The sequence below is a fragment of the Vulpes vulpes genome, chromosome 2 (genome assembly GCF_048418805.1).
Source record: "Vulpes vulpes isolate BD-2025 chromosome 2, VulVul3, whole genome shotgun sequence".
In the NCBI taxonomy this organism is placed as follows: domain Eukaryota; kingdom Metazoa; phylum Chordata; class Mammalia; order Carnivora; family Canidae; genus Vulpes; species Vulpes vulpes.
Window position 1 is genome coordinate 121,527,987 of NC_132781.1, and position 129,092 is coordinate 121,657,078.

General features: G+C 44.9%; 1 protein-coding gene and 1 non-coding gene across 8 annotated transcripts; both read right to left on the bottom strand.

The window, feature by feature from the left end:
- Nucleotides 1-15,679: 15,679 nt before the first annotated feature.
- Nucleotides 15,680-102,532, bottom strand: FGF1 (fibroblast growth factor 1). Of its 7 annotated transcripts, XM_072749880.1 has the most exons (5): nt 87,360-87,491; nt 55,257-55,406; nt 35,923-36,125; nt 23,184-23,287; nt 15,680-19,018 (listed from the first exon to the last, which is right to left on the bottom strand). In XM_072749880.1, exons 3-5 carry the CDS (start codon nt 36,089-36,091, stop codon nt 18,824-18,826), a joined length of 468 nt encoding a protein of 155 aa, XP_072605981.1. In that variant the 5' UTR covers nt 36,092-36,125; nt 55,257-55,406; nt 87,360-87,491; the 3' UTR covers nt 15,680-18,823. The 7 variants fall into 7 exon arrangements, with proteins under 7 accessions (XP_072605981.1, XP_025874048.1, XP_025874029.1 ...); XM_026018263.2 differs by lacking the exons at nt 55,257-55,406; nt 87,360-87,491 and adding an exon at nt 101,561-102,532 and having other exon boundaries at nt 15,680-19,015; XM_026018244.2 differs by lacking the exons at nt 55,257-55,406; nt 87,360-87,491 and adding an exon at nt 101,561-102,532.
- Nucleotides 46,522-46,642, bottom strand: LOC112908477 (small nucleolar RNA SNORA36 family). Its single transcript, XR_003232941.1, has one exon. It is a non-coding gene; the product is annotated as a small nucleolar RNA SNORA36 family (small nucleolar RNA).
- Nucleotides 102,533-129,092: the final 26,560 nt, after the last annotated feature.

Sequence of the window (129,092 nt, forward strand, 5' to 3'; positions counted from 1 at the left end):
AATACAGAATATTTCCATCACCCCTAAGAGTTTCTTTGTGCCCCTTTGGGAACTTTTCAGCAATTACTTCTTCAAGTATTTTTTTCTGGCTTTTCTCCCTTCCTTTTCCTTTGGAATTCCAGTTATATTTGTACTGAACATTTGAATATTGTTCCCTCATGTCTCTGAGATTCTCCTCAATTTTCTTAATCTTTATTCTTTCTGTTTCTTGGCACTTCTGTTGCTCTATCTTCAAGTTCACTGATTCTTTCTTCTGCCATCCTCAATAGATAATTGAACCCATTTAATAAACTTAAAATTTTAGTTTTTGTGCTTTTCAGATCTAGAATTTCCTTTTTTTTTTAGTTTCTGTTTTTCTTTTGAGAATTCCTAGCTGTCCATTCAATGATACTGTATTTTCCTTTACTTCTTTGAACATATTTATAATAATTGCTTTAAAGTCTGCTAAATTCAACATCTGGAGGCATTCAGAGTCAATTTCTACTGGCTGCCTTTTCCCCTGAATACAGAGCACACTTTAACATTTCTTTGTATGTCTAGTAATTTCTGGTTGAAAATTGAGCCTTGTGGATGATAAGTTATGGCAACTCTAGATTCTCTTGTATTCTTCCAAGGTGCATTTTTTTCCTAATAGGCAATTAACTTGTCTGGACTCCAGTATAACTTTTGTCACCCTTGGGGTATGCAGCATTGAATATCTCTGTTCTTATGGCTTCTCATTGCTACTTTTTTCACCTGGTCCTTTGGGAGTTTCCACTTCTTGTAATGTAGTGGCTAGTCAAGGATTTCAACAGAGATGGAGGTTACTCTCTTTTGATTTTCTTGCTTTTAGGGATTCCCATCTCTAATTTCTAGCTATTTGGCTGGTTTGGAACTCTGTCTCTGACCTTTCAATTCTGTAAGATTCAACTTTCTGGCACCTGACTTGTGCATGTTCGGGAAGTTAACTCGGTTTCTTAAAAAAATAAAAGGCATCAAACTCACAAATAGGTCCACACACAGCTTTCTTATTCAAGAGCAGATTGCTTTTTGATTTCTGCCCACTTTTTCCTTAAGCCCCTGTGCACCTCTTCCCATGCATGCGTAGTTTAGCTCTTGGCTCAGGGTTTGGGCAGAGTTTTTACTCAGAGTTTTATACTCCTTCTGTGGTTTTTCTGCTGCCAGTACTTTTCCTGTAGATTTCTAGCTATGTTTTCAGCCTTGAACTCTGATCTTTGGCACCTTAGCTGGTAAGGCTGTGGTTTTCCACTGCTGATTTTCTTTTCTTTTCTTCTTTTCTTTTCTTTCTTTCTTTTTTTCTTTTTTTTTTCTTTTTATTCTTTCTTTCTTTCTTTCTTTCTTTCTTTCTTTCTTTCTTTCTTTCTTTTTTTTTTACAACTAGAGCTGTAAGGGTTGGGCATCACCCTCAGTCCGGAAAGACACAAACTCTCAATCCTGATCCCTTCCTATGGTGATTTTTTTGAGATTAAACTCTCTTGCTTCTGCCTGTTTTTGGACTCTCTCCAGTGTTCAAAATATTTTTTACATAGTTTTCCTCTAAAAAAATATATCTTTAATCTTATTTCTATTTTCGTTATCTATGGGAGGGCTTCATGTCTACTTCACTACTTTGACATTTCTGGAATCAGTCCACCTGTTAGGTTTTTAATTTCTGTTGTTTGTTTGAAATTTTATTTCATTCTTGAGTTATACCCACCTGATGTTCACGGTGATCTTTTTATTTCTCACACTGCAAGTCCCTTTTGAAAAAAAAAAGTATTTTATCACTTTGAATGTACTTCTTGATGGTCTGTATGCAGTTAGTATCCAATGAGTCCAGTGTCTGGAGTGCTTGAGTGTTTCACAGAACCATTTTTGTCTATTGACTCCCTCTTGTTCAACTTTTTATAAGTTGTTTTGTTTTGTTTTAGAGAGAGAGAGCATGTGTGGGGAGGGAAGGGGCCAAGTGAGAGGGAGAGGGAGAGAGAGAATCTTAAGCAGGCTGCATGCTCAGTGCAGAGCCTGATGCAGGGCTTGACAACACTGTCTTGAGATCACGACTTGAACCAAAACCAAGAGTCAGATTCTTAACCAACTGAGCCACCCAGTCACCCAGTAATTCTTGCATTGTTTGCTTGTACTTGATGTCTAAAGAATATCATGGACCTGTCTAAAATTAATTTCTAAGGCTATGGGTTCCTAGCCTTATGGGGACAGCCATATTCCCTGGGCCAGTGGATAGACTTTTCCCTGATTCATCCCATTGCTGACAGCACAATTCTTTGAAACTTCTGGTTAGCAGTAGTCTCAGTTATAACTTCTGCTTACTTCCAGCTCAAGACTTCTCCTTTGTCACCCCACCCCACCAGGAACTTTTAAAACTTCATCTACTTGATTGCCATGAGAAATGAGACAAACTTCCAATACTGCCAGTTCTCACTTGCTGCTCTTTTTATTTTCTAATTGATTTCACTTATTACTCTATAAAGTTTTGAATAGAAAAATTTTTTTAAAGAATGCAATTAACTCCCATACACCCACCTCCTATATTTACTCATTGTTAACATTTTGCCTTTTTGCTTTTTTGTGTGTATGTTTGTTGAACTATTGTAAATTATATATATCATGATATTTTACCCTTGAATCTCCAAAAATGAGGTTTTTTTTTTTTTACAAGATTGTAGTATTATTATAATACCTAACAAATTGTATTAATCAGGGTTCTCCAGAGAAATAGAATATATATGTTTGTGGGTTTTTTTTTTTTTTGCCTGTTTTTGTTTTTACTGGAGGTTCAGGTGGCACATGATAGTTCATAAAATGGCTTCAGAGGTAGGGACTAGTAGAGAGACAAAAAAACTGGAGTGGGAAAGAAAAACAACCAGGAAGAGGTAAGAGCAGGCTGGTTCCTTCTCAGCCTGATTTAGGGGAGGGAGGTAGTGCCTCTGAACAATAGGATGGATCCCTTCCTTCAACCCTTGGTAAAGGAGAGAGAAAAGCAAAAAGATGTTGCTTTGGCCCTCCTAAGTCTCAAGGAAAAGGGGAAAGCCGGTGTTCTGATGTCATGAATTATGGTAAGGGAGAGGGGGTGCTGGGTTGGGTACAGGGCAGTTGGAAAAACTGGCAGATAACAAGATGGTAACTCTGGGGGTCCTTTATGTTAGAATCACTCCAGTATGGTGGTGGTGGTGGGTATATGTGTGTATATCACACACACACACACACACACACACACGAATTATCAAAGAAATTTTGCCAGGAAATTCTCTAGAACCAAAAGTCATGTATTTCTAGACTGAAAGGACTCACCACTAACCTACCACAATGTATAAAAAGATCCACATTGCTGTGTGAAAAACACATTATTCTAATACTTCAAATACTGAAACCAAAGAAGATAATGAAAACTGCAGAGAGGAAAAGAGGTAACATTCGATGATCAGGAATCAAAATGGCATTACACTTCCTCACATCAGTATTGTGAACTTAGAGGATAACACAGAATGCCTTTGTGTTTCTGAGGGAGGATAATTTTCAACTGAGACTTCCATATCCAGCTAGACTGTCAAATGAAGACACAGAAACACCTTCTAAAAAGTAACTTTCCATTTACCATTTGTGGAAAAAGCTACTAGAGGAAATATTAAATAGCCAGGGGTTAAATCAAGAAGATTGCATGGGATCCTGGAATTGCAAATCTAAAACAGAAGAGAGGCATGAGGAATCCTAGGGAAATAGTGGTGGGAAGCCACATGTTCATGGTACTGCCAAAGGCATTCATAGATCTGAGGGCTTCAGGAGGGATTTCTCAATGAAAATAAAAATAATTAAAAATCTGGTTGATTGTATTGAGAGGATTTTTAGAGTTTGTCTGAAAGTTCGAGGCTAAATTAGTGATGAGTAAGCTGAAAATGGGGAAATGAAAGTCAGATACTTGTATGAAAAATGACATGAAATCATCCCCTGGTTATATGCAACTAATAGTTATAACATTTTACTAATGTCAACATTGAATGTTGAGCTAACCAGTATATGACTCTTTAGGGAGGTAAGAAGGGTCCTGGGGTGGGATAGAGGGTATGTAGATAGCTGGCTGGTGTATAATGTAAAAAGCTAAATCTGTATCTTCCATAGAATGAAACTAATAGGTACTGTTTAATAGGTACTGTTTAGAAAAACAAAGTCAAGTATCAGGAGAAATATCTGGAAGAGATAAAAGTCATTGCTTCTAAAGAGCAGGAACCAGGAGTGCAATGGAAAAGAGTACTACCATTGTAAACTTGGTAATACTGTATTTTTTAAACTGTGTATTGGCATTAGTTTGATTTTAAAATTTTAAATTAAATATAAACAATTTATTAATTTCAGAATTTTCAATACTCTTTGTAGTTAGGTAATTGTGACACCTGTAAAGATGGATCATAACATCACTGTATTGGTAAAGATCTAAGTATTCCTCACCTTCTTCAAGGGCAGAGTATTCCACCTTCTAAATTTGCACCATCTCATATGGTAGCCCTTAGGCATATATAACTATTTTAATTAAAATTAAATAAAATTCAAACTTCACTATTTTAGTTGTACTAGTCACATTTCCAAATACTTAGTAGCCACATGTGGCTAGTGACTGTTGTTTTGGATAGCACTGTCCTAAAGCATTCTCAGATTCATCTCTTCTTCCCAGCTCATTGCCAGTCCTTTTGAGGCAGTACGCAGTAGTGATTAAAGGGATGGGCTCTGGAGTCACAATACATGTGAGCTCCAGCTTGGGCTTCATCACCTCCTAGCTATGTACCTTTGGGCACATCACATAACTTCTCAGCGCTGTGGTTTCCCCTCTGTATAATGAGGGTAGTAATAGGACTGACACCTCCCGAGAGTTGTAAGGATAGACTGTGATAATGCATCTACATGAGATGCTTAACATCATGTCTGGGCCATGGTAAGCACTCAGAAAAGGTTACCTACAGCTAGTGTCATCATCATCATTATCATCATCATGCCCTGTCACATACCTCTTTAGCCACTTCTATACTTGCACGCAGCCTTGTTGGACAGTTTCCATACAAACCGGCAGCTTCCCTTCAGGAACATGCCTCTCTTTTTTTCTCTGCCCGAGGACTTCCTTGGGTGTTAAAGAAATTTGCTCAGTCTGGAGGCACAGCAGCTCTAAAGTGCTGGGATTTACACCTCTGAGAGAAGTGCTGGAGAAGGGTGGCATCATTGGAAAAGTATCTCACTTCCATGATTGGGGCAGTTCTGAGCTGTCTTCTTCATAGCCTCACAGAGACCCCAGTGGGACTGAGCCTCACTTGTCCACAGCAGTGACGTATTCACTGATGCATCATTAACCCTTCTTCTATCCCTGTCCTATTTTCCCCTCCCTCACTTGTGCATCTCCTTCCAGCCTGTGCCCAAGTCATGGTCTCAGGGTCTGTTTTGGGGGAACCAACATTAAGAAAATCATCACCATCACCATCACCACTGTCATCAGTTCAGGTTCTCATCCCAAAACCATACTCTTTTATTTTCAAAGATTTATTTATTTATTAGAGAAAGAGAGAGAGCACAAGCACATGCATGGTGGGGAGGGGCAGTGGGAGAGGGAGAGTGAGAATCTCAAGCAGATCAGTGCAGGGCTCTATTCCACAACCCTGAGATCATGACCTGAGCTGAAACCAGGAGTTGGATGCATAACCGACTCAGCCACCCAGCAGCCTTCAAGACCACACACTCTTACAGTAGCTTTCTGATGGGTTTTCCCCCAACAGCCAGAACTATATCAGTTTAATATAAATGTGGAGTTATGACCTACCTATAGAATGTCTCCATTGGTTTCTTCTTGCCCAAAGATAGAGTTTAAGCTCAGTCCTGAGATAAGGAACCTTCACAAATTCCCCAAAGCTCATCTTACCAGCTTTACCTTTGGCTGGTTATGCTGCTTACCATCCTCTAAACACAACATTCTCCTCTTTCTGTGTCCTAATGTGTGCTGTCTCCTCCGACGGGAATAGTTATAGTAGCAGTCATAGTTAAACACTTACCCTGTACCAAGCAGTGTTCTCTGCAGTCTGCAACCAATTAGCTCATTTCATCCTCACCATAACCTTATTAGGGAGGTTTTAACATTCTCCCTGTGTTAGAGATGCAGAAACCACATACTGAATTGAATGGTGGAGTTGGGTCTTTCCCAGCGTGTGCCCTCTACCTATACCTGGAAGGAAAATGACATCACACACACACACATACACACACACACAGAGTTAACTTAGAAGAAATCATCTTTACCAACTCAGGAGAGAGAGAGAGTGTGGGAGAGGGAAGGAGGAAAAAGATAACAGTAAACAGTGTGAATGATCTCTGTGCTTCCAGAGTGAGGGGAGGCAGGGGTCTGTTGTTATCCTGCTTTTCCTGGCCTCTTGTACTGGGACCACTTGGCTGGCTGAGTGTGATTACAAGGTTTAATTATTCTCAATGTTCATATGATATAAGCCCCCCAAATGGATGCCATTTACTCACCAAGATATGATATGTCCATCTCTCTGAGGGCTTTTTAGGGTTGACTTTGACCATGGGTGACTGACTCTTCTTTATAAGTGGGCCCTCTCATTCCTAATCCATGAGTGAGGTGAGACTCCATGGTCCTGCTTTCCGCACCCCTCTCCCCACCCCCTCTATTTCCTCATAGTCCTGATCCCCGCCCGCCCCCGCCCCCCCCCCCTTCCCTACCTGGTAGACACTTGCTCATCTGTGACACAGGTCAGACATCACCTCCTCTGGCAAGCTTTCCCTAACTTCCCTGGGAAGAATTTTTCCTCCCATGTGTGCTCCTGTGGCACCCTGAACAGATTTCTTTCAGTGCTCTCTTGGGTTGCATTCTGATGGTTGGTTTATAAGCCATAACCCCAGCTAAGTGTTGGAGTCTTCCATAGAGCCCTTTTTTCTCCTCTTCCCCCGTGTCTGTTTCAATAACCTCCTCCACAGCAGAGACTCAGGAACTGTCTTCTTTGTTCGGTTGTCAGGAAGGCAGGTCTCCATGTCTTCCAGGAAAAGGAATGAAGTCAATTCAGAATTCTTATTATAAAGAATCAGGCATGTTTCTTACAGAATCGGGAGCCCCCAGAATAACCTGTTCTATTCACTTTCTGTCCTTTGGTTTCTTTGTTTTTCCCACAAGGTCACTGGCTGTAGGGCTTTAATAAGCCACTTTATACAGGGCACTGTGGTCTGTTGAGTATTCCTCATTAGAACTGTGTAAATATGTTTGTGTTCTCTATTTTCATCCCCAGATTAAGACATCTCCACCAGCCGGCCAAATCTTCCCCCAAACCCTGAAACTGGCACCATCTCTGAAGAGTTTCCAAGTTGCCTTTCTGTTTTTTTTTTTTTAATTTTTAAATTTTATTTTTTTATCTTATGACAGATGTGGTTTTTGGTTATGTGATTCTTTTTAAACCACTTCATTTGTTTTTGGACTGATTAATAGCATAGCTCCCCAAACTTGGACAGAAATGTCAAATTCAGAGCCTCTGGAAGCACAGCAGTAAGAAGCTAATTAGTTCATGTTTTCCATATGAATGAGACTCAAATACACAATCACTGCTTCCTTGTTCTATCTCTCACCCTTGACTGTCCTGGCAAACCTTGCTCTTCCTTTTTGATATAAGGAGATTGGTTGGAACTAAAAGCATTTCCCTATACTCCACCTGCTGGATAGAATGAATAAAAGCCTGGGGGAAAGATCTAAATATTTAGCAAATGTAACCTCAGCCCCCAGAGTTTCAAGTCTGGAATACATTTCACAGTCCCAAGCCAGAAACATGCATGTTGATGCTGCTTATTTGTGTCCTTTGGCAAAGGGTCCAGGGAAGTGTTACAATTCAGTTGTGTGGGGGGAGGGGAGGGGAGAGAAAGAGGGAGAGAGAATGATGATGTATATATAGCTTCAGCTTGGTTATCTACAGATGTTGGAGAACGGAATCCAGCTCACTTCCCTTTTCCATCACTGGCCTCCACTTTGCCAGCTAGCCTCAGTTCATGACCTGCTCCCTATCCCTTGGTTACCACATTTGAGCCTCATTGACATTGTGTTCCTCCTGCCACAGGGCCTTAGCATATACTGCTGCCTCTATCTGGAATGTTTTCCACAGCACACACACCACTTCTTTACTTTGTTAGCTCTTAATTTTCCTTCAGATATTAGCTCACTTCCTTGGGGAAGCCCTTAAGGAAGTTAAATCCCCTTGTTATATATTCTGAGGACCCTGGATACTTCTCATTGTAAACACTTGTCACCCTTGCAGTTTTACATTTCTCTGTGTTATCCTTTGTATAAATTGCTTCCTAGAGTATGGTACACATATGGCACAAATGTTATGTGGTGTTTTTTTTAAATTTTAAAGTTATATGTTTATTTTAATGCATATTAGAAAAACATGTATATACTAATAGCTTATCCTTTTGTGAACATTTTAGCCTACATTGGGCCTAAAGTAAATAAATCTGTAAATCCACCATCTATAAGCCAGAGGAAGTAGAAGTACCAAGATCAGTCAATGGGCATATAGGTAAAAATTTTGGCAGCAATATGCAAATCTCTGAAATTTGTGAAATATGTTGATATCTTTCTCCTCACTAGAATGTAAGCTCCAGAAGAGAGCTCTTCTTTGCACCATTGTCCCTATCAGGCTTGGTGCATATCTGGGCCTTGATAAATCGTTGTTGAAAGACTTGACAAGTGATTAAATGAATAATATAATGACTCAACAGGTGCTCCTCCTAAGTGACATCAGGCTAGCTGTAGGTTAGATAATATGAAAGAAGGTTGAGATAAATAAAATAAGATTTTATTTATTTATGAGAGAGAGAAAGAGAGAGAGAGAATGAGATATGGGGAGGAAGAGGGAGAAGCAGGGAGCTTCTGAGCAGAGAGCTTGACGTGGAGCTTTCCCAGGACCCCAGGATCATGACCTGAGCCCAAGGCGGACACTTAACCAACTGAGCCACCTAGGTGCCCTGAAGGTTGAGATTTTTCTTGAGGATCCTCCATATGGATTGCGCACAATGGACATAGATTGGAACTTTGTAGACTTAGAACGTTCAGCTTCAGATGCCCAAGGACTTTGTCAAGTCACAGGGCTATAGGGGACTTGGCAGGTATTCTACTTAGAATAGTGCCTCTAATATCCTGGGCAAATGTTGTTACAGGCTAGGCTCCCCAAGAAGCAGACTGTGAGGTGAAGATTAGCCTACTGGAAGTTTATTAGGGATTTGGGGATCAACACCTGTGGGAGGAAAGGGAGCAGGATAGAGCAGAAGAAGTGAGGCAGTCTCAGCAGAGGCCTCAACCAATGTTATATGAAGTTCTGAAGTTGAAATGATCCTTTAGAGCTATCTGGAGCTGAAGCAAAGGAGCAGGGAAGTTATGCCCCTATGCAGACTGCCTCAGAGGTACATGCCCTTTGGCAAGGCAGCTCTCTTCACCTAGGCCATCCCAGAAGGGTGCTGATGGCTTCATCTCTGGAGGTCGGCATGGGTGATGTTCAGAGTCTACACAGGTGTCCATCCAGTTTCTGTATGAACATCTCCAGGAGTGGCAGGTATCAGCTGCCAAATGTGGTTGTGCTTAAACCATGGTTGGAATGGCTGTAGTTGTTATAAGGTTGGTTTTTTTTTCTTTCTTTATGCTGAGCCAAAACCCCTTCCTTGCCAAGTTCCAAATACCTATACTCATTTTGGCTACCAGTGCAATAAAACCAAAATAACTCTTCAACTATCTGAAGAGAACCAAGAGGGGATCCCTGGGTGGCTCAGCGGTTTAGGGCCTGCCTTTGGCCCAGGGCGCGATCCTGGAGTCCCGGGATCGAGTCCCATGTCAGGCTCCTGGCATGGAGCCTGCTTCTCCCTCTGCCTGTGTCTCTGCCTCTCTCTCTCTCTCTCTCTCTCTCTCTCTATGTCTATCATAAATAAATAAATAAATCTTAAAAAAAAATGAAGAGAACCAAGACATCTCATTTTAAGTTTCTTAACCAAAAACACATAGTTTTTGTACATGTTTTTCTGGCCCCTTACTATTCCTCTGTTATCTTCTGCATAACTTTTTTTCTTTAATTTGTAAAATTTCATTTAAGATGTGCCATATGAAAGTAAGCTTGGAGTTGATCTAGACTTTTATCTTTTTTAAAGATTTTATTTATTTGAAAGAGAGCGACAGAGACAGAGAGCATAGGGAGAGGAACAGAGGAAGGACAAGCAGACTCCATGCTCCGTGTAGAGCTCAATCTCACCACCCTGAGATCATGACCCGAGCGAAAATCAAAAGAGTCTGATGCTCAACTGACTGAGCTATCCAGGTTCCCCTCTTTTTAAATTATTTTTTAAAAAATATTTTATTTATTTATTTATTTGAGAGAGAGTGAGGGAGCGAGAGGACCCAAGTGAAGTGAGGAGGCAGAGGGAGAAGCAGACTCCCCATTAAACAGGGAGCCTGATGTGGTGCTCTATCCCAGGACCCTAAGATCATGACCAGAGATGAATAAAGTTAGACACTTAACTGACTGAGCCACCTAGGCACCCCCACTTACATCTTTTTCAAATGAATTGATAAAAAGCAAGATCTTTCTAAATGTGGGCTCATGAAAACAGTCACTGGGAACCTGAATGGAGAATGTAAAAGATCATTTTTAGCCCTATCTTATTATAATATGTATAATTATTATAAAATAATTACAAACATTTATTCAATCCTTTTTGTATACCAATTATTGTGTTAAAAGTACTTGCATGCCTCCTTCTCATTTGATCCTGTCACCGAGCCTGTGAAGTTGATACTATATGGATCCTGATTTTATGGAGGAAGGCTTGGAGGATAGCTTGCTCTAAATTACAAAGTTAGTAAATGGAGGAGCCAGGATTCCAACTCTGCTGGTTTGACTCCAGAGCTAGCTTCTTCTCTATGTGTATATTACACTGATTAGGGTTGTTTTAAAAAAGCAAATAACTGGGACACCTTAGTGGCTGAGTTGGTTAAGCTCTGCCTTTAGCTTGGGTTGTGATCCCGGGGTCCTGGGTTCAAAGCCCACATCAGGCGCTCTGCTTGGCGGGGAGTCTGCTTCTCCCTCTCACTCTGCCCTTTCCACTCACCTGTGCTCTGTCTTTCAAATAAATAAAGAAAACCTAAAATAAAATAAGATAAAATAGCAAATGACTTTATTTCACTGAAAAAATAAAACAAAATAGCAAATAATACTCTAAAGAAAGTACCTTGAATGTACATGATGGTCTTAGGAGAAGCTCAGAGGGCTTAGAAAGCAGTGGTTTTTAAAGGGAGTAAACCAAAAAAGTTGATGCCTTCATCTAGGGACTGTCTCCATCCACTATGACAATAAGCTTTTTAAAGGCAAGGACCACATTTATTCATCTCTAATGCTTTGTCTAGTAGAGTATCTAAATCATGATATTGTCACTTGTCAATTTATGGCCTATCTGCTCCAAATCCTTTTTCTTTGCCTCCTTTTGCATTCAGCTGAAAACGTTTCTCCTTTGCCCGCTGATGCAGCTTAGGATTGTCAGCAGAGGGCACTGGAGGGACACTTCAAGGGGAAGGGGCTTGTCTTTGGGGTTCTTGTGCTTTTCTTCTTGCTCCCATGGCACGATGGCGGGTGGGCAGCTTCCTGCGTGAGACTTGCTGGTGTACAACCTCCAGCGAGTCACACTGACTCCAAGGCAGGCTGTTTCCAGAGAGGTTCTCTAGCCCCGAAATGCCAAAGTCCTTGGGCCACGGCCATCTCTTTGCCAGTGAAGTCTCAATCTCATCCGTGAGTGAAGGCCCTCTCTCAAGTTTCTTCCTTCCTTAATTACTTCCCTGAACCTTGGGATAGAAGCTGCTCCCTACATCTGCTATTCCAGTATTGCTTAGAGATCTCTTTACCCTCTTAGTAGTTAATCCCTTTTTATTAGTTAATAATTCTTTCCATTAAAATCTCCCTGTTCAAATTATTGGTGTGGTCTCAGTTTCCTAATCGGACCCTCAAGAACACAATGCTAAATAATCAAACAATGACCATTGAATGAATGAATGAGGGAGGGAGTTGAAGGGAAATGGCTCATTTTCAGCTTATTCTTACTGTTGATTCTTGAGGATTCAATGGTATGGAGTAGCCCTCTGCCCTGTCAAACTCTTACCAAATGTTCAAGTTGTTTGAGAGTTACCTTAGTTCCAAGCAGTCTATAAAACCCACCTCTCTTCTTCTCTTCAGTTGAATAGTCTATGACAGATTCCAGTAGCATCATGCATAAGGAAATAAGTTTCTCTCTCATACTTCCCCTCTGCACACCTGCCCTGGATTTACGATTTTATCCTGTATTGTCAGAAATAATCCGGCCAGTCCTAAAATCTGCACCATTTCCCAGGTCAGACTCGGAGCTCCTAATGCAGATGTTGTATTTTGAGAAAGCCATAGATCTCAATGTTCGTATCTCCAGGAAGCTACTGAACTCTCTACACAGTTGACACCGCAGACTACAAACAGTCCTGTTTTTACAATCCAAACAAAACAAGTTAGCATATTAAGATATCCCTGTAACTTACTTTGGAGAAGAAAGTTCTGGGCCAAGGCGTATTCATAAAATAATCTCTCCTCTTGCTCTTATGTATCTTGGGATAAGACTGAAAAAAATAATTTCTCTGAAGGCAGAAAAATATGAAATACAAAAATCACAGTGATGTGCGTCTCTGTGACGACTTGCACAAATTGCCTGTCTACACCTCCATCCCCAAACACTGCCACCAAGTGAACCAAATCCTGAAATTGAACACACTTCCAAACAAGGAGTGCCCAACCCTTCATTAAGGCTGACAGAGGAGCACATCAAGGACATGGTGAGGTTTTGCTTGTTTATGTAATAAAATAGACACCAATATTTAGCTACTAAATGTGTAAATGTAGCCTGTGTGACAGTGGGTAGCTCAGAGGGAAGGAAGCAATTAGGAAATACCTCCTTCCCACATCACACACATTCTCAGACCCATCAGAAGACCCCAAAACTAGGTCCTACAATACATGTGTTTTATAAAGCAAACCCACCCTCCAGCTTCAGGCTGTGCTTGACCTGGTTTCTCTTTTTAATTTTATAACTAGGGTGGAAAGCTAACAGTGTAGTATGTCATGGTCAATATGTCAACCACAGAGTGGGTACAGTGTTACAGAAAGATCCCAATAGTCATTTAGTACATTTCCTTGTAACTTGAGAGAATGTCAGATGAATCACTGGGGGGGCCCAAGTGTCCTGTGTCAGATCCCCACATCTCAGGCTCTGAATTCTCTGACTGGGTTTTAGAGTAAATTTTATGTATAATAGCAAGGGAGTTTCTTTCTGGGGGTAGAGGGCAGGCTTAAGGAGTGGAGTAGGAAGAAGGGGGTGCGCTAATTTTCATGAGCCATTATTTGAATTTTAACAGTTGCCCAACAAATGCCTAGTGATTTTGAAATGGAGAAGTTACAAGTTCCACTGCTAGGTCAGGCTTGAGTGTTTATATGTTGCACTACTGCTTCTACAGATAATTTTTGTTAATCTGTGCAAGGGCAGTTAAAGGCACATCTTTGTTGACATGTCACTATTATCATACTCCTTCATTTAACGGTGACCCAAGGGTTCTTAGGGCTAGGATTTCCCTCCCCTCCCCACCCCATGGCAGCTGGGACATCACTCAGATAAATATGGAAGGCAGCAACTTCAGTAGAATTTTCTGTTTTGCCATCAAGTTCACCCATAAGAGGCCAATTCTCAGCCAGCCCTCTCAAACATTTAGGTCATTGAGTTACTTTTTTTTAGTTGTACAACAAAGATGAAAATTTTCAAATCCCTATATAAGATGCATTCTAGTAGTAATGGTGTTTGTCTTGTCACTAGTAGTAATGGTGTTTATCTTGTCAATGGTGTTTATCTTGACAGTGTTAACTGTCACCAGTTATGGATGGTAAACTCTTCTGTTAGGTAGGTAAGAGAATAATTGTCAGAAAGTGATGGGGGCTGGGAAGGATGCTCAGAAATTCTGGGTGTCTAGCCTTTTCTTGGCTCAGTTTCCTTTTCATGTCTTGTTTAGAAATGGTTATGAATTAAGAATGTGGGGACAGAGTAAGAGGAAGGAATGAAGTGAAGACTGTGCAAGTTAGGGAAGGAATGCCCGCAAGCCCCACAGTGATGAGAATTCCAAAGGAGGGGAGGGGGCCCAAGTCCTCAGGGCTCTGCCAGCAGAAATCTGCTAAAAGCATTGAGGCATTGCAGGCAGCAGTGGGTGCCTGTGGGATCTGCATCGGTACATTCATTTTGTATGATTAGTAGCAAACCAACTAAAAGAATCCACCAAGCCCTCAGAACAGATGGTTCCTGGGTAACAGGATGTCCCCTTGTCTTTGAACAAACATTGTCTTTGAAAACACTAAAGTCATAATACAGGATCCTAATTGGGTCTCGTCATCTTCGGGAAGAACACCAGTTCTTTGAGCCAGTGTTTTTTAAAAAAAACTGTGGTTGTAACCCATTAATGTTGTGACCCAATTTAATGGATCTTTGACCAGCATTTTTTAGTGGAAAGTAATGGAAAAAATGCATCTCATATGTATAGTTTCCTGACATGTGTGTATACAAAAGGGTGTATGTGCTAGGTTGTGATGGGAAATGTTCTTACTGTGAATCAAGCTCTAAAAAGTAGGAAAGTATTGAGTTTAGGTGACTTTAAAAGGAAAAGGAGCAATGATTGTGGCAGGTAATTGATTGAGTGGACAAACACTGCCTAACCGTTATTAATAGGTACATATGCTTGTGGACTGTATGTGTGTGAGCGCCTGTGTAAGTGTGTGTGTATACATGTGAGTGTCTGTGTGTGTGATCTGATTCTGCTGTGAGGTCTAGGCAACAGTATGCTTTCTCCTAAGAATAAGAAGCCTAAGATTGAAGGGCACCGGGGTGGTAGTCGGTTAAGCATCTGACTTCAGCTCAGGTCATGATCTTGGGGTCCTGGGATCGAGCCCCCTTGTTGGGCTCCCTGCTCAGCAGGGATTCTGCTTGTTTCGCTCCTTCTCCCTCTGCCCTTCCCCCTGTTCGTGTTCTGTCTCTCTCTCAAAGAAATAAATAAAATAATAAAAAAAGAAGTCCTAAGATTGATAAGTTTATTTAAGGATATATTGCTTAGTATGATAATGATTTCAGAAAATCTTTTTTTTTTTTGATTCCAGAAAATCTGATGGGCAAACCTGTTACCCTTCATTAAAGCACTTGAGATGCAAGAGATGTGCCTTTTGCCATTGGCTTAAAGTTGTAAGTCTTTAATTTTTTTTTCCAGTCACAGTATGTTTGCCTAAGCACAAGCTGGTCAACTGTACAATAGTAGCATAAATTTTCATAATTTATACTATGGAGAAAAAGTGTCAATTGAGTTAGTTATGGTACTTGGCTCTATCAGGGGGCAAATCCCTTGAATATAGTTCTCTGATGGATCCCTAGAAAAACACTAATGTTGCCTTAGGTTTCCAAACAAAATGAAAAATGTTTCTACCTTTGCTTTTCCTGTCAGCCTGTAAGGTCTCCTATCCGGTGACAAGTTATGTCTAGAAGACAAAGCAATATCTGACAGGTACCAGGGGAAGAACTTCTGTAGGAAGATGAGACCTGTGACGTTCTGAAACTCAGAGACACATTATCACCTTTTAGTGGAACATTTATTAATACTTGTCAGGTGCCGAGAGAGAGAGAGAGAGAGAGAGAGAGAGAGATGTAAAATGACAAATGTCTTCTTCATCAGAGGTCAGCTTCGCAGCCTGTGGGCTCAGTGGGTGTAGGCAGTATGTTCCATGAGGCTGAGGAGTTGGGCTCCGTCACCTCTGACGCAAAGCAAGGACCTTGATCTTCAGTAATGCTTGATGCTCTAGTCAGTTTTTGATAAGTACACACTATTGGCTAGATGAGGCTCTGATTGTCATCCCTTCCAAGGAAACAGATCACTACCACCTCCATCTCCACATTGAAAACAATCAAAAGCATAAATGCGCCTGGTGCTTTGTACAGAATGTCAGGCAATTCTTAACAGTTGGCCCAAAAATGAATCCAAATGAGAGGCGTGTGACAAGCAGATGGCTACATGGCTTACTCAGGGAAGAGAGAACGCAACAGGAATGCTCTATGTTTAGGGAACTAGAGCATGTTCAGAATGGAGGGGCATCTGCCAACTACTCCCTTCTTACGAGATCCAACAGACTCTTTTCCCAATCTGAAAGTGGTCCCCCTGAAGCTGACATGGTTCCAAGGTAGAAAATAATAGGTTTCCGTTGCCATGTCCTCTGACACTTTGATCAGGGTTTATCTTACACTGGGTATCACTAATTCTTCCAGAACCTGGGTTTCTGGGACTTGCTGTTCATTTAGCAGCAACCTACAGTCTCTGTATTTATTTGACTGAAATAAATGAATCCACAGCATTTTTCATCATAAATATAATGCCCTGGGAGAGAATACAGCAGCAAACCAGACAGACAAGGTTTCCAGGGGCCCCAGTACCCAGGACAGTGCCCAGCACACAGTAGGCACTGAATAAATATTCACCGAATGAATGAAGGCATGAATAATGACTGGGCAGAGGTTGTGGAGGCCACAATAGCGTTTCTTCTAACTGCGTTGAGTCTCTGAAACCACCGACTTCCGTCTCATCTGTTAGCAACATTTAATTTTTTCTTGGCCAGTGTTATATTTGAATTTGATTCATACACTAAAAATTATGGACCATTATAAATATCTTAGATTTCCTCTCTGGGTACCCTTTTCTGGCCAAATCTTCAGAGTAAAGAGATATTAAACTGCACGGCACTATCCCTAACTTGCCTGTAAGGATTTACTAAAATAAAATAGAATTATCTTATCCAACCTACACAAACAAAAAGTTCTGAAATCGTTTTTCTGTACAAATGCAGAATGATATTATTAACCATAGCATTAACTTAGTTCAGTTCCTCAATTATACTGTTGCCTTGAACTTTCACAATTTTTTTCTTCCATCATAAACATGACAATTCAGTTAGTAAGGAATTGTTTTTCCATTAGCAATGTCAGTTCCTTATAACATGAGCTAATATTCTCAACAGTTTTTATCCACAGTTATCATATCTTTGCTTAAGAGTCCCTACTTTCAAAGGAAAATCTGTAATAGCACAATGGAAAATGAAGTACAATCTTTGTATAGGTAAATGTAGTGTAAGTAGTGGATAATTGAAGAGCTTATATATCATATCCTATTATTATTCTCAGTGGCTGAATGCTAATCAGTTAACTGCCTTTAAGCTACATATTTTTCAATACAATTAAAACACACAGTCTCACCATAGATGTAAATGGCTTATTAAAGGCCTTTATATGGCAATAGTATCATAGGTCAGAGATGAATGGTGTTTCTCATTTGCTAGCCACTTGGGTCAAGTTTACTTTAAGCAGGAAACATATTTATACAAGTAATCGTAACACAAATGGCCTCTTGAGAAAAGCTGTTTGTGAGGGTTTAACATTTTTGAAGTATGCTTTTGTATATCTTCTGAATGGGTATTTTAGAGGCACTGGGCCAAAGTGCCTTAAAACCATGTTCCTTCACCTCAGCGTCATTGCTGCTGATGCTCCCTGGATGCTCATGAAGACGAATGGTGTATACACTTTTAAGGGTGAGGTGAGAGAGGATCAGGGGCTTGAGCCACCTTCCCTGGAACAGCATTCTTCAGGACTTTGTTACTTAAAGCATGGAGAGGGGAGGGCACCAGCCCCTCAGCCTCCCTCCCCCCAGCATGTAGAAATACACAAATTGCACCCTAGACCCACCAAACTGGCATCTACACTCAAACCCAATCTGCTTGTGATTTGTAAGCACCACCTGGGACTCTAGAGCCTCTGTTTTCTGGGGACCCGCCACAAGTTGTGTCCCTTTCTCTTTCCTCCTCACTTCTGGGATCTACCTCTTTCGAAGAAAGCATCCCCTCAGCCCATGTTTCCTTTCTTTCTCAGCACTCCCACACCCCAGACTCAAATGAATTTACCAGCATCTGATGTTTTTGCTTTTATCAAGAGAACACTTCCCATGCTGTCCATCTGACATCTTCCTGAAGCTTCCTGCTGCCGAATAATTTTGGGAAATTCAAGACATGGTAAGGACTTCCAAAGCTAGGCATTTATTCTGCTTTCCTGAGGCTAGGATTCCTATCCTTTGTTTATTCTGCATGGAAAGCCCATCCTTCTAAGCTGACCACCAGAACCCAATCTCCCCTTGCCATTTTAGTCTCTTCTGTTCTTGGAGAGGGGGTGGATTTCTTCAACCCAGTTTCTACTCATGGAACACAACCTTCCCCTAACCTAGCCATAAGCTTCTCTGCTAATATACGTGGGGGTATTGAAAGGACGAGAGGGCATCATGCCAGATGTTTGGGGGAAATCAGAGTTTACTCAGTAGAAGGAATTGTATGCAGTTACTAATGACCCACGTGGCAGCCCCCTGAACACATTTCATTTGGCCACACCTTTGCATTGAGAGGCTGAGCCTACAGCAGGTGCCTGTAGGCAACTGGACATCCACACACCCAGACTGACCAGCCAGTTGGCCCCTAGAAGCAATTTGATCCCTCTGTTCCAAACTGTGCTGGGGTAAAGGGCTCTGCAGAAGAGTGAACTGGGCATTTAGAAGCGCGTTGCTTACATATTCAGGCTCTGTGGGCCAGGGGTTAGTGCAGCCATTGGTCAAGGGAATAATCTGGGGTCAACTGGGTGAGGACCGCTCAGCCTCCTCTGGAGTGGTCGGCACCCAGAAGAGATTTCTTTAATCAGAGGACACTGGCAGGGGGAGAAACAAAATTGCTTTTTGGCCATAGTGAGTCCGAGGACCGCGTTTGCAGCTTCCATTCTTCTTGAGACCAACAAACCAATTTTTTTCAGCGTGCTTCTTGGATGTGTAGGTGTTGTAATGGTTTTCCTCCAGCCTTTCCAGGAACAAACATTCCTCATTCGGTGTCTGCTAAAAAGATAAGACCAAAACAGAGTAGACTTATTAGTGATTGGTTTTCAATGAGGTTTCTCTGTTTACTAGCCATGCACCCTTGGGTGAGTTTACTGAGGCTCTTTGTGCTTTAGTTTCTTTCTTTTTTTTTTTTCTTTTTTTCAGGAAAATTGAGATGATACTGGAACCTATCTCAGAGAGCAATGGTTAATGGTAATGATTTAGAATAGGATGCGTCTGCACATAATGAGCCTTCAAAATTCATTTGCTGTTTTTGTCAGCATCCCTTCCATGCTGTCCTCAGGATCCTGGAATTTCCCATTGGGGAAATCCTGGATGACCATAAGCATGTTAAGAGCAGGGCTTGGCCTTTTGTCTCTGTAAAGGCCTGGCACAGGGACATGCCCCTGAAAAAAAGCCAAAATAGGTAAAACCAGACTGTGATGTGGTGGGGATTTTTAAGTTTGGACTTGAAAAATAAATGAAAGCCTACTAATGTTATTTTCTGTCCTGGTGATTTTCACTAACAATATCAGGATTTTTACCTGATTTAGCATTGTTGGGATCATAAACACTTGCACAAAACATGTCCTAAGCATAAAACATATCCTGGAATTTAAGGTTTTTGAAAAGTGAAAATAGCTTTATTCTTTCCTATGTATAAAAAACTACTTACAGAAAGATTTGTACTTTTAAAAAAATCACAACTTTACTTTATAAAAAAAGAAAGAAAAAATTAAAAAACCACCCCAAATCCACCCACCCAGATATGGGGAACTGTCAACAGTCAATGAACATACTCTCTCACATCTTTATGTATGTACAAATGGAGAGACATAGATATGTCCATATGGATATAGGCTGATGAGGTTATCAAAATGGCATGCTATATCTGCTTTAAAAAAATGGGAAATAAACCTATGAAAACATTCAATATCAAAAGAAAATGCAAATCAAAAACAATTTAACATGTTGGCTGTGATATTTGCAAAGAATAAAAAAATTTGCAATACTTAGTATTATGAGAGCATAGGAAATAGGGACTTTCATGCACTGTTGGTGAGATAAATTGTGGCAATTTTCTGAGGGTAGTTTGGCAATATATATTATTTTTGACCCAGCAGTGTCATTTGTAGGAATTGAGCCTTAGGAAGTAGTTGAGCAAGTGTAAAACAGTATTTTCAAAGATGATCTTTGAAGTACTGGATATAATGGAAATACATTGGAAGCAACCTCAATCTTCATGGAAAGGTGATTGGTTAAGTGGATAGGGTACACCCAGACAGTGGAATCCAGTGCGGTTGCAAATTTATTAAGCTGGAGAGATTACTACAACATCGTAAATAGTGCAGTTACTTTAAAAATATCTACCCACAATTACTGTTTTACCTGGAGTTCATCGATTAGAAAGTGGGAAGAACCCCAGGCATTTGAACTTTCTATGCATCAAGATTTTAGAATACATTTATTATATTTAATTTAATATATTATTACATATAAAACCCTTATGCTGTATATTGACTTTGCTCCAGTTCCAAATCCTGTGATCTCAATATTTCTTCCCCCACAGTGGTAGATGATGCCCTTTCTGGTGGTTTCCAGTCTTATTGCTTGTTATTCTTTATTCATGGGCATGTTTGTGATTTTGAATGTAGGCCTCCCTTAGGGAAGAGGTGGAAACTTGTTGGCCTTGTGTCTACTCTCCCAAACACAGAGTCTTGCACATGACAGGTGCTCTGCAGAGAGATGATGAGTTTAACTTGACTCTTGAGAACATGGAAAGCAGTCAGTAAAGTTCCCTCTGATTAGGAAGAAGCCATGTAACTGGAAGTTTCTTGTTTCTTATTCACCTGTTGTCTAGTGCAATGACCGCTCAATGAGACACTATGGATCTTTTTAGAATAAGATGGGACATCAGTGTACTATTTAATTGGGTGACTCTGCTGTCTCTAAAGGAACTTATCTAGATGTTAGTTTTTGATGCACATTGTTGAGTGTGGGAGGAGGTAGGCAGTGTTGGACCTGTGTGGGTTGCCCACTCCCCTGTAGGGAGGGTACCCCATGACACCCCTCAGTGGGCGTCAGGCCTGAGTTCTGTGACGAAGCTGAGGACAGCCATGTCCCTCACCTGATGTCTCTGTTACACTAGAGCAGCTGACACACACAGGACAGCTGAGTCACAGGCTGAGTCAGCAGGCTGAATTGGAGGAGTGCCGTCTGTCCCTCAACGAGGATTTGTCAGTAGTTGTTATGCACTTGGTACAGAGCCAGGGGCCTGGAGATCAACTGTTGATTCATGACTCTTTTAAAAATTTTTCTCTTTTTTTATCTTTAGCACACTTTTTCCCCAACTGTATGGGTCACATATGGCTACTATAGGAAATTTGGATCATACAGGCATTCACATATTATAAAATCAGCCCCATACCATCCCTAGAGATAAATATATTAAATATGTTTTGATATATAGCCTTTCAAACTTATTTTTTAAAATAATATGTCTTTTCCACAGATATAAAATTTGTATCGGGGTAGATTAATCCCTAAAACTGGTTAAGAGTGTGAACTGAGTTCTGAGATATTTTAGAACTTGTCATTACTGGAGAAATATATAGATTATTAGGCATAATATATTAAGATTACCCTCTGAATATTTCAAGTGAAGTACGGTGATGGCCAAGACTACAGTGGGAGCCTAGAGGAAATTGGATTTGGGAGTTCTCCCTCAATATTTTTAGACAAATAAAAGAAGATTGCATTACATATCAAAACTGATTTAAAAGAAGGAAAACCCATAAACCATAAACATAAAGTAGGAAATAATGAGGATAAAGGATTTATACACTTATTATTTGTCTTATAGCTCTCATTGTTGGAGCATCTCCCATGTGTCAGAAACATTGGTGGATGGGTTCTGTGCATCGTCTCTCTGATCCCTTGTAACTCTTGTATGTGGTAGTCACTATCCATTACTATCCTTATTTTAGACAAGGCTCAGAGGAGGCAAGTAACTTGCCAAAGTTGCAGTGAATTGAGATTCAGTTTTGAGTCAGATTCAGTGATTGATTGGTTGATTGATTTTTATTACCAACTGGAAGAACCACCTTAAAAAAATCTACTTCCTATGTAGCAGTCACTGCCTAGCTCCAACTCCTTTGAAGTTGTCCCATTTGATCCACATTTCAGGGAACAGCCATAGGAGACTGCTCAATACTGACAGTCTCATCTCCTGACCCCTAGCAGGTGACATGAAAAATCAAAATTGTGTTCACATCCTGAGGCCTGACTGAAGTTACAGCTTCAAGAGACAGTCTTCTGTGCTCATTGCCACTTGGCAATTTGATGTAAGTCAAAGGGAGCTTGAGACCAAAGTCCCCTCCTGGCTGCCTTTTTTTGTAGACATCTTCATAAAAGGAAAGAAAGGCATTTGGCCAAGCTTCAATGATCATTTTGATAGGATATAAAGAAAGGATCATTGAAATTCAGAAATAATTTCAGAACTTGGGTCCATTGGCTTTAGTTCTCTTTCCATTTCAATCTTTTACCAGAGATACAACGAGGGGCAAAATCACATTGTCGGTCTCTCTTTTCTCAGGAAGATCAATATAGGCTGAGTCAAACCTGTGTAAAGCATTAACCAGGGGAGGGATGGAGCAGAAGATGTGGAGAGTTTTTAGCTACTGAATAAACTCACACTGTGCTTCTCAAGGACAGGGATGTAGCTCGTTCATCTTCACCTTCCCTACAGTACTTAGACACAGGAGGCCCATGATAATGGTCATTGGATGACATGGGACATGCTAGACCTAGGCTCTATAATTTTTGCCAAAAGCATAGAGAACACAGTAATGTCATGTGGTGGCACTCAAGAAATATTTTTGGAATGAATGAATGAAATGGGAATAGGTATCCTGCAATGATTGACTGATGAGTTACTAAAATCTCAATCAATGTCTCCTCTGTGTCTAGGCGATAGTATGTTTGAGTATTTTGAGAGACTATCACAAGAAACTCTTTCATGCCTGAACCTAAAATAAGGCAAGGTGGAGGGTGGGAATCCTGCTGGAAAAAATAACAAACAGAGACTAATTGTTGCTTTATAGTTTGCATTACTCAACGTAACACGATTTCTGGAAACCTCAAACTTTGGCCATGTCTGGAAGCATATTGGCCTCATACTTACTGAGCCGTACAGAAGCCCATCGGTGTCCATGGCCAAGTACTGGCCAGTCTCGGTGCTCTTTATATACACCTCCCCCACGCTTTCCGCGCTGAGCTGCAGCTGAACTGAAACAAAAATAACACGGGCAAAAGTAAATAAACACTGAACATTTGTCGATAGGGCCTGGCGGCCAGGACAGTCAGCCATGGAAAATTCTGCTCATTCGTTTGTCCGTGCCCTCAAGGATGAGCCTCAAATTAATCAAAACATAGAAATACAGTTCCTTTTTCTTTGCCCTCCAAAGAAAGCTGTCCTTTGGGAATTAGGTTCCTGAGAGGAGGAGAGATGCTGGTGGGTGTGCTCACCATCCCCCTGCGTGTTGCAGGATGACCCCTTGTGCTCTTCCTCTGTCTCTGTCCCCTCCTGGCCAATGGAGGTCACCACATTTGCCTTCCTTGGGGCTGGAGCATGGGCAGCTGGCCAGCCTGGGTGTGCTTGATTTAATTATCAACCTGCTTGGGCCGGGGTGGGGGTGGGGTGGAGTATTCAGGGCCCCTGCCTGTGAGGCGTGGGAGCTTCTCGAGGGGCAGATGGTTATTTTTAAAAATCTGATAGCTTTCTTTTTCCCAGACAGAGAGGTTCCCAGGAAGTTGGGTTGGTTGGTGCCTCTGTAACTCAGGGAACTCTCCCACAATGAAGTTCGGTCAGCTGCCAGCCTCCGCGGCAGCCCAGCTGGCATAGAGGCAGCGGGGAACCCCAGCTTCTAATTGGGAAAACAAAGGAGTTGCCCGGAGATGTAGGGATGGGAACACTGGTTCTCACCCTGGGGTGATTCCGTTCACCAGGAGACATCGGACCGTGTCTGGAGGCATTTTGGGTTGTGCTGGCTGCAGTGAGGGTAGTGGTCCTGGCATTTGGTACGCGGAGGCCAGGGATGCTGTGCCACATTCTTCAGTGCTCAGGGCGCCCCCCACAACAAGGAACTATTCAGCTCAGAAGGTCAGTAGTGTTGAAGTTGGGAAATTCTGAGATTGAGAGCAAGGATTTAAGTTCCTCTGAGTTGAACTCCCCCTTTATACTGATTAATACCCCTAAGGAGCCTTGCTCACTGCTAGACCACTAGCTGGATTACGACACCCACTCAATGATTCTGCATTTGTTCATTCTCCCCCTGGTGGCTCTGGAGAGAGGTCCTTTGATGGCTCACAGTTGAGAAGCAAAATTTAACTCTGGACTCTCTGGACAATTTCTTTGCTCACCAGACTGTCACAGCCATTGTTATTACTAGGGGTAGAAACTCTAAGTGAGGACTAGCGAGCACCCCATTCTCTGGGAGGACGAGCTGACCTCCTGAAGGGTTAGCCTAGTCAGAGGCCGAGGGACAGCATGGGCTGGAAGGAACGCCAGGCTTTGGTTGGCAGCTGGAGACCTCTTATCGCCTTTTCCTTGTTTTCATGTTTTATTTCTTTGAATAAGAAATACATTCACAGATTTTGAACTCGGAAACCATAGAAGAGGAGATGTGAAGAGTTTCTCTTCTGTTGCCTCTGTCTCCCAGCCGCCCACATGTAATAACAGGGGTACAGTGGTAAACAGGATAGATGAGACCCCTGTCCTTCCTCCCAGGGCACATTCTCCAGGGATCAGGAGAGACAGAGACGAACACATAAACCCCTCCTACATATATTTTGCGTATCTCCTTCTAGAGAGACTTTATGCACATCTGGGCAAATCCATTTTATCCTTCCTGCCTTTTTTTTTTTTTTTTTACATAAATGGTATGATACACACACAACTGTGTACCTTGTTTTGTTTTGTTTGCTTGCTTAACAACTAACTGGAGATCTTGCCAGTTCAGTACTGAAGGAGTTAACCTCATTCTTTCTGTCAGCTGCACCGTGTTCTCCTACGTGGCTATACCATCATCTTAACCGCTTCCTTATTAATATGGACATATTTTCTTATTTCCCTCTGTTTTCCTTATCTTCTGATTCATCCTAAGAGTGATACATCGTTACTCACCCTTACCAAAGATGCATGTCTCTTATTCTTGGGAGTGTTTGCTACAGAGACTCAGGTCTCCTCTAGCTCCCTGTGGTCACTGGCATTTATCTAATTCACAGGAAGGAAAGCAGAAGCCACTGACCTCCTTTCCCACGGGTCTTCTTGATTTAGGTTAGTCCGAGAGGGGAGTCATGAGACAACAAGCCAGGAGGCCTCCCTCATGATCTGAGCCTCCTCACTAGCCTCACACCATACAACTTGCTCGTTCATCATGCACCCTGCCCCACCCATTTAACATCCCCTACACGTCTAGCTCTTTCCCACCTCAGGATTCTTGCACGCGCTTCATGCTTTGTCTGTGCATTCTTCCCCCTGATATGATCAAAGGCATCCTTCTCCTCCTCCAGGCACCAGCCTAAATGCCCCCTCCTCAGAGAGGCCTTCCCCCACCCCAGTCCCCTACTGCTGTCCATACACACCGTGCCCCTGCCAGTGCCACCTTAGATCGCATATCGTCATCTTTCTCAGGCCTTGGTTTCCTTTGTGGCAGTTTATACAGCACACAGTTGTTTTTGTCACTTTGGCTTTTGCTTGTTGATTTCTGCCTCCTTGGGAGAAGGTACACTTGGGAGACACAGCGGGGACCTTCTCTGTCCTGTCGCCCATGGGTCTACAGCACCTCACACAGTGCTTAACCCTCCAGTTCAGCCAAGATATATTTGTTGAATGGATGATGCTAGGCTAACATTTGCAGAGAGGATTCCGCTGTCCATCATCAGTAAGCTGTGCACTTTGAATTACTTTTCCGGTAATGCTTTGTGGGGTGAAGTAAGAGGGACCAAGTTGAGAGCTTTACAGGATCTCCCACCAGCCAGCGGGGTGACCTCGGAGAGGCTCCTTAACCTCGAGCCCACAGACTCCTTCTCAGTAACATGGGAGGGCTTTGGATTCAGTCTCTTTTGTTTTCCCCAGCTCTGACAGTCTATGAAGCAAGTCAATACCTTCTATAGCAATGCTGCACAACAGAATCTTGTTCAGCTGTAAAAAGGAATGGAGTCCTATTATGTGCTACAGCATAGATGAGCCTTGAAAACATGTTGAGTGAAAGAAACCAGTCACAAAGGACCACATATTTTATGGTTCTATTGAAATGAAATGTCCAGAATGGACAGACCCAGAGACGCAGGACATGGATTTGTGGTAGCCAGGGGCTGAGGAGGATGGTGGGGAGAGCAAAGGGGAATTATGGTTGAGAGGTACAGGGTTTCTTTGGCAGTTGATGAATGTTCTTAAATTGATTGTGGAGATAGTCACAACTCTGTGAATATAAAAACCATTGACTTGTACACCATAAGTGGGTCAATTCTATGGTATGTGAATAAAATCTCAATAAATTTTTTTTCTTTTTTTAGTGCTCTGTATTTTCATTGGATTTGATGGTTTTCAGAGAAGCTTTACATATATTTTTCTGCCAGTTTCTCAGCATAATCCTGCATGTTTAAGAGAGACCAAGGGAAGGGGCTGTGTACCGATCACCTCAATGTGGCAGGCATTGTGCTAGATTCTGTCATGGGATAAACAGTATAAATTTCATGTGTGGGTTCCAGAATCAAACTGCATGAATTCAAATTCTGGCTTGGCTATGCATTAGCTGTGTGATCACTGGGCAAGGTATGTAGCTCTGTTGGCTTCTGTGTGATGATAGTATCTGCTTCATGCATTTGTTTTGAGGATTAAATGATCTAGTGCATGGAGAGGGCACAGGACCATTTCTGTCATTTCCACTGAGCTGCAGTGACTTCACTGCTTTTCCCAGCATTCCCTGGGGGAAGGTGACAGAGGCTTTGTCCTATAGGTGAGAAGACTGAAGCTTGCCAACAGCCTGTTTTACCCAAGATCATACTTAGGATCAGGAGTAACATCTTGAGGGATCCCTGGGTGGCTCAACAGTTTAGAGCCTGCCTTTGGCCCAGGGCATGATCCTGGAGTCCTGGGATTGAGTCCTGCATTGGGCTCCCTGCATGGAGCCTGCTTCTCTCTCTGCCTCTCTCTCTGTGTCTCTCATGAATAAATAAATAAACCTAAAAAAAAAAAAAAAAAGAAAGAAAGAAGGAGTAACATCTTGACGAGACTCCAGCTCTGAGTATTGCAAGTATCCTGTTTTTTCTTCTCTTTTATAAAACACCTTGGGCTCCAGTGATGGGAAAGATGGATCCAAATCCAGCCAGATTCTCTTTTCTTGGACCTTCTTCTGTTCAAGGTCAGATACAAGATGGCGGGTGGTCATCCAGGATCCCGTTTGTAGCTACAGAATGGAGTGATGTTAGTTGCCTAGGACATTTTTCCAACTACCCACCCATTATGTAGGTATTTATTCAAATATGTTATAGGAACTGCGGAAATCCCAAAGGACAGGTCCTTGTGTGTACTCAAGGAAGATTTTTTTAAAATAGACTTTATATTTTAGAGCAGTTTAAGGTTCACAGCAAAAATGAAGGGAAGGTGCAGTGATTTCCCATATATTCCCTGCTGCCATACGTGTGCAATCCCTCCCTATCAACACCCTGTCACAGTGGTACATTTGTCACAGCTGATGAACCTACACTGACACATCATTATCGGCAAGGAGGGTTTTTTAGAGAGCTTTTCATTTCCTAGTTCTCTTCTGTGCCTTACACAGTCTCCATTCGTCTTTCTGGGGGGAGGGGGTGTAGGTAGAGTCCCCTTTGCCGTCTGCGGCCTCCCATCTTGGCCGGGGAGGGCCTCACCGAGGTAAACACAAGCCAGAGCGGCTGGGCCGGACTCGGCCCTGGGCCGTGGGGCCCAGCACCGGGGCTGTCGCACTGGTGAGAGTTCGTCTCAGGAGTTTCCTCTGTAAATATTATTTCTCCAGGATGTCCAAGTTTCATAGCTCATTTTCACTGGATTTCTTTCTGGCTGGGTTTCCTAAACATATATCCTCTGCGAGCAGGCCTGGCAGGAAGGAGTAACACCCAGCCGGGGCGCTCGTGGAACCGCCGAGGTGTCCCGCTCCCCGGAGTCACTTCACCCCCCACACCCGGTCCCCGAATCTGCAGGCTCGGCAGCTGCTGCCCAGGAGGGGTGAGGAGGGGCGGGGGGGGGGGGGGCTTGACAGGGGGGTTGGGGGGGAGGCGGGGAGGTCTAGACCCAGGCTACTGAAACCCAGCGCTGTCAAGCTAAAGGCCAACACAAGGGCAACAGCTACAACAGAAACTCTCTTCTCTCTCATATGTCTGCATTAGGTATTAGTACATAGAGTGGCTACACGTATGTATTAGAGAGATAGAAGATATATATATATTCTTTTTCAAAGAAAAGCAGAAAACAATGTATCATTAAAAAAAAGCAAATTGCAAAGAATACTGATAGCAAATCTTTGATGAAATTCTGTAAAAAACACAGAACTGCATAGGTCATGCATATAGAGGGAGTAAAATGAGAAACTGTGCAGTAGAGTCAGACCAAACTCATACCAGTTGCTGCTCTGGGGAGGATGAGGAGGAGGGCTGAGTCTGTGGAGGGCAGTGGGAGGAACTTGCCCTTTGTCCCAGGTCTTCATTTCTTTAAAAACACAATTCTGAGGCAAGCCCAGTCACCAGTTGACTCTGGGTCCGTCTAGGTGATGGGGCTGCTGGTGACTGTGACATCTCCTTTTCGGGGCAATAGTTGATGTATAAGGCTCTGCTCTTAGTCAACAGGCACTCAGAGCCGGCCAAAGCTCCTGTTTCTTGCTCCTGACCGCTCCTGTGATGCTCCACAACCCAGCTCAGGCTTGATCCAGGCACTGTGTAGACCCGAACACGGGTATCCAGGAAGGTGTTCTTCTTGACAGATGACAGGGAGCCAGGAAAGCTGATGAGGCAGGACAGGGCTGAGAGGGCCCTAGGGCCACAGATTCTCTGCTCAGTTCCTTCCAGCACCTTCTACCAGGTTAACTAACACCTCAGCAAAAGGGAAGGAGCAGCGTTTTATCTCATGCAGGGAATTTAGGACTTGCTATCTGTGACAGGAAGGTCCTGAAGATGAAAGGGCAAGTGCTTTTTGAAAAATGAGACAAGTCATTTAGTCCATGGAGTACTTACTGTTCCACAGTTCTGAAATGGGAATAGGCACTTTTGACTTAGCAGAAGAAATGGAAGCAATTTTTCTTTAAAAAAATGTTTAAGGGACGCCTGGGTGGCTCAGCCATTTGGCTCATGCCTTCAGCCCAGGGCGTGATCCTGGAGTCCTGGGATCGAGTCCCACATCAGCCTCCCTGCATGGAGCCTGCTTCTCCCTCTGCCTATGTCTCTGCTTCTCTCTCTCTCTCTCTCTTTCTCTGTGTGTGTCTCTTAGGAATAAATAAATAAAATCTTTAAATAAAAAAATTCTTTTTAATTGCTATTTTATTTCTTTATTTTTAAATTTCTTTGTTTGGTCACCAGATTTTTGTTTGTTTTGTTTGTTTTTTTAATTTTTATTTATGATAGTCACACACACACACACACACAGAGGCAGAGACATAGGCAGAGGCAGAAGCAGGCTCCATGCACCGGGAGCCCGACGTAATCTCTTAGGGGCCAAAGGCAGGCGCCAAACAGCTGCACCACCCAGGGATCCCAGGTCACCAGTTCTTATAGCTTCCACGGCCTGCATAGGCACAGAGGCTCTGCTTCTGCCTGGGGCTCCTGCCTTCTCTCCCCTCAGTCACCCTCTTCTCCCCTCACCAGCAGATTTTTAAAAGCTCCTCTAGATACACATATGTTTCCGAGAGAAATTCAGATTTATAAAGCCTTATCAAAAAAAGGTACTACAAGAAGATTGTAAGTGTTTGCTTGGTGGGCTTGTGACCATCATGTCCCTAGTAGAATCCAGAGTCCTGCTTCTTGACTAGGAAATGCGTAAGGGTGTGCTGGTTTAGGAGTGGCCCATTGATCAAAAATAAATGTCAAAATACTGAAATGTAATTTCCACCTTTGTGGATCGTGCTTTTCCCTGCCCTGTGCTTCTAGTTTGGATCCCTTCATGGGTCTTTTTACTTGGAGGAACCTGCATAAAGGTGAACCCAGAGCTTTTGGGTGGATATAGCAGCCCCTACATAGGCAGTCTACCTTTTTTTCCTGGAGAATTCTGTCTGTATCTTTGGTTTTCTCTTCTCCACAGTGCCTTCCATTAGCTCTTAGCAGCACCTTATTCACAGTAAGATACATGATTCTTACTTTCCAAGGATAGAAAGAAGGAAAAGGTCTTATGAGCCTGCCACTGCCAAGCTGAAGGGAGCTTTGGAGTGCCGCACCATGGTTCCAAGCCCCCAGCCATCATAGCATCATCCACTCCTGCCCTAGAAATTTTTAAAGATAAGATTACAACTGGTGCATTCAGGGGACAGATGAGTGCAGAGGGAGGTTCTGCTTCTGTAGCACGTCCATGGCCTTTAAACCTGCTTCCCACCTCTGCTCTACAAAGAGAGGCCAAAAGAGATTACGTGCCTAGTTTATTCTGGGTTGGAGACTTCCTGTCCTTTGCCGTGTTTACCCAAAGTGAGGTCAGCCTCATTCAGAACTCGGTGAGGTTGTTTTATGTCAGTGGCATTTATAATTAAAACGTAGCCACAAGTTGGGCTCCATAAAACATTAGAGAAAGATGGAGAAGAAAAAAAATGAGTTTATGGAAAAAAAATTCCAGTGGTTTGGAATACATATATATATGAAAAAGACTTTTCTTAGAATGTGTAAAGGTGTCTGCTTCTGCTTTAGGGTCTGAAAAAAAGATGCCTGGAAAATTTTAATGTAGTCCATGGCCTGTGTGATATTATGAAAAAGAAGTCTATCTAGAAGAATCTCTTCTGTATAACCAGATAAGGAGTGAGGGGAGAAGGGGCAGAGAGTCCTCTGGCATCACATCCCACCTCTGTGGGAGCACCCTGCAGAGGGGAGCAGTCTGCTGCTGACCTGCCTGGCTCTCTGGCTTCTGCCAACAGGGCCCAGTTCTGCCCACCTTGGTGATCTGGAAAGCCGTCTTGACTTTCAGCCCATGCTGGTGGGGAGCAAAGCGCCTTTACCATGAGGTGCCGAGCCATAGCACACTAGACACTGGAAGTCTGGACTGCCCCAAAACAAGGAGGCGGGAGGGATTTCACTGAAGAGGAGTCTGCTCCTTATAAAGAGTGCAAAGTACCATTCCTTTGACCAGTGAACTCCCTTTAGTGCCTTTAGGATGTGGTTTGATTTATAAATATTTGATTGGCACACACTTTGCTCAGGAACATTTCCATTTGTGCGGTGAGCAGTGCCAGGAATCCTGCTCCCCACATAGCCTCTTGTGTGCTTGGGCAGGCAAGGGGGTGTGGTCACCGAGGAGGCTGCAGATTTGGGATGCTGTGAACTTGTTCTTCTCCAGTTACTATTCAGGTATTCATCCTATTGAGGAACAAATCATGTCCCCTTTTGCCTGAGAGGAAATTCCAGCAGGAAGAGCAGAATCAAACGTGGAGCCCCTCCTTATTTTGCCCACAACAGCTCTCTCCAGCAGAGAAGTTAGACAGGCCAGGGCTGGCTGGGCCAGGGCCTGGGCACATTTCTCCTACATTCCAGGACTTGAGAGCTTCAAACCTAGACAGTCCCGGTGACACCGAGATGAAGAGTAACACTAAATCCAGTGAGCAAGGCTAACATTCATTTAACTTATCAGACCGCAGAGATCACATGGTTATAGGAAGAAAGTCAAGTCAGTCTAGGAGTGATGATGATGATAAATAACATTATTTGAGCACCCACTATGTGCCTGGCAGTGTATATGACACTTTTAAGGTCCCTATTTTTCTATGGCATGGGAACTGTTTTTAAAATGAAGAAACTGAGGCCTGTGAAATCACTTCCCCAGGTGTTCAATAGGTATCTACAATATATTGTTGAATTTGAATTTATCTGCCACCAATATAATTCATTCTCTCATCAAATTAATATTTATTGGGCATTATACCAAGTACCAGTCAATGTACTAGACACAAAATTGCATTGTTGAGCTATAAGAGTCAAAGTCCCCATCCTCAGGGAGCCTAGTGGGGGAGAAAACCATTAAGTAACCACATGGATAAGTTTAATTATAACTGCAAGGAGATATGGATGGTACAAGAGGAACTCCTCAAATCTGTATCCAAAATGGAACTGGTCATCTTTCCCTTTGCCTGTTCCTCTTCCAGGAGCCTCCCTCTCAAGGTGATGCCATCATCTACCCATGCCCCAAAGGGAAGCCACAGGAGTCACCATGAATCTTCTTGCAACTTAACATCCATTGCCTTGGCTCATGGTCTGCAGCTCTTACTCTGATGTTGCCTGGCTTTCCTAGAATGGCGTTGTAACAGATGGCCACAGCCTGTATTGATGATTGCCTACAGCCATGATTTGGGGAGTTATGAAGGGCAAACCAAAAACATCTTCCCTACTGGCGAGAGATTCTTACCAGTGGGGCCGTTTTACACAGGTCTACGTTGCAATCAATACAAGCTGCATACAAGCACCTGTCATAGGTTCATACCACTCCAAAAAAGGCCTTGTGTTAGGTACTTAGAAACTTACTTTCCTGGAATTAGGAAGACGATAAGTTTTGAAAACATCCTAGTTTTGCCCATGGCAGATCTGCAGGTTGTAGACAAAGAGAAGCTATGAAGAATTATTTTTTGCCTTGTAGAGCTGGAGGGCATGCAGTTCTATTTTGTATAATTTATGTAGATTTATTTCAATATTTGATTGGGTTTTAGAAATATTCTTCCTGGCATTAGTCTTAAGGGTATGGCTCTGTACCTGTGACTACAATCTCTAGTCATGCTCAAACTGATGACCTAGGAATAGAAACCGTCCTCTCACCAGACTGTGCTAATCAGCCAGGGTCATCCACTCTCTCCACCCCGAGCGCCTTCCAGATGGACTCGGATTCAGAATAACCCTTGAAATGAAGAGTGTATGTGGCAGTACCGCTACTGGGCAGCAGAGGGCGACAGAACTACACTCAATGGGTCCATCCATGCCCGGGAGTCCTCCTGCCTGCAGGATCTTTTAAGACTTTTCAGCCTGTCAGACACACAGGACAGTGTTATTATTCCCATTCTCCAGGTGAGAAAGTTGAATATCAATATTTTCCCCAAGATTAGACGGTTGGGAACACTGGAGACATCTACAGTGCTAGACAGGAGGGGTGACTGGAAGGGTCCTTGGGCTGAGGAACTTGACACTTATTTTGCAGAACATTTTATGCAAAATGGGGAGAATGGTCATTGTTCAGTGCTGTTCCAGTTAGAAAGTGACAGTGCAGCAATATGAACTCAAGCTTTCTGACTCTAAATCTAGGGCCTCCCTTAGTCTGCAGAGAGTATGTGGATTATCCTGTTTTTCTGGTATTGACAAATACAGAGATGGATTTCTGCTCACTCATCCCACCTTACTCTGATTTCTGTCCTCCTTGGGCCTTGTTCTTAGTTCTAGAGTAAATAAATAAGCCAACACAACTCTGAATGTTGCCAGAGAGGCCCTGAATCAAAATGTGAATCTAGACCCTTGACCTTCCTGGGAGATAATGTTATAGAAAAGATGAAGTGAAGGTCCTCAAATACTATACTGTATTTCCACAGGCTGGGTTGAATATATGGAAGTCCGGATATGATGATGATGAAGATATGATGACAACAGCAATATTGTACTGATCTGTTGTTACCCTGAGCCAGGCACTGTGCTGGGGACTTTCTTCTTCAATTATCTCATTTAATCCTCCTAAGAAACCAGTGAGGCAAATGAGTATTAGTCTTATCTTACAAGTGAGAAAAGTGAGGCCAGGAAGATTACGTAATTAGCCCAGGTTCACTTGGCAAATAGTCGATCCAGCATTACTTGGATGTAGATCTCCTCACACCCACTCCAGTGGCCTTCTTGTGCTGAGTTCCAAGGGTTCTTGACATCTTAGGTCAGGCGGCTGAATTCACAGCACTTGCAGAAGTTGTCCCAATGTTACATACCCAGAATGCAATCGATAATGTTAATGATGGGATGACAACAATGAAATCACATGCCATTTGTACAGAAATTCCAGTACTTGGAAGTCCTAATTGTAGTGTCTTGTTTTCCCAGAATTCAAGATTTCTCAGAAAAGCCAGTCTAACCCTGAGGAACACATCATCATGGTTCTTTCCCTTGAGATTCTGAGCATCAGAGAGCATTCCCATTGGTTCAGAAAATGGGTGAGACTTATCAGAAACATTTAAAATTCCAAAGGAATTAAAGCTTCTTTGCCTTGTGGTGTGGGGGCAGATTACATGAATTGTGTAGCTTGCCTCACGCAATGGACTACAATCTAAGTCCATTTATTTGCAGTAAATGTTACTTAGATATATTTGTTTAATGTACTAAATGGAGTCTTTTTTGCCTCACTCTGGTACCTAGTTTTCATCATCAAGTATAAGGCATTCTCTAGGCCGATTGGAAGATAAGCCATCAAGACAAAACCCCCTGAAAATATATAACCCTGCAGCTGCAAGCCCCAACATCAGCCTTCCTCCTCCGTTTCTCAAGGGTATGCCTGGTGAGTGGGAAGGAAGAGACAATGCCTTCTAATCCATAAATGGTGGCTTCTCCACCCCATGACCTTTGCATCTAAGAGTAGAATGAGCACCACTGAGGTGGTCATTTGTGCTTCCAGTCTGCAACCTTTGGTGCATATTACACAAATAATTAAGACTGTTTGGTATATAAACCATCAAGGTCAGTAGTTTGCATTCCATTTAAAGCCTGTTCTATAGAACCTCACTTGCTATCTCTGCTATTATTATCTATCTCCTGGTTTCCCGTATGCATTTCTTCTTTTGATTCAGAGTGTGCTTTACCCGTAGATCACTAACCCTTTAAGCAAGAACCAGTTCTGACTTTTGGCTTCTCTATAACAGCTAATGCTTCAGTGGTGCTTAGGGAATCCCTGATAATGTCACGATAGGACCCAGACCCCTAATATCAAATGTACACACCACTTTGAGAAGTACTAAAGCAGAAGGAAGAGATTTTTGTTCCTAGATAGTCAAGAAGATTCTTTTCTCTAAAGTCATACCTCCATTTATCAACACCATCTGAGAGCTGAGCTGGCAGGAAAGCCTGGAAGAGATAGTCAGCATTTGGCTCCCATTGCTCCCGCCCTCCCGCTTCTATAAGGTCTGGAGAATGACTTTACCCCTCCCAGTCACCACAACCACATCTGCATGATAGGCCAAGCAAAAGCTGCATAATTTATGATGTGTAAGACTATGATTATGAACTAGGATTTCACAAATCAAGCCCAGTGGAAACATAACCTGGAGAGTCCGTTAACATGAAACTGAGCCCACGTCTTTGTGTAGGGTTCACTGCCCCTGCCCCATGTGGCTCTTCCTGTCAGAGAGCAGGCGGGGCCCTCACCAGCCTTGGGGGCCAGGCCTTTCTTCACTAGTTACAGAAACCCAGAACAGTTGAACGCTGGCGGCCATATCAGATCTCAAAGCAGTTGTGTTAGGTCAACAGATAGTCCTTTTAAAACCTTGAAATAGGACCCCTTTAGGTAGACTGTAGCTCTCACAGTGTGTTATTATCCAAACCTAGACCCTGCGCACATTTATATCACCCTGCCTCTGAGTGTGTCATGCAGAAAAAGGGTACCCATAGGTACACATCCTCCCTTCTTGCATCCTTGACTAAGGAAGACAGCAGGAAGGCAGGAGGCCACAAGAGAGATGGGTGCTTACTGTGCTGGTCGCTCCTGTCCCTTGTCCCATCCACTGTGCCATCTGGAAGGATCCTCAGGAAGTGGCCCCCGTTGCTACAGTAGAGGAGTTTGGGCTTCATGTAATTCCCCGGAGGCAGATTAAACTTCTCCATCAGGGCAGTGAAGGTTGTGATTTCCCCTTCAGCCATGGCTCTGCAGCTGCTGGTTATGGTGCTTTCAAGGCTGGAAGAAATTAAACAACCTTGTAGAATGTCCCACTGGCAAAGGTGCCGCGTACCCTTTCAAGAAGGGAAGGAGAGCCTCAGCGCTCAGGGTTCTGAGTCGGGGAGTAACCACAGACTGCCCAGGTGATGGCCACAGGAAACAGGCCTGGGTGGTGGGCAGCGGTTAAGGAAGAAAGGTCTCTGGCATGGGAGGGATTTTCAGGACGTTTCTCACTTCCCAATTGGACACAGCTTTGGTCCAGGCTGTGCATTTTTTAGAATTTCAAATTTAATCACTTGGGCAAGGGAAAAAAAAATAATGTCTTGGTCCCTCCTTCTGATCCACACATATCCTCAAATTAAACACTGAAGTTGCACTAAAATAACACCTGGGTTATTTTGTGGGCTGAAACCCACAAAAGCCGAGAGGCCGGCACTGAGGTTTTGCTCTCCATCCTCCCACAGTTTTGGCTGGGGGACTGCCGGCCCCATGTACGCAGATAGCTCTGAGAACCTGAGTGTTCGGGACCCCTAGGAAAGGGATGGAGGTCTTTCAGACCACCCACAATAGGGACAGCCTCGGGTTAATGTGTAAAGGCTTTGCTGGTGGGAGCAGAACCAGAGTGGGGAACAAGCACTTGGCCCGTGTTATGTGGGGATCTAAAGGGCAGACACTCTACCAAAGGAGGTTTTATGAGACCGATCGTTATGAAGCATCTACCAGTTATGCTTCCCCAGCTTCCCCTATGTCCTCATATCACACAGAGAAGGTGGGTCTGTCCCTTGTACAGAGGCCATCTTCATCCTACGTATCTTCTAGAGAGACATAGTTATTCTGACACAGATGCCACCAGATTATACATTATGATCCTCTAATATTGTGTATACACACTCTGTAGAAATTTATATTATCAGTGTAAAAATGCATCAGTGACACAAGGCTCAGTTTTAAAATGCTAAACTAATGAATGTTAGAATTCTAAAACATCTTCTTGTCCCACCACTTAGGAGGACAAAGCACTGGTGACTACAGGGCTACGCAAGGAAGAGGAGAAGAGGAGCTAGGAAACTGCTGTGGGAGCTTCCTTACCAGAGTGAGTAGGTGCTGACTGTGCATAGTGATCATCAAGTGGCCTTACAATAACCATGATCATCATCATTGACATATTCTGGGTACAGGTTAGCTCATGTAACCTTCTTTATTACTCTTTGAGGCAGACATTCATAGTATCTCCATTTTTTTCTAAAATGACACAGAAGCTTATAGATGTTTGATGGCCTGTCCAAGGTCAACAGCTTCTACTTGGTGGTGCGGAGCCTCAAAAGGAGTGTGTTGAAACAGAGCCATCACTTGCCCTCAGTGAAGTGACTTCAATGAAACTGCAGTATCATTGCTGCAATTGGGATTTTTACCTCTTGTCTGGCACATACATCTGCCCCCATGAGCTTTTTATTCATTAAGTTATTAATCTGTGACCCAGATGTTGGCTGTCACCACCAACTTTTGTCCTCATGTCAACCTTGAAGCAGGACTCCAGGTAAGTCCTCATTCCCCAGGAGACCCCACATCACCAGACTTTAGGGAGCACTGTGAACTTCAGAGCAGGCCCACCAGCCTCCTGCATGCCCTGTACTAACCATCCATCTCTCCCTCACTCCATTCATCTATCCATCCCTCCATTGATTCATACATCTGTCCATACATCCCTCCATCTGTCCATCCATCTCTCATTCATCCATCCATCCATCCATCAATTCATCCACCTAACTGTCCCCGGGGCAGCCTCATAAAGCTGCTTTCATGGAAAACACTTCCATCATAAATCAAGGCAACAATCTGAATAATTTGTCCTAGTGACTTTGGCAGTAGGGTTCATGCTGGAAGCCTCTATTTGTTTCTTTTGCTCCAGGCATTTTAATGTCTGTGTCCATGTCTTCAGTCTACAGTCCCAGGGACAAGTCACAGTCCCTTGTTTCAGCTTTGCTTTGCAGTCTCTCCAACGACCCCCAAGGAGAATTTTGCATATGGTACATAAATTATATTTAGAGTCAGGCCATCCCAAATATCCCCTTCACATATGTTGAAACTCTGTCCAGCTCTTTTCAGATAATAGAGTAACAGATTGAAAATGTTTTTTACATCCACACTTTAACTTGTGGGGCACATTTCCCAAATCCACACTCTTCCAAACCCTTCTCATTAATCCACAAGTCGCTATGTCTGTGGGCCCACCTCTCCCTCTCACGGTTTCTCTTTCTACCTTTTTGCTCAGCCCTTTTTCACCCACCCTCTCAATCTTTCTCTCATTCTACTTCCTCACTCCACTCACTTCTGGATCCCCTTCTGATATAAAGCAGTTTAATTCTTCCAAACTTGGACATCTTCACCCATCACCTCTCCATTAACATGCAACAGTGATCGGATTCCCGTGCCTTGAAGTACAGCTAAGAGATAATAAATATTTTTTGTTTTTCTTCCCCCCAAGGAAAAAGAAAACCTTTGCTAAGTTGTATACTTAATTTGGTACAGGAGATAATAACTAGAGACTGGTGGTTGCCATTTAACTGTACAGATAGTCATTTGCATTGTCAGCCTTTGGTGGACAGGATTCTGTTTGTTGTTGTCCGTGGATTTCCTCAAGGGGAAGTCTCTGTGTGCCCCTGACCATGTGGGTGGCAAAGATGGCTTCCCTTCTAGATCCAGCACCGGTGAAGGTTCTCCGTTGTGTTGTTTTCTAAGTGTTGGGTATGGATTTGGCACTGTGCATTTGCACTGTTGTTTCTGTCCCCTTAATACGAAGAGGAAACAGATACTCCTGAGGCTCCTGGGGTTGGAGGCAGCAGCTCTGGCCAAGGATGTCCTAATGCTCACATTCTCATGTATGTATAAGCCAATGTATAAGCCATGCAGCCTGGGCTTCATCATTATGGAGATCTCCCCAGGTGAACAACCTTGGCCAGAGGCCAGCAGGTCCTCAGGTGTCCCTCTCCTCCCCATCACATACACCCTGCAGTTATAAAGCTACGACTCTGTTCTCTGCCTGTTCCCCCCAATAAGAGGGACAATGATGGGGGGCACACTGACTTCAATTGCTCCCATCATCCTGCAGTTCACAGGGTGAAAAGCTGGAAAGTTGAGGGAGAACATAGTGACTCCTGAAAATCAGCCTGAGTCAACATGAAGCTGATAGGCTGTGGCAGTGGGATTTATGAATCAGCTGAAACATACAGAAAATGAAATCCCTTTTTGTTGCTGAAGGAAACCCCAGAGGCACAAAAAGCCCTTATGTTTTTGGCTTTGTTTACACTTACCTATATTCTAAGCAGTAGATAGTCCTAAGTTCCTTGCCTATTCAGTATTTGTTAAAAGATAAGAGTAAGGAACCATTAAGCAACAGCTTTCATGGGCCCTTGGGGATTTTCACAAATTGCTCTAATAAATGAATCCATTAACTGCATGAAATCAGGCATTAAGTGTAATAGAAATTTATAATTCTGCTTCTTGTTATGATTTTTTTGTTGGCTGTCAGGGGTGGAGGTTATCTGTGTATATTTGTTGGGAGCTGGAAAATATCAAGCCCAGTAGACTTCATGTCATCACTGTGTGCTGAGCCCAGCCTTTTGAGATTTGGGGCACTGGTGATATTTAGGGAAAGGCAGAAGATTTTTTGACTTCTCAGTGACACCAAAGTGAGGGCAACATGAAGCTTTTTGGAATATCTGTGCTAAGGCTGGCATAGTTTGTCATCTGTAGCTGCTCAAAGAGAACTTGAACTCTGACACATGAACAGGATAATAAATAAACAGTCTTGCCCTGCAACACAACAGTCACTTTTCAATCTGAGATAGTGAGCAACACCATGCAGCCCCAGCTATGCACAAGTTGACTCTGGGAACCTAGGTAAGTCATTCACTCCTTCTGAGATGTTTCCTCCAATCATCCCCATCCTGTCTACCCTCACAGAGTTGTCTGAAGGGTTAATAGGCACAGTATTTGTAACACTTGGAAAGTACAAAAATGTGACCCGACCTATAGGAGATATGAATAACTGGTTATCTTGAGCTAGTTGAAGCCTGGTGTGATCTAGGTCAATGGCCATTGAATGCTAGATTTGAAATAATTTTCCAGTTTATATGCAGATAGAGTTTTTCATTCCCTCTCATGTTTGGGAGAAATTAGTTTAGCTCCTTCCCCATCACTTAGGCCACAAACAGCAGGAAGGGTGAAGGAGGTAAAGGTAAGGTATGGTTATGTAAGAGAGAAGCCGGGTCACCATTTCAGACTCAGTTCTCAGCTTATGGACAGTTGTTGAAGTGACATTTATGAAGTCCACTATTTAGGAGACGTTTGTGCTCAGTTTGGTCCTGGTAGTCAAGCGAGCAGGAAAAATGTTAGGTTCTAAGAATCAAGGAAAAGCAAACACTGATGTATTTTTTTAAACTCCTGTCACTGCTTTAGTAATGCAGGATACCCATGAAAGAGAATATTTTACAAAATGTATAATGCCACCAAAAGTAGATGTATAGGCATCTGACAAAGCTGATTATTGGGTATATGTCCTCCAACTAAGTGTATGTATAATAGCTCTCACCTATGGTTCCAAATAGGCTGTAAGTTTCTATCAATGGCATCATCCAAAAGCATTAACTCTTAGAGATAGTAATTAACCTTAGATTCTGTTGAGTTAAATATTAAATGCATATAAATGTTAAGAGTAACTACTGAAAGAAAGGAAATAGAATGCAGTGATTTCAACCAGCAACTGTTAGGGATAAGGGAAACAAGGTTAAAACAAAACAAAACAAAACAAAACAAAACAAAAAACTACTTATCCAAAGGAATCCAGAAAAAAAAATAGAAAATTTAAAACAGTGCTCAAAATTAGGTGGCGGAAATAAATCCAAATATATTTATAATCATGATAAAATGTAAATGGGCTAAATGTACTAGCCACTGGATTTTTAAAAATTCTACCTACACTATGATTACAAGAGACATATTTAAAACATAAGGACACAGAAAGGTTAAAAGCAAAAAGATGAAAAATAGATACCAGTGTTAATAAGAAGTAAAAATTGATGTGGCTATGTTAATATCAGAGAAATTAGGTCTAGGGTAAAAAGAATGATCAACAGTAAAAGAGATCACTACATAATGATAAGTGGAATAATTCAACAGAAAGATATAAAAACTTTAAACTTATGTATACTTAATGACATAGCCTCAGAACATATGAAACAAAAATTATCAAAAATGTGAAGAAAGCTTGGCAAATCCACCATGGTTTGGTGGGAGACTTGAGTACCTTTCTGTCACAAATGTTAAAGCAAACACACAGAAAATATTAATAAGGGTGTAGATTGAAATGCACAATTCACAAGCTTATTTGAGTGAGCACCCAAGGGAACCCTGCCCCCTTTAAGTAGAAGAATCCATTCTGTTCAGAATGTTCTGTGGGTAGAGCAGAAGTCACTCCTACTCATCCCCTGGTGACAAAGCCTACTCAACTGTACCTTTTTAATGTCTCTTAAAATCATCCTCTCTTCTCCATCTACACTGTGGTTGCTCCCTACAGATGCAACACCTTGTCTCACCTGGGCTGCTAAGGCAGGCAGACGGGGTCTGTCTTCTACAGCATTGCAACCTTCCAACCCACGTTGGACTCTGCTGCTAGGGGCCTTCCCGAAGCATGTGTCTGATCATCATTCTCCTGCTGAGAACCTTTGTGTCAGTGGGTTTTCTTCTGCCATGAGGATAAAACCCAGACTCCACCATGACCCGTGAGGCATTCATCATGGGTCCCTGCCTAACTCTGTTGCCTTGTCTCTTATTGGCTTGTTCTTCTTGCAATCACCCCCACACTCTCACACTCACTCAGAAGTTTTTCTTGCTCTCTCTCTCCCTCCACCTTCCACCGTGGCCTGGCTAGGTCATACTCATCCTTCAAAAATTCATCTAATATATTTCCTCCTCCAGAAAGCCGATAAAAGTGTACCCCCCAGCCCTAGCCTTCCTCCTCTTCCTCCACACCACATACACCAATGTTAGCTCCCTGTATGTTCTTACAGTAGCTCTTCATTTACCCTATGAAAGCCCTGGCTGTAATTGCCACAAATATTTCCCACTGACCATTCAGTGTCTTCCCAGTGCTTGGGTGCAGACTAAGGCCTTATCTCTACCATTTCATAACCTGTATAAGTGTTGAGTCACTATATCGCACCCCTAGAACTAATATAATGTTGTACGTCATCTATATTTCAATGACAAAAAAGAAATAAAACTAACCATTTGCTTTAAAGCAAAAGTTCTTTTTAAAAAAAAGATTTTATTTATTCATGAGAGACACAGAGAGACAGAGACATAGTCATAGGAAAAGCAGGCTCCCTGTAAGGAGCCCAATGTGGGACTTGATCCCAGGACCCCAGGATCACGACCTGAGCCAAAGGCAGATGCTCAACCACTGAGCCACCCAGACATCCCTAAAATAAAAGTTCTAATAGGGCCTATAGTGCTCTGAGGACCAGCCTTGGCTTCCTCCCCTGCCTTACTACCCACCATGCTTTTTCCCCAAACTGGCCTTCCATTCCCCTGAAACCACCGCACTCCTGTTCACCCTAGGATCTTTGCCTGCACTGTTCCCTCTCTCTAGAGCACTGTTCCTCCCTTTCCCTCTCCCCCACTTGCCTGGTTAACTCCGAGGTTTTAGTTCAAGTCTTAGTTCAAAGCCTTCATGGAAGGCTTTGCTGACTTTCTTTAACTGTGTCAGTTGCCTCCAGTTCTCGTAGGACCATTTAACATTTCCTCAGAGCTCTCACTTCATTTTTTAATCACACATTCATTCTTGTGATTATTTAATTAACGTCTCCTTTTATGACTGGACCGCCAGCTCCACAAGAGTACAAACCAATCTGTCTTGCTCACCATGGTATCCCCAGTACCTGGCAAAATGCCTGGTATCTAATGGGCCCTTGATAAATATTTGTCGAACAAGGGAAGGAATATAATTTAACTAAGGTTACCTGATTGTCTCTTTCACTAGTCTCTGAAGCTCTGGAATAAAAGCTATGCCTTTTTTTCTAGACCCTGCATTTAGCACATGCCTGCATGTAATTTCGTTCTCCATGTATTTGTTGATTGAATGCCAGGCCAATCCCTCCTTAGGAGCCTCTAGTGGAAACATGTTATCAGAAGACCTAATTAGAAGGTGGGATCCTGCTGGTATTAACAGAGAGGCTAAAAGAAGAGCCTAAATGTATTTTTATATGAGTGCAAATTAGGCTGGAATATCCTACCCTTGGTTGAAAGCAGACCCAGACATTTTCCCCAACTTGTAGAAGAGATTTTCTTCTTCGAAGGCCATATTTGAGGATTTAAGGATCTCAAAAAAGGGTCAGATCTTTTAGTCTCAAGTTTGACCTATTTATCTCACTGAGACAAAAGTTTGTGGGGTTTAAAAAAGAATCCAAGGTTTTATTATTTCTGCCAAGAAGTGCCAGGTTGGCAGGAACCCATGTCATACCCTCCAGTGAAGGAAGGTTTGCTTGAAGAAAAGGAGACAGAGTGTTCTTCTGTCTTTTCTCCCTTTCTCCACCCTCAGTGATCTGTACCAGGTCTGGGGTAGGAATGCAAGCTGGGCTGACTGGTGGAGCTAGCATGTTGGTGTGCTGCTCTCAGGCCTGTTTTGTTCCATGAGCTGAAATCTCATCTTCCAAAGTTGGCAGCAATTGTGGATGTGGCCATGGGGTGGACTCGACCGTGTGTGCAGGAGATGGTTCCTACAGATTTGTAAAAGCCAATTTTTAAATACTCAGGAATTTTGGAAGCTGGTTAGTAAACCATTAGTGAGCTTGAAATCAACCCTTGTATGAGAGTGTTTACACCACAGAAATTAGAAAATAGTATAAATCTGGGCTGTTTTCTCTCATTTCTTTTTTCTTTTGTTTTCTCTCTTCTTCCTCTCTCCCTCCCTTCCTTCCTTCCTTCTTTCCTTCCTTCCTTCCTTCCTTCCTTCCTTCCTTCCTTCCTTCCTTCTCTCTGACAGCTGATTTACCAACATACAACATACTACTAGAGTCCAATTTAGTCCTGGCTGGACACTCACAAGCAAAGTACTCACTCAGTCTCACAGAGCCTCAGTTTCCCCATCTGCAGGATGGGGCCCCATTAGCTACTGCACAGAATTGCTGTGTTCAGTGATCACTCTTATAAACTGCTAAGCCTGGGATCCCTGGGTGGCGCGGCGGTTTAGCGCCTGCCTTTGGCCTACGGCGCGATCCTGGAGACCGGGGATCGAGTCCCACGTCGGGCTCCCAGTGCATAGAGCCTGCTTCTTCCTCTGCCTATGTCTCTGCCTCTCTCTCTCTCTCTGTGTGTGTGTGTGACTATCATAAATAAATAAATTTAAAAAATTAAAAAAAAAATAGACCAAAGTTTGAAAACTTGTGTTTTAAAGAGTGTTCACAGATGTTAGCTTGATTATTGTTCTCTGTGTATCTTGTTTCATTTTGCCAACCACTTGTGCTATTGATTTAGGATTGAACAAACTTGATTTTAACATTTACTAATACTTTAGCAATATTTGAAAAAATATAATTTTCTAAGTGATTGGTTAAGGCTTGCCCTTGCCACTGATGTGCTGTGATGCCCTCCTCTCATTTCCTTGAGCACGGAATATCATGTACTCGTGACCATTCTCAGTGTATTCCATGGGTTTGTGTGTGACTTTCCAGGATGACAGAGAGCCTGTGGGTTCAATGTCTTTCTCTCCTGTTCTTTCATTTAGAATCCTTCTAATCCTCAAGAATCCGCAGGTCACTGAAAATAAACCATCCCTTGGCTTCCAGGATCAAATATTATTTGAGGGAGATGAAGGTATCATCCTCGAGACTCCAACCACTTCTACTCAGCACCTGCCACAGGCAGACTGTTCTGGAAATTTAAAAAAGAAAATAAAGAGAAAGAAACAGAAATGGAAAAAAAAAAAAAAGACCTGAAATCCCTACTCCACATTCTGAAATGCAAAAAACTCTGAGAACTAGACATTCTTTCATAACTCAAGTTGTGGCAAAACCTGACCCAAACCATCCTGAGACAATTTAAAGTCCTTATTTGTCACCCTTTGTGTAATATTTGTGTAATCTGGTGCAGAATCACCAGTGTGTTTGATTATGGGGGACTGCCCAGACCCCAGTGAAGTTGCCCCATAATATACAACATATGTACCAAACAACCTTTCTAAAATCCCTCAGAGAGATCTAGCCCTCAACCTATTCAGATAAGGGCTTCCGGGCCTGCAGTAGAAATCACAGCATCTGTCTTTAAGGAGGTTATAATCTGGCTATACTAGATCAATACAGCTGAGCTTCCAGTAAGAGGGGCATAGATGCCTGGACCACATGTAGCTGGCAAGAAGTGGGGGCCTGGGAATCCAGTCCAGCTGTATCACCCAGCAGCTCCATCCCAGTCTTAGACCCCACACTCCTTCATGAGGAGTAGGACACAGAAGCAGAGACACATACATTCCCAGGGACCTCCTGCAGTATCCATTACTTGTTCCCTGCGTTCTGGAGCTTTAATTCTCTGCAGTGGGGCTTATCCATCCCCCAGAGGCTGACCCCCCTAGAGCATTATTCAGTTGGAGGTCAGGAATTATTCTAATGCTTAGAGAAAACATCCTCCAAGAGGAAAAACAGAGCCCTCCATGGCGCAGTGTCATGGAGAGCAAGCCCCAGTTCTGTTTGAATATTAATGGTGTACCCCAGTACAGAGCATCCTGCAGGCTCTCGGCCATGCTGAGGACCCACACACATCTTACGTGGAAGTATCTTTTCTACAGACTGATGCTTTAGAGCCCTGGGCTTCCAGCCAAATGCAAAGTGATTCTGCAGGGGCTTTGGCAGCCCTCCGCCGTCCTCTAGCCTTCCCTTGTGGATGTGCCTCCAAAACTCTTTTGAAAATGTTGTGCAAGTTACAATCTCCAGAACCAGCCCTCAAGGACGTTCTTTTCTCAGAGATAGCAGACCTCCCAACTCATAGGAAGATGGTCTGCTTGCTAGGTGTTTCTTGTTCTTCCCTCATGACCTACAAAATTTAGCTTTCCAAGCTCAGTCTTTTGAAATATGTGTTATCTCTTTGGAAATGCTGAGGGCTTGCCCTACCATATGTTTCCCAATAGGCTGTTCTGGACATACTCATAAATAATCAGATAAGTCCATCAATAATAAAATATTGCAAGACCTTTTCTTAAACATTTACTATGTACCAGGTACTGTCCTAAGTGCTTTACATACAGTATTTTGATTAATCCTCAGAGAAGTTCCTTAAGGTTGGCATTGCTTTTCCCTTTCCTCCCTCCCTCTGTCCCTCCCTCCTTTTCTCCTTCCTTCTTTCTGTCTTTCTTTTTTTCTTTCTCTCTTTTTGTAGGCTGGGAGATAAATGAATAGAGTAATATTCTCCATGTAATCATCTACCCTAGCCTGGTCATGTCCCAGAGTTTAATACTAAGCAGGGGGGCTGCCCTGAACTGAACTCAAGGCAATGCCTTTTAATCCCCAGTCTGCAGCTAAGGACACCAAGGCTTGGAGAGTTTAAATAGTTTGTCTAAGGTCACACAGATAAATCAATGTTAGAGCCGAGATCTGAACGTAGGGTTTTCTGACTGCAGAGTCCATAATTTTAACTGCCATGGAAATACGGGAAAAAGACAAAAGGCCCTTTGGATGAATGATCCTTAGCTTCTCTCTTCTGTTTACTCCCCCCCGCCCCACCCCCCACGCCCTCCCTGCCCCTATAACTCATGTAGCTCCATCGACAGATACTTGTGTCTGTTGAATGAAGTCTTTTGCAAGTTCCTCCCTTGACACAGAACAGTCCCCCTTTCTCAGCTATAAATACTCCCACCAGCACTTTTCTGATTGTCACTGTGATGCTTCCCCGAGATGACCCAGGGACAGTCAAATCCCTCCTGACCCTTTGTCACAGTAGAATCAATTGCCATTCCTTTCAAAGGGCTAGGGTGAGGCCAGAGTCCACTGGGGGAACTCAGTGGATGGTCCTATTTCAGACTGGGCTGGGAAAGGCCAGGAAAAAGGGAAATTCTCATAGACCTGGGTTTTGGTTTCTGCTATGTCATTCACTGATTGCATGACTGGGCAAGTCATTAACCTTTCTGATCCTTAGCTGCCTCATCTGTAAAACAATGCTGTTAAGCATACTGCTCTCATCCTGGTGCCATGAGGAAGGAATAGAGCAAGGGAGGCCTCACATGTAATTAGTGCCTAGGAAATAGAAGGTGTTGTTATGGTTGTTAATAAGAGCCGATGGTTTAATGCATTGGTTATTCACATTTCACAAAGCATTTTATACGAATAAGCAACATCTCTGGATGCCTGTTGTGTAGATGCTACACAAAGTACTTTATAATCATTTTGTATTTTTTGTTCATCCTGTTATGTGAGATAGATGAACCCTTTCTCTTTTGCTCTGGCCAAGAGAGGTGTTACACAGAGGGGCCGAACAGCTTATCAAAGCAAATCTATGGCTTAGCCAAGAGCAAAACCCTGAGCCCCAAGACGTCAGTGTGTTATGTCAGCCCCTCTGTCCAGCAGCCTTACTGCCAAGGGTCCCAGGCTCATTCAAAGCACTGAAGAGGAAAAAGGACAAAACTCACATTTCTGCCAGACAGATGATATCCAGGCATCTCTGGAAGAATGGTTAGCAATCCTGGCATAAGATTTTGTGTTTAAGGTGCTTGGATACAAAGGAGGAATGTAAACCCCATGGAACTCGTTTAATATGTCAGAGTCTATTCTGGATCTTGAAAGTGGGCCATGGAGGCCCTGGCTGTGCCCCAGGAGAGCTACATTCCTGCAGAGGCTTCTAGCACTATGCAGAGGAAGCAGGTAGGGGAGCAGGGTCCAGGATTTGCAGAGGGACCCAGTGGGTATCTCAGACAAAGGGCAGGAAGAAAAATATTAGGCCGTCCCAGCACCAGCCTGCCAGGGCTTAGTTTTCACAGGGTCTACATTGGGACAGTATAAACCTTGTTTCCTTTTGCATGATTTCTTTTTAAGGATTTGGCTATTTTTAGAGGTCCCTTTCACTTGCCAGTTCTCTTTGATCCCACACAAAAAGTCCAAAAGGGACCATTCTCTCCCCTTTGCACACTTTGCCCTGTTTCAGCATGCCCAGTGGCTCTCGTGGTCCTGTGACCGTATCGTTGGCATTCCACACACAGGCCTATACACAACCCAGCTGTTGACAGGAACCTGGGTGGGTTGGGGAGAGGCGGTTATGGGAAGAGATGAAGGAAGGAGAATATCTCCGAAGGCCCCAGGCAAGGACTGGTGTTTGATAAAGGATGAAAGAGCTTGGAAGTGTGTTGAAATCTTATATGCAAGAAGGTAAACTGTGAGATAAATCTGCCCCTGGTGTCTGGCATCTCCAGGAAGGCACGCAGTGTGCATTACAAGCATTGGTGGGTACCAGTCACCTTGACAGTTTGCTCATTTGGCAACTGTGGCCTCTCAGGGGGAGTTTGCGTTCAAGTTGGCAGGTAGTTCAAAGCATGGTTTGCTTTCATTCCTTCAGCTCCTCATGGTTTCTCTCCTTGTTTATTTCTTTTTTCTGACTGACCTTTCAAAGCCATTTATATACCCTGTACTGTCCACGACTCCTCTCTCATGCTTTAGAGATTAAAGTGCTACTATGTTGGGTGGGGTTGTTTGAGAAATGGAGAATTTCTACATTACTGGCCTTTGAAAGTAGATTAGGCAACAGGAGGCAAGAAGTAACATCAGAGGGACTTCTCCTTACTTCGCTGGGCTGCCATCTTTCGCATATAATTTCTGCTGGCTTTCAAAGGTTCTGCATTCCTTGGCTCCTTCTTGGTGTTGTCGGGTTCAAGGGGCTCCCCCGGAATTCCATAAATCTAGACATTGAGATGGGCCTATGAAGGTGGGGCAGACAGAAGGTGTAGCATTTTCCAGTGTTTTCTAGCATCGTATTCTTGACCCTCTAGTGGTGGGAAGACCTTTTCGATGAATGTGTTTGTGCAGAAAAGAATAAATGGTTTTGCTTTTCCAAACTGTCATTGACAGGAGTAAGTCATTAGGTTGTAAAGTTTCGCACTCCATAGTGGGAGTTTGATTGATTTGATGTGCAAATATTCTTCACACAGCATTTTTAGCAGCGTAAGTATTACGTGAAGCAGAATATCTGTCTCCCTGAGTCTAATTGTGTTGGGCCCACTCTAGCTAGGAGACCTCTCCTCACTTCTCTGTCTATAGTTCTATAATGCCTATGATAATTTATGATTTTTAAAGTTTATTTATTTATGTATTTATTTATTTATTCGTGACAGACAGAGAGAGAGACAGAGACATAGGCAGAGGGAGAAGCAGGCTCCCCACAGGGAGCCTGATGTGGGACTCGATCCCAGGACCCCAGGATCACAACCTGAGCCAAAGGCAGACACTCAACCACTGAATCACTCATGCATCCTGATAAATTATGATCTTATGTATGTGTTTGCTTACTAGTTATTGACTGTCTTATCCAACACACCTTCCAATACACACATGCGTGCATGCACACACACACACACACACACACACACACAATGGATTATACGCCTCATGAGGACCCATATTTGGGTTTGATTTGCTCACATAGGACAGCACCGAGATGTGTGCCTGATGCACAGTGATTGCTCGGTAAATACTTGGGAATGAGTGAGTTCAAGAAATATGATCTTAGGAAAGCTGTTCGGTTTAAAGCACCTAACTTACCAAAAATAATCCCTATGGAAAAAGGTAATATTTATGTATAGTTTCCTTTTCATACAGGTCCATTTAAGTGGGGTAATTAATGCTTGTCAGAGAATAGTGTTTGCTAAGGGAGTTGAAATCACTGGTTACCCAGATAGGACTTCTAAGGAATAGTAGGAGGCCTGTTCACTTTCTTTTCTCTCATTTACCCTTCGATCTCCACATCCTTTCTTTCTTCCTGTGTTCACTAAGTGCTAGTCAAGTATATGCCAGTCATCGTAAGACAGGGATAATACTAAACCTACCTCACAGGATTGCTGTGAGGGTAAAATGAGATCATTGTATTTACCAGTTTCTGGCAAAGTTCCTGACATATGAAGAGCCTGATAGATGTTAGCCATTAACATTTTCAGAAATATTAATGGAGCAACTATGATGCACTTTCTGTCTAAACAGTCTCCAGAATCAGGAAAAAGAAAAGCATCTGTACCACCAGGGAGCTTGTGATGATTTTTGTCATTAGTTTTCTTTGCATAGTATCTATTTTAAGAGCAGAAAGTGATGACATGGTGGCCTCTTGGTTTACAGGTGGGGAAGGTCAGCTAGCCAGAACAAGAGTGAGGAAGTGAACAAAATATGAAAATTTTAAATACAGACAGGATCTATATTACAGGCATTTTCCTTTGGCCTTGGACTCCATATGTGGCTTGGCACAGCACTGTTGCTGATCCTGTCTTTTTTTTTTTTTTTTAAGACTTTGTTTATTCATGAGAGACACCTAGAAAGAGGCAGAGACGTAGGCAGAGGGAGAAGCAGTCTCCCTGTCAGGAACCTGATGTGGGACTTGATTCCTGAATGGGGCTCACGACCTGAGCTGAAGGCAGACGCTCAACCAATGAGCCACCCAGGTGTCCAAAGGGTATCAAATTTGTGTACTTAGTACCTACTGTCAACCCCCAGCCCAGTCTACTGTCTTAACTTCTGAAATAGCCTCCTCTTTAGTCGATGGCTCCTTCCACCGTTTTTATACACAGAAGGATCTTTGAAAACCTACATTAACCTCATTGCTTATAACCTTCTATGGCTTTTCATTTCCATAAAATAAAATCTGAATCCTTACCACGGTCTGCAAGCTCCTGGGTGACCTGGCCCCTGACCTCTTAGCACTCTCTCCCTTTGCCCACTATGTTCCAGTCACTCCTCCATTCCCGTCTTCTCTTGGATTCTTGAGTCAGTGTGGTCTCTTCCACGTGGCAGCCTTCATGCAAATTGTTCACTTTCTAGCACCTTCCCCTGGCTGGCTCCTACTCACTCTGCAGATGGCAGCTGAAGCCACCTCCTCAAAGGTCTTCCCTGACCTCCCAACCTAGGTTCTGCCCCCATCCCCATCCCCACTAGTCTCTTTTGTGCCTCCTGTTCTTTCCTTCCCAATGCTTCCCATTATTTGTAATTAAGTGTATATCTATCCATGTGTTCATGAGCCTGATGTCTTCCTCCCCTAGTAGACCGCAAGCTCCCGGAGGGCAGAAGCCATGTCTATTTACCATCTTTTCCCCAGCCCATGAACAGTGCCTGGCAAGGAGGGGTTGCTCAATTATTTGTTGAATAAAAGGGACTGAATGAATAAATCAATCTTCAGCTTGCAAAATCCTGACCTCAGGACACTGCTGTAGACAAAAGGACTTTCCTATCCCATTCTGCTATTTGTTTGTTGTGAACTTTGCTCTTCTAGAGCAAGTGTTTTCCCCTTAGATTATTTTTATTGGAAAAAGTGAAGCAAATATAGAGATAATTATTGATTGTCACTCATCAAGTCTCTGCTCCCTATCACCAACATCCCTCCTGGGAGCCTGCTGCAGGATTCCTGGGAACCACAGGAAATAAAGTTCACTAAACCACTTGAAATGTTTTTATAAAAATAGATCGGACTTGACCTTCTTCCTGTGGAAGGGCCTCTTTCCTTTGGGCAAACATTGCAAAGAAATGTTATCTGCTCTTAGAAACCTCCCACTTCAATCATCCTCTTAGCAGGATTTATCTGGATTTAGAATCCTGTTCTGAAATGGTCTCCCTACTGCCTGGGTCATCACCTGAGCAAATTGCACATTTATTATTTCCATGCTGCTGCTTTATAGTACCCTGACAGGCTAGATAGGAATCGAGGCCTGCAAGATCTATGGGGACATTCCAGTGCTTGGTTGATCTGCCCTCAGGGGCAGTTTCATCCTCACCGGAGCTTAACCCCACTTTCCTGGGACTGCAGTACAGGTGTGCCACCTTCATCATTTTGATCATTATCCCCTTCCCAAATTCCTTATTTGTGAATTTTATTTAAATTACTGACCTATGGTTTTACTTAAATTTAATTTCCTATTTAAAGGAAGCTTTAGAGACACCTGGGTGGCTCAGTGGTTGAGTGTCTGCCTTCGGGTCAGGTGGTGATCCCAGGGTCCTGGGATCAAGTCCTACATAGGGCTCCCTGTGGGGAACCCGCTTCTCCCTCTGCCTGTGTCTCTGCCTCTCTCTCTGTATCTCATGAATAAATAAATAAGTCTTTAAAAAAAATAAAGGAAGCTTTATCTCTGGAGTGTTAAATGCAAAAGCATCCCATGAACAGAAGGCAGTCCTCAAATACAGTGAAAGGGCAGCTGTGATTGACTTCCGCTTAGGGGCCGTTCCCTGCCCCTGCAGATTTTTCACTTGCAAAGAGAGAAAAGCAATGGAAAACATAATTGTACCAAACCAAGGCTGTCTCCTTGAATACAATCAAAATGACTGAAGGAAACATCAAGGGGGTCTCCCTTTCTTTTTGCAGTGTGATTGAAAGATATCTTTGCACCACTCAGAATTCTGTATCAACAGGGACACATGCCCCTACTTTGGGAAACAGAGGGTTAATAGTTAGGGTCTGTTGCTTTTCAGCAAATGAGCCTTGGATGTCAGTCCCCTTAGTAACCCTTAAATGCAAAAGAGAGATAGAAAAAAAAAATAAAATATAGATAACCAGCAATAAGAAGTCTTTAAAAATTATCCCTGATCCTATCAGCCAAGATAACTTCTGTTAACATGTCTATTCGTAGAGATTGAAGCCTTTGGCAAAGGGCCTTATATATAGGAATATCTGAGGTGTTTTTGAAAACAACTTTCTGTTTTCTTAGATTTATTCATTGTTTGCCTGATTTCTATTTTGTCACTACCTTTATTCGGCATTTTTCTGATTTGGGCTTACTTTTACTTTACTTTGCCCTTTTATTTATTTATTTTCCTGCAGAATCTTGGGCCATTAATATCAGACCTTAAAATATTTTTCTTAAATATGAGCAGCTAGAGGTAAAAGTTTCCCTTTAATAATTGTTTTAGGGGATCCCTGGGTGGCGCAGCGGTTTGGTGCCTGCCTTTGGCCCAGGGCGCGATCCTGGAGACCCAGGACCGAATCCCACGACGGGCTCCCGGTGCATGGAGCCTGCTTCTCCCTCTGCCTGTGTCTCTGCCTCTCTCTCTCTCTCTCTCTGACTATCATAAATAAATAAAAATTTAAAAAAAATAATTGTTTTAGCTGCCTCCCCAAAATTTCATATGCTATATTTTGTATACTGTTCAGTTTAAATCGTTCTATAAATTCTCCTTGGATTTTTTTTTCTTTTGATGGATTATTTCAAAGTATGTTGTTTAATTGAAAATATTTGCAGTTTTCCTAGTTATGTTATGGTTTTTGATATCTAATCACACTGATCAGAGAATTTATGCCATATGACTTCAGTTCTGTTAAATTGATTCAGGCTTGGTCTGAAGAAAGTAGAATCATGATTCCACTTTGTAAAATTATATACATATATAGTTTTATAATCTGCTTATTTATAACCACACTTTACTAAATAATTAGGATTTTTTTCCTCGTTTATAAACATAAATCTACACCTCCATTTGTAATGGCTGCATAGGATGATAGGATTCCGTTATGTGGACCTACAAAACTCTGTCAGCTAATCTCTCGTTGGACGCTTGAGTTGTGTACTGTCTGTCACTCTTATGAACAAAACTGCTGTAGTCATCTTTGCACCCCACACTCTTACTTCCCTGGGGAGGATTTATGGAAGTGGAATTGCTGGGGAAAGCACATGAATTTTGCTAGGTTTTTTACTCAAAATATTCAGAAAGTTTCCACCCATTAATGGGTTTAAGTTACATTTTTATTCCTTGGCTTATGCGTGCTTGTTTTTGATGTATACATCTGCTCTTGAAGGTAGAGGAGAAATCTATTTGAAAGTTTCAGACCTGCTGATTTTGGTTTCAGTCACCTCATAAAATGGGAACCTCGCTCCTTTTGCCTAACATTGCTCCTAGGATTCACAGCACCCATCTTGGGATTTCACTCCAGGCGTTTCTGGACACAAGACCCAACCCAAGTGTGGCTCTTCCAATATGGGCTTGGGTGCTTGCCAGAGTCCATTGGGCTAGGTCTGAGGCAGGTAGAAGTCCCCAGGGTAGCAAGGGCGACAGGCAGCTTGGAGTTGATTGATGCTTCAGCTGCTTTTCTCCTCTGTTGCACCACCCTTACCTCTCAGCTCTCACTCACCAGCCCTGACCACTGTTCAAAGCTCACCTCCTCCATAAATCTCCAGGCACCCATGACTGTTTAATCCAGCAATTCCCAGACCTCTAGTAAAATTACCTGTAGGTATTTTATGTCTGTCTCTTTAATCCACTATAAATTTGTAAATGTACAGTAAATTCCTTTTTTAAAAAATATTTTATTTATTTATTTGAAAGAGAGAGAGCGAGAGAGCACACAAGAGCACACACAAACAGGGGGAGCAACAGAGGCAGAGGGAGAAGCAGGCTCCCCACTGAGCAGGGAGCCCAACGTGGGGCTCCATCCCAGGACCCCGGGATTATGATCTGAGCTGAAGGCCGATGCCTAACCAACTAAGCCATCCAGGCGCCCCTTTATAGTAAATTCTTGCAAAGGGGACCTCCCCTCCCACTCACTAAATCTGGGGCTTTTGTGCCTGCCACAGAGTGCAGTATTGAAGGCTGTGAATAAGCACTGAGCTAAGAACCTGAGGTGAGGCTTGGTCCGGCCCAAATACACACGGCAGGCAGCTGCGAGGTCTTGCTCCTGGAGCATTCCAGGTGGCGTCTGTCCTTGTATTTAAAATAAGAGACACCGGGATTCAGAATGATGGAGATGATCTCTGAGTCACCTCTTTATAGATGGACTGACTGCGGGCAAGTTGCTGCTGTTCCCTGAATGCATGTCCTCACGTGAACAGCGCTGCTCACAGGGCAGTTGTAGAGATCAAACTGATAAAAGCGTGGGGAGTGACTAGCGCGGCACGCAGCCTGCGAACGCTGCGGGCTGCGGCCCTGTCTGGGGGCTCACCCGGGCCGCCGCCTCCTCCGTCGGTCCGGGTCGGCAGGGACGCGCTGGAAGGGCCGCTCAGCTCCGCCCTTCCCTAGAGGAGGGAGGCGGCCGCTTTGGTTCGAGGACTTTGCATCCCCCTCGCGACTCGTGAGGTCCACAGGTGGGTTGCTCAGTGTTGCATAAAAAAAAAAAATGTTGCTCATACATTGCAAAATGTATATTTTGCCCAAATTCTTTAAATTTTTCTTAGGCCTTTCCCATTTACCTTGAGCAAGCTTTTCAGTACCCAGGGGAGCCCAGGAGCTCACACAAACAGAGTTGCCCAGGAGCACCTCTGAGGTTCTTCCCTGAGCTGTCCGATGTCGGTAGGCACAGGGCGTAACTCTGCCTTTACCTCCTGAGCCTTGGTCCTCAGAGAGGGCCCTTCCTGCCAGGGGACTACGTCAGGGCCCCTCCCCCAGGGGTTTGCTTGCTTGCTGGCTGGCTGGCTGGCTTTCATTCAGATTTTCTTTATTTATCCATGACAGTCGCAGAGAGAGAGAAGCAGAGACACAGGCAGAGGGAAAAGCAGGCTCCCTGGGGGGAGGCCCATATAGGACTTGATCCCAGGCCCCGGGAATCACGGGGATCAGGACATGAGCCAAAGGCAAACATTCAACCACTAAGCCACCCGGGGGTTTTCATTCACTGGGCCAGACTCACTGAGCCTGAGTCTGGGCTGGCATCTGCAAACTCAACACATCTCCCTAAGGGATTCTGATGCATGCCAGAGTGACAGCCCCTGGTCTGGGAAATCCTTTCTACATGGAAAGAGAGAGAAAGAGAGAGAGAGAGAGAGAGAGAGAGAAAGAATTCAGCCTTGAAAGGGAAAGGCCAGCTTGATTATTTTTCTCCTTTTTAGCAAAGTCACTGAAATATCTCCAAATCTACTCTCCTTGTTTTCTTTAAAAGCAGTGGCCCGAGGGACACTGCCCATTTTGATATGTTTATTTTTTTCTCTTTCTTTCCATTACTCATATTTCCTTTACTCAATTATTGTTTGTCCTTGCTGGGGAGGAAGAGAATAAAACGGAAGGTAAGACAAAATGGGTGAAGGCTCCCGGTCCATCTAGGCCTGTTCTGCTGTGTGAGACTGGGATGGGAGGGCTTCTAGTCTGTGCAGCAAGAGGCCCAGGCCACCAGCAGACACTCCAATGCATCTTGACTTGATTTGGATTGTTGCAGAGCTCTGGTTTACTGACCATGGTGACACGGGCCCTATTTCTCCAAACCGAACCAGAAACCAGTTCTAAAGAATTAACTGAGGCCTAGTCACAATATACAAGCCAAAGCCCATGATGAGACCAAATCAGGCCTCCTGAGTGAGGAATGTCATTTAGCTTAGGATTGTTATGAGGTTCTGTTACGTTTCAGTTTCTCTCTGCCTCCTACTTTAATCAGTCAGGTCGTTCCCAAGAGTTCAAAGATTAGAGTACTCCTTTACTCATTTGATGAGCTTCCACTATGTGCCAGACAGGGGGAATATAGTGGGGAACAAGGCAGATGCAGTGAGGACCTCGTGAAGTTCACATTCTAGTAGGGGAAGACCCACTATAAAAAGGGATTCCCAGTGAACTGGATATTGCAGTGACATCCAGGGATCCATGAGGGTTAGATACTGGGTACAGTATCTGAGAGATGGGAAGACTTTCTAGAAGAAGTGGAGTTTATATTCCTAGTGAATAGGAAAAAGAAGGTAGCAGGAAGAGCATGTGCTAAGGTCCTGAGTCCAGGAAGAACACATTTCATTTGGGGAGAAAATAGTCCACTGTGGATGAGGAGAGATGGCTGTGACTAGAGATGGCAGGGTCAGGCCATGCAGAGCCCTGGAAACTTTTCTCTGGAGGACTGTGGGAAACCACTGAGCGGTGCAGGCTGGGGTATGACATAATCAAATTAGCTTTTTAAAAATGTCACTCTGGCTGCATAGTAAAGAAGTAGGGGAGGAGAGGCAGAAGTAGGGAACAGGTGCAGTAGCCCGAGTGAAAGGCAGTGGGACCTCAGATAGGTGATAGATGTGGGCAGAGGCCACCTGTGGTGTCCATTCTTCCCAGCTTCCCAGCCAGGATACGCTGGATCACAGACGCAGGAGCCTCCTTTGAGAGAGACAGCAGCATTCAGCCAGTGCATGGTACTGAGAGAGGAGATTAACTTGGATTTTAAATTCATCACTGCCAACTATACCACAAAATATAATTTCTGCATGAAATAGCTGCTCTGAGACAGTGGGTCTCATTGATCTTCAATAGCAGATTTAGAAATGAGGCACCGTGACATCTTAACAGATGACAAATAATGCTGGGGAGCCAGAGTGCCCTTGCTGCCTGACCTGCCTGTCTGAGCATTGAGGGCTGTTGTCCCTGCTCCTCTCCATCCTGCTGTGACTCACCAAATGACTGGACAGATCGTCTGTCCCTCTGTGGCATGTGTATGACCTCAAAGAACTGAATTTCCGAGTCATGCTACTATGCTTTATAAAATGTACAAGATAGTGTCACTCTGGGAGTTTTAAGGGCAGGTGAGACAGCCTGGAAGAGAAGGAGCAGACCAGCCAGCTCTCAAGATGCCTGCTGGTCTTAGGATGCCCTGGGGCCTGGTGACACCACAGGGGATGGCTGAGGTCATCTTAGGGCGCTTCATTCATTCACATAGCAAATGGCTGTTAAGAATCGCCTGTTCCCGACCCTGTTCTCAGATGGTGAACAAAGCTTGGCAGTGTCCTTACCCCATGGAGCTTACATTCCAGTCATTTCCTGAGGCAAAACCAGTGACCCGCACTGCCTCCACTCTCTCTTGGTCTTGGTGTTGAATAAAAAGACCCATGTTCCCTGGCATCGGCCCCTTCAGTCGCATCTAACCAGAGTGAACGTCCATCTTATAAATGTGCCAAGCTTGCTCTCACCTCCAGGCCTTTGAACTTGCTTTTCCCTCGGCTTGGAACTCCCTTTGCCAACATTGCCTCCCACCCCAAACGCATTCCTACTTCTCCTTCAGATGTTACTCAAATAAGCCTTCTTTTACCACCAGCCCCAGGACCAAGCCCAGCCCTCCAGGGGTTGCCCCTTATCCCTCTGTCCCTCACTGGCGCTGTTTCCCAGACTCTTTCTCTCTTTCGACTTTGCTCCATTAGGAGATAGTCATTGCCTGTGGTGCTCAGCTTTTTATCTGCAATGTCTTGCACAGTCATGGTATGTAATATGTGCTTAATGAATATTTGCTGAAAGGAATGAGGGCAGGAGGGGGATGACAAGCTGTCTGTATGGCACAGCATATTGTTTTGTTAAAAAGACCTGTGCTGTGCAGAAAAACCCCTCATGAACCGAAGCGTGAGAAACTGTGCTAATTGCCAGTTGCCATACTGAATCCCAAGATGAATGTATGTTTTTAAAGATTTTATTTTATTTATTTATTTATTTATTTTTAAAGCACCGGACTTTTTTTTTTTTAAGATTTTTTTTTATTTATTCATTTATGACAGACATAGAGAGAGAGAGAGACAGGCAGAGGGAGAAACAGGCTCCATGCCAGGAGCCTGACATGGGACTCAATCCCAGGACTCCAGGATCGCACCCTGGGCCAAAGGCAGGCGCCAAACCGCTGAGCCACCCAGGGATCCCCTAAAGATTTTCTTTTTAAGTAATCTCTGCACCCAACGTAGTGCTCAAACTCACGACCCCGAGATCAAGAGTTGCATGCTATACAGATGGAGCCAGTCAGGCGGCCCCAAGTATGAGTATCTTTGATTGATTACATCAATATGACGTTAATGCTACATATTTTCTAAAACCATTGCTCTCTCCCCACAAAAACTGACAGCTCAGAGAGAGATGAAAAAAACCAGGGAAGAGATGAGTCAATCTGTTATTATTCATTAATTTGTTCAACAAATACTTATTAAATTAAATTCTATGATTTATCAGGCACCGAGGACACAGAGGCAACAGAAAAGCCAAGTCCTTGCTTTCATTGTCTCTTTTTATTCCTGTAGGGGGAGATACTTGCATTTTTAAAGAGTGAACAGCTGACTAAGACAATCTGAAAAAATGCCAATTCCTCTATCCCTCCATTGAAATCAGATACCTGTGGTCGGAGAGGGGGAGTGCACCAGCAGGTGGAGGGTGGTAGGGGTGTCTCTGAGGGTCACACTGAGCTGTGACCTTTGAGGATGAGCAGGAGTTCAGTGGGTGGGGTCAGGGATGTGTGCAGAGCCCCGTGTGCCCAAGTGTGCCTCACTGGCTAGAGGAGACTGCGTGATCCTCAGGAGCAGGGAGCTGGCACATTTCAGGGAAGAAAAGTCAGGATCTAAACTTCGTTCCAATTGTTAGCCCAGAATAGGCAAAGGACTCAAAATAACTCACCAATTGGTGGGCCACAAGAGTTAATATAATCTCTTCCAAGGACAGATGCTTCTCTGAGGGCCAGTGCTGCCTCCGTCCTGCACCTGTCCTGATCCTTACCAAACTCATTGTTTCCTCCTGCAGCGTGTTGGCTGGAGCGGTTTGTGGCAGTCGCTATATTCCACCCAGCAATTATAGTTATTTGCATCCTCTGGTTGGCCTCCTGAGTGACTTTTCAGCTCCTTGGGGACAGGGATTGGATCTTAGGTACTCCCTTCCCCCATGGACACACTCTTGTCTTGCGCTTAGTAAGTGCTCAGTGAATATGTGCTGACATTTACTAAATTGGGTAACTAAGATTTCTGGCTAGTATTTTGAAAATATGCCTGTTTTAAAAAGAGCCTTGATTTAGGGGAAAGGAATGGTAATTTGGAACATAGAACTCTTGAGGGAGACCCACACCCAGATGGTTCTAGTCGAGAGGTTTTCCGGTGAGGATGGCAGGATAAGAAAAGCGAGTTGTGGGGGCCACAGAAAGAAGGAGGGCCGTGAGGACTAAGTGGCTAATATGGCTGTTTCAGTCCTGGTGCTGGTCGAAACCCATTGAAAACAGTCTTGTATGCTACTTCCAGCACGATGCCACAGATTTCCACATTCGCTCTGAGATTTCTGCTGCCCCCTTGGTTGGTGGGTTGGTTAAGGGGTTGGTTGGGGTTTCTTATTTCCTTGGGGTTGGGGTTTCATATTTCCCTCCCTTTTCTTCCAGTGGGAAGAAAGAAATATATATTTTCCAAATATATAGAATGTTTTGTCCTGATTAATCTAGATAGATGCAGCTAGAATGTGTCTTTAATTATCATTTAATTAGTATTTTTAAAAGTGAATTAGTGTTCAAACTGGAACTTATATCATGGAAATTTGGTATCACTACTAGAAATATATAACCGGCACTAGTTGCTGCAGGAGGTAGTTGTAAAAGTCAGAGTGATCAGAATAATAGCATGTTAGGAAATTAAAAAAAAATAAGAAGTGTATAACTATAAAGTCGAATTTGTTTATGCTGTCTTATGAAGTGCTTCCTAGATGTTGTCTCATTATTTCATAGAGCGGCACCTTAGTATATACTGCTACTCTCTTTTTCATAGATAAAAAAAACTGAGCTCTTAAGAAATTAACTCCCAGAGTAAGGAGGTCTTTTGATCTGAATTATCATTTAGCTTTTTGTTGGCAAATGGCATGTGTGAAGAGGACCGCATTAATTTCATGGAGGTACAAAGTAGAAAGATGGTGGGGCCAGAGCTTATTAACTGCTAAAACATAAATTTATGTATGAATTGTTTGCTTTTGTAAGTAAAGATCAAATCTAATGAAGCTTGGAAACACAAAGCAAAACAGCAAGGGTGGAAGGGAGCTCTGAACCGGGGGCGGGGAGTGAAGGGAAGCATCCGCTGTTAGCGGAGGGGTCGCTGCCCCTGGGCTCCCCAGGGCACCACGGGGGTTGCTGGGCAGTGATGTGGCCTTAGGACAGGATGAGGAATGGCCTGATGAGAGAACAGGGCTACATGGAGACAGGGAAGGAAAGAGAGGGCCCCAGTGCTTTGCTTTTCTCTTGGCTGTAGCTCATTAAGTAAACTCAAGTTCATTTTCCCTGTCCCTTCAGACGAGGTTAAAATCCTGATGGAGGCCTGAGGGGCTAGTCCTGTGGGGCCTTCTCAGGGTCAGAAAACTCACATGCAAGCTCCTTTGTTTACATCACAAATCCAGCTGCATCGTGCAAGTGCTTGACCAGCCACTGACTCTCAACTCAAAACAGATGTCCCGGCTGCACAGGGGGAGCACGCAGGGCTCCTGCACGGGTGGAACTCTGTCTTGATGAGTCGGGGAAAGGACAAGAGACAGATGGCACTAGGTATGCCAGGAGTTGACTACAGCAGCAACCTACTAGACCTGGCTGCGTGCTGGCTCGAGCCCCGTGGGCTCCCAGAGGAGATACTCAGAGAGGACTGGAGAGGCCAAGCTGCAGTTTTGCCCCAGCAAGTGAAATTTCTGTGTGTGTTGGATGGTGGCGTTTCAAACTGCCTTTGGCGGGGATGTGGAAGGAGATGAGGTCCCCTAGGCTCGAGGAGGGGGAAGAGGGATCAGAACCAGGATTCTGCTTGGATCTCAGTCCCAGAAATTGCTCTTCTAGTTTCTGTCTATGTAACATTTTTGAATGTTATCCATATGGTAGATTGTGAAATAAATCTCTGCTGATAAATAAATGATTATCTAATAAATGATGAGGTTAATCATTATGTTAGACTTTTTTCAGGTAACACTTACTGGTTAGAAATGTCTGGGAATGATGAACAACAAAGTCTTCCCTAAAGAACCAGGCATTTTCACATACACTAGATGCAGGAAGCCCCGTGTCATCTACACACTTATTTGAACAAACCGGCTTGCATTACATACTACCCTGTACTCTGTGAACTGATACTCACACAGATTTGCAAAATTGAACATTCTGATACAATTCTTCCTTGAGGGAAAGGATGAAATCAAGGCAATAACAATTATTTCAGATATGAAGAACTGATTTTAAAAGACAGTACTATATAGGTATATATAGTATATATATATATATATACTGGAAAGTGAGAATACAAATCACGCACACACACATAAATGTGACAACAGCCACCACTGAATGGTATGGTTATAGATGACTTTTGTTTTCTTCTTTGTATTTTTCCATATTTCCCTCCCTTTTTTCCACAAATAGCATGTATTATTTGTACAGAGAAGTTTTCATTTTGAAAATCCATTAAAAATGTTCTGTACCCTCTCACTATAGTCTAGGGGTCCATGCCTTGACTTACTGCTACAAATTCTTCACTCATGGCTCCCTCTAGAACAACAGGCCTTCTCCTCTTCAGATAAAATCTGAAAATTTCTCGATTGGGAGCAATTGCTATCCTTAAGATTCAACATGGTACCCATATAAGAGGTAATACATGAGGGACTAGGCTTCCAATCCCTTATGATGCACTTAGCACACACACAAAAAAAGACTCTTTCTAACATGATTGTTTTTCTTCCTCTGACCTTTCCGTTCTATGGCTCCCGTCAGCAGACTCTAGTTACAGTAAAGCAGATCTGCATTTGCATCCCGCGCCACCATCTGCTAACCACGGGACCTTGGCCAAGTCATCTATAATCTTTGCGTCTCCGTCTGTTTGTCTGTAAACTAATAGGCTTATTATCAGGAGTAAATGAAATAATGCATGTAAGTTCATGTTAGCACAAGCAGTAAACGTTGGCTATTATCATTAGTATCTCCTTGGCTTGTCCCTGCTATCTTTTACAACCGTTATATGGAAGACATTTTTCTGATTTAACTGGCTTTTATAAGTTTAAGGCATCCTTTGAGAACTGGGGCCTTCCATAATGGCCTCAGGATCCCTTAAAAAAAAGAGAGAAAGGCTTAGAATGTAATTCCTCCTTACCTGCTGGCACAGGGCTCGTTTCCCCACAGAAGCTTCAAAGTCTGGTTGAGCAGCAAACTTCACTCCCTCCAGAAACCCCTGGGAGCCTGGCTGCTTGGCCCCATTGCCTGCTTCCCTCAGTAAGCCAGCGCTCTCTTTAAACTGTTCCTTTTGGTTTCTGTGACTCAGACTATCTTAGGTCATTCTGAGACAGGCTTCTCCTCCCTACCTTCCCTACTTCTACCTGTTGTCCTGGACATTTGTCATCCTTTTGACTGCCCACTATGTGAAGCCACATCTCCTCTGTGAGGGGTTGCCTACCCCCCAGGGTCTTGGTCTGGCTACACCCTTCCTGTGATATTGGACCACCACACCTTGCAGTGATTTCTTTGGGCAACCCCAGGTTCTCTAGATTCTTTTTCTATTTATTAGTAGTCAGAATCAATTTTGGTTGCTCACAATTAAGAAACCTAGCCAGCTTCTACTCCAGCATAAATCCTTCAGCTGTTAGTGCTTTAAACTCTCTGTGCTTCTTATGTCCTATCATTTCTTACACTTTCCTGGTTATGACATCATATTAGAACTGTCTTCTCATCTTCCCCAGACTGTTAGCTCTGTGAGGACCGGGACTAAAGCCATCTATATCGCTGCAGTATCTCTATCAGGTAACAGAGTGCCTGGTATGTAGTAGGCCCTCAGCACATGCCACATGGATGAACAGGCAAGCAAACCTTGCCACACAAGTGGGGACCAGAGCAACCACAGTAGTTTCACATGGAGAATCAGTTAACTTGCCAGCTTTCTGATAACCTGGCACCATGCCCAGTCTGATTCTAGGGGAAGCCAGATTTCCTTTAGGCTTTGGCAAGGAAGGGGATATTCCAGCAGCATCTTGAGTGGGAGGGTGTGATGTTGGCCGCGTCTTGAAGTGGGTGAGTAATCCCCCAGGCAGCACTTAGCTTTAAACTCTGGCTTATAACTCGGTCATCTCCTGAAGCTCCCAGCTTAAAATGGAAAGTGGCATTACTCATGGTGGAGAGCAGACAATAAAAAAAACATTTAGGTGGGGCCCGACACAATGGAGTGAGTATTCCCTGATGATGGATGAGAGCATCTCCGCCCTGAGCACCCTCAGCCCCGGCAGACAGCTCAGTCATAGCAGGGCTTTTGAACAACACCTCTAACTTAGCTCATCACTCAGTACCTTGCTCTTTGGGGTATTGGAAGACACTGTGTTTCTCAGCCTACAGCAAGCTCAGTGGGAAGAAATGCCCCTCGATCCATATGAACAGGTGGTATAAAGCAGTGGTTGCAAATGTAAACTCTGGCATTCAACAAACCTGGGTCTGAATCCCAGCTTGTTTGTTCTAGCTCTGTGACCTTGAGTAAGTTATTTAACTCCTCTGATCCTCAAGTTCCTAATTTGTAAAATGGGTTAAATATCTACTTGTATCTACTACAAGGTCATGGGAAAAGTAAATCAGACAATCTGTATAAAGCTTTTATCACAATGCCTGGCACATAATCAACACTCACTAGATGATTGCTGCTGGAGCTGATAATGTTCTTTGATCACTTTCCTCCCACAGCCTCCATTACTCGTCCATACTTTCTGGTGTTGTTTCTCTGTTAATCTCACTCAGCTTCCATGGCCTTCTTCCAGGAATGATCCCTTACTTCTGGCACCCAGTGAGCTCTGGCCACACCCCAGCCTCCCTTCATAGCCACTATTCTCCATTTCCTTCTTCTTTTTCTCTCACTTTCTCGGTGTCTTCCAGCTTGCACACCAAGAGCCCACTGCCCAATATCTGACCTGCCATTCTTACCCAGTGCAGAATCCATGGCTTGCATGCCACAAGGCAAAATGTGCTATAATAAATCAATCTGATTATAATGAACAAATTTGGCATGAGGTTATAAAGTAACCTGGGCTAAACATCAGTCACCAGTGCTCCAGCATAATAGACATGCACCCACAGAAAGCAAAAGACACCACAGTCCAGTCTTACCAACTTGGGCCATATGGGGGCAGCAGTGGTGATAATTACAAAGGGAGTTTTTCTCTTGGGAAAGAACATACCACCAGCTTTTCTAATAATAGACTTCTTTAGTGAGTTCATACAGTAGATTCAGATTTTTAAAAATTTTTTATTTATTCATGAGAGACACACAGAGAGAGGCAGAGACTTAGGCAGAGGGAGAAGCAGGCCCCCCAAGGGGACCCTGATGTGGAACTCAATCCCAGGACCCCGGGATCATGACCTGAGCTGAAGGCAGATGCTCAACCATTGGCCACTCAGGTGTCCATATTCAGTTTTTTTTTTTAAAGGATATACTCTTGTCCTAAAGCATGCATTACTATTTAGAGGTAAACAACAACATACGCATGTCAAGACTTTCAGCATTGTATGAGGTAGTTCTATACCAATGACCCAGATACTCAGCAGTCATCACTTCCTCCGGGGTTAAGGAAACCTGTCACCTTTGATCACTGATGACTAGATTAACCTCAGGTGATCGATCATCTCAGGATGTGTCCTCATTCTCATTTATTCCACACATTTAATGAATAGCCTTCTGTGTGCTGGGCACATTTCTGGATATCATGGAGGATATGATAAAAGAATGGGAGGCAAGCTTTGCCCTCCAGGAACTAGCAGCCCAGCAGACGAGGTAAACACACAGAAATAACTCATGGGGGAAAATGTGACCCTGATGCCTTGTTTTTTATTGGAATCCCCAGGAAGCACAGCTCACTGATGACAGAGATATTAGGAAGCAGTGGTTAATTGAGATGGTTTGTATGTGGGACTAGGGCCTCAAAAGGCCAAAACTGAAGGTACATTGGACAGAGACTACAGCATGGGAAGAACAGGGTTAGAAAAATGCATGGTGAGAATGGGAATCAAGACAGTTTGAATTAGGAGGGGCTCATATATAATGGGTTCTTGGGGAAAGGGAGTAAGGCTGGAAAGATAATCTAGGTAGATCTTATATCCCACTTCCTGTTCAGCTTCTCCACTTGGATGTCCAATACTTATCTTAAGATCACATAGACGTTGTTGTTGTTGATTTCCCTCATTGCAGTCTCCAGCCTTTCTTTCTCAAGTATTTCAAATCTTAGTAAATGTCTCTGATGTCTCAACTGAAAAACGGGGAGAAGTCTTTCTGTCTCGATTTTGCCGAGGCCCATTCTGTTCATCAGCAAGTTCTATTATTTCTTGCTCCAGCCTCTATCCTCTGTCTGTCCTCTTCTGACTTCTCCATTACTACCATGTGTTCCAAGCCACCATTTCACACCTGCCTCCTATTTTAACCCTTGGCCTCCTCCTAGAGCAGCTTGCTTAAGTCAGATTACATGGCCTTGCTCCAGTAGAACCCTCTAGTGGCGTACTATTACTCTCTCCTTGGGAAGATGGTGCCCTGTAGCCTCATCCCTCACAGTTCCCCCTTTACTCATTGCGCTCTACCTACACCACTGGCTTTCCTTCTCTTCCTTGCCAAAACGTGGACCTACCACACCACGTTTGCATTTGTTGTTCCATCTCCCTGAAACACTGTTCCCTCAGCCTGAAATGCTTCTCTGTCCTTAGACCTTTACATGTCCATTTGTCAGCTCAGATGTCCTCCCTGCACAAGGACCTTCCCTGACCACCCTAATTAAAGCAGCTCCTCTCAGATTTTCTCTACTCAAAACTCTACTTTTTCCTTTGTAGCCTTTATCTGAAATGCTCTCCAATATTGATGTTTATTTTTCCATTTCATCACCACCACTTCCACTAACAGGTAAGCTCCACAAGGGCTTTATCTTACCACCATCTCTTCAGTACTTAGCACAATCCTAGCCTGCACAGGTACTTATTCATGACACACAGGTGGCTTGGACCACACACCCAGAAATCCTAATTCATTTGTCTGGGCTGGGGTCAGGCAAAAGAAGTGTTAATTAATTTGAATCTTCTAACTATATGCATATTTTTAAACCATGTTATACCTGGCCTGAGCCCCAGGTAGTTCTAAGTTTAAGACAGAGTTAGGAATACTGACCTAGGGAATGGAAATGTCTCTAGCATCTTACTATTTGTGGTGGGATCCTTGGACCAGCAGCACAGGAATCACCCAGGTACTTGTTAGAAATGCAGAATCTCAGGCACCATCCCAGACTTAGAGAACCAGAATCTGCAGTTCATCAAGATACCCTAGGTGACTTGTGTGCATATTCAATTTAAGAAGAACTGACCTAGCAGAAATACGGAATTCCCAAGGACTAAGTACTTTGAACTTGGCAGGACAAGTTTGTTCTATCGGTAGGACTTTGAGGTGGGCATGTCCCTCAGACAATTGGGAAGGCGATTCTGAAACCATAGAAAGAGAATTCAAGAGGAAGTGGGCATCTTCCCCAAAATGCGCATTGAGGGTTGGCATCTAGGGGCTTGGTAAGGTCATCAGTGAAAAGAAAAACAAGAGAGAAGAGAAGAAGACAGAGTTGGTGGGTCATGGGAGAGCCCCAGGATGACATGAGAGGAGATGAGCTGAGGTGCTGACATGAGAAAAGGGATTGATAAGGAATGTTTCCAAAAGTACGGGCAGGGGACAAGGTCAAGAAAGACCGCCAAACATAATCAGATTTGCAGAAAAGTCTTGAGGTCTGTCTCTGGCAGTGCCTGGATGGGGGAACCAGGAGAGGGGACAAGAGGCTTGAGTCCACATGAGGACGTGGGAGCGGTGAGCCCACATCACCCTCCCGGGAATGACGGGTCCAACCAAAAAAAAATTCATGTCTTAAGGGAGTAAGAAGGGAGAGCAGCTTCTCTCGAATGAGAGACTTGAGAATGTTTATCAAGAAAAAATCTGTAGGGCGCCTGGGTGGCTCAGTCAGTTAAGTGTCTCCTGCAGCTCAAGTCATGATTCCAGGGTTCTGGGATGGAGCCCCATGTAGGGCTGCTTGCTTGGTGAGGGGTCTGCTTCTCCCTTCTCCTCTCCTCCCTCCTCATGTTCTCTCTCTCTCTCTCAAATAAATAAAATCTTAAAAAAGAAGAAAGGAAGAAGAAGAAGAAGAAGAAGAAGAAGAAGAAGAAGAAGAAGAAGAAGAAGAAGAAGAAGAAGAAAGAAGGAGAAGAAGAAGGAGAAGAAGCAGCAGCAGCTGCCTGCAGAAGAAGAAGGAGAAGGAGAAGAGGCAGCAGCAGCCGCCTGCAGGGAAAAGAGATTGAGTCTATTCTTTTGAACTGTCTTTTTTTTTTAAAGGGTTTTATTTATTTGAGAGAGAGAGGGAAAGAACATGCACATGCAGAAGTGGTGGAGAGGGGCCAGGAGAGAGGGAGAAGCAGACTCCCTGCTGAGCTGAGCAGGGAGCAGGGAGCCTGATGCAGGGCTCAATCCCAGAACCCCGAGATCACAAGCTGAGCCTAAGGGCAGATCCTTAACCAACTGAGCCACTCAGGTACTCCTTTTTTGAACTTTCTGAATTTTTCACCATTTGTATTTTTAATAGGTGTCTTATTTTTTAAATTTATTTAAATTCAATTTAATTAACATACAGTGTATTATTAGTTTTAGTAGTAGAATTTAGTGATTCATGATTTGCGTATAAAGTTAAGAGCTTGTCTCCCTCTGTTTTTGTCTTATTTTATTTTTCCTTCCCTTCCCCTATGTTCATCGGCTTTGTTTCTTAAATTCCACATGAGTGAAATTATATGGTACTTGTCTTTCTCTATTTCGCTTAGCATATACCCTCTAGTTCCATCCACATTGTCCCAAATGGCAGGATTTCATTATTTTTGATAGCTGAGTAGTATTCCATTATATGTATACACCGCATCACATCTTCTTTATCCATTCATCAGTTGATGGACATTTAGGCTTTTTCCATATTTGTGCTATTGGATGTTGCTGCTATAAACACTGGGGTGCAAGTGCCCCTCTGAATCACCTTAGCAGATGTTTTAAATAAGAAAAATTAATTTTCCCTAGAAATCTGCCAATTAGTGTTTCTCAAAGTACAATCCAAGAAACATCAAAATTAGAATTATGTGGGACATTTGTTATAAATACAGATTCTTGGGCCCTGCCTCAGACTTTCTGAGTCTCCATTATAATAATCCTTTCCACGGGGTTCTTTGGCATCCTCAGGTTTAGGAAGTACCAGAGAGAGAGAGGAGAGAGAGAAGAGAGAGAGATGGTTCTTCTGAGAGGGGTTGGGGTGGAGGGGGGGTGTTAGGAGGGAGATATGGAGAGGAGCCTTGATTGGCAGCAACCTGGGCCAGGCGCTATGCTAGGATGTGACATTTGGAGTAGAAGGCAACGAGAAATCCATGGAGCTGTATCAAGGTAATATGTGCAGGAAGTTCACAAGTCCAGCACAGGTGACCATGGCAGTGAAAAATACTCTGTGGAGTCCAACACTTAGCATCTCTGTGCCCTCGGAAAGTTACACAACCTCTCCGAGCTTCAATTTCCTCATCTACAATATATAATAGTACCTAACTGAAAGGAATTGTGTGAGGATCAGATGATTTCAGGCACATCACCTTCTTAACCCATAACTTAAAAATTCCTAGATGGCCACCAAATGAGGATAGTGGTGGTGAGCATCAATGTTTATCCCCCACTGTAATCCATACATACACATTTTATAATTTGGGTCACAGCCCATTATTGAAACTACAACTGAGGTTTAGAGTAACCAGATGTTGCTTTCATATCACATGGATGGAGATCTGCAACATGTAGCCCTCAGTCACCCCATTCTTCTCATGGGAAAATATGATTAGCACATAAAATCAGCTGTAAGATGCAGGTTCTAGAAATGTATTAAAGGGGATAATGGGAAGTCCTCATAGTGGAGGTGCAGGGCTGAGTCTGAAGGGTAAACATTTTAAACTCTAAGTGTAAATATATAGCTTAACACACACAAGCTCCCTCATAGCACGTGCACCGCCCGAGTTATCCCTGTGGAGGAGGTGAGTGTGTTAACATACAAACAGCATGGCTGTATCCACACCTCTTCCCCATGAGTGCCTTCCTGGCAGGGCCAGTGGTGTGAGGCCAGGAGGCCAGAGGCAGAGGGGAAACTGCTGCAGGGGTGGGGAGGGGGTCCCATCTACAGACAAGGAAGAGGGAAAATTGACCCAAGACTGCCCACTATCTTTCTTCCCTGCATCTCAATCCACCTTTCTCCTGTGACTTGCATCAGCCTGGAGGAGCCTAAATCGCCACCACAGCTGGGTGGCTTAGAGGTCAGATTATAGGAGCCTGAGTCCCAGCTCTGCCTCTTAGGAGCTATGTCACTGAACTTTTTTTGATTGTTTTTAATTAACACTTTATGTCTTTAAAGGAGTTTTCAGGTTCACAGCAAAATTGAGAGTAAGGCACAGAGGGTTCCCATCTGCCCTTGCCCACATGTTTGGTGCCTCCCTAAAAGCAGCATCCCTGCCAGGTCCATTTGTTACCACGGTCAGCCTACACTGATGCATCATAATGTCCCGAAGTGCACAGTTTGTATCAGGCTCACTCCTGGTGCTGGGCATTCTGAGGCTTGGCACAAACATATAATGACATGGGCTCACTGCTATAGTATCATACATATCATACAGAAGAGTTTCACTCCCCTAAAAGTCCTCCGTGCTTTGCCTATTCATTCCCCCCACCCCAGCCTCCTGGCAACCACTGATCTTTTTTCCTACTTCCTTAGTTTTGCCTTTTCCGGAATGTCCCATAGTTGGAATCATACAATGTGTAGCCTTTTCAGATTGGCTCCTTTCATTCAATAGCATACACATAAGTTTCCTTCCTGTATTTTCCTGGCTCGATAGCTTTTTTTTTTTTTTTTTTTTTTTTTTTTTAGTGCTAAAGGATATTCCACCGTGTGGACAGGTTATTTTTCTTAGCCTCACTCCCCTGGGCTGTGATATAGGGCTCTGGATCACAGAGACCGAGAATTTGTAATAATGATAAGCGTGGATGTTTTCAGTGCTCGGTACCAGCCGCTCTGCTAAATGCCTCTCTTCACTACCTCATCTAGTCCTTTCTGAAACCTGTAACATAGGAATCATGAGCAATCCCCACCCCTTCCCTTACAGATGTGGAAACTAAAGCCCAGGGATGCTAAATAATCGGTCAAGGCCACAGATCCAGGAAGGGAACTGTCTGGAATTCGAACCTAGACGTTCTCACTCCAGGCCTTAGAACTGAGGCTGTAACCGGGAAGCTTCTTACCTGTGTTTGGCATATAGAGAAAACATGTCAGAGTCACCAAACGTTACCTCTTACTGTTGTTAATATTTCTGAAGTAGAGCCACTTAAATTGGAGGGTCATGATTCTCTTTTAAGGAGAAACACGGGGCACTGAGATGTTCAGAAATTTCCTTGTGCCATGCAGCAAATGGTGTGGAGATGCAGAACTAAAAGCCATCATTAATGGAGGCTTGAAGTTGCTCTAAAGAGAGACTGGTTGGTTATTTATTTATTTATTTATTTATTTATTTATTTATTTTAGAGAGACAGAGCATGAGCAGGGGGGAGAGGGAGAGGGAGGAGCAGACTCCCCGCTGAGCAGGGAGCCTGACAATGTGGGACTTGGTCCCAGAACCCTGAGATCATGACCTGAGCCAATGAAGGCAGACGCTCAACTAGTGAGCCACCCAGGCGCCTCATACTGGTTGGTTTTTTTGAGATGACATCTACTGTGCACGTACCCAGGTACCTTATCCCATGCAATGTTACAACAACCCATTTTAGGAAACAGAAGTGCCCAGGAGACTCAGCTCTGCTCTTTGTGCACCCCTGAAGCCTCTCCTGTGTTTCCTGCCCCCCTCCCCATCTCCCTGCTCCCCACCGCAGCCTGGGCCAACATTTGCAGCCTGGGTGTGCGTCACATCCCAGGAGCAGCCCAGGAGCGTCTGGGTCTGTCCAGTGTCTGGCCTGAGGTGTGGGTGCCTTGGCAGCCAGCTGTAGCCCTTTCTCATCATCCTGGTCACAGTACCCACTGGTCCCCAGCAGGCAGCCTCAGCCTGGGCACACCTGCTCACTCCCTGTCCCTTCCACTTCCTTCTGCCCTGGATTTCCAGACAGAGTCAAAAATGGGTTCACATCAAATAAGATTTGTTTGCTTTCAGTGTAATTTTCCATTTATAGACAGCTTTCTCTCAGGAGGCACCGTCCTCCTTCCTCTGTCTCGGTTTTTTTCTGGGTATTTGAGAATAAACTCTTGGTGGTTGTTTATAAGCCCTGTGGTCAGCAGCCCAGCCGGTCATTCATTCAGAATGTCTCCAGAAAGCCAGCGGTTACCCTTATAGGATTTATGCTAATTTCTGTGGTCTCTGAGACCTCTGTGGAACTGTGCCTGCATAGTCAGTGTGTAGTATTAAAAAGAAATATCTGAGCTAGGCCAGCAGGGTCCTTATCCATAGGCTCATCCTGGTGAAATGATGAGGATGATGAGTACAATAGTAAGGGCAGCTGGTGTTAGAGCATACTCCTGGAGGTGCTAAATGGAATGCACTTATTCCTATGAGGCAGGTGCTGCTCTGATCTCTTGATACCGATGAGGAAATGAGCCAAGGCCACGGCTGACCACAGTATGTGGGATCCTGCTGACTTCTCTGGCCCAGCCACCCCATATGCCCCTCCCAACCCTGGGCTCTAGCCCTACCAGCTTCAGTTTGGTGCCTTGGATCACTGTGCTCTCCTGCCACAGTTCCTTTGCACAAGCTCTTCCCCTTGCCCGGGCTACTGTTTACTCTACTCTTCACCTAATCTTCCCTGACCCATCTTTCATATTTTAATTGTGATTTCTTCAAGAATGCCCTAGTGGACCTCCCAGGCAAGATGTCCCATTAAAGCTCAGTTGACTCTGCTTACCTCTCCTCAAGGGTACTAGTCAGAACTGAAATCCTACTTTTATTTGTGCAATTTTCTGATTAATGTCTGGCTTTCCCTCCAGATCTTAACTCTGTGAGAGCAGTGGCTTGAAAGTGCTGCCTTGTAGATAATTCTGTCATTGCCCTTACCACACTGGACTGAAATGATTTGTTTATTTATCTTTCTCATCCCTTGGTCTGTGAATTTCCCAAGGGCAGCGTCCAGGTGTTTCTAACACAGTGCTCATCTCAGTAAATATTTGGTGAGTTGAATTGAATGTACTGGATTTACTGAGATAGAGTAACCTCGGGAAGGGCACCTGAAAACTCAGAACTTAGGATGGAGTGAGCCCACAAAACACAGTTATTCTACTCCCATCCTTGGAGATCTGGAGGGATTTTAGACAAGAGGTTAGCTTTTTTAAAAAGCCAAGTTTTGGATATAATTTGGATCACAGAATAGAGGGATCCATGAACTTTCTCAAAGAAGCATCGTATTACAGTTACAAATCCAAGAGAAGGGAGGAAGGGACATCTGCCGCTCAGAGGTTCATCTGAAGGTTAGTAAAAGAGCAGAAATAACTGATGGAATCTCACTGGAAGTTGTGTTGAGATTTGGCTCCTTTACAGCCCGCGGCCTTGCGTCATTTCCTTATCTCTCTTGGATGACCTTGCCTGGCTCATTCCCCACTGCTGTCAGTGCTGATTTTGACTCTGTAAGTGTTGTAGTCTGGTTACTTGGAAGCACCCCCTTCTTTGGGGCTGGCCCTGTCCAGGATCTGGAGTCCCTCAGTCTGGCAAATGGGTTGTAGGGCTTCCATACCTGAAAGGGAGAAAAGAGTAGGGTGCGGGGGCGGGGGGGGGGGGGAGGAGGAGAGAGAACATGAATGGGGCTTCTCTTCTGTCTGGAGGATGAAGATGAGGGGCATGTTGTGGGTTATAGGCCTGGTGCTCACCCAGGAGAGTTTGATGAAGATATTGCCAGGTAACCGCAGACTCTCACATCCAAGCAGGGCTGGGCCTCAGCTCTACCCACCCCAGCTCCAAGGAAAACAGGCAGCTGTTGGGAAAAGTTGTTTGCTTTCATCCTGGCTCCTCCTTCCTCTCATAACAGACCATAAGCATGTTCCTTGGAGGTTTGAATAGTCCCTTTTAAGAGGTTGAGAGAAACCATTTCTGAGTAAGAGGATTAGCCTAGTTAAATTTAATAGTAGTAGCACATGATAGATTAACAGTAATGTAAAAGAACTTTGAAGCTCTGGTGACCCATTATGGTGCTCAGAGATTGCCAAGCATTTTGCAATAAAAACACCACCTCATTTATCACACATGTTTGATTAAAGTGACACTACCCTCACCTTGTCCCCCACTGTCAATCTGCTCTTAGCACACTCCCTGGCATGTACATAAAATTTGCTTTGCAAATATTTGTTTAATTAATTCAGGAAATATGAGGCTAACTGTAAGTTCTGACGGCTTTCTAGAAAGCCTTCATCGTAAGCATATATTGCTCCAATGCATTAGGTAACGACACATAGAACTGTTTGCCATTCTCTTTGGCTTCTAGATCTAGTTCCCACTTATCCAAAACTATGAATGTATTTCTGACAGTAATGTAGCACAAATATTGAAAAAGAATTTCTTGGAGTTTCAGTGGCTGAAGTAGAAGAAAGACAACCTGCTGACGTTGGAATTGGAGATTAGAGCAGCTTTCTGAACTTGAAAATCAGACTGGTCTGACTGCCCTTGGTGGGCTGGGTCCCAGATGGTGCCGTGGAGCCGGGGGCCAGAAGAGGGCGCTCCGAGCTAAGTGTGCCAAGGGCCGGGCTGAACCAGCAGGTCTCTAGAAGAGGCTGTTTATGTTATGTCTTTATTTCTTCTACATGTTTTCACATCCTCTGTAAGAATGAGAGAGGGTTTCTCTCTCTGTACCAAAGAATCCTCTTTTTTAAAAAACATTTACTTATTTATTCATGAGAGACACAGAGAGGGAGGCAGACACATAGGCAGAAGGAGAAGCAGGCTCCTCACAGGGAGCCGGATGTGGGACTCCATCCTAGCACCCCAGGATCACGCCCTGAGCCAAAGGCAGATGCTCAATCACTGAGCCACCCAGGCATCCCCCAAAGAATCCTCTTCTGAAACTATAACTAAACTGATGATTTCACAGATTAAGCACCAAACCCCAAGAGTAGAATCGTGTTTTAAAAAAAAATTTTTTTTTAATGGCCTTCAACCTTTGGTCTCCCTGAAATCTGTGAACAAATTTCCCACACCATGAACTGTTTTAATATGTTTAAATGGGCCCTCGAGAATCAGTATCTTCAAATATCGATCCCACACCTAGATAGTGGGTGATCAAATCAAGAAGGGTTGACTTACTTTATCCTTCTGAGAGTTATGTGTATGTGTTCTGTATTTATCAAGTTAATGAATAAGAGGTACATGGCCAGGTGAGTTGTGGTCCTTACCTACAACATCTTGATGAAAAAGAAAGCTGTATGTTTGCCAGCTTTACAGCTTAAAGGATACTTTAAATCCTTGTTTCAATTTACAAGCTTCTTTAGAAATACATCTTCCCTACCTTTTTTATTTGTAAGCCCTCAGGGAAGAGCAGATAGAGTCAACAAATATGCGGAAAAGACAGCATGCTCTGTGCAGACTCTGTGGCTGGCAAATTTGATATTAAGAATTTTTCCTGGGCTGCATGCGTGGCTCAGTGGTTGAGCATCTGCCTTTGGCTCAGGGAGTGATTCTGGAGTCCCAGGATCGAGCCCCGCATTGGGCTCTCTGTGGGGAGCCTGCTTCTCTCTCTGCCTGTGTCTCTGCCTCTCTCTCTCTCTCTCTCTCATGAATAAATAAATAAAATCTTAAAAAAAAAATTTGTCCTATGGCAGGACTCACACCCATGCCCACAGGTCCCTGTGTGAGGTTCACAGCAGCATTATTAGTAATAGCAGAAGGGATACCTGGGTGGCTGAGTTGGTTGAGTGTCCCACTCTTGGTTTTGGATCGTGGTCTCAGGGTCATGGGATGAGGTCCCGCATCAGGCTCATCCTCTGTGCAGAGTCGGCTTGTCCTCTCCCTTTGCTCCATCACCTCTCCCCTGCCTGCCCCCACCCCCTGCACCCATCCTGTGGCTCATACTCTCTCTTAAATAAATAAATAAATAAATAAATAAATAAATAAATAAATAACATCCTTTTAAAAACCACAGATAATAGCAGGAATTTGAAAACCATGTGCACAGTAATGGAATGATAAAGTATACAGCCAAGCAAATATCAGGCAGCCATAAAAAAAGAGAGCTAGATGTATAATGGGTCACTGGAGCTTCTAGGTCTTCTTTCTCTTTACATTGGCCTTGTTCAGGGCCCTGTGCTGGCTTCTTTTCCTTAGCAATCCTTTGGAGTCCAGCATCTATCCTTGTCTTCCTGAGTGCCCTTCTCTGCCTCAGGTTTCACTTATGTCTCCAAAATCCCAAACTGCTTTTGCAGTAATTAATGACAGTACAGTGGTACAAAGTCACCCAAACCACAGACCTTAGTCATACCCCCCTTCCTTCAGTACCCACAGGCTTCTCCTAATGATTTGACCTAAATATTCCTTACATTTTCATTCCTTTCCTTCCCCACCGTCCCTGTCTTGAGTCAGGCCAGCAAAAATCTCGACCTCTATCAAAGGCAGTTGCTTCTAGTTTTTTCTATATAGCTTGTTCCTCTTACCTCATCCACAACATCTCCAGCCTTGTCCCCCCCAAACCACAAACCTGATCAGGCTTCATCCTTGCTCCGATGACCTCCGTTATTCTTCACTGCCTACAGGCAAAGTCCAGATTTCTTAATCTGGCATTCAAGGCTCTTTGTGATCCAGTTTTGGACTTTATTCATTCAGGCAACAAACTGAGCACCCACTATTTGCAAACCTTAAAGACATTTTTGTGAAAACAAGTCATGGTCCTTGCCTTTATGGGACCCATAGAACCTGGGACCTTACAGACTCCCCACCCCCAATATACACACACACACACACTTTAAAGGACAAACTAAAATTCAGTATCAAGGAACTAAGAGAATAAAGAGTTTAGAATAAGAGAATAAAGAACTTTAGAATAAATGGTCAGGCTGGACTCCTTGAGGAGATGACGCTTAGGCTGAAACCTGAAGGAAGAGAAGATGCAGTGCCTAGTTCATTCCAGATGAAATCCCTCCTTCTCATGGTGGCCTCTCTTCACTCCTTTTCTCTGTCTACTCTGCACTCCACACAGGCTGAACCACCATCTAGCACTTGTATACATTGTATTTGGGGAAGGTTCTGCTCCAGCTGTAGTGTTCTCAAAGGAAAGGACTGCTTTGTTCATTTGGCTCCCCAGGAGCTGGCACATAGTAGTAATTGTGAGGTGAAAAACTGGATGGATGGATGGATGGATGGATGGATGGATGGATGGATGGATAGATGAATGGATGATGGATGGATGGGTAGATGGGTGAGTGGATGGATGGATGAATAGATAGGTGGTTGGGGGAGTAAATGGATGATGGATAGGCGAATGGGTGGATGAATTGGGTAGACAGGGAGTGGGTAGATGGATGGGTAGTTGGGTGGATGGGTGGGTAGATGGATAGATGATGCATGGATGGATGAATGGATAGGTGGTTGGGTGGATGAATGGGTAGATGGGTGGGTGGATGGATGAGTAGATGGATGGGTGGGTAATGGATAGATAGGTGGGTGGATGGGTGTGTAAATGGGTGGATGGGTAGGTGGATAGATGGGTGGGTAAAAGCACACATGCTTTAAGCTGAGTGGGATATATTATCTTTTGGGGATAATTTTATAATCAACAAAGCTGAGGCTTTGAGTTGGCTGGAATTGGTTTGTGCTAGGAGAAAAGTGACTGAAAATAATTCTCACTCAAGTTCTCTACCACTTTAGTTACACATCATTTTGTACTTAATCATCCTTATTATTGTGAAATGGGCAGGTATTATTTTTATTAAACTATAATTGACATACAATATTATATTAGTTTTAGGCACACAACATAGCAATTCAACAATTCTATGCATTGCAAAATGCTCACCGCAGTAAGCATAATTACCATCTGTGACCATACATTACTATAATATTATTGACTATATTCCAGGCAAGCATTTTTTTCTTTCAGATAAAAAACAATAACATTAAAAAAAATTTTTTTTTTCAGTAAAAAGCTGTTAACCAGATCTTGCTTTAATTCTAGGGGAATTTTTTAAGTCAGAAAAACAAGAGGCAGTGTACACAGCGCTCAAGTGTCCAGCCTCTGCAGCTAGATCATTGTGTTCAAATACTGGTCTAGCCACTACCCACAGTATGTCCTGGGAAACCTCACCAAGCCTTCTGTTTCTTTATCTGTAAAATGAGTAAGAACAGCACCTACTCTGAGAGGGTGGCTGAAAGGATTCCATGACCCATATAAGAACAGAGCGCCTGCAACAAAGTTAAGGACTCAAAATCTGGGAGCTGCCACTCTTACCAGACCATTGATTCTTTAGCCTGGCCCATCCAAATGCTTCCTGAAGTTTCTAAAAGAACCCTAGCCAAAGATGACAGAGGGCATGCACTTTGAGCTATTTTTCTGGTGGAAGAAGAGAAAATCTCTTGTTCCTCCGCTGACTCCAGAGCAGGCACGGAAGTGGCCACAAGCACCACAGCACACGTCAGCTTCCATCAGATCCTGACCATATCCCTGCCCCCAACACCCTAGATCAGGCTAGCTCCAGGCTACGCTCACCAGCCTTAAACAGACCTCAGTGGCAGGGACACAGGGTCCCCACACAGCATGACTATAGTTTCTCTTTGTTTGTCTATAATCTGGGCTTCCTCACAAGACCTCGGCTTTTAGGTGGCTGAAAACCAGCTCAGTCTTGTCCAGCATAAGAATTTAAACAGTCCTGTGAAGTAATACTCTGCCCCTGGATTCCCCCATCTTTGGCTGCCCTCCTATTCCTTTTGAAAGTATCTTCTAGAGGTAAGGGGAGTGAGGGTCACCTGAGCTCTTACCAGAAAAGCTGAGACCCTCATTCACAGGCCTCTGGGGCCCAAGGTCTCAGGTGGAGCACTTCGCCTGCCCTGTCACTGCCTACTCAGGGCCTTCACATCTCAAGTTGAGGTCCTGTTCTCTCTCGGCGCAGTCAGCACTCAGGGCGGCTACTTGGCTCACCAGCCCCTGCTGGCTGTGGGCTCCTCGCCTCCCCGCCCAGGAGGTCTCCCCATGGCCCCACAGCAGGGTCACTCCACAGTGGCCTCTGGCTCTCATCTCAGCATCTGCATCATGCAGGGATAGCAGGAGATCCAGAGGACGAATGACGCCTACTTGCTACTGGATCACACCCATCCATACTCTCAACCCTCCGGGCCTCCTCATGTCTCAGGGCCAGCTATCCTGCCCTCACCTCATTGGGATGTTTCCACAGCCAAGCCACCTCCACTCCTTACACACACACACACACACACACACACACACACACACACCTTCCTTTCCACTTCCATCTTCGGATGCTCCAGCGGCAGATGGGCATCCCCCTACACAGTGATAGAAATGCCACAGTCAGGCCTAGACTTGCTGTATTACATGGGTGCTGGAGCAATTCTGCAAGTCTTCTCTCCACAAATCTTGGCAGTTGAACTTACAGTCCTGTTTATTCTGTGTTCCCTTTTCCTTCACTGGCTCTGTGTGACAGGCTCCCTGACCCAGCCTCTGGGAAAGGAGGTTCCAAATGGAGCATGGTTTAAAGGCAACAGGATGGGGTGAGAGGGATCAAAATACATGGCTTCATATTTGCCAATATTCTCCCTCTTGCCACCATGCCTCTTCCAGGCCTACCAAAGCTAAAGGCACCAATGTCTCCCTTCTATACCTGTATTCATTCAGCAGCAGTTATTGAGCACCTGACATGTAGGCACTGTGCTGAGAACCAAGTCAGTAGAGCTGCCTCACAGGTGTGATAGGAATACAGTGGAACTCCTTGAACAACATGGGCTTGACCTGCGTGGGTCCACTGATATGCGGTTTTTTCCACATATGTTTTCTCTTCCTTATGATTTCCTTAATAATATTTTCTTTTCTCCTCTTCATTAATTGTAAGAATACAGTATGTAATGTACAAAATGTGTTGATTATCATTCATGCTTCTAGTCAACAGTATGCTGTTAGTAGTTAAGTTTTGGGGGATCCAAAAGTTATACATGTATTTTTGACTGCATGGGAGGTCAACCCCCCCACCTTGCTCCCATGTTGTTCAAGTGTCAACTGTGTTCTCATCATGTGAAAAGATGCTCAACTTAATTAGCCATGAGGAAAATGCAGATCAAAACCACAGTGAGCTACTATTTCATATCCACTAGGGCAGCTATAATCAAAAGATGGATAATTACAAGTGTTGTTAAGGATACGGGGGAACTGGAGCCCTCATACATTGCTGATGGAAATGTAAAATTGGTATGGCCACTTTGGAAAACAATTTGGCAGTCCCTCAAATGGTTATCTATAGAGTTCCCAGATGAGCCTACAATCCCACTGCTGGGGTATACCTGAGAGAAATGAAGACGTATGTTCATACAAAAACATGTACATGACTGTTCCTAGCAGCCTCTTTATAAAGCCAAAAAATGGAAACAACCGAAATGCCCATCAAGTGATGAATAGATAAACAAAATGTGGTATATCCACACAGTGGAATATTACTAAGCTATAAAAAGCAATGAAATATTGATAACATGCTACGGCATGGATGAACCTTGGAAACATTATGTAATATGAAAGAAGGTGGTCACAATATATTGTATTTTGTATGATTCATTTGTATGATATGTTCGGAGTAGGCAAATTCATAGAAGCTGAAAGTTGTATGGTGGCTGCCAGGGGCTGAGAGAGGATTGAATGGGGAGTGACTGCTTAATAGGTGTGGGTTATTTTTAGTGTGATGAAAATGTCCTAAAGGAATATAGTGGCAAGAGTTGCACAACTTTGTAAATATAGTGAAAGTTGTTGCGCCATACATTTTTCATGAGTGAATTGTGTGGTATGTAAATTATATCTCAAGAAGAGATATATCTCATGTGAGAAGATGTGCTCATCTCATTCTCTAACTGAAATCTCTTTCCCAGTTCCTCAGCTCTCCTAAGACAAATATGAGTTCAACTTCCAGTCATTTCAGGACTTTCTCTAACACATTTATTAGAGTTATTAAGTAGCTAGACACCTATTTTATGATTTTTTAAACAATTATTTTCCATTTGAAGGTAAACCCCAGGAGAGCAGGGACTTTTGTTTTGTTCATTGTTATATCCACCATGCTTAACATAAGGCCTGGCACACTAGGGTCTCAGTAAGTATTTGTTGAATGAGCCTTCACAGAGCTCACATATCCAATGGACACAAAAATCCAGCGATGACTGCTACTCATCATTCACTTAGCGCATATTTACTGCAGCCTCGTGGTGTGTGGGGTGAATGAATGAAGCAGACGTGTCTCTGCCTTGGGGGATCTTACAAAAAAGGAAACCTATACCGAGAAGGTTTAGCACTTTGATCAAACACTGAAAACAAATAATATCTAACATCCATTAAAGGTCTGCATATATTGAAAGTGGAAATTTTGTTAAAGTTCCCCTTACTGGAGCTTTGTGGGAAGTTGGGCTGAGTTGAGACAGTCGAGCAAAGAAAAACATTCTGAAGGGTAGAGGATGAGTGAGTAGAAGGTCAGTCCTGAAAAAAAGAAAACGAGTGTTTTCCAATGATTTTGCTGGTTCCAAGGAGGTAGTTCCGAGTTGTGATTTTAAGTTCTTGTTGAGCCGGGGAGTAATATTGGGAAAAGGGTAAGTGCCAAGTACCATCCTTCATGTCCAGTGTTAGGAAGTCTTCGAGAAGAGATAAGGAAGGGAAAGACTGACTCAGTGGCTGGGAGGAGAGGGAACGAGGGTGTTTTAAAGAGATGGGGAAGATTTCATTACAGTACAATGGCCTACTTCACAATGGAAAATTATGGGAAGGATAGCCAAGAGGTCAAGAGAGAGGGCAACAAGATACACGATGATGACACAGTTGGGAGACCAAGAGGCTGGCTTGTAGATATACAGACCATGGTGGGTAATGGAGGTCTTGGAGTCAAAAATGAAAGCAAAAAAACTCGTCCAGTTGACTTTTCTCACACATACAACCTCCTTGTGCCACCTCTCTTTTGCCCCACATTTTCATTTTCATATGCAGGGTTTCTAGAAAACCTATAACGGGAAGGAGATGTGAAACACGGCTGGGAACTGATTAAGACATGACCATGGCTCTTGCACAAGGCAGGGCAGGGTTAGAGACTTAAGACACTTGGAGCAATGGGAGTAGACAAGGAAGATATGGGCAGAATAAGGTTCAGAGTCAAAGATGATGCTACAGAATCTAGCGCTAATTGCTCACTAGAATTTGGGGGAAAGGGAAAGATGGTTCAGAGAAAGGCCCAAGACCGAAGAGGCTTATGAGCTAGAAAATGAATGGGTAGATCTTGCAGGACCTTTCTAAAGGTCTAAAGGACCTTTCTAAAGTTGCAGCTAACTTTGCAACTAGAGGACACCCTCCCAGAGTTCAGGGGAGCTTGAGGGTTAGAGCGAGCCCAGACGCAGATCACCCTGTGAAGAGTAACAAGGCCAAGTTTTCTTTTTTCTTGAGGCCAGGCACCCCCATCGTGTTTTTGGTTTGCCCAGCTGTTCACCCACCAGCAAGAACAGATGACAAAGATGGCCCGTCTCCTTTAGAGGCAGTCTTACCTCCTGCTTAAGGGCAGACATTTTAGCCCAGAAGCCTGCCAAGGCTCTCCGGCTCCCTGGCTCTGTGTCACTGACCATGCACACCGGACACATCGTACTAAGCCCTTCAGCTTCGCCTGGAAGAGCAGGAGTGATAAGGAAAGGCTGTTGTTGGGATCAAATGGGCTAGTGGGGGCAAAGCTCCCAGCACAGGATGGCATACTTCCCAAGCCTTGGGGCAGTTTGCTTTGGGTATTTTCTCATCTCTAAAATCAGGAAGTATGGCATTTTTTTCATGGTGGTATGTATAAATTATAGTGTTTCTTTCAATTTATGGTGTCTTAAATTTAATGAAACATGGAAGTAGGTAGGTGTCTCGTAAGGGGCAGTTGGGGTGTTTTGTGGTCCTTCTACCTGTGCTGGGTTGTGGCTCCGTCAATGTCTAGGGGTTGCTTTCTTGACTCTAGGCGGGTTGCGCCTTTTCCTGGGATGGGAGCCTGGTTCCTGGCCTCAGTCCCACTGAGGGCAAAGCTTGACTTGGCTGTTCCTCACCGTGAGCCTGGGGCTGGGCGACCTCACCTCTCTGAACCTCAGTTCCCTCTCCTCTGTAAGGAGGCTAACAGTATTGCCTACCTTCCTAGGGTTATGGGAGGATAAAATGGTGTCGAATTCTGTAAAGTACTTAGCATATTGCTGCGTGGCACACATACTGGATAATGATACGGAAGAGACATAAACAATAGCATTACTTATATAACAAGATTACATTTTCTCAAAAGTGTTATTATTATTATTCCTGAAATACCTGGGGAGACCCACCACAAAACATCCCGTTGGGACCCTCAGTGGGAAGGGATCTCAGAACCCAGATCAGCGCTCCTGTTCTGAGTTCGTGTGTTTCTGGGACTGCGGCCTCACCTTGCACCCTCTCCCACCCCTGCTGTTCTCCTCCCTGAGCCAGACTTCCAGCTCCCTAGGAGTCCCCTCCTCAGGACTTTGACACCTCTGGACACATTACTTTAGGAACAAATTGCCTTGGGAAGAGGGCTGGCTCATGTCCCTTGGAAAGACCACTGCAGACCTGGCTGAGGTTTCTCAAGCCATGAGTGACCCAAGAGCTCCCCCAATGAGGCTCTTCTCTGTCCCATCATCTTCCTGACTCCTCCTGTGCCCTTGCTCCCTTCACTCCGCTGTCTGCCTCTGTCCTGGCTAGAATTCCCTCAGTAGGCCTACATGTACATGCATGATTTTCTCAAAGCCTCTTACCTTTACCTGCTGAGTCTAGCTTATCCAAATCAATCAAGGTCTACATTTATCATGTACATAACTCGCACACCAAAGTCACCTCGTATCTTCGGACCTCCCTGGTGTTTCCCATCCCGAGTTCTCGACGGTCCTGAGGCCATGGCATGGATTCCCTCTCCACGTGGTATAAACAGGCTTTCCTCTGGGGAGGCTACAGAGCTCCTGGCAGATAGTCTCTTCTAGCTCCTTTCTTTATTCCTGATATTTCTCTTCACTTCATGAGGACCCAGGATGGAATTGACTCTCCGCCAGGCTGGCTCTCTGGCACACCTCTCTGTATTGAGGTGAGACCTCATCCTACAGTCTACTTGTTCCACCTTTAATAGCTCACTGGCCTCGTTGTATCAACCCCAGGGTCAGGAAAACCCAAGTTTTTCTGTGCCACTGGCCAACAGGATTCCACTGTTACATGAGCCATTCCAGCATGGCATTTGATGAGAACTCTTTAACAGCCACTGGTTTCCTCCTCAAGGTCCGGTTACCATAGAGTTGGCTCTGGAGCAGCATCATGAGCCCTACAGATACCCCTTGGGGAAGCTGTGGAATTAAGACTTTTCACTGGGTTTGCAACAAAACAGAATGACTCTCAGGGTCTAAGGAGCATGCCGAAGAAGTCTTAGCTTCTCAGAACTTGTTTCTGCTCATTTAAAAATCCTAAGGCATAGTGCAGTATGCTGGCTGAGCTGGGCTGTAGGGTTTCACACAATGCAGCAGTAGTGTGGCATCGTTGAATCAGAGACCAGAAAGCACAGCATATTAGATAGGATTCCCAACATTTACCTATTTATCCGTCTGGCTGTCCTATCTGAACATGTCTCAGACATGATCCCCCCAAAAATGTAGCACTGAAGCCAGGATATGGAAGACAACGTGGCATTATAAGGATGTCTAGACTATAGAAAAATAAGCCAAACTCAAGCCAGGGGAAGAAATAAAGCGAAGAAAGGCCACCCACCTTGTAGTTCCTCCCGGGCAATAGAAAGGAGTGGGCTTTCTCTCACTGCCAAATGTCCACACTCCAGAGTTCTTCTTTTAGGGCGATTTGAAGATTGAAGTGCCTCCTGCAGTCAGGCTTTGGAACCTGGAGCCATGCTCATCCAGGCTATCTATGGCTAGCTGCTGCCCATTCCTACACAACTTGTTCATGCCCACAAGGGATGGGGGAAGCCCGCTGGCTGACCTACTGGTGGCTGCCTGTGTACAGCACCCTGGGCAACCAGCTTTTCCCTTTTCCTGCCCTTCTCATCCTGTCTCCCCCTCTGGCCCTGCGCCCATAGATGAGGATGCCACAAAAGTCCTGCCTGCCCACCCTTATTCACAAAGGCAGGTTTGTGTGGAGCTGAGCAGGGCAAGCTGTCAGGGGAGGGCCTGGGCTCCACACCTCTCCCCTTAAGGAAGTAGACAGGTCCAGTCCAGTGAGTTGGGGAGAGGGTGTCGCCCTTGTAAATATCTCCTCACAGGCTCAGGCAGAGAGGCATGGTGATTATGTGAGAGGAAAGAGCTCTGCTCTGGGCACCTAGTGCGACAGGGCTGTGTAAGAGGGACGTGTCACCACCCAAATCAAATCATACTAAGCCAGTTGGGTTGTAATTAACTGCTATCCAATCCTTTGCCCCTGCATCAGTCCAAAAAGCTTTCCTTTGAAAATCTCCTCTATTTCCTAGTTAATATGTGTAAGAGAAGATGTGGCCACTAACCATTCTGCGTTTGTCATCTCTCAGAGATTATGATTTACAGTGTGACCTTGAGCTTCACTGCTCTCGTGGTCACTGTCCCCATTCACTTAATCAAACCACCCTTGTTAAGTATAAGGGACCTGACAAAACACAGTAAAAGAATAAAGGTGGGCAGCCCCCGTGGCGCAGTGGTTTAGCGCCGCCTGCAGCCTGGGGTGTGATCCTGGAGACCCGGGATCGAGTCCCATGTCAGGCTCCCTGCATGGAGCCTGCTTCTCCCTCTGCCTGTGTCTCTGCCTCTCTCTCTCTCTCTCTCTCTCTCTCTCTCTGTGTGTGTGTGTGTGTGTGTATGTGTGTGTCTCTATGAATATAAAAAAAGAAAAAAAAAAAGAATAAAGGTGAGGTTGTGGTCAAAGGCATGGGCTCTGCAGTCAGGATTCCTGGATTTCAATCCAGAAAGCCAATGTACCTATACGATGAGACCAGGGATAGTGGCCACCCCAACATGCTCGTTATAAGGATGCAACAAGGTATCATGAGTGAAGCACACAGCTCCTGGCACATGGAAAGCATCTCATAATTTTAGCTATTGTCTTTGTTGTTATGATCATTCAGAATGAGTAAGACAAACTCCCTGCGCTTGATGGAGGGTAAGAAGTGAAACTGTCCACAAGACAGACTGTGGTTAAGTGGCATGATGGAAGTGTGAGAGCCTGGGGAAGAAGGGATCCAGGAGAATGTAGTGGAAGCTGCAGCCATAAGGACAGGTAGGCTTCACGTATATGGACACAGGATGGAGCGATGGCTTGAATAGGGGCTCAGGTGTGGGAAGTAGAGGTGGTCTTCTTCCCGCAGGAGGATGGGTGTTGCTGGGCAGGGGATCTGCAGGACGCACGGGTCACCTCACCCTCGTTTGGAGTCAAATCATAGAGAACCTCAATGCCATTCTGAGGAGTTTGGACTTTCATCTGCAAGCACTGGGAAGCCAGTGGAAATCTTTGAGAATTTGGAAGATGCTCCTGGTAACATTTTATAGGAAAATGGTGGTGGGAGAGGGCAGGGCAGAGGCAGAGCAGAGACCAAGGAGCACAGTGCTCTATGTTTCCATCCCTGAAAAATTCATCAGTCTTCAAGTCCTTGCTTACTGCTGCTCATCTTCTTTGCTAGACTGCAAGGTGGTCAAGGGCAGGGGCCGGGTGCTTCCTCTGCATTATCATATCCTCAGCATAGTCCCTGGTGTTCCATAAATAGTTGTTGAATTGAAAGAGGGGGTCCTAAACTAGAGCCATGAGAGCAGGAAGGAAGTGATGGGTCCAGAATCACTGGCAAATGACAGGAACTCAACATAGGAATCATCAGATAACTCCCGGTGTGGGTGTGCAGGATGGAGATAGGAATGGAGAGGCTGCTTGACAGAATGGAGGTAACCAGGAGAATCCCACTCTGCAGAGCAGACATGAGCTCCTCGTGGCCTGTGCTACATCTGAAATGAGTCACCCATCTGTATGAAGCTGAGGGTGGGGCAGACAGTGAAAGCAGGAGAGGTCTGAGGAGAGGTCAGAGTTGGAGGCAGGTGGAGAAGAGTCAGAGCAGAGGGGAAAGGTGGGATCTTCAAGGGAGAACAACCTGGAGCCTCAAGAGAGAAGTGAACAGAAGCGGCTACCTGGGGGATGCCCCACGTTCTCAGAGATCTGCAATAGAAGACAGTTGTCCCAGAGAAGCCACAGGAGACAGGCCCAAGGCACAGGATCACAGCATTCAAGGGGCGAGCTGACACTGGTCCACACTGTGGAAACTACAGAGGTTAAACAGATGGCAAATGGAAGACAGAGCCTCAGGTCTCCTGCCTCCAAGCTTTGTTATTCCAACCACTTCTAGCGCTGCCACTAAGGTCCTTCTTCTGAAGGGAGGGCCTGCATATGCCAGTGCTTCCCACTTCCTAGATGGGAAAGCCCAAAGGCCAGGGCAGAGCATTCCAGTGACCCCAAGCTAGTCTGAAAAGCCCCACTTCCTACCTTATCCTTCCCCATCTTATCAGTCTGGGGCACCTCCGTCTCCTTGCCGCGCACCAGCTACTCTCAAGCCTTCATGGTTGGTTTAGGAACTATAAACCAGGGGCAGCCTGGAAGGCCCTTCCCCTCCGATTGCTGCTAATTACAACTCTTCTTATCCTTCTGGGCCTCTATCGAGTACTACCTCTGTTGCAAAGCCTTACGTGGTATCTCTAGTAAGTAGGGTCCTTCCTTCCTTCAGGGGCCTTGGAGCGCCTCACCTAGCAATCAGGTCATTCTTTCTAGGATTCCATCGAGTTGTTGGCTTGTCTCTCCCCTCCAGTAGCTTAGCTTATGTATGAGAGCAAAGAACGCACGCTATCTTTGACTCGCCTGTCACATGGGCTCTTAAACCCAGAGGGCAGTCAACCAATACCAGCAAAGCCTCTGAAGAAAGAAATCCTCGGGAGCAGGGGTTGCTAGCACTTTTACCGCTTCCAGTTATTTACTCGGAAATTATGGGGTGCTTCCTAGTACTTGGCTTTAGGAGTTGGTTCTGTAATTAATATCTTGGCTCAGTGATGCATTGCCCTACAATCACATGTGTTGCCTATGTTCTCTAGAGCCATTTGATACTGAGGATACACTATTACACCTACACTAAGATTTTGCTGAGCATTTCCCGGAGTTACACAAAAATGGAAAAATGTGGCCTGGCCATCAATAGTGCTTTATCATATGTGCTCTCCCTGATGGCATTTTAGAGAAAGCCCTGCACAATTCCACCAGGATCATAAACATCTTTTAAGAGCCATGAATTAGGAGGATAAAGTTTCCCAAACACTCAATTTACAAACTCAGAAAGCATCTGTTCATTCAATCATCTATCATCTTCTGCCCCTCCACACAGGCTCTGACAGTGTTTAGATGTAATGAATATCCTGATTTATTTCTCAACAGCTTGCTGTCTGTAAGGAAAACACATATTCAAGAAATATGTTCAGCAAGGTTCGGTGAGCGCCTACTATGTGCCAACAGCATGTCTGTGTTAACAACATACAATATACAAGTCAGGGTAGTTCTTTCTGTGTAGTCTGTGTTTTAGGGGTTAGGTATTTTCTGTTTTGTTATATAAAACTGAGAGCAGTTTAGGATTGATGTAGACAATCCTGCTTTTTTTTTCCTCTCTTTTTGCCTGCTTTGTTTTTATTTTAGGATAGACATTTATAAAACACAGCTGGCTAAATGCTAAATGCAGCTGTGAACAACAGAATTTAAATATATCTCTAATCCAGCAAACCTGGTTCTTGGCAAGGAAGGGGAAGAAGTTAATTGTTTTTTAATTTAATCTTACACACAGACACAGACACACACAAAGAGTAAAAGGGTAATGCAGCCAGAGGGTATGCTGAGTGATTTTTTTTTTTTTTAAGTTCATTTTACTTGGATCCTGCAGGATAGGCAAAGCACTGAACTTGTGAGAACACTCTTCCTCTCTCTTCATCATGAGAGAAACCACCATTTTCTGAGCATTCATTCTAGGCTGGGCAAGTGCTTAAGAGAGCCTTATCTGATTCACCTCTTTGTACCCTCTGGGGTCGATGCCATTTACACCTGAAGAAACTAAGACTCAAAAAATGAACTTGCCTGGAGTCGCCCTGCTGGCTAGGGGTAGGATTGGAATTTACAGCCAGCTCCCTAACACCAGGGCCCATATTTGTAGCCACAGCTGGGATTTTTCTTCACCCACCTGCATTTCGAAACGATGGCACTAGAAACATACTTGTGAGGTGAGTAATGACAAGACTAGGAAAATGAAGAGTACTGTAAATGACATCTCCCTTGCTTTGATTCTAAAGGACACATGCCAGAAATATGCTAGTTGGTCTACCCAAAAGAGCCCCCTGGATAAGACGGTTCAATACAGCATTATTAATATTAGTACCACAAACTGAATATCCAGTAATAGAGGGCTCATTAAACAAATTCTAGGGAAATGTACAGTCACAGTGAAGAATACTCTTTTAAAAGAATATAAAATGGAATGGAGAATGCCCATGATATATCCCTCAGTGAAAAAGTAAAAGTCTATAAATACTGTATGATCCCATTGTTTTACGCATCCATGCCATCTATATGCATAGATAGACAGGTAGGTAGAAAGAGATGGGCAGACACAAACACAGGAAAAGGACTAGAAAAATATCAATATTACCAGTCTTTTAATAGTGATTACCTCTGGATAATGGGTAAATCTTTTTTTCTGGTATTGCCTACATTTCCTATGATGAAGTATATGAATGATGTAAAGATAATTTTTAAATTACACATACTCATGAACCCAACAATTTCAGGAAGCAAATAGTTTTTGAGCATCCACTATGTACTAGGTGCTATGTGTTTCAAACATTAGAAAATAAAATAAAAACAAAAAAAGGAATCTACTCATATCCCTGCTCCACTCAGAATTTGGATCATCTCCTTCTGGTCTTTTTCAGAGCAGTTTTTAAGATAGAGGAGTCACAAAGCAGGCAATCCTGAGCCCTGGTTATTAGGCGTTTGTTCAGCCAGTAGGGGCCAACCGGTCCCAGAGCCCTGACTCTGCCACTTATAGCACTGGACATCACTGCCCCCTCAGCCTTAGCTCCATTATCATTAAATAGGATTAAGACTGATACCTGCCTTGTCAGTCTCTTGGAGGATTCACTGAGTTTCTACAAGTAAAGTGCCTTGAAGTAGGCTACAAGTAATGCTGTTATTCTTACTATTATATGTAGAATAGCTACATTGCTATTCAATTTTGTTTTCTATCTCATTTCTTCCAAAGAGTATAAATAGTTGCATTTCTCTTGGACAGCAGAGACCACTATTCAGGTCCTTCAGGGATATAAAGTCAACTTTGAATTTTGTATGTAGGTGAGATCACTCAATCAAAGCCATTTGGCCTCATATCTAAGCCAAAGCTGTAAAGGACAGAGAGAGCCGCCAAGGTGGAAAGGAGCCTTTATATGCCTTTCAGAAGATCATGGGAGCCAGTGTTGGACAAATCTTACTTAATTGGGTTTGGAAACCCAATAAATACGGCTAGTTATAGGCAATAGGACATCTAAACTTTTACTGCTTTATTTTGACTACCTCTTGACTTTGGGGCTTGGTGTCTACTCTGTCTTACAAAAGTGGGATACTGTCTTGTGATTCTTTGGAAGGAGAACATGCAGTGGCAGGCTGATTCTTGCAAGAGCCTGCCTATTTCTAGCTGTGGCACTGCCTTGCTCCAGCCTAGCCACCACCGTCTCCTTTCTGCATGATTCTGAGCCCTGCTAAGACACGTCCTTCCTACCCTCCTGACCCTCTTAGATACCCGTCTGTTCTCCACTCAGGACCTGATAAGCATCTTAAAATGTCAATCATTGTGTGTCACCTCCTCATTCTGATCCCCAGTGGCTTTCCACTGCCCTCAGACAAAACCCCCAACTTTCTACATGACTCCACATCTCTGCATGATCTGTTCTTTGCACACGTCTCCAGCTTGAGCACGTTTCCCCTTTGTCCATGATGCTGAAGTATCCTGGCTTTCTCTTGGAGTTCTAGAACACACCAAGTACTTGCTCACCTCAGAGACTTACCCCATATTCTTCCTTCCACAAAGAATATTCTTGGCCTTATTCTTTGCATGACACCCCTCATTCTTCTGGCCTTCACTTCTGTGCCACCACCTTACAGAGGCTTTCCCTGTCTACCTAATTTGTAATGGCTTCTCTTATTCCAGTGCCTCTGTGTCCTTTTTACAGAATTGATCTTAACACAGTTCTACTTATTGCATTTACGTATTTGTTGGCTTACTTGGCGTGTATGTATGTGCTCAGTGTTGCCTACCCTGTTAGAATGTAAGCTCCTGGGGCGCCTGGATGGCTGAGTTAGTTAAGCATCTGCTTTCAGCTCAGGTCATGATCCCAGAGTCCTGGAATCGAGCCCCACGTTGAGCCCCACGTTGAGCCCCACATTGAGCCCCACGTCGGGCTCCCTGCTGGCGGGGGGCGGGGGGGGGACTGCATCTCCCTCTCCCTCTGCCCCTCCCCCTGCTCCTTCTCTCTCTCTCTCACACACACACACACACACACACTCTCTCTCTCTCTCTCTCTCTCTCACACACACACACACACACACACACTCTCTCTCTCTCAAGTGAATGACTAAAATCTTTAAAAAAAAAAAAAAAAGAATGTAAGCTCCCCCAGGGCAGGGACTGTATCCTTCCCTGTTGTTGTGTCCTCTGGCAAACTCCCTCAGAGAGAAGGTGCCCAATAAATATGAAAGGAAGGGAGGGGGGAGGAAGGAAGTCTCCAAAAAGGGGGCTGCTTTTCTAGGCAGCCCAGTTTCCAGTGAATGTGGGCAGTGTGTCCTGCTTAGCCCTAGCATTACAGTGCAAGTTTAAAAATAAAACCCCTGGGTGGAGTGAGAAGCCTTTAGAGAGGATGGGGGAGAGATAATGAGAAACATGAGCGGCCAACGCAGGCCCAGCAGGATGTGGGACCGGCCAGGAAGAGAGAGGGCCCTTGACTCCGGGGAAACAGACTTTGGGGCTGTAATGGTCTGACGAATGTAGGACTACTAATTAGTCACCAGAGGTCTTTCTCTTGATCTGCGGCGTAAAGAGACTCCAAAGTAGTCAATTCAGGCTGTGATTCCATCCTACAACAAGACGTGTTGCGAGCTTTTTTGAAGAGACGTTCTCTATAATTGCTAAGACAGGGGCCCCCACGCCCTGCAACTGATAGCCGTTCCATCAGGAGAAGGGAAGGCCAGGAGGTAACTGAGGCGATGAAGCCTGCTTTGGCTCACCCTCCCCCTGACCCTCCCCAGGGCCCATCCCAGCGTGGGATCTGAACCTCCCACCACAGTAGAGCCTCGGCCAGACATCCTAAGGTATATCCGCCCTCCAAAGGCTTGGCTCAGTTCTGGGGCAGCGTAAGTCAGGGAGGGTCAGGTCAATGGGTCACTAGAGACAACTCGGACATCGCCTTGGAAATGCTCTGCCCCCATGTGCACTGCCTGCGTTTGGATCCACCCTGAAGCAGCTGTGTGTTAAATCCTTGGGTCTTGGTGGGAGGTGGAGAGGCATCTGGGGAAGGTCAGAGTGGGTCACGAAGGGGTCCACCTCCTTTAAGAAAGACCATCAGTCTTCAGGCCTTCGTGAGAAGTCTGACGTCCCAGGGGAGCAGCAGGCTGAAAATACATAATCTGGGCCCAGCCTCTGTGGTGCAAGGATGGGCTGAGCGGAGGGAGGGTGCTGCCAGCATTCCCCTCCTTCGGACCATGACCCGGACCCCTTCCCACAATGCATCTCTCTGTGCTGCTCCAGAAGCCAGGCGATGCGCTCACGGTCACCTGGTGCAAGCGAATATTTGCACGCCTTTAAAACATTGATCACCACTGGGTGTTTTTTCCATCTCCACAGCTCTGTGATGGTCAAGAAGGCCACAAAAGAAGGAGCACAGAGAGAGACAGCTGGAGCTTTACACACCACGCTTAGCCTCCAACCTCCAACTCTCTAGAGGCCTCTCTTGTAGAGAAACATAAAACATAAAGCTTAAAAGAGGACCAGTTCCCTACCCAAGGCCACTCAGGAGGGAGGGGCGGAGCACTGGACCGGCCAAAAGCAAAATCCAGGCCAGGCCAGCCTACAGCGGCCTGTGGCTTTCATCCTTGCAGTTGAATTCTCAAATGATTTAAGCTCAAAGTCCCGGACCAGGGCCCTAGGGCAGAATCTGCGAGGAGTCTATGCCCTGAGGAACCCCATGCCCCCCGGACCATGGGAATCCCAGAGCCATTGTGTGAATTGAGCCGAAGGAGCCTGCGGAAGATGACTCCTTCTTTAATTGTTTGTTGGAAACGCCCTCAGCCTGAAACTGCTGAACGAGTAGCTTGTGTCTGTTTCATGCTTCAGCTCTTCAAAGGGTCTCCTGCTTTCTTGGCTAGTTCTAGGTTCCTGACACGAGGGCTGTAAGTGCTGAGAAAGCACAGGGTGATAATTGTCCCTTGGAACAAAAATTAAAGTTGATGGCGGAACAGCAGGACGGCAGGTGAACTTCATGTCCTAGGCACAATTTTTTAGACGAAATGAATTCTTGCAAAAACTTCTAAAAAAGCCTTAGCCAGACTGCAGACTTGTCAGTAGCAATAATTAATGTTTTATTGGCAAATACCATGCTATGTGTTGCATACTAAAACAATTTTGGTCCTTTACCTATACTGTTTCCCTAGTCTTAACCCAATGCTAGGAGAGAGCAACGTCTAGCATCGATAATGTAACACGGAATGCACTTCACCTCTATTAACTCACATACTCCTGGCCACAACCCCAGGAAATAGGTGCCCCTATTCTATTTTACAGAAATGAAGTGTCTAACTCTGCCAGGGCCATGCATCTATTGGGAGTCAGAGCCAGAATTCAAACGCAGCCTCACCCCAGAGTCCATGCTCTTGAACATCTTGCTACCCTACCGTTAGGCACCACAGACGGTCACTCTGGACTAATGAAAGGGTAATGAGAGCAGTGGGTCAGACTTGGAACTATGAGATGAATCTTGGGCTTCTTTGTTTACTCTCTTTCCAAGGAGCTTAGAACTCTCCTTGCAGAGCCCTCAGCAAAGTCATCCAGGATCAGCTGGGGAGAATGGCAGCAAGTTTTTTGTGGCCACCTGAGCGAAGATTTTATCCTTGCTCCTGTAACTTAAATTCCATATCACTAAAGCCCAACCCATTCCATGACTCTGAACCAGGGGAATGTTCTCTGGGCTGGAGACTTGCTCTGTGTGGGCTCCAGGGAGGGACTGGAGCCTTCATCTCAGCTCTCCTCACATTGCCATTTCTAAACTCTGACAGAGATCTTGAGAAACGACAAGAAGAATCTCATTTTCTAGACGCTCTTTTAGGTCCCCAGAAGTACTAGTGTAGCACTTTGCACACATTGATTAATTGATGCAAATTGCTTCTATTCCCATCAGACCAATGGTAAAGGCAAAGATGCATTGTTCCATCTGCCTCCTTGGGTGCGAGGGCTGGAACACACCAGATCAACATCTCCCTTCTAGGTGTCTGACATCACTTGTTTGCCTTCGATGCACAGTAGCCAAAAGAAGTTATTCGTCTCTAAGCATGAATAATACAACAAAGCTGGATTTTTCCAGGCAACCAAAATGAGTCCTCTGAAGAGATGAGACTAAGCTGGCTAAGCCAGAGTAGATGGCACAGAGCATGGGGAGCTGGGGGGTGGTGGTGTGTTCTCCTAAGTCAGGGTCAGAGGCACTTGGTGCAAACTTGTCAGCTTTGCTTCAGGTGTGATGCACCGCTTTCTAGAGCTATGAGGAGCAACAGAGTGCGAGATCCCACTGCTGCCCTTGGCCTTGGCTTTCCCACACCAAGACTGGAGTGATGCACTCATTCATTGGGCCAGTATTTACTGAGCACTCGCTCTGTAGCTAGGGTCTGTCCTAGGGATACAGCACAAAACAAGATAGATAAGATCCTGCTCTCACGAGGCTCGTGCTATGTTCCAGAGGGGAGGATGGGCAATAGTAAGTTTTAAAAAATTGACAGGAAAAATATAGACTGACTAGTGCCATGATAGGAAGAGACAGGAAAGAAAGCCTCTTTGGGGAATTGCCGAGAGAGGTGAGGCCCGAGGGTGAAAAGATCTGCTATGTGAAGAATAGGGTAGAGCATTCCAGGCAGATGGAATGGCAGTCATAAAGTCTGAGAGGCAGGTAAGGACATGGAACTGTAGAGGAACAGAGTAGAGGCCAGCAGGGCTTGAGTGGGTCAGGGGGTCTTGCTCCCCAAAAGGCCTCGGGCTGCTTACTCACCTTCTTGAAAATCGCTTCTCTTCTCCAAAGTGTGCTAAGAACCTGATCCAAGAACTCATCCTTGCTTAGCCAAATGCTGTCCCTCTTTAGAAAGAAACAGGAAGAGAGTTCTTCTTGTGGCAGGCGGGGCACATGGCAAAGGCGTGGCATTGGTTTTACATAGGGACCACCCGGGCAGATGATGCCAGCAACCACTGGCACTGGGAGAGCTTTGCCAGTGGTGGGAGTGGTGTGCGGTGGTGGGGCACTCGGCCCCTGCGAGTGCTGCAGGCCCAAGCCGTGACTTGCCTGCTCCAGGCCCGTCTCACTGCTGCTCCCATGAGCTCAGGAATAAGGCAACATTTGGCTTTGCTCTGCTCCTTTCAGACGCCTCTCTGCCCACTTTCAGCCCTGATACCCTCGGGGGTCTTTCTGGGCTTCCTGCCCTTACCTCCTTCCCAGTCACAACCTGAATCTCTGCCATCTTCCAGGGCCCCACTGAATAATTAGCCTCTGGAATGCATGCCTGCCCCTGTAGCTGCAGGCGAAGTACAGCAAGCAGAGAGGTTCTGTTCCGAGGCCTCTCTTTGTCCTCCAACTGATGCCAAACATGGGGCTGCCTGGTCAACCCATCTGAGGTGCCAAGCTTGCTAATTAACCTCGCTGACAGGAGAGAACTGTACCTATTTGACCCTTAGCAACAGGACCCTGACAAACACCTAGAAAGTGCTCTGTTGAGGGTCGACCATGGCTAGAACACGTTTTTAGGAAGCGTCCTGGAATTCAGTCCCTAGAGGCAATGCAGCCAACCTCAGGTTTGTGAGCTCCAGAAGCCTGATGTCTTGCTCTAGGGGGGAACCACTGCTAAACCATACCATTGGCATCTCTATTCCAGTTTTCTTTTGTTGAAAGGAATTGGCCCTATATAGGATCGCTTTCTTCTCTGGCCTTCTGTGGTTCTCTTTTGAAGCACCTAAATCATTACCACAACGGCCATGGTCCGGCCCCCTCCTGGGCCTTGAGTTCTGACTGGCTCCTCTTCTTCCCTGCATTTCAGCCACACTGGCCTTTCCTCCACTCCTTGGCAATGCCACACTTCCTCATCCCATGTGACCTTGGCCATACTCTTTCCTCCATCTGAAACACTCATCTCTCACCCAGTAGACCCTTGCCAGTCGCCCCACATCTGAATCCAGGCATCACGAGCTCACCAAAGCTTTTCCAGACCCCTCTGACTGAGTCTGGTACTGCTTTTGCTTTCCTGAGACACTCAGGAGAAGTACTACATGATTGAAGTCTGTGTCCCTACCTGGTCTCTAGCTTCCATGAAGGTAGGGACCCATCCATTCCAGGCTCTGTAGCCGTAGTGTTGCACATGCTCCCTGCACACAGGTGGTATCCCACAGATGAGTGAAATGGACCCGAAGTGAGCATTAATGACCCTCTAGGATCCCCCGTCCCAGTCCCCAGTCTCTCTCCTTTTTCTCTTCCTGCCTCTTTGTTTCTTTACATTTCCTTACCTCCTCCCTCCTCATTCTTGCTATTCATTCCTCCTTCTTTTCTGGGACTTGGACCTACCTGTGACTCCCATGAACACTGTTTAAGCCAACAGAAGAACAGTCACAAGTTAAAGACAAGAGTTCATTGTCATAGCTTGGTATGATGCGTTGACCTAAGCTAGATTACCCCAAACTCAGGGCCTGCAGGGGGAATGTCAGACTCTGGTTCCCACTATCATAGTTTGCTAGGGCTCCTATAACCAAGTACCATAGACTGCGTGGCTCAAACAACAAAAGTATACAGTATATATACTTCTGGAGGCCAGAAGTCCAAAACTGAGGTATCAGCAGGGCTGGCTCCTCCTGAGAGCCGTGAGGGAAAGAGCTGTTCCAGGCCTCTCTCCATCTTGTAGATGGCCTCTAGCTCCTTCTGAGCCTGTGAGGGAGGGATCCAGGCCTCTGTCCATGACTTGTAGATGGCCCTCTTTTCCCTGTGTCTTCATGTCATCCCACTAGATGTGTCTCTGTGTCACAATTTCCCCATTTTATAAGGATGCCAGTCATAGAGGATTAGGTCCCACCCTAACGACATCATTTAAACTTGAATTTCTTTGTAAAGACTTCTCCAAGCCAGGGCACATTCTGATATTTGGGAGCAGAGGGGAAGTTAGGACTTCAGTGTATAAATTTAAGCAGAGGACCTAGTTCACCTCATAACATCTCCTTCTACCCATCCATCGCCCCAACCCTTTTTGAGTTACTGAAGGAGAAAAAAATAGGGAAGCACAGGGACATCTTCCCTTCTGAGGAAGTTATATGGGAGCCTAGCACTGGAAGTGGACAGGAGAGGAGTGTGAACCCAAGAGCAAGAAGAGAAAGACCAAATTGATGAACAGCTAAAACTTTGCTTGTTGCCTGGCTTAGAGGTCACAAGCCGCTGCCATGGTAATTGGCTCATCCTGAGTTCATACCCAGATCAGCCACTTACTAGCAGTGGGGCCGTTGCCCTCCCTTGTAAAAGATGGGTAAGGACTGCCCCTAACTGCTGGGATGGCCGTGAAGACCGAGTGAGGGTAGAGATGGAGGGCTTGCTGTGTGCCAGGCACGTAGTAAGTCAGGATGCAGCAGGTGTGCTGTCGTCCATCTTACTATCGGGGGAGGGCTTGTCCCAGGAAGATGGTCATTCCAGAAGAAGGTGATGACAAGGAAGAGACTCATTGTCACTGATAGAAGCCAAATGGCTCTGTGTTCTTGTTCACAGTAACGAAGAGAAAAGAACCAGAGCAGTGATCGGACTTTAGCTGTGGCCCTTGGACCAAAGATGGAATCCCCTGGACCACCTCCACCCCAAGAAAATGCAGAATCCTGGGTCCCTCAGGAACCAGGCTAAACCTAGGTACCTGATTTAAAAAAAAAAAAAGCTCCATTGTGATTGTTATGCATGTGAAAGTTTGAAAACCACAGGCCCTGGAGAGACTGAGATGAGTCTTCTCCAAAGGAGCCCCCACATCTACACTTCCCTGGCACAAGGTGGGAATGCCTCTCACACCTACCCCCATCACTAGCATTCCTTGGACAAATAGAGGTGGTCTTGAGCAATTGTGCGTTAAGCCAAGCAGAGTACCTGGCACAGAGTAAGGGCTCAGGAAACGCTGGCAACCAGCACAGAAGCCCTTCGAATTCGGAATGCTCAGAGATACAAGCAAAACGCCATGCCAGTGCCAAAGTGCCTCCATGCTGCCCAAAAGGCGTCCCTAGTGGCCACTCATAGAGAGTCACTTCGGACTTTGGAATAAATGGACTGTGGACACCCTTTTAAGACCCACCTTTCAGTAATAATAGCAAAGACATAGTCTTCGCTATAAGCCAGGCACGGTACTCAGAGCATTACTCATTTGATCCTTTCACCGACAAGAATGGTACTTTATTATCCCACTTTACAGATGATGAAACTGAGGCACAAGGCCACAGGACTAATAAATGGCGCAGTCTGGGTTCAAGCCCCAGGGAGTTCAGCTGCAGAATCTATGCCCTTGGCCACCCTGTTAGGCTGCCTCTCTTAAGTAGTGATATTTAGGAATCAGACCATGACTATTCCCTTCCCACTGGCCCAGATGCTTATCCTTATTCCCATACCTTGGACTCTGCCTCCCAGCTGAGTTAGACATCCTGTCAGTCCAGGCCAGAGAATGCTCTGTTACCTGCCCATCCAGGTAGGTGCCCTCCCTTCTCTGCCATTGCATGGGCTTGATCCAGTTGTAACTTTAGATGGGACACCTTGTCTCTACTCGACGAACATTTGTTGATTAGCAGATCCTTTTTTTTTAAAAGGATTTATTTATTTATTTATTTATTTATTTATTTATTTATGACACACACACACACACACACACACACACATACACACAGAGGCAGAGACACAGGCAGAGGGAGAAGCAGGCTCCATGCAGGGAGCCTGACGTGGGACTCAATTCCGGGTCTCCAGGATCATGCCCTGGGCCAAAGGCAGCGCTAAATCGCTGAGCCACTGGGGCTGCCCAGCAGATCCTTTTTCAAGGGAAAGAAACCCATTCGCTTATAATTTGTGTTATGTGTAGGTGTAGACTTACCTAAAACAGAGTTTGCCTGTGACACAAATGACTACTGATGATTTTTCCAGTAGTTCAAATCAAGGAGCATTACATTAGCCAAGCAACACCTATTTGATGAAGTGGAAGGGGTATGCCTCCACTCTGCAGCATCACTAATTCCTAGAAGCTAACACAGCAGCCTCATGGTAGCCTCATGATCCTCCAGAGTTCACGCAGGATCCACAGAATGCATGTCAGCAGATTAAGCAAGCACACTGTCTATTCCGGGGTCAGGCATCCCTTCCCTAAGTGTAAATGAGCATATGATGTCCATCTACCATCGCCACTGCAAGTATAATCACCATGGTTGATGCTACTGGCCTGTGAGGTCAAACCACTTAATGAAGCAGATAGTGTCTCCTTAAACCCTTTATAGAACCAAGCCATATATACATATGTCTGCACCAGATTTGGGAGGCAGTTTACAAGAAACTCAGTGTTTTCTCTTCTTAATTCTTTGTGTATTAACTTTGCTTTGGACTAAGTACCTCATTTGCAAATCCATTTACTCATACTAAAAAAGGCAAGGTCAACACAAGAAGGTGTCCAGTGTTCACCAGCTGCCCCTCACCAGCAATTTGATGATCTTGCCTTCAGATATACAATCTCAAAAGGGGAATTTCCTCAGAAGCCCTCAATGACCAACACAAAGAAAACAAAGGAAAAGGGAATTTGTGACTGTGAATCACAGTCTCCACCAAAATCCACACTCATTCACCCGCACAGCCCCAGTAAACAGCTGGCCAGTGCTTCACCAGACACCACTTTGCAAAGCTAGGCTCATTTCTTTTCAACCCTTTGCCCCCATCAGGCTGGCTCAGCCTCCCACAGAGCCCGGCTCGTCCTTTGCTGGATGCTTGTGTCCCCGTCCCCCACTGGTGTGCACAGAGCTAAATCATAAACAATCACATCCCTGTAGGGAATGAAAGGGAAAGTGCCCAAGCAGAAAAGAATGCAGAAAAGTGGGAGTGGATTAAAACAGCTGGAGAAAGCACAGAGTGTTTACATTCTGCAGAGTCACAGAGGGAACCCAGATAAGCTGGGTTCCTCTTGGGTCTCTGAAAAATGGGTACTTGATTGGATACCTGGATTCTACCCCAGGCCTGGAGGTTAGACTTGTCAAGTGCTCCGCTCTAGAAGCTGTACACTTGGGGCATGTAATCCGGACGTGGGTGTGGCTAGCCATTCTCTGCTGGTGCCTGTCTGCAGGGGTACTGAGAGGAGGATGTGATTTTCAAAGGAGATCACAAGGAAGGTAAGGAATAACCCAGGGGGCTGCTGGGGCCACAGAATGCCAGCCTGTCGAATCACCATCAGCTAATCCTATATTTCAGCCTGACCTTTCTCCCCAAATGTTGATAAAGTCTGAGGTGCCCACCGGAGAACAGACTTCCCGAGGCAGCTGAATGTCCAGGCTCCGCCAGGGTGAGCATGACACAGCAGGCTAACACCAGCCGGACTCACCAAAGCCACAGATTTTGGCTTCTGCCGAACCCAAGGGGCCACATCCAGCCCGTTAGTAAATGAGAACTTTCTGCCCTTTCCAGTCCTCACCAGCTTGGCAGTGGAGGAACAGAGGTGCCGGGCAGCGCTGGGCATGATTATTTTTACCGTCTCTAAACTCCGGGTGCTATTTTTACCTGCCTGGGCCGTTAGCAAGCCCTTCCCCCAGAGCAGTCTGCGTCATCCACCGTCTAAGCCGAGAGAGAGGTGGGCTGCTCCGTGTCCCCCAGTGGTATCTGCTTAAAGCATCCTACTGCCTCAACTTTCCCCAATTATCTTCCCTCTCGTGTTGTTGTTGTCCTTGCACTTGGACACACCCCCACACACCCCCACACACCCCCTCAGCTCTACATGTAACCTGTCCTTTGTTCCCCAGAACAGAGACTCAGATTCTTACCTGAAAAACTTGCAGGCTGAGGACTGTGCCTCTTCGTCCAAGGGGAGAGGGAATCCGTCTGCTCCCAGTCACTGTCGCTGTGCTGCAGCTGCTTCCCGAGCAGCCCCACGCCGGCTCGGAGCTTCTGGGTTACTGCAGCTCTGTGTGGGGAGAGGGGACGGGCCGTGGCACGCGCATCAGGTCGCCGGTCCGCCTCCAGACCGTGCCACAGAGTCGCCACCGTCCCGCAGGGCTGTGTGGGAAGCGGGGAGGCCGGGGGGGGGGGGGGGGGGGCAGTGTCAGGCTCTCCGTCTCCCCCTGGCCTTGGTTGTCAGCAGAGGGGACCTGCCTTCAGACAGCAGCCGACGCTGCCCCCCCGGGACACACACGAGCTCTCGGTGCCCAGGTCTGACGGCCAGCAGCGGCGGGCCGGGGTGAGCGCGGCTTGTCTCGGGGCACCGCTGAGCCGAGTGGACTGCCGGCCTGTCTGAGCAGAATCCTGTTTATTTGGAAGGCTCAGTCGCCGGGGAAACAGCAGGTCGCGGCTCAGAGACGCTCCTCTGGAATCAGAAGGCTGCTGGGTGAATGAGTCCTCTGACATCTGGCACCCTGCACGGGTGTCGGTGTCTGTGTGTGGCGGGGCGTGCGTGTGAGTCTGTGCCCTTCCCAGAGCCAAGCCTCGCAGGGGGCACGGCGAAGCCACTCTGGGCCGGGCCGCCCAGGCCGGGGCCGTGGAGTGAGCCTGTCGTCCCTTCCCCGCGGCCAAGCCTCTCCCTGCTGGGCCAGGCTAACGAATCCTCAGGTGAGCCCGGCTCCCGGGGGCGGGGATTGCATCAAAGGACAAGGGGCATCATCTTTCTGCCAACAGCCAGGACAGGGTGAAGGGGGGAGGAAGCTGCCTGTGCAAATAACTCTTCGGCTAGAAAGGGGATGAAGCTGGAAATTGGATTGAAAGGATGCAGATCGGGGTGTATCTTGGAAGAGACTAAATGGAAACATGATTAACAGTTTCCTATAACTGATGAAGAGTCCCTCCTCCTCGTGTAGGCATCTGGGCCTTGGAGGGCTGTGTGTGTGTCTAAGCACCCCCCCCCCCCACCTGATGATTCAGACAGGCAGGTACAGACTGACCTGTGAGAACTGGAAATAGGCTCTGTTCTCCACTTCCCCTTGGAAGGTGGAGGTGGGAGCCTCCAAACGCCTCCTGTAGCATCCGGAGAGCCATTTTGTGCCTCCTGAGGGGATGAGTGTCAGAGAAGCTCATCCTCTGGAACAGAAGCACAAACATCCCCTAGCTCCAATAATGGGCAAGCTGCAGCTCTCCTAAAAGCGACTTGAAAAGTACCAAAAGAGTTGATTTCACCAAATTTTATTAATTTGGAACGTCCATGAACTCCCATGTCCACAGATTCAAAGGTGCTCTTGATTTACTTTAAAAAAATCATAATCTGGGGCACCTGGGTGACTAGAGCATCTGTCAAGTGTTTGTCTTTGGCTCAGGTCATGATCCCGGGGTCCAGGGATCGAGTCCTGCATTGAGCTCCCCGCAGGGAAACTGCTTCTCCCTCTGCCAGTGTCCCTGCCTCTCTCTTTGTGTCTCTCATGAATAAATAAAATCTTGTTTTAAAAAGTAAAATGTAAAAAATAATAATAATCTTCCTGAGGATCTGCACATTTCCAGAGGGCCTTCTGAAGCACAAAAACATAAAAATATTTCAGACAATCATCTTCTCAGTATTGGAGAATTATTAGACCGCATCCAGTATGCGTCTTAACTTCCCAGCACATGGAATGATAGATTTTCAAGTTAGGGAACACTGAGTTAGGAAACTAGGCCCATTGAAAAGCAAACTAAAAATTCTGAGGACAGAGAAGCAGCTCAGGGTCTCACCAAGGTTGTTCCCCCTAATTAAAGCCTTGGCTGTGACTTAAAAGCAGGTGTCCCTGATTCAGGGTCACACCCTTGAGCTTGCCCACACAATGCGGCTGGCACTTCCGGGGCAGCTAGGTTCTTCAGGACTCCCTGGTCCCTCCTCCCTCCTAATGGAGATGAAAGGGACCCTGCTAACATCTTCCCTGTAGGCCAACAGCAGGGTTGTGACGATCCCGTGTGCCCAAGTATGTGAAAGCACCGTTAAAAACACTTTTTAAGGGTAACGCAAGTCTAAGTAATTATTTTAGTTTTGTTTTTCCATTAAATCCAGTTGTGAAATGCTGTTTTAAAAAACACACACACCTACACAGCTTTTAGGCAAATATAATCCCTAGCTACTGATATAAACTTACTTTCCTTACTGTGTATCTGGTATTCGGCAATCTTACTGTACAAATACTGGGTAATAGTGACTCCTTGGTTCCTTCAGGTATTCACTGTAATATAATCCCTCTCAATATTGAAATTTTTAAAATGTCACTCTAATATCCCCCAAGTTTCACATTTACTTCAACTTTCATGTCAAGCATCTCGATTTATCTTTTAAATAATATACGTTTGGATGTTTTGACTCATGAGACATGATAATACTTTCTGGCCTGTTATTTAGCATGGGAAGAGACATGGGGGTTGCCTCATCTGAGAAGTCTGGCCTCAGAATAGCCCTCCAGCTCTGGGCCAGGAAACAGTCTGTGGAAATAATAGCTGTGGGGGCTGCTCATTAAGCATCCACGGTATGCCAGATCCTATACAGATCCCGTAACAGAAACCGCCTCTTCCCTCAAAGCTCTTAGACCATTTTTCTGCAATGGCCACAACCTGTATGCAGGGCCAGCAGAACCCTAGTAGAAGCCTGGTAGGTTTACCCACAGAGGTGTGGCCGTGGCCGAGTCATCCACACCGAAAATGTTGTGGCTGGTTCCAGAGGTGAGATTTTTTCCTTCCACATCCTAAGAGATTGACTCACAATGGAGCCCTTGAGTGGTTGCTCTTATAGAACGTGGCTCTGAACCTCTTAGAAGAGCCTTAGCAGGGTGATAAAGGTAGAATGGGGCATTTCTGTGGTTTTACTTATCCTGTGCTCAGTGCCTCTGAAAATCAGACATCCCTTTTTTGACTTTACTAACGTGAAAGCAGAACCAACAGAATTAAAAATGTCCCCAATATTCTTTCTCTCCAGGCATAACCTATAAGCCATGGATGGCTTCCTGTCCCTTGAATCTTGAGGCTGAGAGTCAACATTGGCTTTAAGATTCCTCCTTGTTCGTCCTGTTTACATAAATGATGCCGTTATTTGAGACACACACCAGACACACTGCATTTTCTTTCTAATTTCATTTGACCTTGTTGGGACAAACAAATCCTAATCAGCTGACAGGAGAAATCAGATGCTGCATTATCCTCTGTCCCCTAGCAAAGTATTTCCTTCTGTTTATGCCAAATCATGCAATTAAATGAAGGGCATGCTGGCCTCATGGTGAACCAAGTGCCAGAATGACCGGGGAGCGATTTGACAAACAGGGCAGAGAGAAATGCAGCAGGCATTCACAGGAAATTGTATTAGTTGCCCAAGGAGACCCGAAAGCCACAAACATCACCAGAGTGGCAGGACAGAAACAAGGCCTAGTGGTTCTCGAGTGGGCAGTAGCCTGATCCCATCACAATCCAAGAACAGGAGCTCACCCCACAGTCAGCCTGCCTTTCCAGCGACTTCAGGGGCCAGTGCTTGGAAAGGACTATAACACATGTGGGGTGGGCTTCTCTCTGATACCGATCACCCATCACCTATTCTATTTCATATTTTCTGCAACATCAATTTTTCATTCTAAAATATTTTATCTTTTAATAAAAGTAATGCTTCACACACGTGACAAAAATGCATGACATCCAGAAGGCTATAAAATGACCCTCCCTAATCCCCTTTCCCCAGAGATAACCACTATTAACTCTTTTTTCTGGATCCTTCTGGGGGGAAAATGGCTTCATATACCTGAATACAGTGTATAGGCTCAAGAACAATTTACTAGGCACAGTGTCCTGCATTGTTGTTTATTTTTCCCTTAATAACACATCTTTGCACGTTGGTCTAGTCCATCCAAGGACCAGTATTTCTGGGTTATTGCAATATCCTCCTAGCTGATTTTCCTGCTTCTACCCTAACCCTCTATAGTTCATTCAAGAGGGTTCCTGCTGGAAGAAAAATCGGATCATGTCTCTGTTCAGAACTGTCTGGTGTCTCTGACTTGTTCTAAGAACAAAAACTAAGCTTGCTACCACCACCTGCTTCCCTAAGTCCACCCACTATAAACTCCTTGCCTCACTATGTTCTAGTCATGCTACTCATCTAGCCCATAGTCCTACCTCAGGACCTTTGCATCTGCTATTCCCTCTACTTAAAGTATACACATTTATTTTTCTGCCCCTCTTTGCATGATCTCCTCTTGCTTATCATTTTTTAATTTCAGATTAAAAAAAGCATAAAAGCAGTGAGGGAATCCCTGTTTTTTTTCCTTCATACACTTTAGTACCATCAGAACATTATCACATTCAATTATTTGTTTACTTGTCTCCTGTCTCCCCTGCCACACACACACTGGAATGGCAACTCCATGAAGAAAGCAGGCATTTTGTCTGTCTTTTCACCACTACATCCCCAATAGCTAGACCAGTGGTTCTCAAACTTGGACATGCATCAGAATCACCTGGTGGGTTTATTAAGAAGCGTATTGGTGGGTTCCAACTCTAAAGCTTCTAATTCAGGAGGTCTAGGGTGGGCCTGGAAATATGCACATCTAACAAGTACCCGGGTGATGGTGAAATGGCTGGTCCAGGGACCACACTTTTAGAACCCCCAGTCTAGACCACGCCTGCCACACAGTGGGTGTTGCATATTTATTTGGTACATGAATGCCTGAGTCTGTACACAGGGGTCTGCCACCTTCTTTGTCCTGCCAGTTTCCTTTCCACTTCATCATTTATTCATAGTTATGACCATAAGCCTCCTCAAATTCTTTGACAAGAGGGCCCCACGTTTTGTTAGCCAAAATGATTTATCTCCACTGATTTGTCAGCAGATGAGTAAAAACATAAAGTTTTATAGGGTCCAAGCAGAGCCCGTGAGAGTCACCTCTTGTTCCCTGACTCAATAAACCGTCAGACCAAAGGTAGTCAACTCTCACTTGACATGTGACAGAGGAATTCCCCCAGAAGCAATGGCTCAGGCCTCCCTTGTAATTGTTTAATAACTGTCCTCTTGGCTTGGATTCAGTTTCATGCACTGGAACACACATGCATAGTCTACCTGGACGCCAGATTATATAAAAGGTAGAGAGCTCGTGGTTTTCCTGTGAGTCACAAAACCCCTGAGAATCTGACAAGATCTGTAACCCTTTTCCCCAGAAAAATCACACACACACACACACACACACACACACACACACACACACACATTTTTTAAATATTTAATTCCTGGAAGTTACAAGATACCCCAAGTTCATTGTGGCCCTAAATTAAAACCTCCTGATTTAATAATTGGCTATCTGCCTGGCAAAACAAACAAAAACAACCTGGATCCTCAGTAGAGTATTTAAATTCCTGGTGATGCAGAGATTTGAATGTAAGAAGACCTACCTTAGAGGAAAACATTAGTTAATACGATTTATGATCTTAAGAACGGAGAATGCTTTTTGAAGCATGACTTGAAACCCGAAAATGAAAAAACAGAATAGTGAGATCTATTCCATAAAATTTTAAATGATCGACCCAGGAAAGAGGGGCGGGGGTCAGAACTCCTCGTCATGTAGTCTCTGTGGAGAAATCTAAGGATTCCGTCTTTTCCATCCATGTTCCTGCACCTTGGATTCTCTGGTGGCCTGTGGCTAAGTTCTGTGGGAGAAGACCTGAGCTTCTCTGAGCACACAGGGTGAGACCATATCCCTCAGTGAAGCTCTGTCACTAGCTTCATTGTATCATTAGCCATGGTTTGTGTTTTTAAACAAGTTAGAGATAAAATTCACATACCATACAGTTCACCCATTTAAAGTAAACAGTTAAATGGTTTCAGTGTACTCACATGGTTGTGCAACCATCAGCACTAATTTTAGAACATTTTTGTCATCCTTTAAAAGAAACCCCATACACAGTAGCAATCCCTTCCCATTCCTCTTTCCTGCCAGGCATAGGCAACCACTCCCCTGCTTTCTGTCTCTATAGAATGGCCTGTTCTGGCCATTTCATAGAAATGGAATCATATGGGGATGCCTGGGTGGCTCAGTGATTGAGCATCTGCCTTTGGCTCAGGTTATGATCCTGGGGTCCTGGGGTTGAGTCCACATCGGGCTCCCTGCAGGGAGCCTGCTTCTCCCTCTGCCTATGTCTCTGCCTCTCTCTCTGTGTCTCTCATGAATAAATAATAAAAATCGGAAGGAAGGAAGGAAGGAAGGTAGGAAGGAAGGAAGGAAGGAAGGAAGGAAGGAAAGGAAGGAAGGGAGGAAGGAAGGAAGGAAGGAAGGAAGGAAAGAAAGAAAGAAAGAAAAGAAAAAAGAGAGAAAGAAAGAAAGAAAAAAGAAAGAAAGAAAGAAGAAAGAAAGAAAGAAAGAAAGAAAGAAAGAAAGAAAGAAAGAAAAAGAAAGAAAGAAAGAAAAGAAAGAAAGAAATGGAGTCATACAGTATGGGCTTTTTTCTCTTAAAAAGCATATTGTCTTTGAGGTTCATCAGTTAGGGCATGCACTGAAACTTCATCCCCAGTTCTTTCTGAGTAATAATATTTCATGGTACGGGTATGCCACATTTTATTTATCCATTCATCAGCTATGGATGTGTGGCTTGTTTCCCTGTTTGGGCTGTGACGAATGATGCGGCTATGAACATTTGTGTACAGATCTGGGTAGTTTTTGTGCGGACGTATAGTTTCATTTCTTTTGGGTCTAACGGGCTCTTCTTACTTAGCCTGTACCATTCTTTTGGTTTTGTTTCCCACAATAAACTTGAGAAGTGAGCAGGCTTGACCCCTAAGACCTCAGAGCCCTGCTAGCCCCAGTCTGGGCTCTTCTCTGCCTCTATGTAACCTGAGACCTGACTCAATCTCACCGTGCCTCAGTGTGAGAGCACTCTGACCCTCCCACGAGACATTGTGAGGATTAATGACATCAGTCAAGTAGGATCTGCTCTTGAGAAGATGCTAACCTGTATGAGTAGGTCAGTGTGCATCAAGGAAACCACATATCCGCCAAAATAAGGGCCTCACTGGCACCAAGGTGACACCATCAGACAAGAGGCCAGTGGCTGGATGTTTGAGACACAGGCGGTACAAAAAATACTCACCGTTTTCTCAAGATTTTGGTTCCCTTTGAGATCAGAATTTGGTTGCTTTCCATATCCTACAAGCTACCCTCTGAAGGTAGGAATGTCAGGGCCATCTGCCTAATGATGGGCAACCAGAAGGGCAAGCTTAAAGTCTAAAACCTGCTTTCCAGCTAACATGTCCTGAAAGACTACTACCTTCATTTAATAGAAAAATACCTCACTCTCTACAGAGCCCTAGATGTTATCTTCCTTCTGGGAAACCCATGTGCCCTGACCTTCTTTATGGCTTTTGGGATAGGTGAGTGTACCCCCTTGGTACAGCCTGATAAGGAACCCCCTATAGTGGTTCTGGGAGCCCCAGTGGTAGATGGGTCCAAATTCCAAGCTGACTCATGCCTGTTGACCAGTCACCAGTGTCCCTTGGTCTTTAAAATCATGCAGCTGGGAGCTCCCCTGATAAACATGTCAATGACAAGTTTAATAGGAAATGAGATGGCAGGCGTGCCTGGGTTCTAACTCCCATGTCACTGCTAACTAGCTGTATGATATGGGACAAGTGACTTAGTTCTCAGAGACTCAGTTTTCCCATATGTTAAATGGGGATAATGGTAGGACTTGTCCTGAAGGGTCAATGAGGGTTACCTGAGATGATGCCCATGAGGGCAGCACACAGTTCAAGCTCAATATATGTTTGCTGTAGTTATTATATTACTTTTAAGATTAAAAAAATACAGGACTTCAAGTAGCCTAGCCGTCCTCTCTCAGGTATTTAGGGAGGCTGGATTTCTCCTAGTCACTTAATTGGGCACCTGCTATGTATCAGTCACCACAGAGAGATGCGGGGGTTAAATCGAATTACCCCCAGGAGTGTAAAATTCAAGTTGAGAGAGAAAGTAAACCATACAGTAAACCACAGTAGTGACAGTCAGTGCCGTCCAGATTCAGAGTGGGAGATAGCAGAAAGGCTGGAACAGCGCAGGGAAGGCCTCAGAGGGGCAGCCGCACTGTGGCCGGTCCTTGAAAGGCCAGATGGGTTCACATCAGCAGGGCAGAGGGAGACACAAGTGGGCAAGGCTGGGTGAGGGGCAAAGGGAGATCCGTGTGTGCACAGGCAGGGTGGGGGCCCGGGTGGGTCTCGGTATGGTGAGTTGTCCAGGGACTGAGCCAGACACAAGCCTTCTGATGTCTTTTCCACTGTCTGGGGTCACTCCTAGTGAGATTCCATGGGGTCTTTACTTTATTTTATTTTTTTTCTGAGAGAGGCAGAGACACAGGCAGAGGGAGAAGCAAGTTCCGTGTGGGGAACCCAACGTGGGACTCAATCCCAGGACCCCGGGATTAGGACCTAAGCCAAAGACAGACGCTCAACCACTGAGCCCACGCAGGCGTCCCACCATGGGGTCTTTTAGTCACTTCTGATGATTATCCTTATTATGAAACTTTCTGTTATTCATTTTCACGGAGTGAGGAAGAGGAACGATGTTGGAGGAGCTTTAACTCTTCATTCAGACGAGCACAAAAAGAGCACCCCAGAGCGGCAGGCATTGGCCCTGCTGTCCTGTATCCAGCCCCCTCTCCTAGGACGAGCATCCGGGTTGTCTTTGGGGACCCAGCCTTTCCCTGCTTTTGGTGCCTGTGGTTTTGGGTGGGGATGACTCCACCCCTATGGCAGGGATGGGCAAGGCGCCCACACTGGTTCAGTGAGATGTGACTCTGAGACTCTAGATTCTTGCAAACGGGCAGTGTGCCTGTTCTTCCAGGGTGGCTGTGCTGGGAGGGTGTCAGCCTGGAGCTGCTGGTGGCCATCTCGCCACTGCCGTTGGTGAGCCCTCCTGGAATGGAATAACCCAGGGATGCAGAGCCAAGAAATGGTCAGAGACAGAGTCAGGACACCATCGTATGGGCACCTGGATGCCACCATACCAAAGCTTTTTCAGTGACATGAAAAGTCAAACTGGGCTTCAGTCTATTGTCACTAAAAGCATCCTGATTCACTGGAGTAGTTATCTTGCTCCTACTTACATTCCATTGACTGCTTCTCAGCATAGATATTTGTGGTCCATCGTCAAGGGGTGGTATGTAACAAGGGTTAGTGTTCTGCGTGTGCAAATGATGGTGACATCTGCACGCATCCCCAGAAAGGCACCCGTGCACGTCGTGTGCTTAGGAGGGAAAACCAAGACTGTGAAACTTTGTCTTCTTCATCCCTTGACTCTGCTTCCAGAGCAATTCTCCCCAAACCCTGCATTGTATTCCTCTTGTTCTCAACCAAAGAAATGAGTTCTTGGATCCGTTAAGTGTGTTTTGCAGGGTTCTAAGAAGTCAGGAAGAGGTGTGGAAGGGGTGAGGAGAGAGAAAGCTCTGCGTGTCCCCTGTGTGTTTTTTCCCTTTTGCCCAATAGTTAGGAATGAGCCGACATCCTTTTATTTCCTATTACGTGCAGCGCTTTTTAAAACTAAGCATTAACTCTACTATAATGGGTTTGTCTCATGATTTCTTGGAAAACATCTTGGATCTGAGCAAAGATAATTCACTTGGTGGGAATCATTTCCTGCTTCCCCTGCTAGGAACTAGATCTAGCTGTTCCTCCTGGGAGCAAATTGGCCTTAAGTGAGAGAGGAGAGTACAGGTATTTTAAGCTAGCATCCATCGTGGGGATTCAAGCCTGCTGCGACCCGGATCAGGGAGGAGAAGAGCAAGAAGCAGGGCAGGGGAGAGCACTGGTGCCTGACACAAGCAGGACGACAAGCATGGCATCTGGAGTTAGAGCCCCTCGGAGAAGCTGCTGCACTCACCTCTTTGCCTCAGCTCTGGGGCGCCTTCCCTCCAGCCTCGGGTGCCCCCGGGTGCCCACCGGTGCCCACAGGTACCCACGCGGCCCTAGCAGGAGCACTGCAGGTGAGCCGCAGGGTGAAGGCAGTTCCCATTCCCCATCAGAAGGGAGTGTCCACCGAAAGGAGGCGATGCCCTTTCTTACTCCCCTGGACTTGAGGCTGCTGGTTCTGCAAGTCCTTCTTTCCTGCTCCCTGTCTGGTGTGAGTGGACCTCAGGGGAGTCCTAAGAGAAGGGCTGAGTGCAGAGCGCACCCCCCCACCCCCCGCCCTGATACAGGTTGTTTTCCTGGCCGGCCTGGAGAGCTTCAAGAGGGAGGCAGCCGGGATCCCTGGGTGGCTCAGTGGTTTGGCACCTGCCTTCAGCCCAGGGTGTGATCCTGGAGTCCTGGGATCCAGTCCCACGTCGGGCTCCCTGCATGGAGCCTGCTTCTCCCACTGCCTGTGTCTCTGCCTCTCTCTCTCTTTCTATGTCTATCATGAATAAAAATAAATAAATAAATCTTTAAAAAAAAAAAAAGAGGGAGGCAGCTGAGTGGGAGGCCGCCCTCTTGGGACCGTCCCCCCCCCCACCCCGCCCCAGTGCGACCGATGCTGGTAGTACCCACAGAAAACTCAAGGACAGGCACTTGTGTATTTATTTCTCCTCTCTCATGTGATCTTATTTTTGGAATGGACACAAAAGCTATTTGGGGGCTGGACAGCTGCCAGGCGAAAGGACCAGTGTCTCATGCAGGTTGTCTGCCTGCCTCTCCCTGAACGAGACCCTCTTACCTTTCCCTGTCGAAGGCAGAACTCTGGGGGTCTCACTCTGAACCTGACGTTTCATATAGCACAGCACTTAGCCCAAATTACTAATTTTAGGCCAACTAGTTTACCACCACCACCCCCCCTTTTTTTTTTTTTTTTAATTTTTATTTATCCATGATAGTCACACACACAGAGAGAGAGAGAGAGGCAGAGACACAGGCAGAGGGAGAAGCAGGCTCCATGCACCGGGAGCCCGACGTGGGATTCGATCCCGGGTCTCCAGGATCGCGCCCTGGGCCAAAGGCAGGCGCCAAACCGCTGCGCCACCCAGGGATCCCACCACCACCCCCTTTGAGGTTTCACAGGGTATAAATGTAATGAACAATGCCATCACTTGTATGTCTGAGGGCTGGTGGACCTGTCACCTACTCAACATAGATGTGTCTGTCACATATACACGATCTCAGACGTCAACAACCAGGTGGGACCTCAGGCCCAGGAGGTGGTCAGGAGCCAAGTCGAAGGACAGAGCAAGCCAGTAGCACTGAAGCGCCCTGATGCCCCCTCCCCCAATCCAGCGGTTTCTGCTTCTGACTCCTAACTTTATAACACTTAAAACATTTCAATGGCTTGGTTTTTCACCTCTGGTTTTTCCTCTTCAGACATGAATGGAAAGTTTTGAAACACTCATGCCTGACAAATGCTGTATCATCATCTGCACAATCCTCACTGTTACTTATTAAGTTCTTGCTACATGCCATTCCTGTGCGGGGCCCTCTTTCTGGGTTGGCTCATTTCTCCTCACAGCAGCCCTCTCTGGAAGATAATCTTGTTCCCACTGGACAGCCCAAGAAGCAGAGGCTGGGCAAGGTGGGCTTGCCCAGGAGAGATCTGAACCTCCATTTGTCATTTGATTCCAGAACAAGAGTTTTTGGCTACTTTGCTTACTTGTCTGCTGAAGCTATAAATTACCGAGATTTCACTATTGTTTTCATGTCCTTAGAGGAAAATCTTAAAAAATCTCACGGTTGATTCAGACACATGACTTCACTTGTCATGCTCTTTCCTAAACCCAGTCCTTGAAGGAGAGAGAATGAGGTTTTCATGTGTTTACAGTCTCAGGCCCTGATTCTAGATACAGGATGGAGAGTCTGTGGCCTCCAAGCTCCTCGAAGCCGATCTTCTATGAATAATTCATGGAGCAAACACAGGCACAGCAGAGAGGACTGGGCTGGGCTGGCCCCTCAGGGCTCCTCAGTGCATCTAGATGGAATTGCCCCTTTCTCCCCTACCTTGAGGGAGAGGACTAGAAATGGGGTCCAACAGCTTGTCCAACACTGCCCCCTTCGGGCCACTAGGCTGCATTACTCCCAGGATGGTGGTCAAAACTTGACAAGGGGGCTTGAAGGATTATTTTTAGAGAATCTGCTTCCGGATCCTCAGTTTCTTTAGAGGCTTTTTCCTAAAACTGATTTGCCTGAGAAAATTCCTGTGTTGATAATAATCCCTCCCTTACTGGAAAGCACACCCCTCGCTCCACAAATCTTACTAAAGTGCAGGTGCTCCAAATATAAAAATTTCCAGGTTCAGTTGCCCAAACTGAAAACCTCCCTTAATGATTTAATTCAGCTTCCTTTAATGATTAATTAAGGTATTTTTTAGATTTGACTAAATTTGTTTCTTCCTTGATTTTGAAGAAAAGCACTGTGAAAGCAAACCATAGGAATGATAGAAATAATAACAGATTGGAGTGCCTGGGTGGCTCAGCGGGTTGAGTGGCTGCTTTTGGTTGAGGTCATGATCCCGGGATCCTGGGATTGAGCCCTGCATTGGGCTCCCTGCTCAGTGGGGAGTCCGCTTCTCCCTCTGCACCTCCCCACCACTCTCTTTCTCTCTTTCTTTCTCTCCCCCTCTCAAATAAATAAAATCTTAAAAAAAAAAAGAAATAATAACAGATTAATTGGTATATTAAAAGAATAATGTCATAACTTAATTTTTTATTCCCAATATTTACATTGTGCTGGAAGTCATTATCTTGAAGCCAAATGAACCTAATGATGAACATGTAACATATCAACTTTAAAATGTAGGTATAGGTAACATGGTTTTTCAGAGTTGTTTGAGAAGGCCCAGGAACAACCATGGTTGAAGATGGTTGGCCACTGCTGACCACAGATTGTTGTCTGTCCATCCAACAAATCGAGCACCTGCTATATGTCAGGCATTGTTTCAGGCACTAGATAGAAACACAATGAGCAATACCCTAACATGTTACATGCCAGATTCTTACTTGTGGCTACCTCTAGGGAGCTGAGTGAGGCAAACAGATTAACAATAATTACTCAAAGTAATAAAAAAATTCAACTTTGATAAGTACTACTAAGGAGGGGCATTTGGTGAGTAGAGAATGTAGAATGGAGAGTGACAAAAAATAATGATGATTGACCTGTTTCATAGAGAAGATATCAGAGAAGGTGACCCTAAGGAAATGACGTCTGAACCAAGAATAACATGGGTGCCAAAAAGACTATGAGAACCCAGGAAGAAGGCCCCAGTAGCATAGGAGGATTGGGAGAAGGATCAGCCATTATAGAGTAGTTTGTTTAGAAAGGACCTTTGCCTTTACACAAGTACAACCCATGTTATAAATTGGTGGTTCTCAACTGGGAGTGATATACTTCCCAGGAGACATTTGGCAATTTCTGCAGACATATTTGGCTGCTGCAGCTGGGACTTTACTAGTGGCATCTAGAGGGTGGAGACCACAGATGCTTCTAAACATTCTACAATATATAGGACAGTCCCCACAACAAAAGATGCTCCCCAAAGTCAATAGTCCTAAGGTTGAGAAATTCTGTTATAGATGAGGGCAGGGCAGGCCCACACATGTCTGCAGTGGATGTGAATTCATTTGTTCATTCATTCAACAAATACTAGGAGTGCTTGCTATGCTGGAGACCCTATTCTAGGTATATTTGAGGCATACCAAGTACCTTTTAACAAAAATTGTCACCTCAAATGGCCAGCCTGGTTATGTTCCTGTGACCCAGCCTAAAATTTTCACCATTCAAGTGGTGGCAAGATTGGTCTTACTGTCTGTAGAAAGAAGAGATAACAATGTATGGATATTATTAGAGATGGTCAGTGAGGCATTGTCTATAATAGTGGAAACAACCTAAATATCTGTCAATAGAGGAATGGTTACGTGCTTCTAGCACAGCCATATAGTAGCGCCCATTAAAAAGAAAGGAAACGGACAACCCCAGTGGCTCAGCGGTTTAGCACCACCCTTGGCCCAGGGCGTGATCCTGGGGACCTGGGATCGAGTCCCATGTCCGGCTTCCTGCGTGGAGTCTGCTTCTCCCTCTGCCTGTCTCTCTCTCTCTCTCTCTCTCTCCTGATTAAATAAATAAAATCTTAAAAAAAAAAAAAAAAAAGGAAGGAAACAAGAGATGATACAGAAAAAAACCATGAAGATACTATTCACTGGAAAAAGTTTTGGAATAGCAGGTAGAATATGATTGATGTGATTTATGTTTTCAAATTGGTTTATGTGTGTGTTTGCACATGCATGCAAGTACTGGAGAAGTTGTCACCAAATTCTAATAATGGCTACCTCTAAAGAAGTGGAAAAACAACCCTGGAACATGTTCACTGAGAGTAGCCCTCTAGCTAATTTCCTCCTCTCCAGTTTATCCTCTCCAACATCCTACTACCAATATTCAACCAGTCATCAACTTCTAGAGATCCTTCGACTTCCAGGACAATATCTGTTCCTTATTCTTAAATCCAAAGCCCTCCCAAACTTGCCTCCAGCCAGTCTTCTTAGCCTGTCCCTCCCTTACCAGCCTGTCCCACCCCCACCTCTCCAGAGCTTCAGCCAGAGTGGACTCCTGGGAATTCATCATGCCACACTCTTTCAAGACAGGCTCACCTCTGTGCCTGAAAACAGTCCTCCTCTTTTTATACCTGTATTAGTCAGGATAGAGTAGGTTATACTGTGGTTATAATTGATCCCCAAATGTCAATGACCTAAAATAACAAAGATTTGTTTTTCTTTCTTTCTTTCTTTCTTTCTTTCTTTCTTTCTTTCTTTCTTTCTTTCTTTCTTTCTTCTTTCTTTCTTTCTTTCTTTCTTTCTTTCTTTCTTTCTTTCTTTTTTTTAGGTTTATTTCTCATTAATGAATATCAACCTGGGGACACCTGGGTGGCTCAGTGGTTGAACGTCTGCCTTTGGCCCAGGGCATGATTCCAGGGTCCTGGGATCAAGTCCCATATTGTGCTCCCTGCAGGGAAGCTTTTCCCCTCTATCTCTCTCTGTGTGTCTCTCATGAATAAATGAAATCTTTAAAAAAATGAATATCAACCTGTCCATTTTCAGGTTGGCTGGGGAACTCTGCTCCATATCATCCTTAATCAAGGACCCAGAGCTCAAGAAGGTCAAGGAACTCCTGATCTCCACTTTAAGGTAGGAAGAAGGAGATATATTTACTAATACACTAGCACTAGATGCTACTTCTATTCACAAGTCCTATGGCCTCACCTAATATAAAGTGAGATGGAGAATTTCAATATGAAATCATTTTCCTTCTGCTCAAAGAACACTCCTTTTGTATCTACTGCCGTTAAAGAATCCTGAAAATGTCTTAATTTCACTTTTATTATACAGGCTGCTTTCACTGGTTATGGAATTCTAGGTTTTCTCTCAATACTTTCAAGCTCATTAAATTCTAATTTCTAGCTACTGTTATTTCTGTCAAGAAGTAAATTAACAGTCTATTCATTTTTTTTCAAGTAATGGTAGCTGCTTTTAACTTCTTTCTTTTCTCTTTGCCTTTGTTTTTCATCTTTTTTTTACCATGACATATGTAGATGTGGCTTTCTTTATATTTATTCTGCTTGGAGCTTCCAGGACTTCTGGACCCATGGCTTGATAGTTTTAGTCAATTTTGGCAATTATTTTTCTCTTCAAATATTACTACTGCTTTATTGTCTCTCTCTTCTCCTAGAACTTCAGTCTTCGCTTTATCTTCCATATCTCTTATTCTCTCACAGCATTTTCCATTCTTTTGTCTCTTCAAGTTTCATTCTGAAATTTCCTTCTACCCTACTGCCCACTTCATCAGTTCTCCCTTTAACTGTGTCTAATCAACTGTTAAACTCATCTACTGAGCTCTTTACTTTCATCATTATATTTTTTTAGTTCTACATTTCTATTTGGTTATTTTTCACATCATCATTGTCTTTTTTTTTTTAAGTTTCTGGTTCTCTTTCAGAATTTGTTTTTTTTTTTTTTTAAGATTTTATTTATTTATTCATGAGAGACTCAGAGAGAGAGAGAGAGAGAGAGGCAGAGACATAGACAGAGGAAGAAGCAGGCTCCCTGCAAGGAGCCTGATACAGAACTCAATCCCAGGACCCTGGGATCACAACCTGAGCTGAAGGCAGATGCTTAACCACTGAGCCACACAGGTGTCCCTTGAATTTTTAATCTTTTATCTCCTTTGCATATTCTGTGCCTGATAATGCTAGTCACTGCAGTTTTCTGGGGGTGTTTCTATAGTAGTTGTTTCTACTGGATCTCATTAATATTGTCTTATTTCCTTATGTGCCAGGTTACTTTCATGTGTGCAGCAATTGTGTGTGAAGAATTGTTTGTAGAAGTAACATGAGATCTTAATGTGTTCTATTCGTCCAGAGAGTATTTACATTTGCTTCTGTTAGGCACTTGGGAATATTAGCAATATAGGATCACCATAATCCAATTAGGGTAAAGCTGAGCCCCTGCAAAATGTGGTCTATTACTTATTCATCCAGTCTTAAGAAGGCCCTCACCTAACATGAGGGACTACATGGTCCCCTCTCCTTTGGTTGGCACTGGATTTCAACTTTTGTTCCCTTTGGATGCAAAACTGCCTCCATGCTGCTTAGCCTCCCAGCTTCTTAGTTGTCTCTTCTAGAAGCAGCAAATATCCCAAGGGGAAAAGATGCCTCAGTTGTTGGGCTTGCCTCCCCAAATGCCAGTCTTTTCCCACATCTTTGTTTAGCATCTTTTCATTATCTTTTTAACACTTCGATGCCCTTCAATTGATTTTATTTTTATTTTGTCCAGCCTTTGTAATTGTCCTCAGCAGGAGAGCAGGCCCCAGTGATCTAGTCTCCTGTTACCAGATGGTAGGAAACAGAAATGTGGGGAACTGGTCGGGTACATGTGCACATGCATACTGTGTGAGTACTGGGCACTGGGGTTAACTAGAGAGCATGAGCCTTTTTTGCCTTATGGAAACAAGAGTCTTATGTTGCCAGATTTTTCAATTTTTTTTTTCAAAAAAAGTAGGAAATGTAGGCTTTTTAAATGTGAAATCGCAATTTTCAATGGTGGCTAAAAAAAAAAAATTAACCCTCAGGAAACAGAACAAGACACATTTGCAGTTCAAATCCAGTTTGAAACATCTGAACTATAGTATGTGTTGATGGGTTAAAGGTGGTCATCTTCCACCATTAACCTTAGCTCCCAGTAGTCCAGGCTGCCGTGAATAAACCCTAGTCCCTCATACAGAAAAAAAAAATAAGATTTTGAAACCAATTTATGTCTTCACTGAAATCTCTTAAAAATGCCAACAGGGAGGACGCATTCTATTCATAACACCAATTTTTTTCTGGAAAACCTCCTCCCCTCTCTCTCCCAAATCCTCCTTATGACAGCCCACCAGCTACTACAATCCCCTTTATCTCTTAAATTCCCCCCAGTTCATTGCATCTCTGGCTTTTAGCTCTCTTATCCTCCCTCTTTCTGATCTATTCTACTTTCCCTAGCAGGTAATTCCCTGCCTTTTCTTCAGTGGACTCAAGAAGCCATCCCCGCCCACAGCACCGGGTGACTCAGAATCCCTTCCAGCGTTTTCCTATATTCTACACAAGAAAGCCTCCAAAACCTAGCTGCCAAGATTAATCCTCCTTCACAGGAAGTGGGGGTGGGGAGACATGACGCTGTAAATACTTTAAAATCTGTATTTTTTTCCCCATTCCATCAGCTATGCCATCTGGGATGGGGTGAAGCCAGGACGCGATGTCATTTGCAAAGGAAGCAGAGCTGATTTCCAGGATGCTTTGGCATCAAGTTGGGTTTTCAGATGGCTGCCATTTCCTTGTCATTTACATTCTCTTGAAAGGACAGTGCCCCCGCACAAACCTCTTGCAAATGAGGAGGGAGAAGCCAGAAGGAAGAGAAATCAAATGTGGACTTTTCCTGATTTGTCTAATAATAGAAAGTTGGCAAAGCATGTCACAGAATAGAAAGTATTTGATAAAAATAGCATCTGTTAAGCCTGGGACTCAAGCTGGAGATGCATGGAAATAAAATTTATTCCTTTCTTGAATGTTCCCCAACTAGTATCACAATTCTGTCTCCTTCATTAATGAGAGAGGTTTAAAATGCTACTTTCTGTGACCAAAATGCCTCTCTTTCCCAACACTGAAGGTGGAGGAGGTGCTGGCTGAATTAAGGAAAGCACTAAACTGAGAGACTGCCTCTGGCCAGTCGGGTGCGGCTCTACCAACCCACCCTTGACTTTGAGACGTGGTGTCAGGGGCACTCCCTTAGTACCAGCTTGTGAGATGGGACATCTGGGAGAAGGTTTTCCGGACAAGCCAGTGTCACTGACTCACAGGAGCCTAATTGATAATCATAATTGTGTAGTATTATTACTTTCCCAGAGGGAAGTCTCTGGCCAGGCGGCCCTCAGTAAAAAGGAAAAAAAAAAGAGCAACCCAGAGACGTATGTCCTCTCCTTCACAAAGCTGCTCCTCAAGGTGTTTGGGGCTTTCACATTTTTCTCCTGCTACTGAGGACCCCCAACGGTGTCCCCTCAGTTCAGGACAGGAACACGAGATTGGGCCCTTCTCAAAGCACGTTTTATATATAGCCCAGTGAACTCTCCTCCTCATGAGTGTCATCTGTGTCACCCACTCTTCTGGGTCCCAGCCCTTTGATGCCTTGCTGGAAACAGTCTTTTACTGAAAAGCAAAACGGAGCCAAACTAACAGTAGAAGAGAACAAGTGATCAAGTGGCCCCTATTAAATGACCTACATTTTTAATATATTTAAAAAAAATTGTGATGGGGTACTTGGCTGGCTCAATGTGCCTCTTGATCTTGGGGCTGTGAGTTTGAGCCCCATGTTGAGTGTAGAGATTAAAAATAAAATCTTTTAAAATGCTAAAAAACTACGGGTGCCTGGGCGGCTGAGTTGGTTAAGTGTCCAACTCTTGATTTCAGCTCAGGTCTTGATCTCTGGGTTGTGAGTTCAGGCGCCATGTTGGGCATGTAGCCTACTTTAAATAAGGAGAAAAAGAGGGGTACCTGGGTGGCTCAGTTGGTGGGGCTTCCAACTCTTGATTTCACCTAAGGTCATGATCTCAGGGTTGTGAGATGGAGCCCTGAGTCGGGCTCTGTGATGAGCGTGGAGCCTGCTTGGGGTTTTCTCTCTTACCCTCTCCCTCTGCCCCTCCTTCTCCTTGCAATCTCACACTCTCTGTCTCTAAAAAAATAAAAGGGGGGAGGGAAGGACCAAAGAAAGGTAAAAAATTAAAAACTAAAAATTGTGATAAAGTACATATGATCTAAAATTTCCTATTTTAACCATTTTCAAGTGTACAGTTCAGTGGCATTCAGTACCTTCATGTTCTCATGCAGCCATCACCATCCTCTATCTCCAGAACTCCTTTCACCTTTTTTTTTAAAAGATTTTATTTATTTATTCATGAGAGACAGAGAGAGAGAGAGAGAGAGAGAGAGAGGCAGAGACACAGGGAGAAGCAGGCTCCATGCAGGGAGCCTGATCTGGGACTCGATCCCAGGACTCCAGGATCATGCCCTGGACCAAAGGCAGGCGCTCAACCACTGAGCCACCCAGGGATCCCCCCCTTTTTCTTTAAGTTTAAATGATTTTATTTTCACACAACCTACATGACATTTTTCCCTTAAAAACAATGTCTCTAATCCAAATAAATCAAAGTCAAACTAAATGAAGAGTTTGAGAGGACATCACCCTAAGTCCTGGTGATGTGCATGAAAAGCAGCAGCAGTTATGCCAACAGGGGATAGATCTAAAGTAATAGCCACAATTATTCACATTTTTCCATTTCTAAACTATCCTTAAAGAAAGTCGTATCAGGGGTCACACCATCCTCACAGTAGTCCAGCAGAGCAACCATGCCATCTGGGTTTGTGTTCCCATCAACAAACAGCTGGTCGTTTTCGCAAATAGTAAGGATATGCTTGATTTGTTCTGCAGCCTGGGTCTCTGTTTTTCGTTTGCCTGTGGTTGAGTTCATGTTGTCTTTGCTGTGCTTCTTATAGGCTTCTTAACATGAAGCTGGTGTCCTGCAAGTGATAGTTCCTAAAGTATCAACACCAGTGACTGCTTCTGGTACCCTCGCTCTCAGGTTTTTAGTGGAGGCGTTGCCACAAACGAGTAAGTCAGCAGTGTTACCCTCCGTCCTACTGACCAGCTTCTCCTCCACCTCCAGGGGCACCTCCGGGAGCCCACCCCCAAGCTCCTGAATCTTCATGTCTGAGGACTTATCATCATCGTGGATGAGATTGAAAAACAGGATCATAACAGCAGGTGGAGGGTGGAGACAGATGAGGATGGCTCTAGGTGAACAGGAGCCCAAGGCCTGGAGGGAGTGGTCCAGCCTGGGCAGTACCCCAGCAGGGTAGGGGGGCAGGTAGGGAACAGGCAGAAAAGGAGAGTTCTTTCTATCTTGCAAAACAAACTCCATGCCCTTAGACAACAGATTCCCAGTGCTCCCTCCCCGCAGCCCCTGGCAAACATCGTTCTGCTTTCTGTCTCTATGATTTCGACTATTGTATGTGTCACCTATGAATGGAAACATACAGTAGTTGTCCTTTTGTGACTGCCTAATTTCACTTAGCACAACGTCCTGAACTTTCATCCATGTTGTGACATGTGTCAACATTTCCTTCCTCTTTAAGGCTGAATACTATTCCATTGTACGTATAAACCATATTGTGTTTTTCCATTGAGCCATTGATGGACACTTAGGTTGCTTCCATGTTCTGCCTGCTGTGAATAACGCTATGATGAACATTAGGTGCTCTTTTCAAGATTGTTTTGACTGATTTGTGGGTTTTTTTTAAAAAAGATTTTATGTATTTATTTGAGAGAGAGAGAGCACAAGTCGGGGGGAGGGCTAGTGGGAGAAGCAGACCCCCACTGAGCATGGAGCCCAATGCAGGGCTCGATCCCAGGACCCCAGGATCATGACTTCAGCCAAAGGCAGATGTTTACCCAACTGAGCCACCCAAGTGCCCCGACCTATTTGTATTTTAAATGGTGGGATATTTTAAGAACCCAAGAAAGCCAGTGAGAGCTATTTTAGGTAGAAACAGGCTTAACGTCCCCTGCGTCAAACCATGTTGCCTGCCAACAGGACTGCCCTCAGATGCACATTTTATCTAGTATCATGTATTTTGCATTTCATCACTGAAAATGATAAAAAGTTGTACCCAGTAGGGAGAGAATATATAAACACTGAACTTCCCAAGCCAGTTGACCATGGGAATTTTGACAATGGTGATTTATCAGACAGTGACTTTGGGAAGTGACAGGATGCAGCAGGAACAAACAGGTGGCTTTGGCATCAAACCCGGCAAACATCTTTCCCCACATGGGTTTTAAACACCTTCCTGACCTGAGTTTCAGGGTTCTTATTGATTCCCATTTACCCCTGAGCTCTCCTGTGTCTTCAACTCTTAGTTATTCCCCATCAGCACTGCAACATGCTCAAGCCTTTAACAAAACAAAATGGCAAGATAAAAGCACAACCACTCCTTTGAGCCCTGTCTCCCTTTGCCTCCCAGCCTCTCTCTCTCTTCCCCCTGGAAGCCTGTCTTCCCCCATCTACTTTCACATCCCACTCCAATTCACTCCTAAACCCATTGTGCTCTGGCTTCTGCCCCTATGCTCTTCTTCTGAGTTTTATTTATTTATTTATATAATTTTAAAAAATTTTTTTATTTATTCATGAGCGATACACAGAGAGAGAGTCAGAGACACAGGCAGAGGGAGAAGCAGGCTCCATGCAGGGAGCCCGATACGGGACTCGATCCTGGGACCCCAGGATCACATCCTGAGATGCAGGCTGGTGCTCAACCACTGAGCCACCTAGGATTCCCCTTCTTCTAGGTTCTAATGTGACCTTGCTGGGCCTCCTGGTCTGAGCTCGTGATGGGTCTGAGTCTCAGCTCCAATTCAAGGCAGCAAGAGCACTGCACCCTGAGAAGTCCTGGCATGCAGCTTCAGAGGCAATCCTTAGAACACCAAGAATATATATATAGTGACTGCCTGATTTCACTTAGCACAGTGTCCTCAACTTTCATCCATGTTGTGACATGTGTTAACATTTCCTTCCTCTTTAAAGCTGAATACTATTCCATTGTATGTATAAACCATATTGCATTTTTCCATTGGGCCATTGATGGACATTTGGGTTGCTTCTACTGTCTGGCTGTTGTGAATAATGCTATGATGAACATTAGGGTATAAATATGACCATATGTGTGTGTGTGTGTGTGTGTGTGTGTGTGTGTATTTTCCCCATTAAGGTATATGGTAACCCAGGTAAGGTGTATGATCTATGGAACTGCATCCTTACTAATGCAGAAACAAGAACAATATTTGCAAAACATCTTCCAGACAGTGGAGCCTCAAGGTCAGGGGATCAACTCTATCATCCAACACACCTGGAGTGACCCTCCCAGCTCTGCCATTTGCTATCTGGGAGACCTTGGGCAAGTTCCTTCAATTCTCTCTGCCTCCTCACCTCGCCTCAAAAATGGCCATGGCAATAGCAGGCACCACAAGGAACTATTAGAAGAAGTGAGCAAGACCATGTGTGTCAGGTGCTAAGTGCACTTCATGGCCCATAGGAAGCATTTCATAAGGAATAGCTCTCATGACTACTTTTTATCTAAGCCCATCTCAATTTTCACACCTCTAAGATGGGAATGAACAAATGTGGTAAGACTGAGGGTTTGTTACAAAATTCTCTAGAGAGTCATTGGTTTCCTGAGTGATCAGAAACATTTCAGGAGCACCTGTGTGGCTCAGTCGGTTGAGCATCCGCCTCTTGATCTCCGCTCAGGTCCTGATCTTGGGGTTGTGATTTCAGGCCCTCTGCATTGGGTTCCATGCTGGGTGTGGAGCCTGCTTAAGAGGGAGAGAGAGAGAGAAGAAAGAAAGAAAGAAAGAAAGAAAGAAAGAAAGAAAGAAAGAAAGAAAGAAAGAAAGAAAGAAAGAAGGAAGGAAAGGAAAGGAAAGGAAAGGAAAAGAAAAGAAAAGAAAAAAGAAAAGAAAAGAAAAGAGGCCTTTAAAAAGGACAGTGTGATAAACTACAGGGAGAAACATTGCAGAGGGGCCAGAGAGAGAAGCAGAATCCTCAAATGAGAACGAACATTTCCTAGATGTTGGGAGATAAACCAGCAGGCACAAGAGTAGGACGAAAATCTGCCTCTGTGGTTGGCATCGGAGAAGATGAATGATCTCTGTTGTACAAGTACAAATACAGACTAGATGGGGAAACAGCCACTGGAAAAGCCATCAGAACTAAAACTAGATAGTAGGCAATGGCCACCAGAGGAGGCATCTACTGTGATCAATTAAAACTGGAGACCTCATTTTAAAATAAGTAGAGATGTTCCAAGAACAGATGTTGCAGAGTACATGAATCCAGGTATGTGAGTCTAACAAAATGGCTGAAGTGCAGGCAGGAATGGGAGGACATTGACGTCAAATTGGCACATGTTGGCCCACCAATAAAGGCCGAGGACAACTGAGCAAAGAGTCTGGGCCTGTGCTGTCCGAAGGGGCAGCAGTAGCCTCGGTGGCTCTCCAGCACTTGAAATGTAGGTGGTAGAAATTGAGAAATGTGTTAAGTGTAAAATACACACAGATTTTGAAGACTAAGTACCCAAAAAAGAAAGAACGTAAAATATATTAACAATTTTTAAAATATTGATCAAACATTGAAACGGTAACAGCGCAGATGCTGAGTTAAGCAAAATAGACTAAAATTAACTTTACTGTGCTTAGTTTTCTTTTTAAATGTGGCTTCTAGGGATGCCTTGGTGGCTTAGTTGCTTAAGTGTCTGCCTTCAGCTCAGATCATGATCCTGGGGTCCTGGGATTGAGCTGTGCATCAGGCTTCCTGCTCCGCAGGGAGCCTCCTTTTCCCTTTCTCCCTGCTTATGCTTGCTCTCTCTCTCAAATAAATAAAATCTTTAAATACATAAAAAATATATGTGGCTCCTATAAAATGTAAAATCACACACATTCTTGTGAGTGGTATTCAACATATGGAAGCTATGGGTTTTTTTTTTTACTTAAATTCAATTAGCCCACATACGGGACATCATTAGTTTCAGATGTAGAGTTCAGTAACTCATCAGTTGCAGGTAACACCCAGTGCTTGTAAGCTATGTATTTTTGTTGTATAATTCCAAAGACCTGGGAGTTTACTATATGTCAGTATCATTATGTATTTAAGGCAATATTGAAGATGCCTTCACAGTCCACCAAATGGGAGAGGAAAATCTGCCCACCTTTTAGAGCAGCCATTCTCAACTGGGGCAGTTTTGCCTCCCGGGGCCATCTGGAGACACGTTTGCTCATCAAAACCTGATAGTGAAAGAGAATATAAGGGAAGGGAGAAGAAGTGTGTGGGAAATGTCAGAAAGGGAGACAGAACATCAAGACTCCTAACTCTGGGAAACGAACTAGGGGTGGTGGAAGGGGAGGAGGGCGGGGGGTGGGGGTGAATGGGTGACGGGCACTGAGGGGGGCTCTTGACGGGATGAGCACTGGGTGTTATTCTGTGTGTTGGTAAATTGAACACCAATAAAAAATAAATTTATTATTAAAGAAAAAAACCTGGAGGGATAAAGCAGCTACTGGTATCTAGAAGATAGAGGCCAAGGAGAACGCTAGACATCCTACAGCCGGCAGCATCCCCACCCCCATGACAAGGATTGGGCCAAAATAGCAATAGTGCCCTCAGGTGAGTAGCCCTGAGTTAGAGGTTCTTGGTTATCTACAGACTTTGATTAATCATCAAGCCTCAGAAATGTGTGGGACAAAGAGAACGGCAGATGTCCTCCAGGTGCTGTGGGTAGCCGGCCCTCCAACCCCACGCCCAGCAGCAGCACCACCCAGGAAGTTATTAGAAACACACAATCTGAGGCCCCACCCCACTCCCCACTGAATCTGAATCTCAAAGTGGAGCCCCCACATCTGTGGCTTAACAAGTAGGCCCTCCGGGTGGTTGCAATACGCTCTCAGGTCTGCAAAGCCTGCTTGGCTGACCGCGTCCCCCGGTGACCTCCTCCCGCACGTTCCAGGCCTGGGCGGCAGGTGGCAGCAGACCTGACAGCGGTATCGCACGGCCCGCCCAGAGCCGAGCCGGGTCGCTTGCTGCAGGTCGCTGGTGACAGCTGGCACCGCGCGCCGCCTCACACTCAGGAGGGCCAGCTTTCTAATTTCGGGAAAGTCGGAGAGAAAAGCGTGGTTTGAACGCATTCAGAGTCCCTTCTTAGTCCCATGGTGCTTCCAGGGCTCTGAAATTGTTCAGTTCTAACTTGCGTTACTAAAGCATAGTCTCCGACAGAGAATTCGGTGAGTAATCTGGTTCGGACTATTTTTTAAAAACACCTCGCACCCTACAAAATCCCAAATTGGTGACAATACGTCGTTTCTGCCATCCCCGGGGGCTTCTCGGGCCAGGCACTTGACACCGCACACCTGAGTGACTCCCCCATCTACACGTGCACCCCAGTGCACCCCACCTGGTGAACGACCAGCCTCGCAGGCTTTCCTGGGTCTTTTGTGAGGCAGATTAAATTAAATTAGTTCGGCAAACCTCGTTCAGGAGAAGGGCGAGCCCGCGACCGTCAGGTAATTTCCCATTCGAGCCACAAGGGGGCACCCTCCGCCCTGCCATGGGCGTGCGTCTGTGCCCAAAGGAAGACCCTGAAGGGGAAGGTCGCTGGAGGGCAGATCCTGAAGGAATGGGGAGGGAATTGTTACTGTTTTGGTAAAGTGGCTCAGTGGTGTGACTTTTGAGTGGGACCTCCGCCCTGGACTCTAAAGCCGGGTTCTTCAAGGTGTGGCCCCCCGCCTGGCAGCCACAGCATCACCTGGGAGCTGTTAGGAAAGCGAGTTATTGGGCCCTTCCCAGGCCTGCTGAGTCAGAAGCTGGGGGGGGGGGGGGGAACCCACCATGATTTCTGCTTTAACAAGCGTCTTCTCTCTTATCCGCCCCCCCCCCCCCCCCAGGTGACTGCGATGCTGGCTCAAGCTTGAGAACCACTGCCTCCCTGGAGCATCTTCCTGGGCACCCTGAGCACCAGCTGGGATGCAAAACCACGTTGCTATCTGATCTCATCAGGCTTCTGCCAAGAGGCTAAATGTAAGAGCCTGCGTTCCTAACGCCTGACATGTCCTTCGGGTCACTTACCCGAGGACACTGAGGTCAGTCTTTCTGTGGGAATGTGTCAGTCCCTGGGCGATACAGAGGAGGGCCAAGTGCCAGCCCTCAGGAGCTTCCAATCACGTGTAGACGGCGGGATTGCCACAGAGATCCAAAGACCAAGGAGGCTCCGACTGGGGTGCCTCTGGCTTCACGTGGAAGCAGAATGGAAGCACACACATTAGGACACCCCCACACCCACCCCCATCCTGCCTTGCTTTTCTATTCTCTCACACCCAGATGCTCCCCCTCCTCTTTTCCTCCCTGCTCACCGCCTGCCCTGGGTTTGCCCTAGTTTTTCTCTTTCATGGCCCCTAATCTTCTACATCGCTTGTCCTATTTCCCTCCACCTCATTCTGGTTTTGTTTTAGGTCACAGAAGTCCCAGGGATAGATTCAGCAAGGACAGAGCCCCCAGAAGGCAGAGGAAAGGATAGAACAGAGTGGACGTGGACAGACGTCGGTTCAGGATGAAGCCTGAGAACACCCGAGCGCACCTGACCATCTTGGCCCCTGCCCTGTGCTGTGCAGGCCCGGGGGCACGCTGCGCTGGGGGCCGCAGAGCGTGGCAGAGGCTCTTGGGGGCAATTGGATGGGAGCTAAGCCTTGGCAGGTGAGGGGACTCCGGGTGAGCAGAGGGGTAGGAGGGGCCCTGCCGGCCACAGCAGGAAGGAGCTGGAGTGTGAGGGGGCATGGTAGCCTCTGGGGGATGGAGGATATGATGCAGAGTCGTGGGAAGTGAGGTTGGATGGGTCCCCAGATGGAGGAGGTGACAGATAAAGTTGGAGTCGGTTCCTGAGCAGAGGAGAAGTGTGCGTAAGAAGGAATTATATTGGTACTAAGAAGGCATCATGTCCCGCGGGAGTCACGATGAAAATGCCTGTAGTGTGAAGCAAGTTAAGGATGAAGCAGGAGGGCCAGGAGGGGCTGTGGGGAGCTAAAGCACCTGCCCATTCTAGAGTGGGGAATTACCGGGGACAGGTGTCACAACTCTGAACAGAGAGAGGCAGAGAGAGAGAAGCAGGCTCCATGCAAGGAGCCCAACACAGGACTCGATCCCGGGCCTCCAGGATCACGCCCTGGGCTGAAGGCGGCACTAAACTGCTGCGCCACCCGGGCTGCCTGAGACTTGATTTTTTTTTTTTTTAATTGAGGTATCATTGACACAGTTACATTAGTTTCAGGTGT

What these genes read in the sequence shown, in the direction of transcription:
- FGF1 (XM_026018267.2), bottom strand. Translation starts at nt 55,441, where the DNA reads ATGAGCAACATTTTTTTTTTTTATGCAACACTGAGCAACCCACCTGTG. An exon ending in CGGAGGAGGCGGCGGCCCGG is followed by an intron (nt 36,126 to 55,256) that starts GTGAGCCCCCAG and finishes AATTTCTTCCAG; the next exon opens with CCTTGAAAGCACCATAACCA. An exon ending in ATGGGCTTCTGTACGGCTCA is followed by an intron (nt 19,019 to 23,183) that starts GTAAGTATGAGG and finishes TTATCTTTTTAG; the next exon opens with CAGACACCGAATGAGGAATG.